General features: G+C 44.1%; 2 protein-coding genes across 2 annotated transcripts; both read left to right on the top strand.

Moving 5' to 3' along the window:
- Positions 1-10,035: 10,035 nt before the first annotated feature.
- Positions 10,036-52,964, top strand: ZCCHC4 (zinc finger CCHC-type containing 4). The gene is made up of 13 exons (XM_066281174.1): positions 10,036-10,183; positions 10,969-11,087; positions 11,795-11,877; positions 23,340-23,615; positions 24,049-24,129; positions 28,806-28,878; positions 33,761-33,911; positions 35,916-36,016; positions 44,855-44,976; positions 45,206-45,281; positions 47,262-47,313; positions 47,801-47,945; positions 52,284-52,964. Exons 1-13 carry the CDS (start codon positions 10,057-10,059, stop codon positions 52,417-52,419), a joined length of 1,542 nt encoding a protein of 513 aa, XP_066137271.1. The 5' UTR covers positions 10,036-10,056; the 3' UTR covers positions 52,420-52,964.
- An 11,050-nt stretch (positions 52,965-64,014) lies between these two features.
- ANAPC4 (anaphase promoting complex subunit 4) lies at positions 64,015-101,386 on the top strand. Its single transcript, XM_066280925.1, has 29 exons — positions 64,015-64,286; positions 64,379-64,517; positions 68,608-68,713; positions 71,060-71,192; positions 72,750-72,824; positions 72,953-72,979; positions 73,077-73,121; positions 73,769-73,853; positions 74,561-74,665; positions 77,281-77,364; positions 78,516-78,602; positions 79,220-79,284; positions 79,983-80,025; positions 80,143-80,219; positions 81,677-81,777; positions 81,864-81,915; positions 86,301-86,356; positions 89,089-89,135; positions 90,234-90,290; positions 90,615-90,671; positions 90,973-91,066; positions 95,326-95,423; positions 96,380-96,441; positions 96,522-96,560; positions 96,656-96,757; positions 98,344-98,418; positions 99,637-99,810; positions 100,544-100,667; positions 101,038-101,386. Exons 2-29 carry the CDS (start codon positions 64,389-64,391, stop codon positions 101,260-101,262), a joined length of 2,424 nt encoding a protein of 807 aa, XP_066137022.1. The 5' UTR covers positions 64,015-64,286; positions 64,379-64,388; the 3' UTR covers positions 101,263-101,386.
- The last annotated feature ends 25,599 nt before the right edge of the window (positions 101,387-126,985 follow it).

Raw genomic sequence — 126,985 nt, 5'->3', positions numbered from 1 at the left:
TGAAAAACTAATGATTGATGCTTCTCATCTCTCTCCGTTCCTGCCTGTCTATCCCTCTCTCTGACTCACTCTGTCCTGTAAAAAAATAAAATAAAATAAATAAATAAAAAATCAAATATTTTCCAAGGAATAATGTCCTTCCTAATTTTTGATATATGTCCCACCTGCACATTTCCGCTTTTGCCTCTTAGATTGTAAATTCCTTGCAGACAAGGTAGGGAAAGTAAACGCTTCGTAAACTAAATGCTCTCAGCATTTTTCTTATTTATTATAGAAGTATATTTTCAATGTCTAGGTTTCTCTTGGGTTGGGGAGGGTATGACTCATTCAGTTTCTTGGCCCGTGGATCAAATAGTTTAAGTATATAACAAAAATGCATGTAAGCAAGTTGCATTATTAATCATTTTTTTCAGTAAGTTTTAGTCTGCTTCAGAATCCATGTAAAGAGTTTTTTGAGAAAAATAAATCCTTAAGTTTTAAAGTTTTTATTCTACCACCAACTAATGCAAATAGATTTAACTTTTGTCATTCCAAAATACTGGAAGCCTACTTATGTTCTAATCTTGCTAGCTCCAATAAGTGGGAGGTATGCCACAACTCTCTTTTGACTGAGAGTTTGAGATTGGAATAGACCTGCATTGAGTCCTGGTTCTGCCCCTTACTAGCTCCGTGTCCTTGGTCTGATCTTGCAGTCTCCCACACGTAAAATACATTAGCTAAGGGTAACTCCAGAGATTTGTAACGAGGATGCAATATGGTATATTTTGTGAGGAGTGCAGTTCAGAGACTGTTAGTTTTAGATTCTGTTTCCATCCTGTTGCCAGTGGAAACGGGGTTCTTTCACAGAGCACAAGAAAAGCATTTCTGGGACCCATGCGTTGGAGGATGAGGTACAGCGGTAAGAATTACTGGGGCTGGAGCAAAGCACAAAGTACTGTTCTCAGGTGCCCAGTGTCTCATCCACGGCCAGGTGGCTTAGCTCCGCCCCTCTATGGAAGAAGCCCTGTCTTGTCTTCACCAAGCCCAGTAGGAGGATCAGAGTCCAGAGATGTTATGCCATTACTCAGGATTGGCAGGGCATGTGAAGCTGCCATAATTCAGTGTGGCCCATGCCAAAGCTTCGTCCAGCTCAGTCTTTGTGCCCTCCGGCTGACTCAGTCTCTGCTCCTGGCTGCGCTCCAGCTGGCACTGCCCTTGCTGCACCCAAGCCCACGCTTGGAGCCACACTTGGCACCCACACTTGGGCCCCTGCGGCTGTCAGGCCTGCAAGGCTGCTATAGAACACATGAATGGGCCCGGGCTGGTTGGCTCAGCGGTAGAGCGTCGGCCTGGCGTGCGGGGGACCCGGGTTCGATTCCCGGCCAGGGCACATAGGAGAAGCGCCCATTTGCTTCTCCACCCCCACCCCCTCCTTCCTCTCTGTCTCTCTCTTCCCCTCCCACAGCCAAGGCTCCATTGGAGCAAAGATGGCCCAGGCGCTGGGGATGGCTCCTTGGCCTCTGCCCCAGGTGCTAGAGTGGCTCTGGTCTTGGCAGAGCGACCCCCTGGAGGGGCAGAGCATCGCCCCCTGGTGGGCAGAGCGTAGCCCCTGGTGGGCGTGCCGGGTGGATCCCAGTCGGGCGCATGCGGGAGTCTGTCTGACTGTCTCTCCCTGTTTCCAACTTCAGAAAAATACAAAAAAAAAAAAGAACACATGAATGAATAGCGAGCGCAGGAACAAAGGCATGCTACCAAGAGGGACTTTTGTTAAGCTTTAATTACATTACCTTGGGCTTGGAATGGAGTAAACTTTCTTTCAAACTAACCAATCTCTTTCCTGGCTCTTCATGGGCTTGTGTTGGATCCTCCCTCCCCCATCCCAACCTCTTTCCTATATCTTCTGGGATTTCCTGCCCTCATCCTTTCCAATCCTTTTTCCAGGCTAGACTCCTCCCCTTTATCACCATCTTGCCTCTTCCTGTGCATGCCTCAAAGTTCTGCTGTGTCATCTGGTTTTTGCCACACACGCATTTACCTTCCCCTGCACCATCTTGGCTTCTACTGTGCATGTGCCTAGCAGAGGAACTTCCCTTTATTGTTGTTTATTCCTTGCCCTCGTAGTCTGGGCAAGTGGACCAGTTGTACCCTGAGGAGACTGGAAAGTTGGTCCTTCTTCCTGCACAGGGAGATGGAGGGGTGTTGTAGGGCCAGTTGTCGCCGCCATCACTGCCATTCACTTGCAGGTTCTCACTGGATTCAGGCAGATGGTAAAGAAACAGTGGAGCCAAAAAATGGTGGGCCATGCCTTTATTAAAGTCTCAAACCAGCCAACGAGCAACACACACGGGGAAAACACTTCCCTTTCACTCGGGGCTCCCAAAGCCCCTGACGCATTCTCCGGTTCCTCCTAGAATCAAAGGGGCTCAGTCTCAGTGGGGCTCACAAAAGCCCCTCAGCTCTGGTTCCCCATCTGCACATTTTCTCCTCTGTGCACAAATTAGCGCCTTCTTCAGCAGTCTGCATTCTCTGTGCTCTCTGCAAACATGGCTTCTCTCTCTCTGCACAAACTGGCTTCTTCCACAACACCCTGCATTCTCTCTGCTCTCATTCTGCAAACATGGCTTCTCTCTCTCTCTCCTCTTCTTCTCTTCAAAACTTTCTGGCATGAAAACCTCTCCTCCAGCAAACATTCTCAAAACAATGGCCTTTCCCAAGCGGGAAGGTAATTTGCAATTTCACAGACCCATATATACCTGTCACTGCCCAGCCCCCAATGTAAACTATAAGCGAGCAAACATAAAAATCATATTTTACAAACTTACTTGACCTACAGGTGATAATCCCCTTGGTAGGATTCAGCTATCCTTTGGGGTGTCTGAAGCTGTGACTTGCAGACTTAAACTCAATCAGGCCCAGCCAGTCTGGCTTCCTTCTCTTTTGTTACCTCCTGGCTGCTTACGCTAACCACCTGAGAAGCTGTCTGTGTGTGTTAATGGCCCATTTGGATCTGGGGTTTTAGGTGATGAGATAAGGTACACATGTGTTTCTGCGTCTGGACTATTGCATAAAGAGGGGTCTGTGCACACGCAAATTTCTAGATTTGATATCGTCTTTCCTGGAGCATGGTGACATTTAGAATCAAAAACTTATTTTGAAGTGTTCTGTGTGTGACACCAGTTGATTTGAGGGTCAGAGTAAAAGGCACCTGAGGTCACTGGGTAATAGTAAGGTATTTATCCAAACCTGACTCCCTCAGACCCTAAGCAATATTTCAAAAGATTTTTTGTTTGGAATCCTGACACCTGGGTCCAGCCCATGAAATGATAACCTGGCAGCCGGGGACTGTGCCTCTGCCTGTCACCTGGTGGGTATCTCAGACCTGGAAACAGAAAGCACGTGATATTTTTAAAAGGGGGAGGAGCAGCCAATGTACGCTGAAGCACAGAGTCTGTTTGTTTTTCCTTTGGCTCAGGATCCCGGGTTTGCTCTGCAGCTCTGGTTACACTATTGCCACCTGACAGTCAAGGCTTTGGAAAGCACTGAGGCCTGCAGAGACAGAAAACTCAGGTGGCCTCCCCCTTCCCGAATCAGAAAGTTGTATAAACATCTCTGGGCCGATCCCAGGCTGCCAGAACTGGTTTGACCAGATTCAGTGACACTCAGGGCCTGATGCCTGTCAGGGTAAATAAAACGGCCTTTTATCTCAGTGTGGTTTTGGGAACGCTCCAGAAACCTGTTTCACCCTTCAAGTGTTTGTTTTAAATTGCAGTGTTTGAAGGTAATCAGGACCTGCTTTTAAACCAAGATACTGGTTGAAACCCAGGTCCCACCGCCTTGGAAGGGTTTCTAAGCATGACATCTAGCCACACTTGCTGTCCATGCTCAGTGGGGAGTGGAAATGCATCATTCTCGGCATCTCCAGCTAAAATACTCCCTGTTCACTGGACGGCATCCACTTTAATATGTTTTGAGGGGAAATACACTACCTGTAAGTTTCGAAAGTCTGCAGCTCAGAGAGGTCAAGTTGTTGCTGACGCAGAACGTGGCATTATCTATAAAGGAATGCGTAGGAAAAGCTCTTGACTTTGAATGAAGAGATGGAGGAGGGGTAGCAGGACATGCCACTCCCAAGTACGGCACTTTGATATAAGTATATATTATTTTGAGCTGAAGGCAATTAAGAAGCAGATACAAGAAAAGCTCTCTGCCCTCCCTGCTTGCATAAAAGCAGGGCATGATCTGTAAAGATGTCTGCCCCCTCTCCTCTGTATCAGGAAGGATAGGAGTTAATCAGTGGAGAAAGCTCTAGACCTTCTCAGTCCAGAAAGGGCACCAGAGGTATCTATATAACAAAGTTTGCTAAAACTAACCATCATCAGTGTAAAGCCAGTAGCCACGGCCACCATCACAGCCACCTGGCCCGTGCAGGTTCAGATTTGATTTGGACAGACGGTAATGAAACAATGGAGCCAAGAACTAGTGGGCCATTAGCTTTAATCCTAGCTTGCACCTGGCGATGAAGAAAACACACTGGGAAAACACTTCCCTTTCCATTCAGGGCTCCCAAAGTGTTGGGCAGATAAAATATATTATGCTCACTTTGTTAAAGATGGCGCTGCCCACTTGGAGGCCGTCGCCCAGGTGATTTTAATGTGTGTTGGGGGTGGGCTGTGGGTAGGCAGAATCCTTGTAGCCTGGGGCTTGGTTTTGGAATTAAGCCTTTCCCACCCTTTTTGATGTGGGGTGGTACAATCCAATCATGCCTCAGAGAAGTGACTTTATATTAGAGACTTCCCTCTTTTTGTATATTGGATTAAAGGTTTTGATTTCTACACTATAAAATGGGGGCAGAACGGGAGCTTGCTCTCTTGGTTCCTGAGATTAGCATGAGAGAGCAGAGAGAGCAGAGGAGAGCAGAGAAAGGCCACGTGGAGTAGGCCAGGAGAAGCAGCCAAGATGGCGGAGTGCTGAGTGAGAAGCCAGTTTGTGCAGAGTTTGCGCAGGGAGAAGGAAGGAGATGGGGAATAGAGGTGAATAAGTCTGGTGAGCTAGAAACCTTTGACTCTAGGAAACTCGGATAAGTCAGTAGCTTTGTGAGCACTGAATGTGAGTGGGTTTTGGAGCCCAGTGTGGTTTTTTTGCTTGCCCGCCGGGTGCAAGCTAGGATTAAAGACTATGGCCCACCAGCTTTTGGCTCCATTGTTTCTTTACCGACTGTCCGAATCCAATGGGAACCTGCATGGGCTGGGCTGCTGTGATGGTGGCCGTGGCTTCTAGCTTTACACAAAGCCACTGACTTATCCGAGTTTCCTAAAATCAAAGGTTTCTAACTCACCAGCCTTATTCACCTCTGTTCCCATCTCCTTCTCTCTGCACAAACTCTGCACAAACTGGCTTCTCCTTCAGCACTCTGCCATCTTGGCTGCTTCTCCTCTCCTCCACGTGGCCTTTCTCTGCTCTCCTCCAGCATGGGCTCCTCTGCCCCATTTTATAGTGTAGAAATCAAAACCTTTAATCCAATATACAAACAAGGAAGTCTCTGATACAAAGTCACTTATCTGAGGCATAAATGGGATTCTTCATAAGAGTGCCCCACCCTTATGTTACATCATGCAACAGTCCAGGGTGTGAGGAAAAGCTTAGTCTTAAAACTAAGCCTTAGGCTTTAACCACCCTGTCTGCTTACAGCCTGTCCCTCACCCCCAATGCAAACTATAAGAGAGCAAATATATATATATATATATATATATATATATATATATATATATATCATATTTACAAACTTATTTGACCCACAACCAGCCATTAGTTTCCCCTTATCTTTGCTTTTCCATGATTTGCCACACCTAGAAGCTCAAAGTCCTCCTTTGTCTTATCATGTCTCTAACAATTAATTGTTTTTTTTTAATTAAGATGCTGTACCAGCCCAAGTTCTAATCACCCCTTTGAGTTCCTCAACTCCAAGTGCTCCATGTATGTGCTTGGTGCACAGTTAATTAACCTCTGTGTTTCTCTGTGAATCTTTCATTAGTCTAATTTAAAGGGCCTCTGCAGGGAGTCCATGATGGGTAAAGGGAAAGGATGAAGGGGGCAGGCAGAGGAGAGAGAAGGGTCAGCTGGTCTTGCCTGGGAAAGAGCTTCCTGAAATATTCATACACACCCATTCATCCAGTGTTATAGCTGCAGCCACAGAACATTAGTCAGCATTCTAGGTTGCAACTGATAGAACTAACCCCACCTCAAACTGGCTCAAGGAGACAAAGGCATTCACGACTCTCTTTACTAAAAACAGGAGGCATGGCTGGATCTAGGTGCTCACACGGTATCATTACACATCCCTATCTAGGAGTTCTGTTTTCTTCTTATTGTCTTCTTGCTAAACAGGAGCTCCTTAAGTTTTTGGGAACACTGCCACTAGCCACTTGGTTATCCCAGTGAAGAATGCCTCTGTGACAGATTGTGCCATTGGCCCTAATTCTTCACCCCTTTCTGACCTATTCCCTTTGCCATGTAACTTTGCAGTGCTTGGCCACGTGACTTGCTCAAGCCAAAAGAATGAGGTAGAAGTGCCCTGGTCAGGTAGCTCAGTTAGTTGGGGCACTGTCCTTATACATCAATGGTGCAGGTTCAATCCTTGGTCAGGGCACATTCAAGAAGTAACCAATGAAATGCACAACTAAGTGGAACAACAAGCTGTGTTTCTCTCTCTGTGTAAAATTAGTCAATCAATCTATAATTTAAAAAACACACACACACAAAAGAATGAGGTAGAAGTGACAGTGGCAGCTCCAAGCCTAGGCCTGCAGAAATGTGTGTGCTCCCCTAGCCGTCTTGTGCTTCCGCCACCTGTATGAGGAAGACATGCACAGGCTGGCCCCCTGGTTCTAAGAGAAGTGTCTTCGTTCACTAGGGTTGTTATAACAAAATACTAGACTGGACAGCTTAAACACAACAGAAATTGAGTGCTCACAGTTCTGGGGGCTGGAAGTCCAAGATCAGGGTGCTGGGCAAGGCTGGGTAAGAGCTCTCTCTGGTCAGAGATTTCTTATATTCTCACATGGCAGAAGGGAGTAGGGAGCTTTCTGGGGCTTCTTATAAAGGCACTAATCCTATTCATGAGGGCTCTGTGCTCATGACCTAATCACCTCTCCCAAAAGCTCTGCTTACTAACACGATCATCCTTGGAGGTTAAGGATTTCAACATGTGAATTTGAGGGGGACACAAACATTCAGTCCACTGCAAGGAGGATGTGAGATACAAGGAGAAGAGTTGTGTTATCCTGGACCAGCTCCGCACTAAGTATGCGACCTAGCCCAGAAAAGACCAAAGAGCTGACCCCCTCAGACCCATGGTAAATCAACATTACGGATGCCACTGAGATGACAAAATCTAATGATTACTGATTCTTTCTCAGCCATTGCAGCCATTCCCAAGTCACCTCCCCCTCTCAAGCCAGTCCTATGATTTTTTATACCTTTAAAAAACATGGGCTAAAACTGGCGAGGCTTGGCTTCCCAAAGAAAAAACTGGGTTCTCTAACAGAAGATAGAGAAATCGGTCAGGCATCCACTACAAAATGTTCCTCTGGCTTCAACCAGAATGTTTCTCTGCAGGAGATTCGGGTGGTTGGAGGGCATTTCTCCTATTAACAAAGTCACGGAGTGAGACATCCTGGTGCCTGTAGGAAGCTGCCCAGTTTGTCCACGTCCTCTGGTGGGGCAGTGGCTGAAGCTGAGGCTGTTTTAGGGGCATTAAGGATCATTAGTGGTGAGTGTGACGGGTCTCTCTCAGTGCTCAGCCTCAAGGGGCCCGTTTTCAGCTCTGCCACTGGTTTCTTTTGAGAATCTCCTATGTCTCTCAGCTCTCTCTGCTCAAGGTGTTTCCTGTACAAACTAAAACTATTATTAGACAGTAAAATGAAACATGCATAACTTATTGCTCATATTCATGACCTCTTCAGTAAACATTCAACATATACTACATATACATGCCTGAATATGGCTGAGATGTTTCTGTCCTCAAATTATCCCCCAGGAAAGAGAGAGCTGCCTTATTTTTGAAACCTTGTAGATCTCTCACACTAAGAGGAGCTCTTTCGCTTATCTTGTTTGGACAACCTTTGTTGGACTTTTCATGTGAAGGCTGCAAATCCTTATCAGTGTGGGTTGCTTATAAACTCACTTCACAGCATCAGAATTATTTAAGAGAGAGTAAGAAAATATTGATTCAGTAACTATTTTTGGTGGTATGATTTTATGATTTCAACTGCAAGCTTTGTAAACAAGTCTTTTAAAGATTACAAAGCTATATTTATTAATTAAAAATTTTCAATAGAAGTACTAATGTTAATGACTAAGGGTAGTTAGGTCTTGAGATACAATTTTCAGAAGTATCAAAGTATCATTAGACAGGCCTGACCAGGTGGTGGCGCAGTGGATAGAACATTGGACTGGGATGTAGAGGACCCAGGTTTGAAACCCCAAGGTCGCCAGCTTGAGTGTGAGCTCATCTGGTTTGAGCAAGGCTCACCAGCTTGAGCCCAAGGTCACTGGCTCGAGCAAGGGGTCACTCAGTCTGCTGTAGTCTCCCCCCCCCCATCAAGGTACATACGAGAAATCAATCAATGAACAACTAAGGAACCCCAACGAAGAATTGATGTTTCTCATCTCCCTCCCTTCCTGTCTGTCTGTCCCTCTCTCTCTCTCTCTGTCTCTGCCACACACACACACACACACACACACACACACACACACACAAAGTATCATTAGAAAAGCCTGACCTGTGTTTGCACAGTGGGTAGAGCATCGACCTGAAATGCTGAGGTCACTGGTTTGAAACCTGGGCATGCTTGTACAAGGCACATACAAGAAGCAACTACTATGAGCTGATGCTGCCTGCTTCTCCACCTCTCCTTTCTCTCTTTCTCCTTTCTCTCTCTCAAAATAAAAAAATAAAATCTTTTTAGAAAGGTATCATTAGACATGGGTCCAGAAAGTTCTCTATCCTAAAGATTTAGACATGCCAATAACTTGTGCTGGACAACTTGAATTGTTACGCCAGAGACCAGGTGCTCAGGTGCAGGTCAAGGAGTTGAGTGAAACCACTGCATGAAATGTGCTTGGAAAAGAGCAATATTTCTAAATTAATATAACATAGCAGTGAATGTGTGAGTTTAAATATGTACAAGGTCCATCGATTCCTTAAATACTATAAGGAGATTTATTTATTTCATCTACAGCCATACCTGTGTGTTTACTACAGCTATGTCTTAATTTGGATAGATTGATACAAGTCCTGTGTGCCTATTTTGTTAGATTTAGGTGAAGCCTAAATACTTCATTTATTTGAGTCGTTATAAGTGGTATTCTGTTTTTAATTTTGGTGCTTTCAAGTGATTTTTGCTAGTATATAGAAGCACAATAAATTTTGTATGTTTATCTGGTATCCTGCAACCTTGTTAAACTCAGTTTAAACTAGAGTTATTTTTGTAGATTCCTTGGGATTTTCTATGTAGCCAATCATGTCAGATGCAGATAGGGATATTTTTATTTCCTTACAATAAATAAATGCCGATGGATACGGAACTATAACGTGTAAGTGTACACACTGTTCAGAAGGTAGGAGATGACAGTGTGCCACCAACCTTGAGAAGAGGGCGGTTTCATGAAGCGCGAAGGCTTTCAGCTCTCTCTTGTCAACTGCTGTTGGTGGTGATGCTGCCTTTTGGACTTAAATCCGACCAAAGCTTTGCTCCGAAGTGTTATCTCGTCTCCTGACTGTATTCTTATGAAAGGAGGGTATTTACAGGTGCTAAAGGGTGCAGCAGGAAATACGTAAGCTTATTGCACAGGTCCAGCAAGTTGCCTGTGAGTCGTACCCTTCCGTATCAAGGACTTCTTAGGGGCAGCCAAGGACTGGCGGCGACTGCATTTCAGGGAATGGCCTTGCCCCGCGGTCGCAGGTCCTCCCAGGCGTGCGGGGGCGCTGCGAGTCTCAGCGGGTGGTGGCGGCGCTCTTTCTCAGCCTCATTTTTTTTTTTTTTTTTTGGCTGAGGCTTTCGGGACGGCGGCGGGAAGATGGCGACGCTCAGAGACCGGCTTGGAGCGGTGGAGGCAGAGGGGAGCGCGGGCAGTCAGGGGCGCGCGGGAGCGGAGGTGGTGCTCGTCCCCGATGCCGCCACCCCCGCCCCGCTGTGCCCTCACGGTGGGTCCGTGTGTGGGCTCAGCCTAGGGGCGAGCTTTCGCCGAGTTTCTAGGGGCTGCTGGGGCTCCCGGGTCCTTACCAGCCTCTCTCCCTGGAAACGTGTGTGATGCCTAGAAAACGCTCCTTCCGCGGGAACTTGTGGTCTTCAACGTAATTAAGAAATCGTCACAAAAAGTCCCCATTGGGCTCTACGGTCATTTACATACATTTTTAATTTTTATTTTTTAGGGAAGAAGAAGAGAGGTAGAGGCTAGGCAAAGAGCATGCGTGTTATTGAGTAATTCCCATTGCCAAGTACTTGGGGGTACTTCCATTTGTTGATTTGCTATCCGTTCAGTAAAAGTAAAAAAAGAAAGAAAGAAATGTTAGGGAGAATGATGGAATGAATTCCTCCCTAGCAACCAGACCCAGTTTTCCTCTAACTCGCGGAGAGAGGGTGTGTCCGGCTCTAAAGGCTCGGATCTCCACGGAAAGGGTAACCGAGCGGACGCAGGTGGCAAAGCGCTCAGCGCTCTGGACGCTTGCCTTGTTTTAGCCTCGGGACCCAGGTCATTCATCATGTAGACAGCAGCTCTGCTAACAATAGCATTTCATTTCTGGAGAGGACCGGTTTGCAAAAATTATTTCTTAAGTACATTATTAAAACAAAGTAGTGGATTTAGTTGTGACAAATCGTGCATAAAATTAAAACAAGTTTTATTTAAGGGTGCTGAAAACTCGGAACTTGATGTAGATGACTATTGTTTGACATGGTTTTTTTTTTTTTTTTCCTGCTCCGGAACTAGGACCCACACTTTTGTTTGTAAAAGTGAGCCAAGGGAAAGAAGAAACACGGAGATTTTATGCCTGCTCAGCCTGTAGAGATAGAAAAGATTGTAATTTTTTTCAATGGGAAGATGAAAAGGTATATTAACTTTTTTGATATATATTTTTTATTTTTGATATATGTGACATTTTTGAGAATGTGTGAGATAAATCTTGTAAAAGATGAGTATACCATGTTTTTGTTAAACTGGAGTTCATACTTTGAACTTTGATCACTGATGTCTTCAAAACTACTATCTCAAAGACTTAGTTCCCAGTAAGACCTTCTGAGGTGTTAGTATTGCGTTTACAAATACAGATTTCTCCCTAAAGAATCTAGGTCATGATCATTCCAGAAAATGTTTTAGAAAAACACTTTTTAAAGAACATTTGCATTGAACATTCTTTATACAGCTGTTGGATGACTAATGAAGGCACTTAGATAGTTATGAGCTGGGTATCCTCTTGGACTCCACCCCAAGCTTCTGAAAGTTTTGACTAGGATATTAACAGTTTTGTTAGGCTTATTAGAAAACAGTCTTGTGTATTATGCTTCTGCAGACCTTTTAATTACCACATGTGAGTTAATCTCAGTACTTTATTATGTTGGTTGGATACTGCTTCAAACTACTCTAGAATTTTTCCAGTGTAACATTTTGGTCTCCCCACCCCACCCCTCCGAAATGAATGCTTGGTTACAACTTTGAGCTGCCTGAATTTCTGGCTTCTCGATGTCAGAATGTGATATTGGTTTCTTTAGTGTAGTAGCAAGTTTGATGGTATATTAAGTGGATTTTGTTTTCTCAGTTGTCAGGAGCTAGACTTGCTGCCCGAGAAGCTCATAACCGAAGATGTCAGCCTCCACTATCCCGAACGGAGTGTGTGGAAAGGTACTGATGTGTTGTCATTTTTAATTTTCCTGTTTTGTTTTACCTGTGCCTTTTAAGTTTAATTAATTAATTAATTTTATTGTGATAAGTATACACACACACGTGCATAAAACTTACCAATTCAGTAGCATTAATTACATTCACAATCTTGTGCATCCATCACGACTATTTCTAAAACTATCACCCCAAACAGAAACTGTCACTATTAAGCAATAACTCCCATTTTACCTCCCCCAAGTCCCTGGCAACCTCTAATCTTGGAGACTATTTGTCTCCATGAATTTCACTATTCTGGGTATCTTAGATGAATGAAATGATCAATATTTGTTTTTTTATATTTGACTTATTTCACGTAATGTAATATTTTCAAAGTTCGTCCATGTTGTAGCATGTGTTAGAATTTCAGCCTTTATTTTAAAAAATTATTTATTTTAGAGAGGAGAGAGAATAAAAATGAGAGAGAGAAAGAGAGAAAGGGGTGAGGAGCAGGAAGCATCAACTCCCACATGTGCCTTGACCAGACAAGTGCAGGGTTTTGAACCGGCGACCTCAGCGTTCCAGGTCGACGCTTTATCCACTGCGCCGCCACAGGTCAAGCCCAGCCTTTTTATAGCTGAATCATATTATCCCATTGTATGTATATACCACATTTTGTTTTGTTTATTCATCCATCAGTGGAGACTTGGGTGTTTCCATATATTTAATTATTGTGAATAGTGCTGCAGTACATATTGGTGTATAACTATCTGAGTCCCTGTTTTCAGTTTGGTTGCATATATACCTAGGAGCAGAGTTACTGGCTCATATGGTAGTACTATTTTTAGTTGTGTTTTTTTTTTTTTCAGAGACAGAGAGAGAGTCAGAGAGAGGGATAGACAGGGACCGACAGACAGGAATGGAGAGAGTGAGAAGCACCAATCATTAGTTTTTCGTTGTGGCACCTTAGTTGTTCATTGATTGCTTTCTCATATGTGCCTTGACCGCAGGCTTACAGCAGACCGAGTAACCCCTTGCTTGAGCCAGCAACCTTGGGTCCAAGCTGGTGAGCTTTTTGCTGAAACCAGGTGAGCCTGCATTCAAGCTGGCAACATTGGGGTCTCGAACCTGGGTCCTCCACATCCCAGTCCAGTGCTCTATCCACTGCGCCACCGCCTGGTCAGGCCTAGTTTTAGTTTTTGGAGAAACCTCCATACTATTTTCCACAGTTGCTGCCCCATTTTACATTCCCACCAGCAGTATATGAAGGTTCTTATTTCTCCACGTCTTTGTCAACATTTACCGTATTTTTTGCTCCATAAGACACACTCTTTCCCTCCCAAAAGTGGAGGGGAAAATGCTCGTGCATCTTATGGAGAAAAAAATACGGTATTTTATTAAATATTTTAACACACCATTTGGTTCAGAATATATTTTTTCTTATTTTCCTCCTTAAAACCCTACGTGTGTCGCTAGTTCCTAAGGATCATGTCTGCGAGTCAGGATTCCCGGTAAGGAAAAAAAAAAAAAAACAAAAAAAAAAAAAACAACAAAAAAAAACCCTACGTGTGTCTTATGGTCAGGTGCGTCTTATGAAGTGAAAAATACGATATTTTCAGTTTTATTATTATTATTATTCTTGCCATCCCAACAATTGTGAAGTGGTATTTGGTTTTAATTTTTTATTTCCCTGTACTCATGTTGATCATTTTTTCATGTGTTTTTGCCATTTGCTTATCTTTGGAGAAATGTCTGTTCATTTCTCTTATTGATAGGGTTTTCTTTTGGTTATTGAATTACAGGAGTTCTTTATATGTTCTTGGTGTGTTTATATGTTCACTCTTATCAGATGATTTGTGACTATTTTCTTCCATTCTTTATATTGTTTTTTCACTTTCTTGATGATGTCCTTTGATACACAAAGTTTTTAACTTTGATAAAGTCCAGTTTATCAAATTTTTCTTTTGTTGCTTGTGCATTAGGTATCATAGCTAATAATTCATTGCTAAATACGAAGCCATGAAGATTTCCTGTAATTTTTTAAAAAAATATTAAATGAACCAATTTTTTCTTTTAAGCAGTAAACACCTGTTTTTGAATATCTGCACTGTTAACATGATTTATTGGGTGAACTAGAATTGAGTCATAGATTTGACTATCTGGCAAACCTGTGAAAGTAATTCATCCCTCTCCTGTGTCATAGGCCTTGTGCTCTGTGTACTGGGAGAAGCTTCTTAAGAGTCCCTTGTTCTGACTTGCTGGTGACAGATAGGTGTAGGCTAATGGCCACTCCTGTGGCGACCTGGGCTGCTGTGTTTTGATGGATTCTGAGGTCTTATCCAGGTTAAGTGGAAGGGATTACTGGGATCTATTAAAAATGTCTTCCTAAGCTTCTTAGTAGATTTCAAAGTCCTTTGATGGAGGAGGCTTTTCTTAAGATAAATGGTTTGTCTCTTAACCAAAGCACTTAATCAGTGATGCCTACTTAATTTATAGGAATTCAATTGATAACGAAAAATGTTGAAAGGGGAAGTAATATAAATTGAGCATTACTGTGAGTTGGGCATTAAGCTAGATGTTTTGCATGAGATGTTGTTTAATCCTGCTGAGTTGTTTTACTGGGATGAGAAAATTGAGGCTTGGAGAAGTTAAGTAACTACATAATACTAGAATAAGCAGTGATTCATTAATGCCTCTCTGATTCTAACATGGCATTTTTAAACTTAAAAGCAGATGTTGGCCCTGGCCGGTTGGCTCAGTGGTAGAGCGTCGGCCTGGCATGTGGAAGTCCCGGGTTTGATTCCCGGCCAGGGCACACAGGAGAAGCACCCATCTGCTTCTCCACCCCTCCCCTTCTCCTTCCTCTCTGTCTCTCTCTTCCCCTCCCGCAGCAAAGGCTCCATTGGAGCAAAGATGGCCCGGGCGCTGAGGATGGCTCCTTGGCCTCTGCCCCAGGCGCTAGAATGACTCTGGTTGCAACAGAGCAACACCCCAGATGGGCAGAGCATCACCCCCTGGTGGGCATGCTGGGTGGATCCCGGTCGGGCGCATGCTGGAGTCTTTCTGACTGCCTCCCCGTTTCCAACTTCAGAAAAATACAAACAAACAAACAAACAAAACAAAACAAAAAAGCAGATGGTAATTAATATATGATGTGTATCCCTGGCTGGATAGCTTGGTTGGTTAGAGCAGCATCCTGAATCACAGAGGTTGCTGGTTTGATCCCTGGTCAGAGCACATACAGGAACAGATTGATGTTCCTGTCTCTCTCTCTCTCTCTCTCTCTCTCTCTCTCTCTCTCTCCTTTCCTGTCTCACTAAAACCAATAAATAAAAATAAAAAAATATATATATAATGTGTAGTGATTTAATTTAAAGAGCTATAAGGAGATAAACATAAGGAGGTATGTCGAGATATATCATAATGAGATTATCATAATGAGATAAAATAGAGTATCTACGATGCAGAAAGTAGACATTGCTTATGGTTTCTCCCTTTGCACCCGTCACCTTTGTCATTTTGTTACATTGCCTCCAGCCTTTTTTCCTGTGCCAGGGTTTGTTTTACAAGGTTGTAATCATAACATGTACATAGTTTTGTACTCCGCCTTACCACTTTTATCTGATAAGCATGTTGCTTATGTTATTATGTAAGGATATTGGTAATTCAATTAAACTCTTGAATTAAATTCAAGAAAATTTAGGTGCTTTTGTGTTCTTGCATAATAAAACTTTAGTTTGGAGCTAAAACACTGTTCTTATCTTTATATTGCCAGAGTATGATTTTTTGGATATTTAAGAATTTTTGAAGTTTATATTTCATGCTTATTAGCATATAAAAACACTGGCCAAAATATGAAGTATTAAAGAATTTTCAAAAGGTTGTTTGTTTGGGCTGCTTATAAAGGCTTTTTACCTTATAGACTTGGAATTATTTAAAAGAGAAAAAAAAAGTTTAGATTCAGTAAGACTTGGGAGCCATAATTTTATCTGTTATCTAGTGCTGATTCTTGAGAGCATATCTTTTTTTTTTTTTTTTTTTTTTACAGATACAGAGAGAGTTAGTAAGAGGGATAGACAGGGACAGACAGACAGGAACGAAGAGAGATGAGAAGCATCAATCATCAGTTTTTCGTTGCAACACCTTAGTTGTTCATTGATTGCTTTCTCATATGTGCCTTGGCCGCGGGCCTTCAGCAGACTGAGTAACCCCTTGCTCGAGCCAGCGACCTTGGGTCCAAGCTGGTGAGCTTTTGCTCAAACCAGATGAGCCTGCGCTCAAGCTGGCAACCTTGGGGTCTTGAACCTGGGTCCTTGGCATCCCAGTCCGACGCCCAATCCACTGTGCCACCGCCTGGTCAGGCTCTTGAGAGCATATCTTAAAATAATTTTTAAAATTATAAGTCATCATGACCCATAACCTTGGATTTTGTTGCCCATTCTACCATCCATCCATCCACCTATCCATTCATTTCTTTTTCTTCTTTTTTTAAAGTGAGAGGAGGGGAGATAGAGAGACAGACTCCTACATGTGCCCTGTCTGGGATTCACCCGGCAATTTCTATCTGGGGCCGATACTCAAATCAACCAAGCTATCCTCAGTGCTTGAGGCTGACCCTCTGACCAACCCAGCTCTTCTCAGCACCTGGGGCTGATACTCTGACCAACCAAGCTCTACTTGGTGCCTGGTGCCAGTGCTCGAACCAGTCGAGTCACTGGCTATGAGAGGGGAAAAGAGAGAGAAGGGGGATAGGGAAGAAAGAGAAGCAGATGTTTGCTTCTCCTGTGTGCCCGGACTAGGGATTGAACATGGGACTTCTGCACACTGGGCCACACTCTATCCACTGAGCTGACTGACCAGAGCTATATTCATTCTTTGTTGAGTGCTCAAGAAGAACTTAAAATGCTAGTAGTGAGGTTGAGATATAGTAAAAAATGATACAGTGCAATGAAGAATGTCGATGTATCCACAGAAAAAGACTAAGTGCTCTGGAAAGTCAGAAGAGCTACATCTTACTTGTGCCAGAGCTGATCGGTCCAGTTTAAGGGAGTGGTATTTGAGTAGGTTTTGGAGGATGAGTAGAAGTATAAGCTTTCTGAAATACAACGTCTTTGATTTCACTGCATCACTCTGTAATTGATGCTCTGATGCTTTCTTATGTGTTTTCTGTGGTGTAAAATATTTGAAATCAGCATTCTTCTAAAAATTTAAAATTTTGGTTTTTAAAATCAAACACTTAATACATCATCTATTCTCTGTTGTTAGTGTGTCTTTAACTTTAGACGAGCAGTTCATTCTTGCATGTAAGTGGGCCTAAGGATGCTGTACCATTACTTGAGATTGTAATTGCTTTCTAATTTAACTTTATGCAACTCATTTGTAAGTTACTGTATCTTATTAAAGAACTACTATATTTGAAAGTAGTAAAATGCATTTCAACATGATACCTATCCTAGAAAGCGAACTTTTCCTCTGTTATTATGGCGTAACAATAGCTTTTCATTGACTAACTTATTTTCGTAATTGTTAGAATGAATGATGGCCGGTAGCATGATAAATTGATTTGTTACTTGATTCTGATTACAGAACTGGAAGTGCTGCTCAGACTTCTGGGTGCCACAGAATAGGACTTGATACTTGTTTTTCTAATCTCACTCTTTGGACCATCCTTTATAGTTCCTGTGCTCAGTTGACAGATTCACATTTTGTGCCTGAGATTTGACTTTCCTTGTAGTTTTTAGCTGCCGGTTATGCTCTGAAATGTTATTCTATTATGCAGTATGCTGGCCCCTCTACTGTGACCTCTGACGTCTTAGGGAAGATATATTTTAATGCTGGAATCAACATTAATTAATGTGCATTCAGATATTTTTATTTAGTTGATATTTCATTTGGTTATGTTTCTTTTCAGCGCTCATTTAAACTCAGATTTTCAAAGTCTGCTATTAGGGAAATAAACATAATTTGTCTACTCCAGGAAAGGCAAATGGAATATCAAATGGAGATCAATAAAAATGACATTTCAAAATGCTAGCCTGCAATTTGTGAATCATGCTGAGCCATGCAGCAGAATGAATTTTTTTTCCCTCTGGGGTTTGTGTATTAAGTACAAATAAGGAGGGAGCACTGAGTAATCCTTAGCTCTTCATGGTCTCATGTTTTTGCTACCAGACTGAAAAAACCTTGTGTCTGACTGCTGGTTGCCAGAGGGCACAGGTGTTGGGCCATTGGTGAAAGAGGTGAAGGGATTAAGAAGTTCCAGATTGGTCGTGGTAGTCACAGAATAGTCGCAGGGATGGAAAGCACAGCAGAGAATATAGTCAGTGATGTCATAACTATGTCCTGTGATAGGTGGGTTCTGGAAATATCAGGGGGAACACTTAGTAAAGTACTTGGTTGTCTAACCGCTGTGTTGTACAATTGAAACTAAACTAAGACTTTAAAAATATGGTCTAATTAGAACAAAAAAATAAAACCCCTGTGTTGAATGTTAAATGTAAAGCGGTACAGTTGAATGATTATGATGAGATTTAGAAGAGAGAGAAATAGGCATAAGATCTCAGTCGATCTTTTGTCAAGAGAAGGTTGATAAACAAGCAGTAAAGCTTTTTGAAGGACACTTTTGACAAGGCACAAAGACAGAAATGGAGGGTCATTTAACAGTGTTCTTCTTGTAAAAGTACTTGAACTTCATGCGTTAAGTCCTGTAGTGAGTGAACTGTCACACTCGCCCCTCGGGGCCTTGGACTTCATCTCATCTCTTCTTGGTTTTGCAGCTCTGCCTTTAGTTGGCATCACAGAACCTGGCACAGCTTTATCTGCTTGGGAATCTTCCTTATCCTTTTTCCTGTAAAGCCCTTGATTGTTGTCATTCTTTCAGCGCATGCTCTGTTGCTCAGTTGTGGTGCCTGACTGCAGGTGAGCTAGCTTTGTACTTTGTGTTTGGGGACTGAGACAGGGTGACGGCAGTGACCTCCCTCCTGGAGTCCCAGCAGTGCTCCGTTCTGCTGGGAAGAGAGGACAGTGTGAAGCACTAGGACAGTGTTTGCACGAGGGTGGACACTCCCTGCAACGGCATGACTTTCGGCTAGCTGACAGCAATTATAAATCATGTCAATATCGTACCTGCTGAAATGTGAAGAAAGAGGTTTCTTGGAAGTTATGAAATAGGGTGGTTGATTTTTGCTTTGTGGTCCAGTCCGACAGGCTTTCTTTTAATGGACGGATTTAGCCCATTTTCATAGTGGATGTAATACATAGGCTTGTTCTTAGTGTTGCTGTATTACATACTAAATGCTTTCTGTTTTTATTGCTTCTTTTACTTCTCTTTCACTATGTGTGGCCTGTGTTTGCTTTGCTTCTCTTGTTTTCATGTACGCTTCCGTATTTTTGTTGTAATGGCTGCCTTTGTAACTTTCTATGCCATACTTAATCCTTTTATTTTTTTAGATAGTCTTTATTCATCCAAACATGAGAAATGATGAACCGAGTATATTTCTTAATCACTGACTCATTTTAGTTGATTATTTCTTCTTAGGGGTTAACCTTAATGCCTTTAAGTATTGCTTATAGCTCTTTTACTTGGTTTTTCAGTTTCAAATGACAACTTTTGGCCTGTGGTTCTAAAACATGCAAAAATCAGTATACGTACACTGTTGCCACTTTCTCATACCCTGCCTGCCGCTTTTGTTTGAGTTACACTATTTGCATTTTGCACTGTAAGTATAATGCCCATGTTCCTGTTTTTATTCTGTGGTTAAATAGATTTAGTACGGACTGAGAGCCCTGGCTCTAGGCTCTTCATTCATCTCCTATTCGGCTGAAATACATCCTCTTGCAGTCTTTATTTTTAAAATAGAAGTCTTTTTATTAAAAAAGCTTTTAAAATCAACACTTCTGCTTGGCTCTTATATGATTCCATTGAGATGAGTGTCCAGAATGGGCAAATCTCTGTGTAGAGAGAGCATCCTCGTGGCTTTTAGGGGTGGGGAGCGCGGCGCTGGGGGTGTGACCACTGATAGGTGCGAGGTTTCTTTCTGAGGGCACAGGAATGTTCTGAATGATATTGTGGCAATGGTTGCACAACTTCATGAATGTTCTAAAAATCAATGAATCATATACTTTTTGATTTTTTTTTTTTTATAAGAAAGGGCTTAGGACGGTAAAAGCAACAGAGAGCCTGGGTGGGGCTATTCTAGCTCACTGAGAAGTCAGCGAAAAGGGGCCTTGGAGACGGGTGCAGGGTTGGCCTGGGACGAGCTGCCACTGCCCACTGCTCCCCTGGTGCAAGTCCTCTGGGGGCCTTAGAGTCTAGGTTAGGAGATGCACACCTGTGGGGGAGGGAGGGGGTAAGGGAAAGATGTGGGCATGCTCCCGGGAGGAAGAGCAGTGAGTCGTACACTTGGAAAGGTGTTTATGTGCTATGTGAATTAAATTTCAACAAAGAAATGTGTATGTGGCAATAGAATCAAATAGTTCTGTGAGGTTTTACAAAGAGTGAAATGCCTGTCTCTACCCATGCGTCTTACACTCCCAGGAGGCACCATGGTCAGCTCTTCTGGCTAATTCTTTTAGAATTCACCTTGTTATCTGTAGAATACAAAATGTGCCTGTCTCGTCCTTCGTGATTAATCCATTTCTGGAAGTGTCTGTTTATTTCCTACGGAAGATGAAGATTGACCGTCCCCTCTTCTCTCTGCCCTCTCCTCTCCAACACCTGCCTCCCGCCCCCTGCCCCCTGCCCCCTGCCCCACACAGCTGTAATCCATACGTACACTTTCATACCTTAGTCTTACATGGTTAGATTATGATTTTGGTTAGATTCAAAATTTAGTGTGCTCATTATTATAACCCTATAAATGCTGCTCATAGCTGAACCATAAAATAAATCACAGTAAGTTCTTTCCTACGTAGCTTTTTGTTTTCCTTGGAGTTAATGACAGTCTTGGGTTTCTTGTTGTAGCCACTCTTATTTATGTGTTTGTCACTGATTCAGCTGAAGATGCTGCTCGTGGTCTGGATCCTTCCAGAACATTCAGATGTAGCAAAATCTATTGGTGCCATCTTAGAGAAATCTGTTCTAGGACTTTTAAAAATGCTCTAGTCTGGATGGTGCCTTTTCTACCTGTCCCACAGGCTTTTCAGTAAATACCCAGGGTATAGAAATATATAACTTGAGTTCTTCCAAGTCCAAGATCAAACATTCATTCATAATAAATATTCTCAGAAAACGCGGAATAGATCGGAACTCTCACAACCTGATAAAGGGCATCTAAGGAAAAATGTAGCTAATAGCCTACCCATAAGAGATTGAGTGCATTCCTCCTAACGTCGGAACATAGCAAGGATGCCAGTTTCACCATTGCTGTTCAACACTGACTGGGGGTTCTAGCCAATTTCACAAGTCTAGATTCAGGAATTGGATCAGATGGAAAATACAGAAAAACTACTAGAGAGAAAGAGAGATCACATTTATACAACTTTTTATATTATAATTGTTCTATTTTATTATCAGTTATTGTTAATCTCTTACTGTGCCTAACTTGGAAATTAATCGTTATCATAGGTGTATATATATATATATATATATACACATTTATGTATATATATATGTATGTATGTATGTATGTATATGTATATATATATAGGAAAAAGCACAATATATACAGAGTCCGAGACCGTCTGCAGTTTCGGGCACCTGTGCTGGGGGTCTTGGACTGTGGATAAAAGGGGACCAGTAAGCGGGACAGTTGCTCCACTCATTTGTTCCCTTCTCCTGTCTCTCACTGTTTGGGCTGCCAGTTGCCCCATATCTTAAAAGTGTGGTTTCATATATTTTGTGTGTTAAAACATTTTTTTGAGGGTCAGGATAGTAAATCCGGTCTCTGTTACTCTCTCCTGGCTGGACGTGGACGTCTTCCACACTTAGCATTGAATAGTGAGCGGTCACGGTTGTACACTCGGCACTTCTGTGGCCGCCGTGCACTGGTTCTCTCCACTCGTGTTTCATGTCTTAGGGGCCCTTTTCTCTACTGACATTCTTTGCATTACCATAGAAGTTTCCTCTAACACTGCTGTCCTTTTCTTTTCAGTCTTAGATAAAGCTGTCAAAAGAACCGTTATCATAGAAATAGAAATATTTAAATTGCCGGCCTGGTAAGCTTATTTCTTGCTGTAGCCATTCAGAATATCTATTTGTCACCGCCTCGGGTGCTTTGAAGTGAAACTGTGCTTGGAAATAAAAAAGTTTTAAAACCCACTTTGATTCTGCATTAAGTTCAGTTTTTCCAGTGCAGTTCCAGAGTTTAGTTCAATCTCAAACTAGAAGAATCCTTTAGTGCCCTATTCGACATGCTAAGATTTGGACATTTCTGACCCTCTATGAGTCTCGATAATCTTATTTCTTTTTCTTTTGTTTTCTTCCTCTGATTTCATAGCTGGCATAGCATATACAAAGTCAGCAGTTTTTAAACACACTAACCATGACTATTTTCTCTATTTACTCATCACAGAGAAAAAAAAGGAAGACCAAGGTGGTGACTTTGAAATCAGGTATCAGGATGACTTGAAAGAAGTCAAATGGGTTTTTGATATATATTTTCAAGGCTTTGAGTATGAGCTTGCTGTTTGGAGGATGAGCTTCTTAGAACTGCCTGCCTCAGTATTGCTAAGAATAGAGGAACTTTGTAGGAACATTTTTTTCTTTTTGAAGGTAATTTTGCTTGCTATGTATGCCATAAGAACTTGAAGAATGATCTTAATTTCTCATTTAAAATGATTGTCATACTGAGCTAGACTGTTTAACACGCCCAAGTTAAAGCACGTGAATTTGTCGATAAATTTAAACATGATAGTGGTTTCCATTCCTACTACGCTATGTGAGTAATATATTAGGTCACATTTTAAATGGATATTGATCTTCATTCAGGGGCTGAATTGGAGCGTCTCAATTCTTATGAAATTGCTGATTCTCTTCCACTTCGTCGGCATGCAGCTGGACGTAAATTCTAGGCAACGTTCCGCAAATTTTTCTTACCTTTGCTTCATTTTGCAATATTCTTTAGGAAACAATAATACTTTTTGCATACTAAACTAGCAAAAATAAATTGCCTTTAAAAACAAACTTAAAATAGAGCCTGACCAGGCGGTGGCGCAGTGGGTAGAGCATCGGACTGGGATGCAGAAGATCCAGGTTCGAAACCCCGAGGTTGCCAGCTTGAGCGCGGGCTCATCTGGTTTGAGCAAAGCTCACCAGCTTGAGCCCAAGGTCACTGGCTCGAGGAAGGGGTCACTCAGTCTGCTGTGGGTCCCTGGTCAAGGCACATGTGTGAAAGCAGTCAATGAACAACTAAAGTGCCACAGCGAAGAACTGATGCTTCTCATCTCTCTCCCTTCCTGTCTGTCTATCCCTCTCTCTGATTTTCTCTCTGTCTCTGTCAAAAAACAAAAAACAAACTTAAAATATATTCTTTTATGTTTTGTTGAAGGTACTTGAAGTTCATTGAGTTGCCATTGTCTCAGAGAAAGTTTTGTCAAAGATGTCAGCAGCTGCTATTGCCAGGTGACTGGGAGAAGCATCGTGAGCATGAGGTGGTGGGTGACCTTTCTGTCACCCAGTTGAAAAGGCCCAGTCAGCTCCTTTCTCCCCTGGAAAACAAGAAGACAAATGCCCAGTATCTGTTTGCCGATAGGAGCTGTCAGTTCTTGATAGACCTACTTTCTACCCTTGCATTCCGAAGAGTACTGTGTGTTGGAACACCAAGGTATGTTATTTGATTTTTTAAAAAGTTTTGCTGGCCTCACTATTTAAATTGTAAGAAAAAATGATCAAGTTCTAGGATATAGCATGAAGCTTTGAGTATACAAAGAACTACCAAGCATGGCCCCTCTTAAGGAGTTTGTAGTGCGTACTCCATTTGAGGGAAATCTTTATAGATTTTCCACACATGATAAAGGATTCATTCTGATTTGCTTCTTAAAATTGTTTATAATTTTAGACTTCTCTGTTTCAGATAAGTTCTGCCTTTTAAAAATATTTGCAAAACTGAAATTTTGGTTATATCTGCAAAATTCTCTTTAGTGTTTCATTGAAATATTAACAATATTAATAGAACATTGACTTTTGGGGGCTTTATTCACTTATTACCTATGGCATTTGTAATTTCTTACTAAATTTGCTTTCACTAATTGCTTTAGGTTACATGAGCTGATCAGATTGAAAGCATCAGGCAACAAGAAGTCTAACATTAAAAGCCTTTTATTGGATATTGATTTTCGGTAGGTTTACGAAGTATAGTATCTATTGTTGTTTGCTGTCTACTGTTTCTTTTTACTCCTTTTAATTGTTTTTCTCCTTTTAATTGTTTATACCTGTTATAATTCTAGTTAACATTTAACCCTCACAGGATAGCTCAGTTGGTTAGAGTATCATCCCGAAGCTCAGAGGTTGCAGGTTCAATCCCTGGTCAGGGCACATACAGGAACCATGCTCTTGTCTCTCTCTCTTTCTCTCTCCCTTCCACTCTATAAAATCAATTAAATAAACTTATTTTTACAAAAAGAAAAAGTTCTTAATACATTCTGAATACTAGAGCCTTATCAAATATATGGGCTCCAAATAATTTCTCCCATTCTGTGGGTTGTCTCTTCACAGTGGAAGTGAAAAGATGAAGTCCAATTATTTTCTTTTTGATTTAGTTGCTTCTGTTTTAGGTATTATGCCTAAGAAACTATTGTCTACTACAAGGTCATGAACATTTATATCTGTTTTCTTCTAAGAGCTTTTTGTTTTAGTTCTTCTTATATTTAGATTATTGATTTATTTTAAGTTATTTTTTTATATATGGCATGAGGTACGGGTCCAATTTCATTCTTTTGCTAGTTGCCTTGGCACTATTTGTTGAAATGTTTATTCTTCTCCCATTGAATTGCCTTGGTACCTTATTAAAGATTAAATGTATGGGTTTAATTCTGGACTGTAAATTCTAGTCCATTAATCTGTGTCTATCCTTATGTTAGTCCCACACAGTCTTGATCATTGTTGCTTTGTAGTAAGTTCTGACATTAGGAAGTGGAAGTCTTCCAGCTCTGTTCTCTCGGGCTCCCTGCATTTTAGGAGTTTTAAGATCAGCTTGTAAATTTCTACAAAAAAACCCAGCCATCACTTTTATAGAGATTGTATTAAGTTTGTGGATCAGTTGGGGAGTATCACCATCTTAAGTCTCCCACTCATGTACATAAGAGTCTTTCCGTTTATTTAGGTCTTCTTTAACTCCTTTAAATTATATTTTGTATTTTTCAGTGTGTAAGTCTTGTGTTTCCTTTGTTAAATTTATTTCTAAATGTTTGTTCTTTTTGTTGTTATTGTAAATTGTTTTCATAATTTTGTTTTGTATTATTCATTGCTATTGTCCTGATTTACTTTTTTATTAAAAAAATTTGACAAAATACACATAGCATAAAACTTACTATGTTAATAATTTTAAATGTACAGTTCAGTAGTGTTAAGTAAGTAAAGTACATTTATGTCCTTGTGCAACCATTCTCAGAACTCTTTGCATCTGATTCAATTTACTTTTTATTTGAACGATTTAAATAGCCCCTTAACTCTTGCCTTCAATGCCATGCCTATGGTTTTACCTCTCTTGAGCCTGGAGTTGAAATCTCTTGGATAGAGTTAGACACAGGGGATGTGGATCAAGCTATTTTATAATGGAATACACTGATCCTTTTTTTTTCATGTCTGTAAGCCTCTGTTTGTGTGTTGCAAACAAAAGCCCAAGGTGTTGTACTAAGGATATCCTAGCTTAGTGTCTTTGATCCCATACTCTGTTACGGAGTCAATTCTACAAAAGGTCAACATTGGGTGTTTAGAGAGAGCTGGTTTATTGAAACATAGGAGCAGCGAGAATGAATTTAGTCTGCTGAATGTATTTATAGTATGATGGAGTGTGTGGTTAGTGCAGACTTCTCACAATTAAATCAGGGAAAAAAAATTCCTCTGCGTTATGGAGTGGCAGGGGTTGGTTGCTTTTGACTCTCTGACTTTGGTTTGTTGTTGCCCTGCGGAAGGTCTGTCCAAGGCCGCAGAGAACGGCCTCCACTGCAGCGTCTATGTAGATGTGCTATAAATATCCCTTCCAGGGGTCTAAGATATGAAGTTAACATTTCCTAAGATGGGTTTCTACATGCTCTAATTTTAGCAGGAAGGATGTGAAACTCTATTTGGCAAACTATCATCCAAATAAAGTTATATAAAAAAACGGATTTTTTGGGTTCATTTCATGAGCTGATTTTATTCAGCTCTTGATTACATTTCCTGTGTGCAGAGCGTGTCTCCCACTAGCAACCGGCTCGTTGAAAGAGGATGAATGGCCAAATTAAACGAATGTCCTTTTGAACAGTTTTCAAGTGTATGCATTTCTGATTGGTTTTGTTTGCCTTATTCAATAGAGAGAATAATTCTTTGTGGCCAATTTCATTTTAAGAGGGTAATGTTGAGTGATTTCTCATAATTTGAAATATGAATAATTATGCTCCCTTTTTTGTATTCCATGAAACTTAGAACTGAAATCAAGGCTTTTTTCTCTCTCTGGAACCACGACTGCCCAAAAGTTTTAGACAACTGTACTGTGTTGAATTTTATGTAAATAAAATTTTCTTTTTCAATTAAAAAAAATGGCTATTATCATATCAATATGCCAAAGTTGTGTGTGGATTCAATCCCCCATCAGGGCACATACAAGAATCAACCAATGAGTGCAAAAATGGGTAGAACAACAGATCAATGATTTTTTTCTCTCTTTCTCCCTCCTTTTCTCTCCATTCTTCTTTCTCTTTCTAAAATCAATAAATTTTAAAAAATTTAAATAACAAACAATGAAAAATAACTGGTGTCATTGTGAAGCAATGAAAAATGGAGAGGTAGTAGCAGTATGTGTAAAAAGGGATTGTGTGTGTGTATATATATATATATATATATATTTTTTTTTTTTTTTTTACTTCCACAAAGCAATGTAAGAGAGAAGGAAACTCTCAAATGATAATTGACTCACAGCTGTACTAGTACTGATAGATATAAAGTAATTAAATAACAGATATTCATACATTACTAGCTATTTGGAATTGAGTTAAATAGGAAGACATTTGTTTATTAATGGTAATTGACATTGTCCCGCAGTTTTTGAAATGTTCATTGTTACAGTATATAGTTTAAATATTTTTCAGTTATCCAGACCTTTTGTTTACTTCTTCAATGCAGATTTGTTTTATGAAATTAACAGATGTATTAACAGTATGTTAAATAATATTAAGGGGATAACACACTGAAAATGGTGAGCAGCTGTTCTCCATCTCGACACAATAAGAAGAAATGGTTTAGATTATAGGAGGGGAGATTTGGTTGGGTATAAACATAATTCCCTAATATTAGGGACACTAAGACATACACAGTTATAGCTGGTGTTTATTAAAATAGTGATATTGAACATTTCCGCGTATGCTTTGTAGCTCGCACTGTAGTATGCACTTTACATACATAATCTCATTTATTCTCACCAAGGCCTGTGAGGTAGAAACTACTGGATTTCTCACTTTTAGATGAAGAAACTGGGGCTCAGATAGGTTCAATAACTTCCTAAGTTTACGAAGCTAATAGCTAATAGGTGAGACTCAGAGTCTGAAACTAGACCATCTGCCTACAGAGCCTGTGCTTCTAACCACAGAGTAACAGGAAGAGGACAAGCCAGGGTCACCCACTGTAGCCCTCACTGTGGCTGGTGAACCAGGAGTAGGTAGTCAGGAATCACTGAGAACAGGAGCAGACGCCATGCAGCACCACGGCCACGATCTGGTTGAAGAAGGAAGGATGTGTCCCTGGTTTTTTCAGCCTTCCCTCTAGGTTATGCATTTTGTAGACGGATGATGTGCTTCCTATGTGAATTGTTTATAACAAAATTGTCAAAGTTCAAAATCCCATTGAGATAAAAATGAGATTTCTATAATATATTACTTGAAAAACTCAGAAATCGGCAAGAAAGACGTAAAGACCCATATTCATAAACGGAGAGAACGGGACAGACAGTACAAACACACTGAAGGAATAAAGAACTCTCAGTCTTATGAGAAATCAAATAAATGCAAATGTAAAACGTTATTATGAATTTCTGCCTGGTAAATCAGCAAAAATTTATAAAATGTGAACACCCAAAGCAGTACTGTCATTCATTACTGATGGTATTTTAGAGTAGTATGGTATTACACCTGAAACTGATATAGTGTATGTCAACTGTAATTGCAAAACACAAATTTTAATTAAAAAAATAAAAGTAACAAAAACATTTTTTAATAAAGTAGTATGTTAGAAGAATGAAGTGATTTAATCAGTAAACAAATATCCCTCTTTCCTGACACTAATTCAGAAAATATGAAATGCACATATTTTTCTAAAATATTAAAAATCATATTTTATAAAGTTAATCTTCAATAGACAAAAACTTTGTATTAAGTACTTTATTTTTGTTAATCATAGAAGAAAATACAGTAATTAATAGCTGTTGAGCAGCAATATTGATTCAGTATTTTTCTTAAAGTTATTAACTATGGGACATGTATTTTAATTGTCAGCCTATCTCAAGCTTAACTATATGATAATCTACCAGTAACCTGATTGTTTATGTTCTTCTGGTCCACAAGAACATGTATATTTTATATGTGATATTGCATAGTTTTATCACTGATTTATTAAACTTGGGAACATAATTTTAGTTCATTATTCATCATCCACTGTTACTGGCTGAGATTTTGGGGAAGTGTTCTTTATATCAGAACACTTAAAGAGTGATGAAATTGATTTTATTAAAGGTGTGATTTTGTAGTTTTAAATTTTAGTTTGTAACTATGTAAATGTGTAGCTATCACTGAACAAGTAACTCCAGTAATAAATTATTTTACAGGTATTCACAGTTTTATATGGAAGATAGCTTTTGCCATTATAACATGTTTAACCATCACTTCTTTGATGGAGAGGTAAGAATTATAACCATTATCTCTTTTTCCTCCTGTGGAAGAACAAAGTCAAGACTATTTCCATTGTTCTTTAGTTTCTAAAGTCCCTTCTGATCAAATTGTGGCCATTCCACCACTATTCATAAATTGAGTACGTACTGATCATCTAGAAGTGATGAGATTGTTCCTCTTTCATAATTCTTCACCCCCTTTGGGGTCAAGACCCGCTTTCTTACCAAGGCCCCGTGGCCTGTGGGTTCTGACCCTGCCACTCTTCCGCCTGTCCTCTCCCGGCTGTTCACCCCCTTTGGGGTAAAGACCCGCTTTCTCACCAAGGCCCGTGGCCTGTGGGTCTGACCCTGCCACTCTTCCGCCTGTCCTCTCCCGGCTGTTCACCCCCTTTGGGGTAAAGACCCGCTTTCTCACCAAGGCCCGTGGCCTGTGGGTCTGACCCTGCCACTCTTCCGCCTGTCCTTTCCCGGCTGTTCACCCCCTTTGGGGTAAAGACCCGCTTTCTCACCAAGGCCCGTGGCCTGTGGGTCTGACCCTGCCACTCTTCCACCTGTCCTCTCCCGGCTGTTCACCCCCTTTGGGGTAAAGACCCGCTTTCTCACCAAGGTCCGTGGCCTGTGGGTCTGACCCTGCCACTCTTCCACCTGTCCTCTCCCGGCTGTTCACCCCCTTTGGGGTAAAGACCCGCTTTCTCACCAAGGCCCGTGGCCTGTGGGTCTGACCCTGCCACTCTTCCACCTGTCCTCTCCCGGCTGTTCACCCCCTTTGGGGTAAAGACCCGCTTTCTCACCAAGGCCCGTGGCCTGTGGGTCTGACCCTGCCACTCTTCCACCTGTCCTCTCCCGGCTGTTCACCCCCTTTGGGGTAAAGACCCGCTTTCTCACCAAGGCCCGTGGCCTGTGGGTCTGACCCTGCCACTCTTCCACCTGTCCTCTCCCGGCTGTTCACCCCCTTTGGGGTAAAGACCTGCTTTCTCACCAAGGTCCGTGGCCTGTGGGTCTGACCCTGCCACTCTTCCACCTGTCCTCTCCCGGCTCCTGCTTTCTGTGCTCAGGGCACGGGACTTGCACCTCGAACTTTTGTCTGGAACTGGCCTTCCCACCACAGGCTTGTGCCCATGCCGTTCCTCTGCCTTCTGCTTGCTCTGCCTCGTCAACTTGACCTCATCCTTCAGGGTGCTGTGCTAAGTGACTTTGTCCAGTCTCCACTGAGCCCCAGATAGACTCAAGCTCTCCTTCGTTGATGTACGATACTATATCATTAAATAGTTCCATGATTAGTTGTTTGGTGGCTGCCTCCCTGATAAATTTCATGTCCCAGTTAAGGGACAGGAAATTTTATTAAATTAATCCTTCAAAAGTAGTGTCAAGAGGGCACCCTGGTGTAAACTATGAACTCTGGGTGAGGAAGATGGGTCAACGCAGGCTCACCCTCTGCGTGCGTGGCAGCCAGGGGTGGGTGGGACATCTCTATCTTCTCAATTTACTGTGAACCTAAAACTGCCATGAAACAATAGTCTTAAAAAAAGACAGTGGCTGAAACAAGTTCTTCTTTCAATATGATGTTAATAATGTCTTGGTGAATCAACAACACAGCCGAGCGCTGCTTCTCCCAGGTTGAGCTCTTTGTCGGTCCTCTTACAAAGAAAACGCACAACCAACAAGTAGTCACACCTGCCAGGAGGGTTTGAATTTGTAAATGATTTGGAATTATCAAGACACTTGAAGTATATCCATATGTGTTGTGTATATATCAGTTAAAAAAAATGGAACCACACTGAAGTATGTATATATATTGTGCTTTAAGATACTAAGTAATTAGAGAATGAAACCCATGCAAAACTAAAAAAACTAAGCATTAAGGAAATGAAAAAAAATTGCATTGTTGGTTGGGATTGAAAAATGAGGCTCCTGACTTATTTCACAGGAGTGTACTCCTTCCATCAGAATCAGTTCTGCTTCGGGACATATATTTTCAGCCGTGACAGCCATGAAAACCAAGTGTTGAAATAAATAACAGTTAGAATAAGACGTATTTCACTGTTTCCCAAAGGGCTTATGTGGTTGATAATCAGTAGGATCTGAGAGATGATTAGGTTAGCATGGAGGAGAGAGGAGTTGACAAATCACATGACAGTAGAGGATGAAGGACTTCTCAGCTAGGACTGTGGTAGTGGGAAATAGCAAAGTGGATGGTGTAGGCATTTCACAGATGGAAACAAGAAGACTTGGTTGTGCCTGACCAGTGGTGGCCTAGTGGATAGAGCATTGATCTGGGATGCTGAGGACCGAGGTTCAAAGCCCTGAAGTCGCCAACTTGAGCGCGGGCTCATCTGGCTTGAGCACGGTTGTGGGCTTGAGCACGGGATCATCAACATGATCCCAGGGTCACTGGCTTGAGCCCAGAGGTTGCTGGCTTGAAGCCCAGGGTCACTGGCATGAGCAAGGTGTCACTGGCTCAGCTTGAACCTCCTGGTCAAGGGACATATGAGAAACAATCAAGGAACAAATAAAGTGCCACAACTGGGAGTTGAGACTTCTCACATCTCTCCCTTTCCTGTCTTTTACTCTCAAGAAAAATGAAAAAAAAAAAAATGAAAAAAGACTTGGTTGTAATCATTATGTTGTATACTTGAATTTAAAAAACATTGTACCTCAATTTAAAAAAAACCTTGGTAATAAGTGTTCCAGAGGAGAAGTCAAAGATGACTTGGTGGTGTGATCTGGATTCACATTTCATCAAAACAGGGCAGGGGAGTTTGGACGTGGGGTTTGGGGATGCTGAGTTTGTGAGGCTGGAGCAGTATTGGTATGGAAGTGTCCAGGATGGTCTCTTAAAATGATGCGGCCCTGAGCTCAGGGCTGGGGACATAAGTGAGGAAATAACCAAGTTTGTATCACTGCTTGATGCTGCAGTTGTGGGTCAGGGGGTTAGTTATTTGCTTTTAATACCGTGCTGTGATTTTGCATCTTATATTGAATCATAATGATTAGAGTAAAATTACATTTAAATACCTAACAGTTGGCTAGCAATTTCATATATTTTAAGAAAGTAATATGTAATTAGCCTTCGTCCAGGAAATTTTATGTAACTTTTATTGAAAATTTATAGAATTACCTTACAAGCTTCTAGATCGTTTATGGAGCTGCCAGGACTGCGTTCCCCTTGATCTTTCCCAGCGGAGAACAGGCGTCCAGCTCACTCTCCTCTCTGGAACTTTAGTAACAGCCTCTAAGTAGCCCTGTAACTAGAGACCGACCTAGAGGAAACTATTGTTTGAATGATTTTACTCTCTGCCCTTTTTCTTTCTGCCTACTTCCTGAGTCAAGGTTTTCAGTCACGATTACCGTCCTCTAATCAACCACGGAGTATCTGTGTGTCTCCAGGCACCTGTGAAGGTGTGCTGGGCGCTTTGAGGCTCTAAGCCTCTGTCACTGCTCATCAGCACTTCCTAGTTAACTGGATTAAAAAGCAGGCATTTCCTGCACAGGATTTTTTCATAGCAAATAATAGAGGATTTGGATAACAAAAAATGTCATGTGCCTTAATGGTAAAGGGGGTTAAAAGTGTGTTTAGAGGGTGGCATTGAACAGGCTAGGCACTTTTTAAGTTATAACTGAGATGAAAAGGTTTAAGTTACTGTCAACATTGGTGGGATAAGCAAGCGTCTCTTTCCCAGAGGTGGTCTGTACTGGGATCCTCAGCACCTCATGACAGGACATCACAACCTTAATTCTTTCCTGGAAAGATATTCTTCACGTTTTTAAAATTTGGTTGAGAGTTTAGGCCTAGTTTACTTGTTTATTTTCTTTCCTCTGCTCTTAACTCAGGATTTTTTCAGTAACATCATCTGTACTTAGGTCCTTGAGAGTGCCAGGCAGCACTTGAAAAACGATTAGCCTTCTTGACACACTATCCTTTGCTGTAGTGTTTCCAGTTGGAAGTGAATAAAGACACTCCAAGGGAAGAGGGATTAGAATGTTGTGTGCTTTTCTCTCATCTGTTGGGTCTTCTAAATTGATTTAGTAGTAGAACAATATATATTTTATTATAAAGTACATATAAGTTTATTAAAGTTTAAAATACCATTAAACTTTAAAATCATATGCCACCTATTATTAAGTGTTGGTTTGCTTTTATAGATGAGTTCATACTTGAAAACTGTTACAAAGTCAGTTGACTGGAGTTGTTATTATTCGTGTCTCATTAATTTCTCCTGAAGTAAAAATGATGCATATCCTAGACAGTGGTTAATATTAACTTTGCAATTCCTAAAAGCACTTGCACCAGTTTGTTGGGAAGATGTGCTAATAGCATGGTGTCGTGGCCGGGATAAGCTCTGTTAGTTGTGAGCCTTCATTTACGTACTTACTGGTGCTTGTTCAGTTATGTCTGCCGTGTACTCAGCACTCAGAAACATGTGCGTGTTTAACTGGCACCTGTAGCTCCTATTACACTGAACACATGGTGGTGGACAAACCAGAGAGGAAAAAGAAAGTGTCTTATTCGTCTTTATGTCTCCAGTGTTTAGCACAGTCCCTGCTTCTGTTTGTTAAATTCAGTGTTTTAGACAGTCTTCATGGGTAATGAGTTTCTCTCTTTTTGGTTACTAAATTTAGTTTTTTAATTTAACCATTTGAAATGTGTAGTCCTTTAAGAGTGGTGATATTTGAACTTGCAATTGTAAGAACCTGCTTATCAAGACCCCGAAAGATAAAATCTCACAGGGGCTGAATGAAAGCCTCTTCCGGATGTCAATGAGGGGCTCTGGGTGGCAGCTGGGTGAGGTCTCAGTGCAGAGAAGGAGGCTGAGCCTAATGCATTCTCCTCCAGGTAGGGTGAACTGCCTCTCTCTAGTCCTAATTTAGAAATGAATTTTTATTTGTTCTAGGCTGCCCTTGAAGTATGCAGAACATTTTTACAGGAAGATGAAGGTGAAGGAGTCATTATGGTGACAGATCCTCCTTTTGGTGGCTTGGTGGAACCTCTGGCTGTTACATTCAAGAAGTTAATTGCTATGTGGAAAAAAGGTCAAAGCCAAGGTGTGTAACTTATTACTTAATGCAAAATAAACATGTATGTATATATCTACTTTCTGTCAAATGTTAGCAGAGCTCAGTGAATCAGAGCACTGATAAAATATACATGCCTTTGGGTCCTTGTCTTTTTTAAAAATAGACTTATTTGATAATGCAACAAACTTTGTCATCATGATACATTTTGTATTGTCCTAATCATGTATTTTTAAAATGGTTTATAGGTAAAATATTCCTTTTTTTGGTGGGCATAAAGGAACATTCTGAAGAACAGCAGTGAATTTCTTCAATAAATACAGGAGTGGGCAAAGTAGGTTTACAGTGGTTCATATGGGAAGTAATACAATAATTAATAAATAATAATACAAGAATAGACTGTGTTTTGTGTATTCATAATTACACCTAATTTTGCCCACACCTGCACTTACCGAATGGCCTCTATGAACCAAGTCCTGTGCAGGTGCTGGAAGCATAGTGGACAACAGAGCCACATCTCTGCCCTCGTGGGTCTTACACCCCCTGTTCCCAACGTCTTGCTCAGAACCCTAAGAGGGCACCCAGCCCCTGGCCCAGAGTGCTAACCGTGCCAAGATCTGGGTGGGAAAGTCAGACATCCAGTCGCCTGACAGTGTTTATCAGTGACACACAGATACCTGGTCCTAGAGGTAGAATAATGGCTGAGGGCTGTTATTCAGTTTAAAGTGGCTTAGGACTTCAAAGTATTTAATACAATTATCTAATTAGTCCATACAACAATTTTTTAGTTTCAAGTTTTTAAGGTGATAAATTGTAACAGTGTCAGGAATTGGTAATCAATTTTCTCCATCAATTATGGTACATAAACAGTGTTGCTTTGGGGACAGAATGCAAATGAAATCTAAACTGTATAAAATAAGCCTGATTGGTGGTGCATACAGGGGATAGAGTGTTGGCCTGGGATACTGACATCCCAAGTGTGAAACCCTGAGATCACCAGCTTGAGCACAGACTCATCTGGCTTGAGTGCAGGCTCATCAACTTGAGCATGGGGTTGCCAGCCTGAACGTGGGATCATCAGCATGATCCCATGGTCACTGGCTCGAGCCCAAAGATCGCTGGCTTGAAGCCCAAGTTCACTGGCTTGAGCCCAAGATCATTGGCTGGAGCAAGAGGTCGCTGGCTCGTCTGGAGCCCCCCAGTCAAGGCACATACGAAAAGCAATCAACAAACAACTAAGAGTGCTGCAACTCCAAGTTGATGCTTCTCATCTCTCTTCCTGTCTCTGCCTCTCTCTCGCTAAAAAGTAAAATAAAATGAAAAGTAAAATATATAAAATAAAATTTAAAACATGACTTAAGTATTCCACTTATTTTCAGTTCTTAAGTTACTTATGAGAGTAGATAAAGTCTCTTATTGGGAAAGTAATAAAGAGCTTTGTGGGCTTGAATTCCAGTGCTGCCACTTACCAGCTGCATGAACTTGAACCAGTGAAATCTTGGGGCTCCATTTTCTTTCCCACTTTTTTGGTAACATCTCTACCTTTACATATGTTATCATGATATGTATGTAAAGACTACTTTGCATACCTTTGTAGCTGTGTTTATTTATTTTTATTTTTTATTCATTTTAGAGAGGAGAGGGAGAGACAGAGAAAGAGAGAGAGAGAGAGAAGAGACAGAGAGAGAGAAGGGGGGGAGGAGCTGGAAGTATCAACTCCCATATGTGCCTTGACCAGGCAAGCCCAGGGTTTCGAACCGGAGACCTCAGCATTTCCAGGTCGACGCTTTATCCACTGTGCCACCACAGGTCAGGCTGTAGCTGTGTTTAGATAGAAAAGAACGTGTCCATTGCCTTTGACAAAGGTCTGGTTGTAAATGGCGCTCTGGTCAACCTTCTTTCCTTGTGTATGACTTAAATTTATTGAACAATTGTACTTTCTTCTGGTACCAGAAGTTTTTCAGTTAAAGCTGTTTTATTTTTTCCTTTAATATCAGCTTCTTATTTTCTTTCTCCTTTCTTATGATCCATTAGATGACAGTCCCAAAGAACTACCCATTTTCTGGATTTTCCCATATTTTTTTGAATCCCGAATTTGTCAGTTTTTCCCAAGCTTCTGCATGTTGGATTATCAGGTACAGTAAATATTCTGTCTGCTGGCATGGTGGGGAATAGATATTCAGTTTAAATAAATATTCTGATAAGACTGTTGGTTTTAGTAAATGAAAATGCTATAAATTTTGTTAAACACTGAAATTATACCATATGTAGCTTAGTCCAGTAGGACCTAAATATCTGTTATCCCTGGGGTGCTTATTAAAAATATAGATTCTTAGGTACCAAAATAAATCTACTAAATCAAAATCAGAGGGTAGAGCTCGACTCTCAAAAAAATACATATTTTACTAAGCTTCCCCGGGGATTCTGAAATGCAGTTAGGTTTGAGACCACCTGATCTAATCATTTATCATCGCAGGCGATTTCACAACACCGCAGGATCGTAATGCAGGGGTTTTTCTCGGTGTAGAGGTCAGAGAGAAGTAAACAGCTTTTCCTGGTCAGTAGAATGCTGTGTGCACTCTCTTGTGCAACTCGGAGGCCCCACGAGCACTGAGCAGGGGTGTGCCTCAGGTCACGGCATCAGAGAGGCAGAGGGGCGAGTGTGCTGACTCAGGACGGGAGCAGCTAGACCTCTGTCACGTCACGTAGCTGCCCGAGGCCCTGGCCACCTGCCTGAGTGCGCGCAGTCACAGGGTGGAGCCACGGTACCTCCACCCTGCCCTCAGCCTGGTCTTCTGCTTTAACGCCCACTTTCCTGTGTTCATGTCCTGACTTCTCAAGTGAACCCCATTGTCGCCATAACGAGGTGTGTTCACCCAGTGTGCACTGCTTCCTCTTTCGTAATTATATTTTTCTATTTGAGTTTCCTGAGAAATTGACTACCCTCTGATGAAGGCTTTTCATCCCTGTAACTGCAAATGTCTTCACTAGGTATTCCAAGCTAACAGTGGGTTGCAGTCTTTCTAGTCTGGAAGACATACCTCTATGAAAATTATTTAGAAGCTCTGAAAGAAGCACCTGTAATGTTACTAAAAATGCAGGGACAGCCCTACCTGTGATTTCTCCTCAAACAGCAAATACAATTTTGAAGTATTCCCTTCCTGTCTCTTTTAAAAACATTTTTAGATACTTGTAATCATAGCAGATGAATTTGAATTCTGTTTTCTTTACTGTGTCTTATATAAATGTACATTTTTAAATGCAGCTACATAATTTTTATGCTTTTAGTAACTTTAAATTATTTTATTAACAGACTATGTTATCATTCTCTTCTCTCTTTGGACTTCCAGGCTGCCTTTACCTTAAAGGTACTATAAATAAACCTGCCATAAACATCTTTTATTCATAAACTTTTCTCCCATATTTTACATAATTTCCTTAAATAAATTTACAAAACTAACATAGAATTCTAAAAATTACATTATCAAATTTAACAGATATTTTTATGACCATTGAACCATATTAACTGGTTCCTTCACCAAAGTGTATAGCTATTTTAATACTGACTTTTTGAGTTCCACTTTAGAAGAAAAATCCACATCATAATTCTTCTCAAAGTGGCGAACTCTCCTTTTTAGGGCGCCCAGTTTTCTGTTTCTTGTCTGAGGGGCCTTCTGATTCTGACGTTGCCAGTGCAGAGAGGGCTGCCCCAGCCTGGAGATGTGCACGGCGCGAAGGAGTTCTGGTTCCAGCAGCACCCCTGCCTTGGCAGCGGGTCGCCCTCTGTACAGTGCTGGGCACACAGCAGGGGCCCCGCATGTGGAGTCAAAGCTGAATGAAAAAGTTAGTGGGAACTTTGCATTTGAAAAGGAACCGAGTTTTAATCCTGGTTCTGCTGCTCACTAGCTAGGCGTATTTTCTCTCACTCTTTGTGCCTCATATGGTTTTAAGAATTATATGAAATAATGCATTAAAAAGGCTTAGCCTAGGCCCTAGCACACAGCAAATGTAAAGGTTATTGCTATTAATATTGTCATAACCATCACTGTATTGTCATCATTCAGATGGTCTCAAGGTGGGGGTAAAACCCTCTTCAGGGCCTTTCTTGTAGTCTCTGAGACATTAAAATTGCAAAATACAAGATTCCTTAGAAAACTGTCCCAGCTACTATGGCAAGAGTCTGAAATGGTGAGGAGGCAAAGGCAGACCGGGGTGGGGGGTGAGAAAGGCAACGCGGAGGGACCCACTGTCGCCTGTGTAGACAGGAACTTCTGGAGTTTTGATTTTGAGAAATACTTTCAAAATCCAAGAATATTGGGTGTTATTATGTAATTAAGTGTACTAGTGAAAAAGTTTCTAATTAGGTCATGTGTATTGGACAGGGTTAAAAGCAGTCTTTTCAATAAAAAGAAAGCCAACCTTCGAAGAGAAAATTTCAGGCCCTGGCCGGTTGGCTCAGCAGTAGTGTCGACCCAGTGTATGGGAGCCCCGGGTTCAATTCCCGGTCAGGGCACACAGGAGAAGCACCCATCTGCTTCTCCACCCCTCCCCCTTCTCTCTCTCTTTCTCTCTCACTCTCTGGCAGCCCTGGCTCGATTGATTTGAGCACTCAGCCCGGGCACTGAGGATGGCTCTGTTGAGTTGCTAAAAATGGCTTGGTTACCAGAAGCCCAGACGGGGGCAGAGCATCAGCCCTGGACAGGGGTTGCCAACTGGATCCTGGTTGGGGATCATGCAGGAGTCGGTCTCTCTATCTCCCCTCCTCTCACTTGGAAAAGAAGGAAAAAATTTAAATATAAATAAATAAAAAAGAAAAGAAACATTAGAATAAGATCTATAAAACAAAACAAGTATTTATTTTTCATGAGTCCTCCTACTAAAGATAAGAACATTACTGCCCATGACATACTTAGTTGGAGAAATTGCTTTCACTGTCTCTGAGTGCAGTGGTTTTCAACCATTTTCATCTCATGCCACGTAGAAACTAATTACTAAAATTCTGTGACACACCAAAAAATATATTACATTTTTTTGCCCATCATTCACACCAGGAGGCTATTGTTGTGTTGGCTGTTGTCACTTTTTAAATTTACAATCTAAGGGAAAAGAGGTCAGTGCCCCTGATAAATAGTCAGATAGTGCATGGTGGCACGCCAGTTGAAAATTGTTGTTCTAGTGGATTTAACCTTATTGGATGTACCTCCCTTTTCATGATTTTTCTGCCTTTGTTTCTGAAAATTTATCTGGACTTATCACCCTCTTCTTTTCTGAGTCTTTTGCTTTCCTTTTCTTTCTTTTGTTACTTTAGCCTCATTTTGTGGTAATTTTTTCCTTTCATGTTAGCCACCTTTATCGAATAAAAATTTGAAAGTCTGCTGCTCTCCTCCTTCACCGATCTTTCCCCAAAAACCTTGATTAGGCCTTCGTTCTGACATTGTCTGAGATGAGTATAAGCCCCCAAACCACAATGCAGTCAAAAGAAAAGAAAACCCCGAATCACCGAATCTTTTTTGAGACACTGTTCAGGTAAGAGAAAGACAGAAGTGCTGCAAATCTTCATAAAATATAAAGTACGTAGACTCTTCCATGATAAGCCCTTGATGAGTGCAGAATAAAATAGTTATTGGAGGCCAAGGACACCAAGTGTTTTATTAAGGGCAGGTTAGAAGGGAAGGCTGTGACAATGGAAGGAAATTCTGATGGAGAGTCACAAGTTTGAGTTACAGCACTGCCTTTCAGAGGCAGTTTGATCCTGAGAGAAGTCACTCTTTCACCCCAGGTCTCCGTTTCCTTAGCTATAAAATAAAATAAAATGATTGAACCAGAGAAGGGATGGCAGATAAGTTCCATTTTCAGCTCCCAGCCTGATAAAGTAATTGGTGGTGGCTTCCTGGAGAGTGTGTTGAGAACACCAGGCTCGGTGGCAGAGGAGGGCAGCGTGCCTGATCAGGGAGTGTGTCTCAGGGCCGGGTGTGTCTCAGGGCAGCGCCAGGCAGTGCGGGCTCTCGGGCCTGTGTTACCATATCGGAGTGGGGCATCTCAGTCTCCTTCCGCCGGAGCACCTATGGGAGCTCTTGTTTCCACCTCATCTGCACATTGGTCTGGATTCTTCAAAGTAGAGCTCTTTGCTTCATTCTTTTTTAAAAGCTATCTTTAAAAAAATCATCCCGAATAGAAAAACTGGTGTTTGAGTCTAGTTTCATGTTTAGAAATGAAGTTTTTTTTAAAATTTTTCTGAAGTTGGAAACGGGGGGTGGGGGGGGCAGTTAGACAGACTCCCGCATGCGCCCGACTGGGATCCACTAGCATGCCCACCAGGGGGCGATGCTCTGCCCATCTGGGGCGTTGCTCTGTTGCAACCAGAGCCATTCTAGTGCCTGAGGCAGAGGCCACAGAGCCATCCTCAGCGCCCTGTCCAACTTTGCTCCAGTGGAGCCTCGGCTGCGGGAGGGGAAGAGAGGGACAGAGAGGAAGGAGGGGGGGAGGGGTGGAGAAGCAGATGGGTGCTTCTCCTGTGTGCCCTGGCCGGGAATTGAACCCGGGACTCCTGCACGCCAGGCCGACACTCTACCACTGAGCCAACCGGCCAGGATTTATAAATGAAGATATTTTAACAGGAATTTCTGAGATATGATTATAAATTAAAAGGTGGCAACTGAAATTTTTTTTTTTTTTTTTCATTTTTCTGAAGCTGGAAACAGGGAGAGACAGTCAGACAGACTCCCGCATGCGCCCGACCGGGATCCACCCGGCACGCCCACCATGGGGCGACGCTCTGCCCACCAGGGGGCGATGCTCTGCCCCTCCGGGGCGTCGCCATGTTGGCGACCAGAGCCACTCTAGCGCCTGAGGCAGAGGCCACAGAGCCATCCCCAGCGCCCGGGCCATCTTTGCTCCAATGGAGCCTTGGCTGCGGGAGGGGAAGAGAGAGACAGAGAGGAAAGCGCGGCGGAGGGGTGGAGAAGCAAATGGGCGCTTCTCCTGTGTGCCCTGGCCGGGAATCGAACCCGGGTCCTCCACACGCTAGGCCGACGCTCTACCGCTGAGCCAACCGGCCAGGGCAGCAACTGAAATTTTTAAGACTTGACAAATAATAAAACATTTCATGGGTTTGGAGTGAAATACAAACACACACTCACACACACACACATAAAGTAGGACAAAAGTCAGTTTCCAATGTGAGTACACAAAACAGCTTATTCTTCTATCATTATTTATTAATTACTCATTTTCCATACGAGTCACTACCCAATGCTGTATATACTAATTTCACTAGTGTTTCCTATATATAGTAATCTTAGATGAGGTTACATGGGATATGGAGAACATGAGTAAAAGACCTTATTAATGTGATAGAGGTTGGTTGATGGAGCTGACGAGTTAGTTCACTTGGGATCTTTTCAGTATACTGAAATGAAACAGAACCCAGTCCTTAGGGAGTTACGAGAATACAGGTTCTGTTCTAGTTGATCTTTCCGGGCACGATGCTTGGAGCATAGTAGGTGCAAAATAATGGTTGTTGACTTGAATGTCTGGCTTTCCCATCACTAGTTTCAGTCTCATGTTGCAGAAGAAATTTGCGTAGAGATAAAATTAAAAGTTAGGAAGTGCAGAGATTTCTGTGCTTTCCCTCATTTCTATACAGTACTTCATCACATTAATCAGTTCCATGGGAGAAATTTTCTATTTGAAAATGCCTCTCATCATCATTGTGAGTGAAATGTCAGGGATAATGATGGGAAAATGGTGTATCAGCTCTACCACTAGTGATATGCAATTTGCAAAATTGTGTTTGCTTTACAGCTCTTCCATAGGAGGTTTATTTGTGTGGATGAAGCTATGAAATATGGATGTATGTTAGAGGTACATTAATTTACCCTAGCAGCATGCATTTTACATACCATATGTTTATAGTTAATTAGCACAACAAACCCGCATTTAAAAATAATAATAATCTCAATTAGGTTATGCAAAATCAAGCAATCAACCACCTTCCTGACACATACATTCTCTGACTCCTTGGGTAACCATAAAGAAATGGTTCTTTTTTTTTTCCTCTTCCATCTGCTATCTATTATATTGCATGGAATATTCCTAGAAATATTGCTAGAAATCTTTCTAAGATACTCTTTTCCAACATTTGCAAATCTTTGTAAGATTCTCTTGGGAAAAATCTTTTTCTTATGACACTCATAACTGTTCAGAATATCTTTGTTGAATTTAATAAGGTGCCATATATTCATTGAGTACAAAGAGGAGTGCAATGGGGGAAATTATGAATTTAAATCATCTTAAAAGAAAACTACTGAAGGTACTGTTTTAAGGTGATTTTGAAGTAAAATCTATTTTTGTATCTTAGCCTCTCCTAGGTAACACATATTCATAGAATTTTTAAGTTGGAAAGAAACAGAAGTAACATAGGCTAACTTCGCAGCGTAATAATCCTCTGCACTGAATTCACAAGAAGCGGTCGTCTAGCCTCACTTGATGCTTTTAGTGAGCAAAGTCCTGCAGCCTTACAAGGCAACTCAATTTATTTAATAGCTCTAATTGTTAGAAGATTTTCTCATATTGAGATAAAATATGCTCCCTATTAACTTCTAACCATTGGTCCTACTTCTGTTCTCCAGAGCAATAAGGGATAAGGCTAATTTTTATTCCACGGGACACCCCTTCTGTTATCAAGTAGCTATTGGGTCATCCTCCCTCCCAGCCTTCTCTTCTCTGAGTAGACACCAGCTATGTGCTAAACCCTAAATCCTATTCATTTCCATTACTTTCCATGGAAATGAAGCGACTTTATTAATGTCTCTTAAAATGTAGTGATTGAATGTGGGGCTTCAGATGTGACCTAACCTCGTTCTTTCCTTAGGCCCGCTGGGGGCCTGGGCCAGCTTTTACACACTTATGCTAGCTGTGGGCTCATCATGCTGACAGCTGACAGACCTGCCAGGATTTTATTTCATTCTGTCCTTTGTTTAGCAGGGTCTCCTCATCCTGCTGAAGCTTGTTAATCAGTCTCCCTAAATGTGTACCCCCGTAAATCTAGTAGGCATTTGGCAGGGCCACGAGGAGCTTAGGACTCTCCCTTTAAAGGCCTCTTCCATTGTCATCATTTCCTGACATTTTTGTGATTGGCTTATTAAATAGCTAGCTCTGTTGTGAATTCTTCAGTGTATTCTTGTTTGGAGTCTAAACAATCATGAAAGCTTATTTGAAAGTTGTGTTCCACCTGTGTTGACCTCATAAAGATCTTATGGTGTTCTTGTGGACAGTTTACAGCAGTTGTTCTCAAACTATTGTGCGAGGAGGGCTTGTGAAGAATACAGATTGCTGGGCCCCCCCACCCCAGAGGTTCTGTTTTATGAGGTCGTAGGCGGGGCCAGAGTCTGCGATCCAACAAGATCCCAGGTGGTGATGTTGCCGATCCAGACCCCACACCGAGAATGATCTTAAAGAAAGGCGAATGAAGCGGCGGGTGGATCCCTAGAGTTTTAAACCAAATTGAAAATGTGTGTGGAGAGTAGGGAACGGAGGAAGGACTGGAGCAAGAAGCTAATAGAGACCATGATTCTGAGCTTCAGTTTACTTTCAGGATAATCTGCTGACACTGAAGTTGAATTAGGAATCTTGAGAAGAGAGGTAAATGTTTGAAATAGTCATCGTGGGGAGAGCTGGAGTTCGCAGCCTCTCTCCTCATCGCCGTCTTTCTGTCAGTCTCTACATGTGCCAGGCCCGGAACTCGGCGTGTCACACCCATCATCTTGTTTCTCTGGCACATCTCTAAGGTGAAAGTTATGTGGCCTGGCTTACGGTCACGTAACCAGTGAGCAGCAGAGCCACTGTCCGGCCTCCAAACCTGTGCTCTGTCACATGGTGGTGGGGGGCCAGACTGAGATCCTGCTGAGGGTGGGCGAGCCGAAAATGGACATGTAGTGAATTTCACGCACAAAATATGAAAAGCCGCAACCAAGCTGGCTCGTATCTTCAAAGGTGGAATTTTTTAATGCCAAAAGCTAAATTCTTCTTAAAAAATTGGTTTTGTTTTTCAATTATAGTTTACATTCAACATTATTTTGTGTTAGTTTCAGGTATACAGCACGGTGGTCAGACAATCACATACTTTACAGAGTGGTCCCCTGATTCTTCCAGGACCCCCAGCACCGTACAGTTAGTCCAATATTATTTTTTGTTTTGTTTTGTTTTGTTTTTTAATTTTCTTAAGCTGGAAACAGGGAGGCAGTCAGACAGACTCCCGCATGCGCCCGATCGGGATCCACCCGGCACGCTCACCAGGGGGCGATGCTCTGCCCATCCGGGGCATCACTATGTCGCGACCAGAGCCACTCTAGCGCCTGGGGCAGAGGCCAAGGAGCCATCCCCAGCGCCCGGGCCATCTTTTGCTCCAATGGAGCCTCGGCTGCGGGAGAGGAGGAGAGAGACAGAGAGGAAGGAGAGGGGGAGGGGTGGAGAAGCAGATGGGCGCCTCTCCTGTGTGCCCTGGCCAGGAATCAAACCTGGGACTTCCACACGCCAGGCCAACGCTCTACCACTGAGCCAACCGGCCAGGGCCAGTCCAATATTATTAACTGTATCCCTATGCTGCACTTGACATTCTCCGGACTGTTTTGTAATGACCAATTTGTACTTCTTACAAACTCTAAATTCTTAATTATGTAACAGCCTTTCTTATAAAGTCTATTGGATAAAAGATTGGAGTTGTTCTCAATGCTAGGCAATGTGACTTTGTCATTACAAATTTTACCATTTTTATAATCAAATTTCACTGCCATGGAAGGCTTTCAGAGGCTGCTAATTAGTAAGTAAACTCTTGCTTTTAAGAATTTCTTTAATTAAAGACCTCAGTTTATTGTGTCTTGATATCAGCTTGTTCATTTATTGGTTAAAGAATCTTAAGAAATATTGACTCATTTGAGTAAATTTTCTCTTTTCAAATTTTTACAACTTTCTAGGTAGATTATGATAATCATGCACTTTATAAACATGGAAAGACGGGTCGGAAACAGTCTCCCGTGCGCATCTTCACCAATATTCCACCCAACAAAGTAATCCTTCCTGTTGAAGAAGGGTACAGGTAAGGTCACAGTGGACCTTGACACACACAGGTCACTGAAAGTGCAGTTCCATGTGTCTAATACTGAAGGGCTTTTAATACTGACTCATGTAGTTCTGTTACTTTTAACTTTGGGCCATCATTCGACATTGAATTAAATTTGTAATGAGTGCCTTGCCAACTTTTATTTACTCTGTGAAACTCAGTAAGTATATGCAGTAATTTCTCCAACTCTTTCTTTCGTCTCTAGATTTTGCCCTCTGTGTCAGCGATATGTTTCTCTAGAGAACCAGCACTGTGAGCACTGTAATTCGTGCACATCCAAGGTATAGATGTCTGTAGAATACATTTTTCTTCAAACATATTCTACTTTGACTAATGTTCATTACCTTTGCTTAACATTATTTTGTTCATATAATTTGTATTATAATTTATTAATTATACTTTAACGCAATATTTTATTTCTAATTATAAATAGGCTCTTAAAAATGGTTAGACAGACAAGAGGGTCCTAGAGCAAACTGAGCCTGAAACATCGCTGGAGGCAGAAGTGACAGAAATGAAGCTGTCCCACCTCAGGCACAGCTTGAGATGGCAGGGCTCTTTGGGAAAGACAGTCCTGCTGGGAAGGCAGAGGCAGCAGAAGAGGAAGAGCAGATAGGAGATGCATTGACTTTATTTGAAAAAGCCGTAGACATGAGTCCCCAGGAGCTGAGCAGGGCTTGTTGAGGGCAGTACATTGTGGACATCGCTTGTTTGTTGGGTGGCTAGGAATGGCACCAGCTCAATGACATGTAGCACAATCAGCTTCATCATTGATAATTATTTGAAGTCACTTTTATATGGTACAGTATGACTGCTAGAATTATTAGTGTTTTAAATAAGGCACCGAATTTTGTTGAGCATAGAATTATGTTTCAAATAAGACATTGAGCTATCGGATACCATCACTGTTCTAGTGACACTCAGGGGTCCCCAAACTTTTTACACAGGGAGCCAGTTCAGTGTCCCTCAGATCGTTGGAGGGCCACCACATACAGTGCTTCTCTCACTGACCACCAATGAAAGAGGTGCCCCTTCCGGAAGTGCGGGGGGGGGGGGCGGATAAATGGCCTCAGGGGGCTGTATGCGGCCCGCGGGCCGTAGTTTGGGGACGCCTGCTTAATATCAGGTCCTGTGCACTTTTCATGTGCCAGGCTCTGTCCTGAGAGCCGTCTGTCCATGGCTGAACTCACTCACTGCTTGCAGCAGCCCTGGTCGATAGGTACAGTTACTCCTCGCTGTGTATAGACGAGGAAGGACTACACGGGACAGATCACCTCTGTATCGTTCAGGAGGTTTGGATCACCCTTAAGTTGCTCTGTTATTTTAAATAAGTCTGGTCAAGAACACGTGAAATTTAGTTTGGCCAATAAGCACATACTGTTCTTCAAAAAAAGGGAATATTTTTATAACTATTAGAAAGTATTTTTTTTCATAACTTTATAATTGTATTACTGGTTATACTCATTTTTAATTATGGTAACACATCTGATTATATACATTTTCAGTTCATTTAGAAATAACCTTTATTCATTTTTTAAAAAATGATGCTCAGAGCATAAAAGTTCAAAATGTGGAAAATAAAACTATTGTTTAGAGATGCACACGAACGTAGTGGTAAAAATAGGTGAAAGCGAGGAAGTGACCCTCAGAGGACCCCGAACAGGTGTTCCTTGTGCAGAAGGAGGAAAGCTGGACCGGGAAGGGCACGTGGAAGCTGTCCCGCAGACCAGGGTGTTCTGGTTCTTGACCTGTTAGGGTTCGTGTTTACTTTATACAGTCATTAAACAGGACATGTACGTTTTATGTGCTGTTCTAGATATGTTTACTTCAACGTCTTAAAATTACCCAAATAGTAACCCATAATCTCTATCTTTCTAAATTACATACAGTTCTCAAATATGAATTTTATTAAGGATTATGCCAGAGGGACAAATAAAAATTATAAATCACTAATTCTTTTGAAATTTTCGTTGAGTGCTTTTTTAGGCAGATCAGGTTGCTTGATCTGGAGTGGATGGACTTTTAAGATCATGTAACTAAATCCCCGGTTTTAGAGTTAAGGAAATGGGAGTCCATCGATGAGGCATTGAGTTGAGTGGAGAAATGCATAAATTAAAATAAAATATGCAATTTTGAAGCCCAGGAGGGTGAGAAATAAGGAATTAATCATTTACACAGATTTTAATAAGACATTTTAATTTTAATTGTGGGAATTGATTTTTGATGACAAATTAAATATAATTTAAAAATTGTTTTTGTAGGACGGCAGGAGATGGAAGCATTGCTTTCTCTGCAAAAAGTGTGTAAAGCCTTGTAAGTATTGAGACTTAGTGTTTGAGATCCTGTGAAAACATTTGTACTTAACTATATTTATAAAAGAAAAAATTATTATAGAGACCAGTATTAATTTACTTCCTTTTTTAATTTTTACAGTTACCAAAATGTACATTCTCTGTTTGATAGAGAAGTGTGACTACTAACCTGTTTCCGTGTGGGTTTGGTTTGGCTTACTTTCACAGGGCTGTGTGTCACTCAGCCAGCCTCCGGGTGCCAGTGGCTCTAAGATCAGGACTCACTAGAGAAGGGCTAAACTTGTCGCCGTGTCTCAGGAAGAATTTACCTGGTTTACAAAGGATTCCAACCTCTTAACGTTGGGCCCTTGAGCCAAATCATAACCAGCTCTGCCAACCCATCACAATAATTGAAGTCAACACTATTCATGCTTCTCTGCCATAAAGGTTAATCACATGAAAAATTATACTGAGTGAACCTCTTCTAAAACTTAATTTTTACTTCACAGCCTGGACCCACTGTGGCATTTGCAATCACTGTGCGCTTCCAGATCATTCTTGCGAGGCCCCTAAAGACGGCTGCTTCATCTGTGGTGAATTAGGTCATAAACGCAGTACTTGTCCTAACATCTCTACATTGGAGAAAGTTCACAAGTTAGTTGAATTCTTTTATTTACTAGAAAAAATGTTTTCTTTGTGTGATTTCTACAGAGCAATCCTTAGAGGATTCAGAAGTGCTGAATTAATTGTTGTCACTATTATGTATTGATGGGGGAGGGAGGATATGAGGATGACCCCAAGAGCTGAGGGTTTTATAGGTCAGATACGAAAATAACCGAAATACAGGGTAGAAAGTGACCAATTCCATATGAAATTGTAATTTTTGGGGTGAGAGTGCAGGCTTTATTGAAGGAGGCGGTGTTTAAGTCAGGGCAGACTGGATGTGGACACCCGAGTGAGCAGGTAAGGCTGGAGAAAGCATCTCAGATGGGAGGAAACCTGTGATTCCACAGTGCGCATACTGGCAAGATGACGTTATCTTTTCATAAATTATATCAGACTTCAAGAAAAATACACAGCTCACAAAAATTAGGGGATATTTCATCGCTTCATATTCATTTTGAAATATCCCCTAATTTTTGTGAGCTGTATATTTAGACATATTTACATTTAAATACTTATTTCTTTCTATCATAATTTCTCTTCCTCACCAATAGCTGGCGCTGGCCGTAGCCCAGAGCAGAGTTACCCCCAGGACAGCAGCGTATTTAGAAAATCCATTGCTGCGGCAGTGGGGCTAACTGCAACGTTAACACTTCTTTTCAACTAAAAGGGATGATGGGTACTGAGTCCTCTTGCTTTATTGATGTGAAAACCAGATGCTCAGGTTCTCATTACACAAAAAGTGAGGTTAGGATCAAATTTTGAGTTATCGTATGACTTGTGATTTAAAAAGAATCTATTAGTAACAGCAGTCTCCAATTCTTTCATACCTATTTATGATATTAGAATTCTTTCCATTTATTTATTTATGTCAGTGGAAATGACATTGCTCACAAAAATTAGGGGATATTTTATTGCTTCATATTCATTTTGAAATATCCCCTAATTTTTGTGAGCAATATATTATGTATTATGTTTCATTAAGTTCCAGCTATTTGAATTTTGCCCACTTTTTTTTTTCCTTTTGTGACAGAGAGAGAGATAGAGGGACAGACAGACAGGAAGGGAGAGAGATGAGAAGCATCAATTTTTTATTGCGTCTCCTTAGTTGTTCATTGATTGCTTTCTCATATGTGCCTTGACTGGGGGCTACAGTAGAGCAAGTGACCCCTTGCTCAAGCCAGCGACCTTGGGCCCAAACCAGCAACCTTTGGGCTCAAGCCAGCAACCATTGGGTCACGTCTATGATCCCACACTCAAGCCAGCAGCCCTGCGCTCAAGCTGGTGACCTCGGGGTGTGCACCCCAGGTCCTCGGCGAACCTGGGTCCTCTGGGTCCCAGTCCAACACTATCTACTGCGCCACCACCTGGTCAGGCAAATTTTGCCTACTATTTAAACAACATTTCCCATTAATTTTTTATCAAATTGACTTTAAATAATTATTTCTGGCCCTGGCCAGTTACAGTAGTTCAGTCAGAGCATTGTCCTGCGACAGCAACGTTGTGGGTTCAATCCCTGGTCGGGGCACAGACGGGAAACAACCAATGAATGCAACAACTACATGGAACAACAAATGAATGCCCCCTGTTCTTCTCTCCCTGTTCTTCTCCCCCCTTCCTATCTCTGTTTCTCTAAAACTCAATCAATAAATAAAATTTAAAAAAAATTTCCATTAAGTAATGCAGAATAGAAGTGGTATTTTTGAAATTAACTTAAGAGGTATATTAAAGAATCTTACAAAATATTTTTCCTTAGAAACCTTCCAGAATGGAATATAACTCTAATAAACCATTTGTCTGGGTTTTTTTTTTTCACTAGTTACAGTGGAATTCTGGTTGCAAACAGGAGTGAGTAACAAGCTCAGCCTCTTATTCGGGGGCCTATGATGCATGGAAACTGAACTTGTATTTTGATACTACATTGCAGGCTCTTCATTGGTTCTTAAATAGCCCTGGCTAGTCTATTTGGTAACAATACATTGTTTTCATTGATGGGAACCTTCTAGTATCTTTTAGTACTAGATTTTATCAAGTTTAATTCAAAGAGCAAATCCCTTAGGATGTGGTACTTACTTCTCTTAGAGAAAACTGCTAAACTCCTGTTCACAGTTATCTTAAGCTATTGCTTTCAAAATAATTTTTATAATGAAATTGAAAATGAAAACCTTTTTTTACAATGAAAAAATAATTTTAGTAACCTTTTTAGCATATATATCACAAAGGATCTTTTCATCTTAGGTATTTTGTAGCTGTCTCATCTTAATTGGCTTTCCCTTAGTCTTCATTTTCCTTTGGTGGTGAATTGGAATGACGCTGGCTCCCTCTTGTGGTCAAAGCTCATTTTATCAGTTATATAAATAACTATAATTTAGAGGACAAATACTAGGTCAATTTAATTTTAAAGCAAAATAATATAATTAATTGATTTATACTCAATCACTTCATCACTGCTGAAAAAGTGTCTCTGGAAGGTTTTATTTATTCATATTACAAGGGACTATTTTCTTTCTGTTTTTGTTTACTGTATCCTCTAGTGAAATCTGGTTCATGTTTAGTTCTTATAAGTGAATAAGCCAAAGAAAACTTGTTTAAATTTTGTATACAGGCATGCACAGCTTTATTGACTTTCCCATTAAGAGGTTATACTTCATTAAATTTGCAAAATCATCACTTATCAGGACATTATCCTACTTTTAAAAACCTGGCTGGAGGGAAAGGACACTTAGATAACATGCACAAAACAGTCAAAAGATGATTGTTTTGTAAACTGGTAGGATGCCCCAGTCTTTAGTGCAGAATATAAATAGGGAAAAACTTAAATTTGGCGAGCAAAATTTGGACTTACAGTCCTATGGAGCTACTAATAATAGCTAATATATATTTATTTAGTGACTACTATATGCTTAGCATTTTACACACCTAAATAATTTATAGTAGAGTATATGGTATCAAGGTAATTAAGACACGGGTTCTAGAATCAAGCTCATTCTGCTACTTCCTCACTGGATGATTTCATAGCCTCAATTTCTTCCCCTAAAAAAAGCTGGGAAGGGAAGAGAGGGGTGACGTAGGCCTTGCCTCAATGTCCCAGGTCTTTGCACTCAAAGATCAAGCCCATTCATTCTGTGTCCCCAGCCCTTAGCATATATGCTGAATGGATAAAAGCTGAGGCCTGAGTCTGGTTCACTGGGAGATGTTAAGGGAGCTTCTTTCCCAGGGCTCGGAACTGGGAAGATGGAGAATGAGCTTTGCCCTGGGGCTGGCTGCGCTTTAGGAGAATGAATCTAATGACTGACATTGCAGTATAGCCATGGGAGGGTTCCAGGTTGGCCAGGACCGGCAGCCCCAGCTCCGATGTGATAAATGGCATGATTCTGACAGCTTGGAGGAAGTGAATGAATAGACTAGCAGTCCTTCTCAGCTGCAGCACATCTGTAAGTTAGTGCAGAGACTACCAGAAACAAAGGATCTGTTTTTTTCTTGTGTGGTTTAGTGTTTTTATTAAAGGGTTTTTTTTTTGTTTGTTTGTTTGTTTGTTTTATGTGCCTTGACCACAGGCCTTCAGCAGACCAAGTAACCCCTTGTTTGAACCAGCGACGTTGGGCTCAACCAGATGAGCCCTCACTCAAGCTGGCGACCTCGGGGTCTCGAACCTGGGTCTTCCGCATCCCAGTCCGACGCTCTATCCACTGCGCCACCACCTGGTCAGGCTGGTTTAGTGTTTTTAGAGGACGAATTCCAACTTGTTCATTTTGAAGCTAGTCTTCAAGAATGTGGACATCCTGTATAAGGCACTTGTCAGGACTTGTAGCTCTACTGACGCAGGGGGAATTAGCCGTAGGACTTGTAAGAGCAGCCTCTCTAAGTGCTGTCAGTGTTTTCTATTGTGCCCTGTCATTTTCCCCCTCTGCTAACTGCCGGAATATAGCTCTCTTTCTGATAAATGTAATTCAGGGTTTGGAGATTGTAGTGCTGAGTTGAGCAGTGCAAATGTAAAAAATAAAGTAAAAAAAAAAAAAAAGAAAGAAAAAAACTCCCAACTCATTGTCTTGACTATTTACCTCTGTTGTGTGTTTGTCCTGAATAGATTGCTCTAAATCTATAGTAACCATCTTTCAAAGAAATTTCTTTTCTCAAATATTTTGCTTGGTCAGGCCTCTGACTCTCTCCTTGTTATTATGGTTTAGGATTCTGAGGATTTATGCTTATCATACAATAAATTCTTTCCCTACTGTTTTCTTATTCAGCTAGCTAGTTAATTAAACTTCAACCTAATTACATTATTCACTGTGCTTATTCTACAAAATAATTTAGCACCCTGTTTTTCAGAGCTGTCAGAAAGCAGAAGCAAAGAAAAAGTAATAAGATGAAAATGGAGACCACTAAAGGACAATCCATGAATCATACATCTGTTACAAGGAAGAAGAAAAGGAGAGAAAGAGCCCATCAATATCTTTGCTCTTAAATGTCCAGTGACTGGAGAATAAGAAAGATTTATAGTCCAACCTTTGATGCCATTTTCTGAAAGTGCCATGCTGGACTTAAATTCTGTCACTTCCAAAGGTGTGCACCTTTCTGGGCTAGATAATAGGCAGCTGGTATTTGCTGGTTTATAGACCCCTCTGGAGACCTGGTGAGTTGTTCCATCCTTAGCTGGTTTACCAGCTCTGTGTCTCTGTGTCTTTTTCTCTCTCTAAACCCCTTTAAATCATATTATTTTAGCCTCTTTTATCTGATAAGTGGGTGTACAGCGTTCTTTTGCAGAGGCAGAAGAAAATGAAAACCTGAGGTTTTGTTTACATAAGGATATGTTAACTAAGATAAATGTTTTAAATTAAATATGAAAATATTGTACAATGGCTTAAATACCCTTGTAAGGAGAAGTACACTATACAATTATTTTTAGACAGAATCTGAAAATGATAGAGAGAATTTGACAGAGGCAGTCTAATGATATGAAGATTATAATTATGGTTATATTATTATTAAATATTTCTTTTTTAAGTACTTTTTGCAATTGTCCTTTGATGGTATAGAATCACCCAAATGATTGTGGAATGAATGAGGTATATAGAATTAGGACTTGCTCCATCATCTCGTCTTTTAACCTGAGCAGTAAGTTTCTTTCTTTATAAACGTGGTACAGAAAGCAGAACAGTTTGTTGGTTAAATCTCCTTTTCCTGTTGGGACCAGCACTTCCTGGCGGTATGACCTTGGCCAGGTTATTCACTCTTTATTTATTTATTTATAAATTTATTTATTTTTTCCTTTGAGATAGCTATTATTAATATCCACTTTTTACAGCTGAGGACATTGATTCTTGAGTATATAAAGTCATATTTTCATATTTTGGAGAATTGGTAAAAGTGGCTGACTTTAGACTTCAACATAAGAATCTGCCTCAGAGATTTTCCTGTTTACATTCACAATGATGTAAAGAAATTAAGTGACAATGGGACTGGTCCTTAGCAGAAAACAAAAGAGACACAGTTACTAGATCCTGGATAAAAATTAGAGACAACCTTTCTATAAATGTCCTTCGTGCTATCTCAGCTCTCTGTAGAAGTTTGTGCATGACCTCGAGATGAAGGTGTTACGGGGCCCGCGGAATCCAGACAACCTGGGTGAGGAAAGAGACGGTGTGGAGGGCCGCTGAGGACCACCTCTGTCTTATCAGCACTCATCAGTATACCCCGACTGCAGACACAGTGCTGGCAGTCAGTAGTTTATTCCACTGATTAGGAATAGTAATTCATAATAACCTTTCTGAAATCCAAACACCTGTTTTAGAGTGAGACTGGAGACATCCTTATGTGGGCTTAGCTAGGGTCCTGTGAGTAAAGGTAGAACTGTACTCCATCTAGCATTTAAATTCTCTCCAGTATTTAAGTTAGGATGGTTTGATGCCTCATGTGGGATACTCAAGCAGAGCCCTGGTCAACGTAGTGGTGGCTTGGATATCAGGTGACACCAAATGATAGGAAACTTCTTTTGCCCCCTTTTCTGAATGGGTTGCTATGGCGATAATATTAGTACCGTGAGTTAAGAGCCTTCTAGAATCATTGTGACGGTTTCCCTCTCTGATTCAGGCATGGATATGGATACTGCCTGACTTTTGTGGTACCCACGATACCATGGTAAGATCTATTGTTATGTCCCCCAACCGTCAGAGACCTGAGGGTCTGCGACAACTGCAGAATTGGTCCTGATGGACAATGGTTCTAATCATTACCATGTTTCCTTTGTTTTAAGATACTGTCAATTGTAAGAAATGCATTATTTTTTTAAAGATTTTATTTATTTATTTATAGAGGACAGGAAGGAAGAGAGATGAGAAGCATCAACTCATAGTTGCATCACTTTAGTTGTTCATTGATTGCTTCTCATATGTACGTGCCTTGACTAGGGGGCTCCAGCTCAACCAGTGACCTCTTGCTCAAGCCAGCGACCTTGGGCTTAAGCCAGTGACCTTGGGCTTTAAGCCAGCAACCATGGGATCATGTCTATAATCCCACATTCAAGCCAGCAACCCTGCACTCAAGCTAGTGAGCCCGCGCTCAAGCCAGTGACCCCAGGGTTTCAAACCTGGGTCCTCAGTGTTCCAGGTCCACGTTCTGTCCACTTTGCCACCACCTGGTCAGGCTAAAGATTTTATTTATTGATTTTATAGAGAGAAAGGGGCGGGGGGCTGAGACATATCAACTCATAGTTGCTTCACTTTAGTTGTTCATTGATTGCTTGTCTGATGTGCCTTGACTGGACAAGTCCAGGGTTTCGAACTAGCAACTTCAGCGTTCTAGGTCGATGCTTTATCCACTGCGCCACCACAGGCCAGACAAAAAATGCACTATTAATATAAGCATAGCTTTTCAGGGTGAAGCACTCCATAACTCATTAATTGTACATATTAAATTTTAGATGTATCTTATTTCAGAAATATTGAAATGTGAAGAAGAGTATATCTTAGAATTGAGGAAATAGGTTATTACTTATAATCAGGAATTATGTACTTTAAAACTTTGTTACCTTCTTAGAAAGTTAAAAATAGGGAAACTTGATTCTGTTCCTATGTTCAATTAATACTAATTTGAAGGACTTCATGTCTTTCTTTTCTAAGAGGATATAAAAATGTCTATGGGAAGTGAAGTGTGATGGGAGGTGAGGTCATTTGTTCTCATTAGAAATCTGCAAATCTGAGCAGTAAGATACAGACTCAAAACAACAACAAAAGAAAATCCCTGAAATTTGACAGATAAAATTTTCTATGCTTTTTAAGACATTTTTCTTAAATAATTACAGCTAAATTTCATTGTACTTCTTGCTTATAAAACTTAATGAAATACAGAGTACATTGTAGGCCATGAATGATTAGATTTGTTATTTTCCTACATTTGGACTACTATTAGATTAATTTATTTCTCCAGTATGCCTGTCTTTTCATTCGTCTTCTATTTGGAATGTTTTCCTCCATACGGCCATCTGCAGAGTGTCCGTAAAAGTCATGGTACACTTCTGACCGGTCACAGGAAAGCAACAAAAGACGATAGAAATGTGAAATCTGCACCAAATAAAAGGAAAACCCTCCCAGTTTCTGTAGGATGATGTGGCAGCTTGTGAGCATGCGCAGATGATGACGTAACACTGTGTATACAGCGGAGCAGCCCACGGCCATGCCAGTCAAAATAGATGTGGACAGTACAGAGGAAAGTTCAGTGTGTTCTGTGGCTCCCTAAATTCGAATCTGTGACCAAAGTGCAACGTGAATATCGGCGCGTTTATAATGAAGCGCCACCACATAGGAATAACATTACTCGGTGGGATAAGCTGTTGAAGGAAACCGGCAGTTTGGTGGAGAAACCCCGTTCTGGTAGGCCATCAGTCAGTGACGAGTCTGTAGAGGCTATACGGGATAGCTACCTAAGGAGCCCTAAAAGATGTGTGTGTGAGCCCACATCGAACTGCACTGAATAGGTATGAAACTGGGAGAGTTTTCCTTTTATTTGGTGCAGATTTCACATTTCTATCATCTTCTGTTGCTTTCCTGTGACCGGTCAAAAGTGCACCATGACTTTAGGGACACACTGTATATAATAAAGTCTTACAGAGCAACCAGGCCCAGGCCCAAGTCCATTTCTCTTGTGGGAGGTTTTGCATGAGTCCCTGATACCAAGCACTATCTTCCTCTCTGAACCCCTTGGCATTCTGCACTGCATCTGAGGCACATTTCGTGTATTATTCTTACATGGTTATATTTACAGGCTCTATTTCCCCAAAAGATGTTAGTTTGTAAATGTCAGTGATCATTTTATACACTTTTATGTCTCATGCATTGTAGGTGCTCAATAAAAACTTGATGAAAGCTTAGAATTTTCTAGAGGTTTTCAGATGATGGTAGCTGTAATAGTTTGGTTGGGCTGCCATAACAAAATATAACAGGCTGGTGGTGGCTTCAACAGCAATAATTTCTCTTACAGTTCTGGATCCAGGAAGTCCAAGAGCAAGGAGCTGACGGGGCTCTTCTGAGGCCTCTGCCCTTGGCTTGCAGATGGTCATCCCCTCCCTGTGTTCTTGCAGGCACCCCCCCTCCCCCGTGTTCTTACAGGGCCCCCCTCCCTGTGTTCTTGCAGGCGGCCGCCCCCTCCCTGTGTTCTTGCAGGCCCCCCCCACCGTGTTCTTGCAGGCGGCCGCCTCCTCCCTGTGTTCTTGCGGGCACCCCCCTCCCCCCGTGTTCTTGCAGGAGGCTCCCCTCCCTGTGTTCTTGCAGGCGGCCGCCCCCTCCCTGTGTTCTTGCAGGCGGCCGCCCCCTCCCTGTGTTCTTGCAGGGCGCCCCCCTCCCTGTGTTCTTGCAGGGCGCCCCCCTCCCTGTGTTCTTGCAGGGGGCTCCCCTCCCCCCCCCCGTGTTCTTGCAGGCGGCCGCCCACTCCCTGTGTTCTTGCAGGCACCCCCCTCCCCCCCGTGTTCTTGCAGGCGGCCGCCCACTCTCTGTGTTCTTGCAGGCACCCCCCTCCCCCCCCCGTGGTCTTGCAGAGGCCCCCCCCTGTGTTCTTGCAGGTGGCCCCCACCTCTCTGTGTTCTTGCAGGCAACTCCCTCCCCCTGCTCCCCCCCCCCCGTGTTCTTGCAGGGCCCCCCCCTCTGTGTTCCTGCAGGCGACCCCCCCCTGTGTTCTTGCAGGGCCCACCCCCACCCTGTGTTCTTGCAGGCGCCCCCCCCCCCCCCGTGTTCTTGCAGGGCCCGCCCCCCCCCCTGTGTTCTTGCAGGCGCCCCCCCCCCCCCCCCCCCCCGTGTTCTTGCAGGGCCTTTTCTGTGTGTGTATCCCTGGTGCACCCAAATTGCCTTCTTATAAGGAGACCAGCCAGATTGGGTTAGGGCTCACCCTCATGACCCCATTTTACCCTAATCTCCTTTTTAAAGGCCCTGTCTCCAAATCCAGTCCCATTCTGAGGTACTGAGGGTTAGGGCTTTAACACAGATTTTGGGAGACACAATTCCGTCCATAACAGTAGACATGCCTAACACATGAAGAGAACTTGCTCTTTTCTCATTCTTATAAGGGCTGGAAAAAGAAAAACACACCTGAACAATATTAGGAAGAACTTAGAGTCACTATATTCCAGGAGGGCCACCCTAACTGATACCGAGGGTTTAAATGTTGGGATGGGCTGTGTGAGCGAGATGGGCAGCCTTACCTGGAAGTCTTTAAACCAGGGGTCCCCAAACTTTTTACACAGGGGGCCAGTTCACTGTCCCTCAGACTGTTGGAGGGTCGGACTATAAAAAAAACTATGAACAAAGGCCTATGCACACTGCACATATCTTATTTTAAAATTTTTTTTTTTTGTATTTTTCTGAAGCTGGAAACGGGGAGAGACAGTCAGACAGACTCCCGCATGTGCCCCACCGGGATCCACCCGGCACGCCCACCAGGGGCGACGCTCTGCCCACTAGGGGGTGATGCTCTGCCCCTCTGGGGCGACCAGAGCCACTCTAGCGCCTGGGGCAGAGGCCAAGGAGCCATCCCCAGCGCCCGGGCCATCTTTGCTCCAATGGAGCCTCGGCTGCAGGAGGGGAAGAGAGAGACAGAGAGGAAGGAGGGGGGGGGGTGGGGGGTGGAGAAGCAAATGGGTGCTTCTCCTGTGTGCCCTGGCCGGGAATCGAACCCAGGTCCCCCACATGCCAGGCCGATGCTCTACCGCTGAGCCAACCGGCCAGGGCCTCAAGGTTATTTTAAAGTAAAAAAACAAAATGGGAACAAATACAATATTGAAAGTAAAGAATAAGTAAATTTAAATCAACAATCTGACCAGTATTTCAACGGGAACTATGCTCCTCTCACTGACCACCAATGAAAGAGGTGCCTATTCTGGAAGTGCGGCGGGGGCCGGATAAATGGCCTCAGGGGACCGCATGCGGCCCGGGGCCCGTAGTTTGGAGACCCCTGCTTTAAACTTAACATAATTCGGCTTGAAGCTGGAAACGGGGAGAGACAGCCAGACTCCCGCATGCGCCAGACCAGGATCCACCCGGCACGCCCACCAGGGGCGATGCCCTGCCCCTCGGGGGCGTTGCTCTGTCGAGACCAGAGCCACTCTAGCGCCTGGGGCAGAGGCCAAGGAGCCATCCCCAGCGCCCGGGCCATCTTTGCTCCAATGGAGCCTCGGCTGCGGGAGGGCAAGAGAGAGAAGAAGGAGAGGGGGAGGGGTGGAGAAGCAAATGGGCGCTTCTCCTGTGTGCCCTGGCCGGGAATCGAACCCGGGACTTCTGCACGCCAGGCCGACGCTCTACCACTGAGCCAACCGGCCAGGGCCTCAAGGTTATTTTAAGGAAAACACTTAAGTTGATGCCTGGCCCCTTCAAAGTGAACTATAAAATCCTAAAAATCTGAGAGAAGTTTAATCTTTATTATTTTTTTTATTTATTTATTCATTTTAGAGAGGAGAGACAGAAAGGAGAGAGAGATAGAGAGAGAGAAGGGGGGGAGGAGCTGGAAGCATCAACTCCCATATGTGCCTTGACCAGGCAAGCCCAGGGTTTTGAACCTGCGACCTCAGCATTTCCAGGTCGACGCTTTATCCACTGTGCCACCACAGATCAGGCCGAGAAGTTTAATCTTTAAATATAAAATTATGTAGCCTTCTAAAAGGTCCTGGTGTGATGCCACCCCTGCACAATGTCCTTGTGGGTGTTTCTAGAACAGTACACCTCTGCTGGGGAAATAAAAATGTCTTATTGTTTTGTGTCTTTCCACTTAAACTTCTTTTAAGGTGATTCGCTCATGCCCTGTATTAGAAGGACTTTTTGTACTTGTTTCTCCTGTACAGATTAGCTCCTGATAGCAGGGCCCTGTGGACATCACTGGTGTCCCTGGCTCCTAGAGCTGGGCCTTGCACACAGCCATGTCAGCGACAACTGACAGCAGCATGTGTGATGCTTTATTCCTCCCCACAACCTTGGGAAGCGTGTGGCCAGGCCGACACATTTCTGCACCCTTCAAGCAGTAGCTGCTCAGAAATACATACTGAGTGAGTAGAAATGTCATTTAATACACCGCTTTATGCCTCAGAACCCTAACTGTGCTACATGAAGCTAATAGCTTAGAGCGGCGTAGGTAAGGAAAGCTTGCACACAAAGGCAAAGGAAAATCCAATTTCAATTATTTGATACAATTTTAATTGGAACATTAGGACATGGGTTAAATTACTTGAGGGTCAGCTAAGAAGGTCACTGCAATCAATAAAATGAAGATAAGATCTCTACTATTTGATTTCAGGCGATTTAGTATAAATGTTAACTCAGCAAGACAGAGGGGAAAGCACCAACAGTGAGCAGGCAGAGCTCTGAGAGGTGAGTTTCATTCATTAGTGGGACAGCCAGGATTCACAGTGTGTAGATGCGTCATACCGCTGCAGACAACAAGCCTAACATCCGGTGTCTCTAAGAAACAAAGCCTGAGTAGATAGGCCGGTCTCTTCATATGCAAATATGGAGGTGAGGAGTGGGAGAAAACTAGAAGAGTCAGCCCAAACGTTCTCCATGCTTAGAGGACAAAGCAAACAAAGGTTCCTGCCTGTTAACTTTCCGATACATGGGCCAGGTAAATCAGAGAAAATGAAAAGCAACTAATCCTACCACCCAGAAATAATCACATTCACAGCTTCTGTGTATGTTCTTCCCAACGACAGATTCTTGTTTAAATAGCTATACAGACACTCTAAAATTTCTCCCACAGAAATGGAATTGTAGATAAATACTGTTCTGTAAAACTCTCTTTAAATAAACATATGTGAACATCAATTTATATCTACAATAGTGTTCAGTGTTCTTTAGTATGGATGTACTATTAAAAAAATCAGTCTCCTATGGTTGGGCATCTTAAGTTGTCCATATTGTTTCACTGTTGTTAACGACCTATGATGAACATACTATACTTATAATCAAATCTTATTTCCTTACGGTAAATTCCTATATATATATACACTAGTTCTGTGGCTCTTATTAGAACTTCTTCGTCCAGGTGGGAGTCATCTGAATTGGTTTCTGAGTTTCTTTCCCAGAAGAGCGACTGAAATCGTTGTGAGAGGCAAACCATGAACTGATAAAATTTACACTCCCTGTGCCAGGATGGAACATCTCTCAAATGCATTCACACTTACAACTACTCTTGGAGTAGTTACGATGTCACGTTGAACATTGTTGGTTGTTGGGCAGCAACATTCCCACCTTCCCCACTGTGTGCCTGTCCTGGGGTTTTGGGGAGGGATGACTGACACCCTCTCCAGCTCCTGGGGAGGGCCTTTCACTGAGCATAATCCCATCCCCCTTACCTGTGATTGATTTCTGCTGGGCTCAGGAGAGGGGTTGGGCTAATCACAAGGCTCAGGACTTGACCCTTGTGATTGCTGAAGAGGTGTCTGGATGAAGAAGCATGTAGCTTCAGTTGCTATAAGCAGTCTTTCAGTGACCATGTGGGGAGCCAGCCTTATGATGACACAGCCTGAGCTGGGTCCCTGCTGACGAGAACTCGCTGGGTCTAGCCTGCCCTGAAGTTGGCCGTTTTGCTGGCCTTGCTATTTACATGAGCCAGTACATTCTCATTATTACTTGGGCAACTTTGAGTCATTTTTTTTTTTAATTGCCTAATGACTGAAGCCATAGTAGGGCAGAGAAAGTGTAACACCAACATGCATTTATTTCTCTTCCCAGCACATTTAGTCAATTTGCTTATTTTACAACTTCCAAACAGACCTCTCAGAATAACTAGGCCTTTCACATGGTCTAGATTAGTCACAGCTCACACAACTCCATCTTCCATTCCTATGCACAGTGATTCCGACATTTTTGCTCCGGCCCTGACCTTTCCCCTTCAAACCTGCCTTGCAGCTGCCCATTGGCCATCGGAAATTTTCACACTATACCTCCACCTGAACGTAGTCCTCATTGAACTTTTTGCTCTGGTTTACTTTCCCTCCCCTCAGACCCCCACCTCCAACCCCTCAACAGCCAGTCCTCTATTCCCTGAATCTGCACCCAAATATCCCAGCCTCAGTCCTGACTGTTCCCTTGCTTCCATTCCCCCAATATAATCAATAACCAGCTCTTGTTATTCTACTTGAGAAATGTCTCTGGAATCTCTCCTCTGTGCCCGATTTGTCTTCCTGCCACCTTTGCACTCTTTGTAATGAATGCACCTTGACCCTTGCCACAGGAATTAAAGTCCTGAGAGCCTAAGAATGAGTGTGATGCTGTCAACAATACGTCCCCCTCCTGCAACGAATCTGTTAGTAGCTGCCTGACCCTTCAAAATTCAGTCCCATACCATTATTACACCGGGAAAGACGCCATCAGCACGAGCTAGCCCGAGGGGTGTAGTGATCAAAGAGCCTACCTACCCAAAAGTTATTTCAGAAAAGCTAGTTCTTGCACTCCCCTCCCCAAGCACAATGAGGAGGATATAGGGAGCATGGAAATCTTTAAAGTGTTTTCTCTTATGCCTCCCTCCCCTCCTCACTCTCCATACTTCCGAATTTCCTGCCGTTGCTTTCTTAGAGAGGCACTGATGCCTGAGCCAGGGGCTTTCCGCTTTCTGCTTGATTCTGGGCCCCAGGAGTACAAACCAACCAACCTAACAAGGCCGTGTTTTCATTAGAGAATCGGGAAGGCAAGGGAATGAAGTGGGTAAAGCCAACATCTCCTTTATGGGGCAGTGGGAAAAAGGAAAGGCTGGAGACCCTCTAGCTCTTGTCCTCTGGCTACTTTGGGTCATTTCTAGTAACGATCCCTGCCCCCACTTCCACCAAGTCAGGAAGCACTACTATGGCCGCATTTATTTGCTGTTTCCTGGCCACATCTGGAACTCCACACCCATACTGTTTCCTGGGAAATGCATTCACATCTGTGAAGGCTTCATGATGCACAAGCAGTTCCTCTTCTATGTCTTGTAGCACTGTTTACCTGTCTAGTACTCGTTCTTTTTGTGTGTTTTATGAGGGTTCATAATTCAGGGTAAGTTTCAGGAAAATGGGCATTCAGTTTCATAAGAAAGTTAAGAGGATCGATATTGGCTCCCCCATCCAGATGATCCATTATTGCCACCCCAGAATAGTAACACCTGAAATTGCCTTTCACGAATAGCAAAGGCAAGTCCATTATTACCTTAGTGATGGGGAACATCTCAATTGTTTGGCAAAGAACAAAGCCCGTCTCTGAGAGGGGCAGGGTGAGTGAGCATCAAGAGTTAAGAACAAACAGTGTCTGGCACAAAATAGTGCCTGGAATATTTGTCGCTTAATGAATTAGTCGACCTCTCCCACCCCCTTCCTACAAGGCTATCCCAGAGAGAGGGCAGGAAGGTGGGGCTGGCTGAAGGTTGGGAGGTCTGCTGCCTCCCTCCCTTGAATAGGAAGTGAAAGGCAGATGGCTTTCTACCACAGATTTTAAGTTCAAGAATCACAAGATAATACTGTCACATTCTCTTAACCCAGTCGTAAGTTGTGGGGGCCTTTGGACCTTTTAATGTGCCCTGTATAAAGAAGCATCAGAAGGGTTCTGATTTTTTAATTGAATTTATTGGCGTGACACTGGTTAACGCAATCATACAGGTTTCAGATGCACAATTCTACAACACATCTTCTGTACATTAGGTGTTTACTCCTCACCCCCAAGATGGGTTCGGATTCAAGTGTCGGCCAAGTTGATCTACAAGCCTTTTAGGGCAGAGCCTATGTTCCGTTCACCTAGATGAGCCTACAGCCCGCATTTATTATGCTGGGGCTACTACCAAGTTGTGAGGTTTAAGTGGGATAAAGAATCAAAATATATGCCTGTGTCGGAGGTTTTAGAGAAGGGCCCTTCCACCTTGGCTGTAACTTGGAAAACGCCTAGGGAGTTGTAGGTTTTTTTTGCTTGTTTGGTTTTTTTACAGAGACAGAGTCAGAGAGGGATAGATAGGGACAAACAGGAACAGAGAGAGATGAGAAGCATTAATCATCAGTTTTTCGTTCCAACACCTTAGTTGTTCATTGATTGCTTTCTCATATGTGCCTTGACCGTGGGTCTACAGCAGACCGAGTAACCGCTTGCTGGAGCCAGCGACCTTGGGTCTAAGCTGGTGAGCTTTGCTCACCAGATGAGCCCACGCTTAAGCTGGCAAACTCGGGGTCTCGAACCTGGGTCTTCCACATCCCAGTCTGATAATCTTTCCACTGCGCCACCGTCCACTGCGCCACCGCCTGGTCAGGATACGTAGGGAGTTTTAATACTGGGTCTCATCCCGCTTGGGCGCGGGAGGGAGGTTAAACCTCACCAGGGCATGCAACTGGGCGACCTGGACTTAGAATACCTGTTTATAAACTGTCCAAAGAGGAGGCCCCAGCGGGTCAGGACCTACAGTCTGCGGTCCTTCCCGTCTCCCCTTCGTCTCTAAGGCCTCGACCCTACACCTAGGAGCCCATTCGCCCAGAGCAAGGAATTCCCGCGGAAACAGACAGGACCTGCGGGCGCGCACACGAGGGACCGCACGCCCCGCCCCGAGCCCCGCCCCCTCCTCCCGCAGGGCCCGCGCGCTCCCGCCTGCCGTCTGCCGCCCTCCAAGCCGTGTCTCACGGTGCAGCCCGCGCGCTCCCGCCCGCCGCCCTCTAGGCCGCTCTCGCGGCGCAGCCCGCGCGTCCCTCGCGCCCACTCCCGCACCCACGCCGCCTTCCCCCTCTCGCGAGGAAGGCCGGGCGCCGGAAGTGGCCCGAGCGCGCGGCGCGGGGCTGCGCGGAGGCCCGGGTGCGCAATCGGCAGCGGGAGGGAGAGGCCGCAGGGCCGGGTTGGGCACCGCGGGTCCCCGCAGGTACCGCCGCGGGCCGGGCGCTCCCGGGAGGGCCGGGGGCGAGGGCGGCGCGGGGTTGCCCCTGCCGGCCCCCAACGGAGCTGTCGTTGCAGGGTCGCCCCAATGTTGCGCTTTCCGACCTGTTTCCCGTCCTTCCGGGTGGTGGGAGAGAAGCAGCTGCCGCAGGAGGTCGTTTTCCTGGTCTGGTCACCCAAGCGGGATCTCATCGCTTTGGCCAACACCGCGGGCGAGGTGAGTGAGCGCACTCACGGCCCAGCCTCAGTTTCCCCTTCTGCGGACTGGGCGGGCCGCCTGTCTATCCCGCCCTTCCCTTCCAGGTCACGTGTAAACTTCAAGTGAAAGTATAAGGGACCATATAGGGGAAAGATGACCTATATGCCCATTTTACATATTGGATGGTGAAAAGACGTTTTCATACAATCGCACAGTTCTGCATCCCTGTCTCTTTTAGTCATTTGATTAAGTGGGCTTTTTAAAAACCCATCATGTGTCATTCATGAGCTCCACGTAGTAGTAGGTCCACAGACCCTGCCTGAAGTTTGCCTGCAGTTTAGTATCAGAAGAAAGATGAGTTATTGTCAGACTTGAGCTGCAAATGTGCATGCATCTACCTGCTGCAGAGGATATGTTTAAGCATCTGTATTATGTGTGTTGTCCAAGTTTTGTATTATGTGTATTTATATGATATTTCTTCCACTGCCATTATAAATACTTTTAAAACAAGGGGGTGATGTTTCCCTTTATTTCTGATGAAATGTGCATGAGTGTTGACAGCATTTCTAGTTAACAGTATATTACTAGCTTCATCCTGGTTGTACCAAACTTTCCGCTGAGAGCTCTTGTTGCATGGCAGCCATTTTGTAAGGAAACCTTCACTGTGCATGTTTCCCCCTTTGACCTTTGGGCAGGTTTACTGATAGTTACCTGGCCAGAGGAAGGTGGTGGTTTGTGCAGCAAGCTTGGAAACTAGCTGGTAAGGAACACACCACAGCCGTTGGGGCTACAACTTTGTTTTGACTGCCCTGCCCTCCTCGCCTGGGTACTAATGTCTACTTCCTCAAGGACCTCCATCAAATTGAGTCTCCCTCCTCTGCCGGGGTGCTTTGGTACTTTCTTGTAGCTCTAGAGAGGAGTGCAGATAGTACAGCCTCAACAGTAGGGGGAAGGGAGATTTTAGGGCGCAGTTAGAGGTGTGGATGTAATTGTGGGCACCTGTTGCTTCCATTTTCTCAGTGAGAAGAAAGGGCGCTTGTGTGGCCAGTAGGCACGGCCACCATCACAGCCGCCTGGCCCATGCAGGTTCACATTGGATTTGGACAGTCGGTAAAGAAACATCAGAGCCAAGAACTGGTGGGCCATTACCTTTAATCCTAGCTTGCACCCAGCGGGCAAGTAAAAACACACACTAGGATCCAAAACCCACTCATTCAGTGCTCACAAAGCTACTGACTTATCCGAATTTCCTAGAATCAAAGGTTTCTAGCTCACCAGCCTTACTCACCTCTGTTCCCCATCTCCTTCCTTCTCCCTACACAAACTCTGCACAAACTGGCTTCTCCCTCAGCACTCCACTATCTTGGCTGCTTCTCCTGGCCTTCTCCACATGGCTTTTCTTTACTCTCCTCTCTAATGCTAATCTCAGGAACCAAGAGAGAGCAAGTTCCGGGTCTGCCCCACTTTATAATGTAGAAATCCAAACCTTTAATCCAATATACAAACAAGGAAGTCTCTGATACAAAGTCACTTATCTGAGGCATAATGGGACTCCTCCTGAGAGTGCACTACCCCACATCAAAAAGGGTAGGGAAGGCTTAGTCCCAAAACCAAGCCCCAGGCTACAAGGATCATGCCTGCCCACAGCCCACCCCCAACACGCATTAATATAATCACACCCATCCCAAGTGAGAAGGGCAACCAATAACCATCACCTGGGTGACGGGCTTCCACGTGGGCAGCGCCATCTTTAATAAAGTGAGCATAATATATTTTATCTGCCCAACAGCGCTGTCTAGGAGTGAGGATGGGAAAGAAAATATTGGCAGTTTGAAGAGAAAGGAGAGGTATGGAAAAGCAGATTAGAGAAACCTAATAGCATTGCGGGTTATTGTCAAGAGCCACACGAGATTAATAGTCTTGTTGTTCGAGGGAAACTAGTGAGTGTGGTTGTGTCTCTGCTGTTCTTTTTGACTCTGGGTGCAGACATGGTTGGGTTTAACAAGGGTTGTTGTTTTACAAGTATGGCAAAGCAAGAGAGATGCAAGGGAGTTGGAGTATATGCAAGAGGAGTGATTTGAATGATGAACCTTGGGTTCTAAGCTGATTAAGTTGGGAAGTGAGGGCATGCATGGGTGCATGGGAGCAATGAATAGATGGTGGAGTCAATGGATCGTATGTCTTGGTGAGGTTGAAGAACTAAAGTTAGGTATAAGTAGGGATGAGCTGGGAAGGTAGAAACAGTGATGGGAAGTGGGAGGTTTGAAACTGAGATAGAGGCAGCATTTGTAATTGGTAATGAGAAGTTCAGGGGTGTGACCCTGGGAGCGACCGAGGTGAGGGAGAAGATGTAATCATTGGAGCATAGGTAGTTGAGAACTGAAAAGCTCTTGAAATTATACTAAGAATGAGGATGAGTAGTGTTGGAAAGCACGAGCGAGCCAGGCAGGAGTCCACACCTTTTAGGAATGAGGAGAATGGCTTACAAGTCTTTAGATGACTGCAATTAAAGGGGGATAATGGGTGATATGGTCTGATTACCTAAGATTCAAAGTTCGAGGATGTTAGAGAAGAAAAGTCATCCAGAAATGGCATCAAGCATCAAGGACGAAACCTACTTTATCTTCTAGTCTAGTAGTAGTTCAGGGGTGTGTGGGGATGCCTGATGGCCACCCGAATATCCTCACGTGAGAAGCACACTTCAGAGAGGAAGATGTAGATATAGGTCAGTGGTCGGCAAACCGCAGCTCGCGAGCCCCATGTGGCTCTTTGGTCTCTTGAGTGCGGCTCTTCCACAAAATACCACGTGCAGGTGCTACCTCGATAAGGAATATACCTACCTATATAGTTTAAGTTTTAAAAATTTGGCTCTCAAAAGAAATTTCAATCAATGTACTGTTGACATTTGGCTCTGTTGACTAATGAGTTTGCCGAGCACTGATATAGCGGACCCTGATGATACCTGGCCACGAATTCCAGAGGGAGCCGAGGAAGGGTTTCAGAGGTAAGGAATGGCAGAGATGGGCCCAGGAAAGAGCACTGAGTCTGTGGATGACTGATTCCTTGGGAGTCCTGGCCTCCTGGGACTGATGTAGCTAGGAGTGAAGGGTACCATGAAATAGTGCGGCAGTAAAGCTGCGAATGTGCGATATCGAGGTGTGTGGGGTCTGGAAACACATGCAGTTCTGCCCGCCTTGTGTTTAGCGGTTATTTGGTTGTTTGTGTAGAGCAGTGGTCCCCAACCTTTTTTGGCCCATGGACCGGTTTAATGTCAGAAAATATTTTCACGGACCGGCTTTTAGGGTGGGACGGATAAATGCACAAAATAAAATTATGCAACTGGCGTAAAAACTGTGGTATTTTTAAATATAATTGTCGATCTTATGAGACATGCGTCAAGAGTGAGTCTTAGACGGATGTAACAGAGGGAATCTGGGCATTTTTAAAAAAATAAAACATTGTTCAGACTTAAATATAAATAAAACGGAAATAATGTAAGTTATTTATTCTTTCTCTGCAGACCAGTACCAGTCCGTGGCCCGGGGTTGGGGACCACTGGTATAGAGGATGGAGTAGGGACAGTCTTATTTTTGAAGTGCAAGGAACTCTGGGCTGTTATCTTGACCCTCCAAGGTGGGGATTTACTCATGTGGAAATGGAAATTTAGAATGGCCAAGTAACTTGTCCAAGATCCATAGCCAGTTGAGTGACGTAGCTGAAGTTAAGTCCGAAGTTGTCTGATTCCCGGTTTGCTGTTATTTAACCATATTACCCCTGCCTTTCTAGTGCTGTTTATGTCTTTCTTTTTTTGTCTTTACTTTTTGGACAGCCTTATTTCTTTCCAAAGGACAAGTTTTCTGTTGACGTAAAAAGATAGGAAAATGTATTGGTACAGTGTTAAATTAGACCTGTTCTGTGTATTTTGAAAATACCTTAAATTCGCCCTTTGAAAATACCCTCAGTTCATTCAGACACTTGTCTTCTCATTTCTTCTGATAGCTAAATCTTATACTCCAGATGATTTAGCAATCTGACAGTGGGGATCGACGTTTATTTTCATTTTGAAAATGGATTTTTATTTTCCACCATTGCATCTGTCTTGACCTAGGTTTTACTTCATCGACTTGCAAGTTTTCATCGAGTCTGGAGTTTCCCACCGAACGAAAATACAGGAAAGGAAGTGACCTGCCTGGCGTGGAGACCAGATGGCAAACGTAATGATGGGATTATATACAAAGAATATTACAAAGAGTATTCTTTTTTTTTTTTTTGCTTAAGGTTTTGGTTTTTTTTTGTATTTTTCTGAAGCTGGAAACAGGAGAGACAGTCAGACAGACTCCCGCATGCGCCCGACCGGGATCCACGCGGCACACCCACCAGGGGCGACGCTCTGCCCACCAGGGGGCGATGCTCTGCCCCTCAGGGGCGTCGCTCTGCCGTGACCAGAGCCACTCTAGCGCCTGGGGCAGAGGCCAAGGAGCCATCCCCAGCGCCCGGGCCATCTTTGCTCCAATGGAGCCTCGGCTGCGGGAGGGGAAGAGAGAGACAGAGAGGAAGGAGGGGGCGGGGTGGAGAAGCAAATGGGCGCTTCTCCTATGTGCCCTGGCTGGGAATCGAACCCGGGTCCCCCGCATGCCAGGTTGATGCTCTACTGCTGAGCCAACCGGCCAGGGCTACAAAGAGTATTCTTTATAGAAAGCTTATTTCCAGGAAGAATTTATTGTTCTCATTATATACGAGAATTTTAAATACCACTATGGGAATTTTGTTTTTTAGAGTGCTTTAAAGTGTTTTCATAGGACTCAGATTAATTCTGCCATCTTGTTTCTGGGCAAAGACGCCTCCAAAGTAAAATCTGATTCCTTGGTGAAGGTAACTCTAAAGTGAAATCTGGTGGAATGTAGAAAACACTTGGGTTTTGTTCCTTTCGTTGTCTCGTCTGCCCAGTTTGGCCCAAACTTCACCTACCACTCCCTGGTCAGTTAAGTACAGTCATGGCTCTTTTCTCCAAAAAGTATATCTTAGTGTTAAATGTATGGCTCATAAATAGTCTCTCTGCACGTGTGCTTGCCTCATCTGAAGGACGGTCAGCTCTGGCCTCGTTTCTTCTATTCTTTTGTGGTTTTTCTCTTCACAGTGTCTTTTATATTGTAGCTTGTTATGTTGTAGCTGGCTGTAGCTCTTGACGACTGAACTCGCCTCTCCTATGTGTTGTTTTATAATGACAGTTGCCATTTGAACTGGTGCACACACACAGTACAGAGAAATGTTGTAAATCATAGTTTCAAGTTCGTCTGTATCATTGGTGCTTTAAGAAAAAAACTGAATTTGTTTTTGTAAAATGATATGTACTCTACGATGCTTAATTATTTCTAGATGAATATATGTAAATTAGTACAGAGAAATTGTTATGAAAGCCTATCAATTGCAGATAACTATTTTTATCTGTACTCATTTAGCTCATTTCTTGTTTTATTTTTTATTTTTTTTAAAAAGTATTTAAAATTAGAGGACTTTTTGCCGACCTGTGGTGGCTCAGTGGATAAGGCGTCGACCTGGAAATGCTGAGGTCGCCATTTCTAAGCCCTGGGCTCGCCCAGTCCAGCAACTACGAGATGATGCTTCCCGCTCTTCCTTCTACCCCTCCTTTCTCTCTCTCTCTCTCTCTCTCACTCTAAAATCAATAAATAAAATCTTTAATAATAAAATTAAAGGGCTTTTGTAAGTAATCTCTTGATGTCTTGCAGTATTCATCCAAAAATACCAAAATCTCAGAAATAAATCATGAAAGTTAGTGTTAAAATGTATTTAAATAGATATTTTTATCATTAAAAAATGTCTTGTTTTTTTTATTTATTTTTTTAAATTTTTTTTTGTCTTGTGTTTTTAGACACTAAAAAAGGTTTTGTTAGGTATTGATTACTTCAAGATTGCTTTGAAGATGAGGAAACTTGGATAGCTCACATCTAGCCCAGCTGTGTATTGCTTTAGAGTAAAACGCATAGCCCACTGTTTAGAAATTCTTAAATTTGATATGTTAGGAAGACATTAATGACTTAGGTAGAGAAATTTGATAAGTCGGTCACAGTGATGACCTTGTTTTCCATTAGAGATTAGAAACAAAAAAGGGGAATAAAAATTTTTATGAGAACCAAGCAGGTAGAATTGCTTCTTGCCTTTTATGCATGTTTATGGGGCCCAGTGTTTTGGTGACACAATTGTGTTGCTAGTCTGTGGAGACCTGCTTTGTATTTTCTGCTTGACAGTAGGTTCCAGTCCTAGAGGCTTTGATGTGTCAAATGGTAAGTGTGGTACAGGAGAAAGTTGCAGCTTATTCATGAAAGTTTGAGCACTTGACAGTAAGCTTAGGCAACAGCCTAACTATGTGCAAAGATATCTTTTAGATTTTAAAATATTATTTAAGGGAAGGATTTTTAGGTTTAATGATTTCTGTGATCACAGTGTATGTAAAATATTAAAATGGGGCAAGAAATGAAATATCCATTTATTTTTCTTCAATATTGCACTAATTTTTTTCTAATTATATCTTCCTGTTTTAGTTTTGGCCTTTGCTCTTGCTGACACCAGGAAAATTGTTCTGTGTGATGTAGAGAAACCCGAGAGCTTGCACTCCTTCTCTGTGGAGGCTCCAGTCTCCTGCATGCACTGGATGGAAGTGACTGCAGAAAGCAGGTAGAGTAAGAAAGCGAAGCAAAGAAAGAAAAGACAAGCTTCATCCTGCCGGTGTGCCCAGCGGTGGAGCACCTGCCCAGTGTGTGGATGTCCTGGGTTCTATTCCTGGTCAGGGCACACAGGAGAAGTGACCATCTGCTTCTCCACCCCTTCTCTGCCTCCTCCCCTTTTCTCTCCCCCCCCCTTTATTCTTCTCCCATAGCCATGGTTTGATTGGTTTGAGCAAGTTGGGCCCAGATGCTGAGGATGGCTCCATGGCCTCGCCTCAGGCACTAAAATAACTCTGTTACCGAGCAATGGAGTAACGGCCTCAGATGGGCAGAGCATCGCTGGTAGATTTGCAGGGTAGATCTCACTCAGAACACGTGTGGAAGTCTGTCTCTCTGCCTCCCCACCTCTCACTCAATAAGAAAGAGAGAGAGAGAAAGAAGAGAAGAGAAAAGAAGAGAAAAACCCCAGTAGTCACAATAAGACGATGTTCCTAAAATTTTCATTTTTTACAATGGGTACCTAGGGCAGTGGTCGGAAACTCATGAGTCAGCAGAGCCAAATATCAAAAGTACAACAACTGAAATTTCTTTTGAGAGCCAAATTTTCTAAACTTTATAGGTAGGGACATTCCTTATCGAGGTAGCGCCCACACGTGGTATTTTGTGGAAGAGCCGCACTAAAGGCACCAAAGAGCCACATGTGGGTCGCGAGCCGCTGTTTGCCAACCACTGACCTAAGGGTATCTGTATATTGGGTACATTGCATTTAATTTTAAGTTTATCAAGATAAAAAATTTTTATGCTTTGTTAGGTTTTTGCCTTCTGAAGAAATCTCTCTGTTTTCTGGAGCTGTACATAATTTCTGAATGGCCAAGATTTTTCTTTTCAATTATTTTTGTAGTTAAGAAATCATAAATTCTCAGTCAGTATCTAATACTGAATACATATGAGTACAGCAGTGGGCAGAAGTGGGTTTACTGTTGTAAGTACATGAAACAGAGTTTACTCTTGTATTATTATTATTATTTTTCATATCAACAACTGTAAACCTACTTTTGCCCACCCCTGTATATATCAGATGCTGAGAAAATTGTTTTTTCATTTTGTTCCACTAAATGTAAAGTGGGCAGGCTGATATTTTTGCAGAAATAAACCCTTTTGTAAATGAAGAATTTCCTACTCTTTCGTTTCTTGTTTATAACTGTTACGACTGTGACAGTGGTAGAAGGAATATGTGTGACATCTGTTTCTTTGGTGATGTATAAAACTGGGCATTTAAAAAAACTAGTTGTTTTGTTTTTAATGGAAAGAGAAGTAAAATCTTTTTTTTAGTTTTTTAATGTTTTATTTATTCTTTTGACTTGATTTTAGAGAGGAAGGGAGAGAGAGCTTGAGAAACAACTGCTTGTTGTTGCAGTTATTTATACGTTCATCGGCTGGTTCTGGTGTGCGCCCTGACCAGGGATCGAACGGCAGCCTGGACGTATTGGGGACAATGCTCCAACAAACAGCTACCCGGCCAGGGTAAATTTTGGGTGTTTTTATAATGCTTTCTTTTTCTTTTTAGTGTTCTAACATCCTTCTATAATGCTGAAGATGAATCAAATCTTCTTCTACCTAAGCTACCTACGTTGCCAAAAAAGTAAGTATCAAGAGTATAATTTCACTGGGTTTCTCTTTATTTTTTAACACTGTGACAATTTTCTCATTCGTTTTTAAAAAATCCTCTCTAGTAAGAGTATTTTTTACCCAGTGTCTGTTTTTCTCTAGTTACAGCAACACCTCAAAAATATTTAGGTAAGAGATACCTTTTTCTTTTTTTCCAAGTATGATAATCTTTTATTATTTGAATGATATAGTGGAAAAATAACCCAATTTGTTTTTTATATTTTAGTGAAGAAAATTCTGATGAAATTATTAAGCTTTTGGGAGATGTCAGGTAAATTTTACACATATCTTTAACTAAGCTAATTTATTAAAGTTGATGTTTGGTGTTTGAGGTAGTTTTCAGAGTTTCAAGGGCAAATCTTATGTTTGTCATATTATCTTATTGCTAACAAATACATTTGAACAATATACAGACACTGATATATCTTTACTTGTATTTACTGTATGGTCTATGTGTCACGCTTAATAATAAAATAATGTACCTTGTTTATTTCAATAAGAAGTAAAGGAGGATTGAAATCCTAGAGTTTCTAAAATTTGAATTTAAATATTCAAGGTCTTTATGCCCATTTAATATACTTAGTGTCAGAGCCATGGTAAAACTGGTGGTGCTTTTATCAGCTGAGAAAAGGATTCTTTTACTGTTGCGGGTATATGAGTGCAGTCGTTGTCAAAATAATATATTCTTATTTTACTGTAAACTTATGTTTTTTAGGCTGGGGGAAATTGATGTTCTTTTGAAGCAGTGGAATAAGGCTGGTGTGATTGAATGTGGAGTGTTAGCGAATCTGTTTGATGTCCCGTCTGCCCCGCAGGGGGCTTTAGCGTTCAGATTAGGAGAGCGGGAACGATTTATGGCTTGCTTTCAGGACTCCATCTTCCCTGGTGTCCTCAGCTTGTTGCCTTGTTTTTAATTAGGCTTAATATTCTTGTCCTTGGAGGAAGCTCTGGTTTTATTGAACTTTATGCTTATGGAATGTTCAAAATTGCTCGAGTCACAGGGGTAAGTTTTAATATTTTCTATATTGTTTATCTTAGAATATAGCAGTTAACTGATTTATGAAAAAAGAATGAAACGCTTTTTTTTTTTCTCAGTTTCAGTTATTAGAATTATCTGTCCTTAAAGGTTAAGAGGATAATATTCTTACTAAGAAAATAGCGTTATGACGTCTATGACGATGTGGAACTGTTCGTGGAATTAGTCAGGTGTTGCTTTTCAACATGAAGGTGGATAGGATACACTTGATTTTGATGTACTGTTGTTTTAGCCGTGTGGTGGTTAAGAGCTCCAACTTGGGATAGGAACGTGATGCGAGTCCTCAGAAGCTGCCTTCTGCTCAGTACTAAGTCCTCCCTGGTTGGCCTGGTCGCCAAGTCTCTGTCTTCTCCATAGCTTTTTATTTCTGCCATAGCTTAATTATCTTACTCTTCCCTAGAGCGGTAGGAAATACTGTAGACTCTGGGATACGTCGGTTCTCCACCATTTGATTTGGGGCCCTTGATATAGATTTGAGTCTGTGTGACCATGTACTCCCTGGTCCTCGCAGTGAGGCAGATACACCCCTTCATCGGCGGGCTGCGCATGCGTGGCAGGAGCCGGGCAGCAGGTGTCTGCTTTTTAGACATCTGTGAGTAATTGGGTTCTGTATTGTAAGCAGATGCTGTCTAGCAGTAGCACTAAATATACTGGGCAATTTAACTGTCTTACAGATTGTGGGGACTTGTCTTGGATTGTGTTTATCCAGTGATTTGAAGTCATTATCCGTGGTCACAGAGGTCTCTGCCACTGGTGCTTCAGAAGTGTCATACTTTCAGGTGAGTACTGAAACCTGATAGTAGAGAACAGATATATATGTATATTTTTTGTATTTTTCTGAAGTGAGAGATGGGGAGGCAGACAGACAAACGGAGTCCCACATACACCCAACCGGGATCCACCCGGCATGCCTACTAGGGGATAATGCTCTGCCCATCTGGGATGCTGCTCTGTTGCAACTGGAACCATTCTAGTGCCTGAGGCGGAGGCCATGGAGCTGCCCTCAGCGCCTGGGCCAACTTTGCTCCAATGGAGCCTTGGCTTCAGGAGGGGAAGAGAGAGACAGAGAGGAAGGAGAGGGGGAGGGGTGGAGAAGCAGAAGGGCGCTTCTCCTATGTGCCCTGGCCGGGAATCAAACCCGGATTTTCCACATGCCAGGCTGATGCTCTACTGTTGAACCAACTGGCCAGGGCTAAATATATTGATATTGTAGGTTTTTATTATCTATATCATCCTAATGGTTATTAAAGCAAAAAGCAAAGAACTGGCTTGGGGCTTCTAAATCTCACATGTGGAATCTTATAATGAATACTTTATTCGTATTCCCAAGTCCCAGATTGGTTTTCATAAAAATAATGTTTTGATGACCCATTAATGACCATATTAATTGGTTGCTATACCAGTTCATCTTTGTACCGTGTTTTATTAGGGCTCTGGCCCTAGTATTAGTGAAAGCTAATATTTGTTGTTTAATATTATATGTGCCAAGTTCTGATGATTCAGTATAGTTCATTTGACCCCTTACAGCAACGTCATAGGTAGGTACTGTTATTTCGCCCTGTTATAGATAAGGAAATGGGCACATAGAGAAACTGGGCAGTTTGCTCGGTGTCACAGAAGGAGAAAGGAACCTGGGCAGTCTGGCTCCAGAGTCGGTGCTCTCAACCAAGACACTGCCTCTGCCGCCAGGTGCTCAGTTAATGTTGGGGAAAACCTTTTCTATTGTGTGCTCTTTGTGTTGTAGATTGTGTTGGGGAAAACCTTTTCTATTGTGTGCTCTTTGTGTTGTAGATTGTGTTGGGGAAAACCTTTTTATTGTGTGCTGTTTGTGTTGTAGATTGTGTTGGGGAAAACCTTTTCTATCGTGTGCTCTTTGTGTTGTAGATTGTGAAAACAGGCTGGGCTCCTGTGAAGTGTTTAGATCATAGCCTTGCCCTCAAGAAAATCTTCCCCAAATTTTCGCCTCAAATAACGCAGCCACTAAAGTATGCATGAACTCTCAAAAGTAGGACCAGGAAGAGGCAAGACGCGATGTGTCTGAGCCCTCCAACATTCATTGTATTCAGAGAGAGAATCCAGTCACTGGAACAGTTGATATTTGCTTTTCCTCTTAAGGTTCTGTGAAAGTATTGCTCCCAGGATTGTATTTGGTGCTATAACAAAATGATTCACTATTTCTTTGAAGTTTGTAATTTTATTTTTTAATAACGGCTTCATAGAGATATAAATCACATACCATTATGATACTTAATTTTTTTTTTATTTAGTCATTTTAGAGAGGTTGGGGGGGAGAGAGAGAGAGAGAGAGAGAGAGAGTAGAGAGAGTAGAGGGGGGGGAGGAGCAGGAAGCATCAACTCCCATATGTGCCTTGACCAGGCAAGCCAGGGTTTTGAACTGGCAACCTCAGTGTTTCTAGGATGACGCTTTATCCACTGTGCCACCACAGGTCAGGCACTTAATTTGTTTTTATCAATAGCCTATAATGTCTTTAAAATTTTTTACATATATTCTATGATGATTTTAAAAATTTCTCCTACTAGTGTTACAAAATGTATTATCACAGTTATTCTAGCTGTGTAGAGGGGACTTCTAACCTAGGGAAGGTGAGGGTGAGCTGTGCACAGTTAAACACAGCAGACGGGAAAATCCTAAGGTTTTGTGCTGTTAGTCTCAAAACTGTTACGCTTAAAAGGAGCAGGATTCTGACGGTCTCTCTGATGATACAGAATTAAACCTTGACTCTTCTAAATTATAGGACTTTTTTTGAACTAGGAGACACTGCTTTATTTAAATTTAATTTTTTAATTGAGGTAGAATTCACATATAACAGTTTTAGGTGTACAATGTAATTATTTGATATTTGTATGCACTGTGAAATGATCACCATAGTAATTCTAATTACCATTCGTTGTACAAAGTTACACAAAGATATGTAAAGATATTTTGTGTGTGTGTGTGATGAGATCTTTTAAGATTGACTTTCTTGCACTACATTATTATTGACTGGAGTCACTATGCTATATATTAAGTCCCTGTAATTTGATTTATAACTGGAAGTTTGTACTGGGGAAGGACTGATTTATCTTTTTAAAGAAGTAAGTGTGAAAAAGGTAAAAGGATTAAGAAGTATAAATTGGCCATTAAAAAATAGTCCTGGGATGTAAAGTACAGCAGAGGGAATATAGTAATATGGTAGTAATTATGTATGATGTCAGGTGGGTACTAGACTTATTGAAGTGATTACTTCATAAGTTATACAGATGTCTAACCACTGTGCTGTACACCTGACTAATGTAATATATTGAATGTCAGCTGTAATTGAAAACAATTTTTTAATAAAAAAAAAAGTAAGTGCATCTAATTGTGACTCATTTTATTATTTTGATTTTACAGCTTGAAACCAATGTATTGTACTCTTTCTTACCTGAAGTAACTCGGATGGCCAGAAAGTTTACTCACATTTCAGCTCTTTTACAGGTATTTATTTATAGCTTGTTTTATGTGTTTATTTACTATAAGTTTCTAATGCTCTGTAAGTAAAAAACTTGAAAATTTTATTTTGTAAAGTTAACTATCCATGGTAGGGGTGTCTAGTCTGATGGAGAGATAATCTTACAATGTCTGTTAAAGCAAGAAAAGAAATTTCATTGAAAATCTTCTTTCACCCATTTCTCTTTCAAGGAAGGAAGGAAGGGAAAGGAAAAAGTAGTTTAAATCTTTTAAAATATTCTCACAAATTAAGTAATATCTTGGAATTTTGCAAGTTTTATTGTGAAGAAGATATTACGGAAAACAATCATCTTCATCTTAGCGGTTGGCTTTCATGCTTAACGAATGCGTCCCAGGTTAGCTCGTGTCTGGAGGTTGGCGTCTCCATCGACAGTTCGGGCTGGGCTCCGCGGGAAGGTTCTGCCCATCGGGATCAGGGCCAGCAGTCCCGGATGGGTCCAGTCATGCCTGGGTAGTCAGCTGCCTGACTGGGTGTCCCTCAGCTGTGACTTGTTGTCTGGGCTCCACCCTCTCGTCCCCAGTGGGCTCGCCCAGGCTTGTTCACAAAGCGGTGGCAGAGGCAGGGCTGTCAGGAGTGTGAGTGGAAGTGTGCAAAGCCTTGGACTCAGTGTCAGCTGTGCTTCGTGTTGGTCACTTCAAGGCGCAAGGCCAGCCCAGATTCGAGGACTGGGGAAATCCACTGTCTGGATAGAGGGGCGACGTCGTATTGTGGCCGCCTTCTCCTTTTTTTTTTTTTCAGTGTACCACAGTCACTGATATTCCTGATGTCAAAGATTTCTGGAGACCAGAATCTAAAAGATCCAGTGTGAAAATTGAATAGCTGAGCAAACCAGCATTTTTGACAATTTGTGTCCATAAAACATAACTGTAAAAAAGCTGGAGGATATCTGCTTTCCCAGCTCAGAATTAATTTAGGAACGTTTGATAGCTAAGTGGTTATCAGACGTTAGCTATGGTCTTCTCTTCCTTGGGCTTAACTGAGTTAAAAGTGACTGAAAGTAAATTCGGGATTTTTTTTTTTTTTGAGACAATGGACAGAAAGAAGCACATATTATTTAGTTAGCATATTGATTTAAGTACTTTTTACCACATTGATGTTTCCTTCTTCTTGTGAATAGTATATAAATCTGTCACTCACATGTATGTGTGAAGCGTGGGAAGAAATCTTGATGCAGATGGATTCTCGTCTCACCAAGTTTGTGCAGGTAATGTCCCGAGGTTTCCTGCGCATTGAAGAAGGCATGGTGTCCTTACTTACTTTATGAGGTACATGAGAAAAATCGTTCTGGTTTGTAAAAGGCTTAGATCAGGATTTCTTTGAGATGCCCCGGTTTAACCTCAAGCTATTTTCTCAAGAGACAGGACACTCTTCTCTTTGGTACAACTTAGGTGGGGCCAGGATTGGGAGGTGGGCAGGTGGGCCTAGGGCAGGTGTTGGAGGAGCTGACTAGCTGTTTCCTAGTAACAGCTAGGCACGTAATCAAGTTAAATGTGGATTGGAGGGAAGGTTAAGAAAAAGAGAGGGAACTGTGCTCTTGTAATTTTGAATAAATATGCTTATAATTTAAAACATATGTATAGCCTGACCTGTGGTAGCACAGTGGATAAAGCATCAACCTGGAACCCTGAGGTTGCCGGTTCGAAACCCCGGGCTTGCCTGGTCAAGGCACATATGGGAGTTGGTGCTTTCTGCTCCCTCCCTGCCCTCCTCTCTCTCTGTCTCTCTCTCTTTCTCTCTCACTCTCTCTATAAAATGAATAAATAAAATCTTTAAAAAAACCAAAACATATAATTTTATCCTTTTTTTTTTTTTTTTTTTTAGGAAAAGACCACAACCACATCAGTGCAGGATGAATTCATGCACTTGCTGTTGTGGGGGAAAGCTAGGTAATAAACTCATGTTAGGTACTTTGGTTTTTCCTTCTTTTTTAAAAGTAGTTTTATTTTAAAAGTTACTCATTGTAAAAAATAATTTTAATTCTGATACATAGGAATTAAAAAAAATAGTACATATCTCTCTAGCTTTTCTGTGCACATAATATTTTTATGTAAACATGATCATTTTGTGTGTATAATACATGTATGTGTGTGTTTTTAAATGTATAAAAATTAAAAATTTTTATATAGCGAAATGAACCTTTAATAGTGTCTGCCTTAGTGTTACCCTCAGAAAGACCTTTCCCATCCTAAGAGTATTCAAAGATGGGTCTAGATTTTCTTCTGGTATTTTTATTTTATTTTTTTATGGTTTATTTTTTGTTCCACTCACATGTCCCAGATGTGATTTATTTGGTTGTCTGCCGTGAAAGACTCTTTTTCTTTTTTTGAAATGTTAAGGTAATTGCCCGTATGGTTCATCCGGTGTTCCAGCTTCTCCTCGCTGAGCTGAAATGCCAGTTTAGCCTCATGTACGCCTCGGTCTGATTCTGGACAGGACTGTTCCCTTTGTGAGGACCACAGACTCTTCATTTCTGTTTGGCTTTTCCTTTTTGTTTACTTCGTTTATAATGTGAAATGTAAAGTTTTAAGGGGTCCGTTCAGATTTTGAAGAGCGAAGACTCACCATGCTGTCTTTTCCGCCGCAGTGCTGAGCTTCAGACCCTGCTGATGAACCAGTTAACAGTGAAGGTGGGTGCGGTGAAAGTCTCTGGGTTTCGGTGGCTGTGAACACAGTCTTAAGTACTTTTTTGGAGTGGCATATAGTATCTTCCGTGCATACTAACTATACTTTCTCCTCTGAATTAGGGCTTGAAAAAGCTTGGCCAGTCCATAGAGTCTTCGTACTCCAGTATACAGAAGTTGGTTATCAGTCACTTACAGAGGTATGAAGGTGGCGTAGGATTTTTTGTCATTGCACTGGTGTGTACTGTGCGTTGTTCTTTTCTCTGCAACCTTCTCTTCATCTGTCATTGTCTTTTTGAGTCTTTTCTAGCTAAAATTATTGCATCGGCCTTTGAGGGGAATCTCGTAGCACCCAAGATAATAAGTAATCAATCCAGTAATTCTGCTTTATGGACTTTGTTTTCCAACATCTTTTCACCAGGGGAGGCTCTGTCCGGGCTCTTTTCTCACCCAGCCATGAGGAATGTTTTGAATAGGGCATATACCCTTTATTGAACAGTGAATTTACGTATGTTTGGATATTATTTTTGTATTTACAAAAAACATTACGTGCGTTTGCAGTTGATAGGTTGGGAAGGCGTTGGTTATGGCTCTCCTTGTTTTACGTAGGAGAAACTGTAGTTCAGAATGGCCCTGTGGCTGGCCCCGAGTCACGGGGGTCAGAGCCAGGAGTCCTGGATCTTCAAGCCTCGTGCTGTTTCTCCCGCCAGCTCCTTCAGCGAAGCAGCTGGCAGGTGGATGTGCTCAGTGTTTGCCTTGAATTTTGATAAATCACTCTATGCTGAGTGCCCTAGGCCTTCCTCACCTTTCTCTTGAATCACTGCCGTGCCCTTTGGTCTTCCCCAACCCACACTGTGCCCCTCAAATGTATTCTCCACAGTGGATCTGGTCAGGTTACTCGGACTTAAAAACAAGTGCCTTCTCATCCCCAGGACCTTTGCATAGCCTTTAGCACAGCCGCCTCTGCTTTACCCACAGTGGTGGCCTTCTCAAACCTGATGTTTCCTCCTACCTAATGCTTCTGTGCACCCCACTCTGTGCACCCCACTCTGTGCACCCCCCCCCTGCTGTTCACTTGCATCTCAGCTCAGGTATCACCTGTTCATTGAGGCTTCCCTGACCTCTCAGGGTAGGGTTGGTTCTTCTGTCACGCCCCACCCTGCGCCCTTCCTGCAAGGCATTGAAGGTTGTTGGAATGGTGTGACGTCTGACTGTGTGGGCCTGCCTGTCTGCCCCGCCAGACTGTTGCGAGAACCCTTTGTGTTGTTCACCATCATGTCCCCAGTACCTAGCATAGCGCCGGACCTCAAGTTGGAACTCAGGAAGTGTTTGCTGAGTGTTAAACATACAGCCGTCGGGAGAACTAACGGGCCACACTGCCTGCCTGAGCAGTGCCAGGGCTAACTGGAACATAGTGTGATTTTCTTACCGATCGTAATTTGTGGTCACGTGCTCCTCTCGGTAGTTGATGATCAAATGATTCTGCTGCAGTTTTTAGAGATTGTTTTGAGAAACAATTATAATATTTCTCATAGAAAAAAATTAGTTACTTTCAGTCTTTATTTCTGAGTATTTAGGGATGTTCAGACAAGGCAGTAGCTGCCTGGCTCCTTGCTGGTGGCAGTGGGGCTGATTGGTTTCCGCTCTGTTTTCGTAGCGGCTCGGAGTCCCTGTTGTACCATCTGAGTGAGCTGAAAGGGATGGCTTCGTGGAGGCAGAAGTACGAACCCCTCGGCTTGGATGCTGCGGGAATCGAAGGTAGGCAGTGCGTTTTTCAATAGAGGACATTAGACGCACTCGACTTACTTGACAAATGATTCTTATACTTATTCATTTCCTTTTAGATGCTATTACTGCTGTGGGTTCTTTCATACTCAAAGCGAATGAGCTCCTTCAGTAAGTACTGGGGACACCTGGACTCACTGACCCGAGAACATTTCCCTTTTCACTTGCAAATAAGAACTTAAAAAAGGTTTTGTCAGAATTATACCTTTCCATGATTAACACCAGCCAAGAGCATCAGGTAAAGCAGTACTTTCCTGTCCCTGTATCCTTAACCCCAACTGCTGTCTCTGGGACCTTGGAACTCTTATAGCTGTTGCTACTTTTAGTTCTTCTGTGGGTTACCTCCATATTTTGAAACTGTATGACTACTGCATTTCTTTTATCCCTGAGTTTTTAGAAGTTCTTCTTCACTGTGTTTCTGTTCGTTGTTTCTGGACTCTTGGCTTTCTTGCTTGCTTTCTTGCACTGTCTGCACCCTGTCCTCAGGTCCTTTCCCCATCTCCGGGGTCGCGTCGTGTTGCTGGGACCCCCGTCGTCGCTGGTGCCCTTCCTCCCCTTCCGTCCCGTCCCCAGCGCCAGTCTGGACCTGTGTCCCCGCCTTCCTGGCAGCCGCACCACCAGCCTTTTCTTACTGCTCTCAGGGGTTAGGGCCAGACCTCCAGGGTCGCCTCTGTTTCCTGGCTTATTTCATCATTTTGCTGGAGAAGAGCCTCCAGTAACTTACTCAGAAAGAAGACGTGTGCGGGAACCCTCTCTCCTCTGTGTCTTTCTCCTCCCTTCACACTTGATTGGTGGTTTCCACTGGACATAGGATTTTGAAGGGGAGATAATTTTCTCATAAAAACTTGAAAGCATTACTGTATAGTATTCTGGACTTTTTGTTGCTAATGAGGGTTTGGTGCTTCTCATTCTTGTTCCTCGGTAGGGTATTTTTTTTTCCTCGTCTCTAAATTCTTGAAATTTCACAGTGGCACTTTCAGATGTGTATCTTTTCATTCATTGTGCTGATAAAAAGCAAATGGCCATTTTAACCTGAATTCTAGTGTATTATTTTGATAATTTCCTATTCTCTTTTTTTGTTTACTACATTTTTGCTCTAGAAATATAATTGGTTGGATAATAGACTTCATGGATTCATCTTCTATGGAAAGACAAAGAAGTAAAAATTTTTTCTCTCATATTTTTTATATCTTTGTCTTTTTTTTTTTTGAGAAACATACCTGACTTAATTATCCAACACCGTCATTCATCAGTACACATCTGCTAAGCAGCTGACTGTTGTAAACACTATGCTAGATGCTGAGGATAGAGCAGTGAGCAAACTGATACAAATTCTTGTCTTCATGGACCCTAAGTTCTAATGTGATGAGGCGGACAGTAAAGAAACGAGTAATTAGAAGTGTGAGGTGGTGGTAGGGAGTAGTGATGAAAGCCAGCCGGGGGCAGGGGGAGGGCCCAGGGCAGGCTAGGGGGGTCAGGGTGCAGTTCTGTGCTGGTGCTCATGGACGGCCTCGCTGGAAAGGTGGTGGGGGGGAGAGACAGGCGGGAGTGGCCCTGTTGGTATTTGGGGGCAAGAGAGGCAGCAGGTGTCAAGGCCCTGAGTTTGGTGCACACCTGGCACGTTTGAGGGACCCCAGGGAGGCACCATAGCTAAAGGGAGCGGAGCGGTACAGGGTGAGCTGAGAGGTCGTGGAGATAAGCAGGCTGTGTAGAGCCTGCGCAGGTATAAGCCCTTTGGCCTTTCCTCTGGGTGTAATGGGAGCTCCTCGGGAGTTACCAGCAGTGGAGGGACAGGATACGAGGGACATGTTGAAGAGGCCCCTCTTGTTATTCACTCAGTGTCATGAGTAGGCGGGGACAGACAGAAGCTGTGGGAGGAAGGGTGGTCGGACGCTGGGTATGTTTTACGGGTGGGAATAACGAGAATCGTTGAGTGCCTGAATGTGGGTGATCAAATCAGGAGACGAGGGTGGTTAGGAGCGTAGGCCCTGAGCGCCTGGAGGAGGGGCACTGGCGTTTCCTGGAAGGGGGAAGACTTAAGACAGTGTATATAAAGATGCACGTAGAGCTTCTGTTCCTCACTTTGGGTTTGTCTGATACTGAACTTTTTTGTGTGTGTGATTAGATTCAGATTATGCCTCCCAGCCAGAGAACGAGGTCATTGGGGGAGTGTCCCTCAGGGTGTCCATCTCCCCTCCTCAGTGATGTTAGCTTTGCTCACGCTGTCAGTGTGTTGAGGTGCCTGTTGGATGTGCAGCGCACCCTGATGGTGTGACTCTCTCTCTCTCTCTCTCTCTCTCTCTCTCTCTCCTCCTCCTTCGTTCGTTAGGGGAGGAGGCTGGGAGCCAGCAGCACGTGGGGCGCCTGCAGGCCGCGGGCGGGAGGAAGCAGGGTGCTTAGAGAGGAGGAGCGCTCTGAAGCCGAGCAGCGAGCTCTCCCGCACTGGGAAGTGGGTTTGGTGGGGAGCAAGCAAAGGACACTGGGGACACAACACGACCAGGAGAGCGGTGTGCTTGGGTCTCTCTGAGGGCAGGGACTGACAGTCTCTGCTGCCCCCTGAATTATCTCCACTCCCTGGGTCACTGTTCTGTTTGTCTTGGTCCCTCCTTGCAAGCTCCTTCCTTCCAGTACCTGCCGCCGGGGTTCACTCGGATTTATTCACGAGGCAGTTTGAAGTTGCGTGGCCTCGGCGTGCGGGCAGCCTGCAGCCGGCCGAGTGCCTGCGTGCGCGTGCTCAGGGCTCTGCTGCGTCGGCGGCACCCAGCCGACGGCCTCGGCTCCTCCCCGTGCATTCTGCTTCTTCGGAGGACGCTGCATGTGTGTTCTGTCGGGGAGGTAAACCCCTGGGCTCTCTGGGAAAGAACATACTGACCACGCTGTTTCAGTTTGTCCTGCTGTGCCGAGGACTTGAGCGGCTCTGGGCTTCGCAGGGTGCGGGGCTCGGTGCTGCGCTCTCCACGGTGTCCGGCCCTGGCTGCCTCCTTGTGCTCCGTCTGTCGCCAGTCCTCCCTCAGCTTTGGACAGTTCAGAGAGCAGTTTCTTCCTACTGCTCTCTTCTCTTGTGAGCTCATGACACACACATATTTCCCCACCAATCCACTGTCGTTTCAGTGGGGCTTTGGAAGGTAGAGGTTATAGCTGCGTATGCTCAGAAGACAAAATGAGAGGAAAAGTGATGTTGCTTCTCATGTATGTTGAATTACTTTTTGGTTCACCATAATTACATTGAGTAAATACATAATATTAAGCTTTCTTTGGTCACCTTCAGTGTGAATGAAAGGTATTAAAACTTTTTCTTTTTTGAGATAAGTACTTATAGCATTATTTTACATTATAGATAGAGAAACTGAGGCAGTGGGAATTTTTATGTTAGCCAGGAGTTCCCCGGGGTTAGGGTGAAAGTATTGATTGGGAAAGACACAAAGGAACTTTGTTTCTTTCCTCCTTTTTCCTGCAATAGAGTTTTGATCATACTACTTAGCATAAGAGATGTGACAGTCCTTTAAGTCAGCGGTTCTCAACCTGTGGGTTGCGACCCTGGCAGGGTCGCCTAAAGCCTTCGGAAAATACATAATGCATATCAGGTATTTACATTCTGAATCATAACTGTAGCAAAATTACAGTTATGAAGTAGCCACCAAAATTATTTTTTGGTTTGGGGTCACCGCAACATGAGGAACTGTATTGCGGGGTCACGGCATTAGAAAGGTTGAGAACCACTGCTTTAAGTGAAGGGTTTTATTGGTTACAGAAAGGGTAGTGATAATGACCCTCCTCTCCAGGAGTATTATGAAACTTAGTGCTTGGAAGGGGCTTTGAGATTTAGGAATGAAAAATGTAGGCATTATTTGCTTAGAGTAATTATCTTATAGATATAAGTTTAAAGGGATTTTTTTTAATGATACTCATCTCTGTATTCAGAAACAATTTCATCAACTTGAAGATGGCATCAACTTATAACAGTTAATTTGGGGGGTATATTTGTGTTAAGCACAAGAAAATTCAAGTCTTGCAATCCATTATTGTAAGGACAAAAAAATTAACTTCCAAAAATAATGTCCGGGGATATCGGAGGTAGTCTTAGTACAAATGTATAGTAATGGTTTTCTTTTGAGGTTATGTTATTTCTTACTGACGAGGGAGGCTGTTTTTTGAACTAAATAATGCTGAAAATGTTTTTTCTGGGTTTTTTTTTTAATTTGCAAAGGTAGTAACGGATTTCATACTTTTACAAATGCTAAGCGAGACTAGTATACGCCAAGGCTGTTATACCAGAATCTGAGCCATTTGCCTTATTTTAAAAAAGAATTGGGATTTGCTCTTTTGAAATTTTATCTTTCGGTGTGTGTTTGATTTGTAAAATCTGTTCTGAAGGCTTCAATGTGGTCCAGATGAGATAGAACAGAACAATAGGGTTGTTATATTGCACAATGGGAAAATGTTACATGAACCCTATGTAATAATTGTATTTTTTATTTATTTTTATCTTTTTTTAGAGTTATAGATAGTAGTATGAAAAACTTCAAAGCATTTTTTCGGTGGCTCTATGTCGGTAAGTAAAGCATTCTTATTTTTTTAATACTTTTTAAAAAATTGTAGGAATATCAATTTAGAATATTTCACTTACTCTAGTGAAATTTCAAATACCTGTAAAGGTAGAGAGAATAGTATAAATGAACCCACTTCTATCCTTCACCCAGTTTTCACTCTTTTTAAAACACAGCCTGTCTTATTTTTTCTGTATATCCATCTGTCCTCCCTTCCCCTCCGATGTAACTTGTAGTATTGGTTGTCTGTGTTACTCACTGATAATTAACTCTTTTTTTACCTTGTAATTTCTCCTTAGGTTAAAATAACTTTTTTAAATTTAATTTAGAGAGGGGGGACAGACAGATAGGAAGGGAGAGGAAGAGAAGCATCGATTTGTTGTTGCAACACCTGACTTGTTCATTGATTGCTTTCTCGTATGTGCCTTGATTGGGGGGTGACAGCTGAGCCAGTGACCCCTTGCTCAAACCAGTGACCTTAGGCTCAAGCCAGTAACCATGGGGTCATATCTGTGATCCCACGTTCAAGCTGGTGAGCCCATGCTCAAGCAGGTGAGCCCGCACTCAAGCTGGCAACCTTGGGGTTTCAAACCTGGGTCATCAGTTTCCCAGGTCGATGCTTCATCCACTGTGCCACCGCCTGGTCAGGCTAAAATAACACTTAAATCCCTGCTATGATTTAGGCATCATTCAGTGTTAGAATTAATAAAGAGAGAGAAAAATATGGCACAGACCCTGCCCCTGAGTAGCTTACCTCCTGCTTTATACCTCAGTCTCTGTCTCTAGATCTGTGCCGTCCGGTACGGTAGCCGCTGTAGTTATATAGAGTTACACATTCAGTTTCTTAGTCATGCTAGCCACATTTGAAGTGCTTGGTAGCCACACGCGGCCAGGGGCCACCATGTTGGACAGCACAGAACTTGAACATTCCCACTGTCACCTCTGTTGGACAGAGATGCATAGCTAAATAGGGTGGAGATGACTTGTGGCCCTTTTTTATTTTTTTGTATCTCCACAGGCTCTTTGCATTTGTAGGTAATTAACAAAATATTAACTTGACTAAACACTTGCATGCTCACTTTACAGTGTATGCATATTTTATTTAGGTCCATTTGTACTGTTATTTTTGTGATCTCTCTTAAAAATCTTTGAAATAATCCAGCATACATTTCCCTCCAACATATGCAAAGTTTATTTATAAATGGAATTAGTCCCATATTTACTAAATGTTTAGTAAAGAGTAAAATAGAAAATAAATTACCTGTAATGTGCTAGCATCTTTAAACAAATGCCCAGATCTTTGATTCTGATACTTTAAAAACAGACTTTATACTTGTCAACCTAATGAAATTGCTTTTGGTAAAATCATGAATGCGGTCTGCAGATGTTGACATTTATAATTTTTAGTTTTTTCTCAAAACCAACACTAGCCAGAATGGGTTGCCAGAGTGTTTATCTGGCCAGCCTGTTTAATTAGAATAAATGACAGAAACTGCAGCAATCATTTTCCTTTGCAGAAGTAGTAGTTTGGTTTACTTATAATTGTTGGAGTGCTTCAGGCAGTTTACATTCTCATCGCACTAAGAAGCCAGTTAGCAGAGAAGTGAATGACCGGTCTTGGTCAGTCCTTATCGTTAGAGTAGGACACTGTGCAGAGCACACCGGATCTGTGCTCTGGAGACCTCTCACTGTAATCCGGCTCCGCCACTAGTCAGCTCTCAAACCTGTTTGCTCTTTGTAAGATGTCGTCTTAATGAAGACAGGGGCTTCTCTTCCACTGCTGTTTCCCTACCACCTGTGCTGTGCTCAGTAAGCAGTTTTTAGATGGATAAATGAATGAATTAGGGGACCTAGATTATGGCTGGTTTCACAAACAATTGAGAAGTTTGAATTAAAAATGGTTTTAATTTTTTAAAAATGGTAGAGTGGGGGATAGATGGTGATGGAAGGAGACTTGATGTGGGGTGGTGAACACCAAATCAGGTCTCCTTGTACAGATGAGCATACTCAGACACTGTGCAGAAGGCACATGCAGGGTCTTCCTGACTGTGGCCCAGAGACACAGCTCTGATGGGGACAGCCACAGAGACGCGATGAAAGACTACACTGACCCATGGATGAGTGCACGTGTGCCACAGAAACTTCAGTGCAAATATCTTTCTGGAGCAAAAAAGCCCAAGGGAAAGAAAGTCATCTGCTTGGTTTTCTAGGGCTTTTGGAAAAAAGACGTACTTGCAGATTTTAAGAGAAGCACCACCAGGTTAGAAGGGGAATCCTAGCAAACATAGTCTTAGCACAAGGCAGCAGTCTGTCTGGAGTGGCGGTGGGTTGGGGTAAGGGAGAAAATGGAAAATAAAGAATTTAGGGTGAATAGACCAACCATTTGGAATGTAAAAATATAAATCAAGTTTAGATTCTTGACCTTTTAGGGTTTTTTAAAATTTTATTAAACTTACTGGGGTGACTCTGGTTAATAGATGATCTAACTCTAACGTGTACAGTTCTACAGCACATTACCTCATCTGTGCGCCGCCTTGTTCGCCCAAAGGCAGGTCTCCTCCGTAGATGTATCGATTCCCTTCAGTTTCTAGAGGAAAGGAAGCTTTCCTTGCGGAAAAGCAGCTGTTGAAAGTTGACAATCTGGTCTAGTGAAACATTTAGTCTTGGAAAAACATCTATAGTTAAAACTATGTTTGTAGTTTCTCTTTAAAGATGGCTTTTAAATTTCTGTTTTCAGCAATGTTGAGAATGACAGAAGACCACGTACTTCCCGAGCTGAATAAGGTAGTAGACAGTGGTATATTTTTCTGCTGTGTGAATTATGCCCTGATTGAGCTCAGCTTTGCTGGTCTTGGTACTCCTTTTATATAGTAATTAGGAGGTTTTCAGGCTGTAGACATGAGACAGATCTTGGTAAGCCTTCTGTTTTACCTCACAGAATGTCTTTATTATGGCTAATTTTATAAGGGTTAACTTCCTTGAATCTTAACTGCATTTGTATTTTCCTTGGAAATCTAGTACGTACATATTGGTGCCTATGTTGATGTCTGGTGAGCCGGTTTCTTTCTCACCGGCCGCACTGTGACAAGTAGCAATGCCGTCTCTTTCCAGGAAGAGCGCACAGAGTAGGGCAGGGTTCCCACTTGACTCCTGCGGCTCAGGCCACCTCGCCCTGCGCACAGGGTTCAGACAGGGTAGGGAACTTTGAGCCTGCGAGAACGGAGGGCAGTAGAATTCGCCTCGGTGGAGTGGAGCAGGAAGGGATCACGTGCGGCTCAACCCAAAGGACATTCTTGTGCTGTGCTGACTGGCCTTGCAAACCAGGAAAGTTCACATCAGCTCTTCTAGGACTTCATTCTTACCTTTATTTTGGGACGTGAAATACGTTGTTAGGAGGGACCTAACTGTACTTTTTAGAAGGCTGAGGAACCCGGGGAAAAGGCAGAGAAAAGTCATCACAAGAAGCTGAGGCCAGCGCGGAGCCCGTGCTGTTGGGGACAGCCCCTAGCTTAGGTTGCGGATTCTCTGGGCCTGCAGCCCCCCCGCCCCCCGCTCCCGGAGGAGGGACACCTAGGTGTCATCGTAGCACACGCATCACGTCATAAACAGCTTAGGCCAGGAGGGAGTTATTGGATTCTTCGACTGGAAGATGGATTTAAATGTTTCATTACATGCTCCTCAGAGCCCCAGGACTTCACATGTTCAGAGTGACATCTTCTGGATATCTACTGATACTTCTTCAAAGGAAGTTTGCTTATTTGGCCTGTGGCTTTTAGTAGATAGTAAAAGAGTCACGTTTATTATTACATGATATTTCTATTATTGGGAAGCTTTCTTTTATCTTGATTTTTTTTTCTTTTTGTTCTTTTTTGTTTCTGATAGATGACTCAAAAAGATATCACCTTTGTTGCTGAATTTCTTACTGAACATTTCAATGAGGTAGGATATTGGTATTTCTCTTACGCTGTTTTTCCTTAATAATTGCAGTAAACTTGGGTAACGGTAAGAAGTAGTCAGATTTAATCTATAATTTAATTGAAGTCTTAGCAGTTAATGCTTTTTAAAATATTGAACTAAAGAATGGTAGTGCTTATTTATTAAACGTAAGTTCTGTGGGTTGAACTTTTATTTGTATGTATATCTTACAGTCCATTAAAGAAAAAGTAACTGCATTCAATAGCTCTCTCAAAGTTTTTAGTTTTAAAAAAGATGTTTTTGGTGTGTGAGTTGACTTATGAGTTAAATTGTATTTACTCTTTCTAGGCTCCAGACCTTTATAATCGGAAAGGAAAATACTTCAACGTTGAAAAAGTTGGTCAGGTATGGGCTTTGGATTTAACTTAATGATCATTATTTTTTAAAATATGCTTCATGAAAATTGAACTCATAAAGTTTAAATGAGATTTATTATAGTTTCCACATTTGCAGCATATTAATCTTGTAGTAGTTAGCAGTTTCTTTGGTTGCCATGGCATTTAGCAAATTTTGGTGACCACTTAGAATAACAGCAATGTACTTCACAAGAGGACTAACTTATTAATAGAATAATGCTAAATGTAAACAATTATTGCAGCCTGATGTCTTGGTTTCCTTCATCTACATTTTAATCCTGTATTTCTAGTACCTGAAAGATGAAGATGATGATCTTGTGTCACCCCCCAACACAGAAGGAAACCAGTGGTATGACTTCCTTCAAAACAGCAGCCACCTTAAAGGTATTTTGTGAACCGAGTCGATTTTGGCCAGATTGTTGATTTGAGACCAGTACATCTGCTAACAGACTTGCTAAACTCTCTCTGAGTCCTTATCAGCTTCTTTAGCTTTATCTCCTGTGCTGTTTTGATTAGTGAAACAGCAGAATAACAAATGGTCTATGACGTTACCGTGATCCAAAACACTGACATTAACTGTGATATACGGAGATTGCTTGTTCTTAAGTATTGTCTGTTTTGCGCCTTATAAAAATAGGGTATTACGAAGAAAACTAACGAGGCTACAGGTCAGAGAAGTCTGTTTTGCTAGTTCCAATCTGTAGACCTCTGGAAGCATCATGATGCGTCCGTGTGTGCTCCTGAGTGGTAGGGTTTTGTTGTTGTTATGCCTTTCATTTCCTTTTTTTTTAATTTTTAAGTGAGAGGAAGGGCTACATTAGCCCAATACGGTGACGTGGTCCCGGCGCCACCAGGCTGGCCCATGGCCACAGCCCTTGTCAGGCAGGCGCCCCCTTCCCCGAGCCTCCGATGAACACAGTGAGCGGGAGCCCTGTGCCTCCCCCGCCCTCCATCCAGGGGCTCTCCAGGCGCCCCCTTCCCCGAGCCTCCCAATGAACACAGCGGGGAACCCTGTGCCTCCCCCGCCCTCCGTCCAGGGGCTCTCCAGGCGCCCCCTTCCCCGAGCCTCCCGATGAACACAGTGAGCGGGAGCCCTGTGCCTCCCCCGCCCTCCGTCCAGGGGCTCTCCAGGCGCCCCCTTCCCTGAGCCTCCCGATGAACACAGTGAGCGGGAGCCCTGTGCCTCCCCCGCCCTCCGTCCAGGGGCTCTCTAGGTGCCCCCTTCCCCGAGCCTCCCGATGAACACAGTGAGCGGGAGCCCTGTGCCTCCCCCGCCCTCCGTCCAGGGGCTCTCCAGGCGCCCCCTTCCCCGAGCCTCCCGATGAACACAGTGAGGGGGAGCCCTGTGCCTCCCCCGCCCTCCGTCCAGGGGCTCTCCAGGCGCCCCCTTCCCCGAGCCTCCCGATGAACACAGTGAGCGGGAGCCCTGTGCCTCCCCCGCCCTCCGTCCAGGGGCTCTCCAGGCGCCCCCTTCCCCGAGCCTCCTCCGATGAACACAGTGAGCGGGAGCCCTGTGCCTCCCCCGCCCTCCGTCCAGGGGCTCTCCAGGCGCCCCCTTCCCTGAGCCTCCCGATGAACACAGTGAGCGGGAGCCCTGTGCCTCCCCCGCCCTCCGTCCAGGGGCTCTCTAGGTGCCCCCTTCCCCGAGTCTCCGGATGAACACAGTGAGCGGGGAGCCCTGTGCCTCCCCGCCCTCCATTCAGGGGCTCTCCAGGCGCCCCCTTCCCCGAGCCTCCCGATGAACACAGTGAGCGGGAGCCCTGACCTCCCCCGCCCTCCGTCCAGGGGCTCTCACGTCTGCACGTGTCTCTGCTCGTCTGCACGTGTCTCTGCTCGTCCCAGGACTCGCCATGCAACACAGCTGCGGCAGAGGAGGGTACAGTTGGGTGTATGGAAAATGACGATAATTAGTAAATAATGCAAGAATAAAATCTGTGTTTCACATACTCAACACCTGTAAACCTACTTTTGCCCCAGTCTTAGAAGAATTGGGACTTACAGGGTTAAATCAAAAGAACAGTAAGCAACATTCTGAGAATTCCTTCCCTCCTGCTGTCCCTCATTTGTTCATCCAATAAGCAACAACCAGATACAAGTAGCAGAAATCAGGACTGAGGCCAGTTAAAAACCCAGGCCCTGTAATTAGCAGACTCCTAGCCCCATCGCTTGCTAGCTTGTGTGAGCTTGGCCCGTCCACCCTGCCGTTTCCTCGTTAGTAAACTGAGCATAGCAAGCACCTTCCCCACAGGTTCTTGTGAGGACTGACGGACATCACACATGGATAGAGCTATTACATAGCTCCACTGTAGTCAGATTACTCTTTAAGAAAGCAAAGAAATGATTTTAAAATGTTTTCATCTAAGATAGTGAAGTTCTGTCTGACCAGGCGGTGGTGCAGTGGATAGAGCTCACAGACACCGTGAGCAAAGCTCACCCTCCCTATATGTGGACAAGACCTTATCGTTGAAATTAAGTGGTGGTAGACTTATCTAAGGAAATCTGTGGGAATTTGGTCGCTGTGTGAATCTGGGGTGGATGACTGTGTGGCGATGGCAGGAAGTGGGAAGCAGAGCTGTCCTGGGGTGGCGGTAATACGAGGAAACAGTGTCACTGTGCTAGGAGCCTCGGAACGAGGAAACAGTGTCATCGTGCTAGGAGCCTCGGGACGAGGGAACAGCGTCACCGTGCTAGGAGCCTCGGGACGAGGCAACAGCGTCACCGTGCTAGGAGCGAACAGCGTCATCGTGCTAGGAGCCTCGGAACGAGGGAACAGCGTCATCGTGCTAGGAGCCTCGGAACGAGGTGAAGAATGTGTGTTCACCAGAAACCAGCTGCTTCCTCACATCCCCTCTCCATAGTGCCTGTTTTACTGCGGACTAAACATTGACTTGTCTACATTATCACATTGAATTTTTGTTAAATACACTTTTACATTAGTTGAAAATACAGAGAAGCACTTATCTATGGTTTAGAAACAGCCTAGAAAGGATGCCGAGGGCACGGCCTGGGGGAGGGGCACGGCCCTCCAGGTGCCCCGCCCTCCCAGAACCTCACTGCTGTCCGCCTGCCCAGAGGCCCTCTGCACCCTGTTGTTCAGGGGCTGGTACGGTGTTTTCATTGTGTAGCAGAGGCATGATTGCTTAGGGCACTGACCATTGGTGCCTGAACCAGCTTCTCTCTCCTTCCCGCATGCTGGGGATGGGGCTGAAAGTTCAGACTTCTCCACCCACATGCTGGGGATGGGGCTGCAAGTTCAGACTTCTCACGGCTTGGTCTCCACGGTGCCCCGCCCCCTTGCTGAGGCTCTCTAGGGCCCTGGTACACATGGCCTCATCGGAACGAAAGATGCTCCTATCACCCTGAGCACTCAGGAAATTCCAAAGGTTTTAGGAGCTCTGTGCCAGGAACTGGGGACAGGACCGCACAACTTTCTGTAATGCGACAGCATCTGTCAGCTGTGGGAGATTAACGTTTATCTTCTCCAGCTTAGCTGACACACGAGATGCTGTGAGGAGGGAGCGAGGGAGGCCTGCAGGGTGCAGTGGGAGAGGGTGTGCTTGGGCGTCGGACTTGGGCTTAAGGCACAGACACTTAGTCATTTTCATTCTTTTTTTTCCTTAAGTGAGAAGTGGGAGGCAGAAAGACTCCCACATGCGCCCCAACCAGAATTCACCAACAAGCCCACTATGGGGTGATGCCCTCCCCATCTGGGCCTATTGCTCTGTTGCTCGGCAACTGAGCTATTTTAGCATCTGAGTGGAGGCCATGGAGCCATCCTCAGCACTTAGGGCCAACTTGCTCCAACTGAGCCATGGCTACAGGAGAGGAAGAGAGAGATAGAGAGAGGAGAGAGGGGGAGGGATAGAGAAGCAGATGGTCACTTACCATGTGTCCTGACCAGGAATCGAACCCGGGACTTCCGCATGCTGGACCAACATTCTACTTCCGAGCCAACTGGCCAGGGCCATACTTAGTCAATTTCATAGTGGGCAATTGTCTGAACCCCCTACATCTATTTTTTTTTTTAATCTGTGAAATGGAGAATATGATGCTTACTTTGTACAACTATTTTAAACAATAGAAATAACAGATGTAAAAAGAACCCAGCACAGTTGGTGTCAATAAATGCTAAATTATTACTTTCTACTGAAAAAGTAGCCTTTTTATAGTGAAGAGCTTATCTTCATTCACTGGTTTCTTGTCTCCTGTTTTTGTTTTTATTGTCATAGTCTTCTAAAACAGCACAGGACGGCTGTTGTCACTCCATTGTGGCAAAGAATAGGGAGGAATGAACTTAGTTTCATTGTATGTCCCATGGTTCCCAAATCTGCCCTTTCTTCTCACAGTCAGCTGAAACACACTGTAGGATTTTGGGGGGGAAATAGCATCTAGAGCAGTAAGCTGCCAGGACTTGGCTTGCAGTTAATGTGGTTGTGTTTAGCGGGCCGTCAGCAGGGAACAGTGGAAGGCAGGGGCCACGCCATTTTTAGTGAGGTTGTGTGTAGGCACCATGAGGTGGCCAGGGAGAATTCCACCATCAGATAAGCTGTGCGGGCTGGCTCTAAGGGTGGAGTGTTTTTTCTGATCATCTGGTTTACTACAGCCTTTATTGTTTGTTTGTTTCTGTTTTTGTTTGCAACCAGAAAGTCCTTTGCTGTTTCCTTACTACCCTCGAAAATCATTGCATTTTGTGAAAAGGCGGATGGAGAACATTATTGATCAATGTTTGCAAAAGCCGGCAGTAAGTTTGAAATGCATGTCTTTGTGTTAGAGCAAGAACGTCTACATTATGTGGCTCATTTTTTTTTTTTTTTTCTGAAGCTGGAAACAGGGAGATACAGTCAGACAGACTCCCGCATGCGCCCGACCGGGATCCACCCGGCACGCCCACTAGGGGCGACGCTCTGCCCACCAGGGGGCGATGCTCTGCCCATCCTGGGCGTCGCCATGTTGCGACCAGAGCCACTCTAGCGCCTGAGGCAGAGGCCACAGAGCCATCCCCAGCGCCCGGGCCATCTTTGCTCCAATGGAGCCTTGGCTGCGGGAGGGGAAGAGAGAGACAGAGAGGAAGGCGCAGCCGAGGGGTGGAGAAGCAAATAGGCGCTTCTCCTGTGTGCCCTGGCCGGGAATTGAACCCAGGTCCTCTGCACGCTAGGCCGACGCTCTACCGCTGAGCCAACCAGCCAGGGCTATGTGGCTCATTTATGTAAATGAGCATAGTTATTAATTCGAACCACACAAAAATGCTGATATTCAGCCAGTTTTGATGAACAAAACCGGGAGATTTATATGGTTCACCCTAATATTTCCTCTTCTTGTTAGTTTCTTACACCAGTTAAAAGTGGAAAAGATTATTGAAGGTATTGGCATCTTTAGTATTTGTTCCCAGAACCCACTTGTGAGTGTTCTTAGTTACAGAGCTGCTGCATCGCTTACTCCGGAGGGGAGGGGCGAGTCGGTGTGGTGACAATGGGGAGATGGTCCGTAATGTGCCCCACGCTCATCTCTGGGCCCCTTCCAGCTCAGGATTTCCTCTCTCCCTTGCTGTTACCATTGCCGTTCAAGTTTCTGTGGGAGAAGTTTGATGATATAGATCATTTTTACTAGACTTAACCAGGGATGGTCATTCCCTTTCTGTGGAGTATTTATCCATCTATGTAAGCGCTCTAATAATATTTTTAATCTTATTTTATTTAGGATGTAATTGGAAAATCAATGAATCAAGCAATCTGTATTCCATTATATAAAGATAGTAGAAGGTAATTTTGTTTGCCTTTTGGGTGGTGTAATTCAGCTGACAATTTAAATTTTTCTTAAATTTTTTTTTTTTTTTTTTTAGTGAGGACTCTTCACGTAGATTGTTCAAATTTCCTTTTCTGTAAGTGTGTTTCTTCCTTGTCTTGTGAACAATACAGTTTTGTTCTACACATGATAGCTATATATCTTGTTTAACACTAAATTTTTTTCCCTTAGGTGGAATAATAAGACTTCAAATCTACATTATCTTCTTTTTACTATTTTAGAAGATTCGCTTTACAAAATGTGCATCTTAAGGAGACATACTGATATTTCCCGGTAAGTGTTCATCTGAAGTTTGAATCAGAAGAGATAAGATTCTATTATTAATAATAAAACACACAGCTCCTCTTCCCTACATTTCAGGTTGTGGTTAGATATCTTATGATGTTAGGGCTGTCGCTGAACTGTTCTTAGTCTTAGATTTTGTGTCATCAAGATGATTGTGCCAAATCAGGAAGCTATATGATCCCTTCCGATTCCAGATTACCTAATTTTGTATTGGTGCATAGCAGTCACATGTAGGATTTTACTTTAGGCTTAGGAAAAATCAAGAGCAGGACACTCGCCTGACCAGGCGGTGTACAGTGGACAGAGCGTCGGACTCGGATGCAGAGGACCCGGGTTCAAGACCCCGAGGTTGCCAGCTTGAGTGTGGGCTCATCTGGTCTGAGGAAAAAGCCCACCAGCTTGAACCCAAGGTCGCTGGCTCCAACAAGGGGTTACTCGGTCTGCTGAAGGCCCGCGGTCAAGGCACATATGAGAAAGCAATCAGTGAACAACTAAGGTGTTGCAACGCGCAATGAAAAACTAATGATTGATGCTTTTCATCTCTCTCCATTCCTGTCTGTCTATCCCTATTTATCCCTCTCTCTGACTCTCTCTCTGTCTCTGTAAAAAATAAATAAATAAAATAAAAAATAAAAAAATTTAAAAATTAAAAAATTAAAAAAAGTATTAAAAAGAGCAAGACATTCAGGATTACATCTCATGAACACACAGAAGTTCAGAGCTGTGGTCTGAGTTCCTTACAGGAAAGACTTTACCTTTAAGTATGCTTTCACTAAACAAGAGAATTTACCTGTAGAAGCTTCTTTTGAGAATACAAGTAAGAGTTCTGAAAGGTAAATTATATTCAGAATGCCATTATTGTCTTAAATGGTTTTAAATCTGAATATCAAGAACATAATTTGAGACCAAGATGTAGCCAAAGAGAAATACTTTGGTTGTTCCACCTGGCCTTAATTGTCTAAGATATCTAGCTACTCTGGTGACTAGCTACTTTGGAGATTTTTAAACCATGTTGTAATTTTTTTTTTTTTAAGTGAGAGGAGGAGAGATAGTGAGGCAGACTCCTAAATGTGCCCTGACCGGGATTTACCCGGCAACTCCATCTGGGGCCGATGCTCAAGTACCGGGTTATTGTTAGTGCCTAGGGCTAATGTGCTCCATTGGAGCTGTTCTTAGTGCCTAGGGCCACACTCAAACCAATCAAGCCACTGGATGCAGGAGAGGAAGAGGGAGAGAAAGGGGAGAGGGATAGGGGAGAAGCAGATGGTTGCTTTTCCTGTGTGCCCTGACCGGGAATTGAACCCGGGATGTTCATACACTGGGTTGACACTCTATCCACTGAGCCACCAGCCAGGGCCAACCATGTTGTAATTTTTCTGTTAGGTTTAGCTACCTCTGTGTTTAAATTATGTAGTTATTAGTATTCTAGAGTGAGCATAATGGTATTTTGGTCTGAGATTAGGTGTTTAGGTAAATGTACTAACACTGACAATCATGTTCTTTCAAGCATTTAGATTATTAGCTACCCAAGTTATTCTACAAAGTCTCTTTCCCCACCCCCTTCTTTCTTTAAGATCTATACATAATGGACTGATTGCTATTAAATTTGGGAGCTTCACATATGCCACGACTGAGAAAGTAAGAAGAAGGTAAATCTTGAATTTTGTTGGGATGATATGTGTGTATGTATATGTTTAATAATGCAAATGATAGGATTATGGTTAGACTCAGTTAAGCGACATATAACTACAAGGGCTTCCTCTCTTGCAACACAAGAGGCAGTATTGGTCACATATTGTATCCGGACAGAATGAGTTCAATAGAACCTCACCACCCTGCAGCAAGAATTTATGTAGCATGGTTTCCTATAATACCTCTGAGTTCCTTGTCTGTTAGTAAGAAAGTAATGTCGTTTTAGGGGCTGATAGCAGAGGTTCTCATTATGACCAACAAAATTGGGAGGTGGTGTTATTCTTAGTGCAGTGGGATTTTCTTTGATGCAAAAAGGGTAGCAATACCTAAGTCACCCCTGAGGCTTTGCAGAGGGCGGAATTAACACTACGGAGAGGCCAGTCTTTCTCTCACTCTTCTTACATGAAGTATTTTGTGGTAACATCTTTAGAGTTGTGTCTTTATATGTAAATCTTACTTTTATTTTCAGTCTAGTTAACTCCAAATATATGTAAGAAATCGTTCATAGAATTTCCATAATGGCCTGACCATTGAAAATAAACCAACAACCATACAGATTTTCCCTTTTTCGTGATTACCTATTTTAGGGCCTAGTTAATTATATTTGTGAATAATCAGTATAGCAGGTAACTGTGATTTTAGTGCAAACTAATGATATATTTTAAATGTTATTATATAGACTGTCACTTGATTTTTTTATTTTATTTTATTTTTTTGTATTTTTCTGAAGTCAGAAGCAGGGAGGCCAAGAGACAGACTCCTGCATGAGCCCAACTGGGATCCATCTGGCATGCCCACCAGGGGGCGATGCTCTGCCCATCTGGGATGTTGCTCTTTTGCAACCAGAGCCATGCTAGTGCCTGAGGCAGAGGCCGTGGAGCCATCCCCAGCGCCCGGGCCATCTTTGCTCTAATGGAGCCTTGGCTGCGGGAGGGGAAGAGAAAGGAGAGGGGGAAGGGCGGAGAAGCAGATGGGCACTTCTCCTGTGCACCCTGGCCGGGAATTGAACCCAGGGCTTCCACACGCTGGGCTGACGCTCTACCACTGAGCTAGCCAGCCCAGGCTCACTTGATATTTTTTATTAGGTTTTTTCCTTTGTACAAGTATATTATGCCTACTAGATTGCCTCAGTAGTTATGATCATCTTTCATATAACAAACTTATTTCAATTCTAGCACCTACAGTTGTTTAGATGCACAATTTTATGATGATGATACTGTAACCGTCGTCCTTAAGGACATTATAGGACGTGAAGGAAGAGACAGACTCTTGGTCCAGCTGCCGTTGTCTTTAGTATATAACAGTGAAGACTCTGCAGAGTATGAGTTCACCGGGACTTACTCTGCAAGGTAACGGGCTTGTTCATAAGTTCGTCTTTCTGATTTCAGTTAAAATGTTTTTCAGCATCTGTCATACAGTCTAGTTCTTTAGGTATGCTTAGATAATAGTTACTAGGGGTAATCATAAAGTCAACTGAGCAGAGATACTCCTGTTTTTTACTTAAAAGATACTGGCTTTAACAGCCTCTCTGTTCCTTTGCTTTACTAGTAAATCAATAAGTATTTGCTGAAACAAGGTTGGGAATTATTTGGAGTGGAAACTAAGACTTCTTTTAGTTCTTTTTTTCAAGAGCAGCGTTAACCCCAGTTTGTAGCAGAATTAATTACTTCAGATTGCCTTCAGAGCTCACTTCGGCAGCACATCCGCTAGAATTAGATTGCCTTCAGTGTTTCCCTCGCAGAATGAGGACTTCCGTAGCCCCATGGAGGGTGCATGGCCATTTCCAAGGGATGGCTTTGTTGACTGAGATTTAAGTAAGCAGATCCCTTCTCTAATTTAAAAATGTGTCTATTTGCTTTTCTTGAAAAGGAATAAAAAACCTTGCTAAGATGATATCCTCCCTATGTATAATTGTAGTATTGTCATAGACTATAGTACACAGTTTTCTTATGCAGTGGCTGATAGAATTAGATTGGCAATGGGAATATCGGTAGAAATCAAATGCATGGTTGACTCTGGTGCCACCCCTAGTAAGCCAGGGAGAAGACCCCTCTCATGCCTGCCTGTTTCCCTCCTGTCTAGGCTGGATGAGCAGTGTGACGCTATTCCCACACGCACCATGCATTTCGAGAAGCACTGGAGATTACTGGAAAGCATGAAAGCCCAGTATGTTGCTGGGAATGGTTTTAGAAAAGTGTCCTGTGTGGTAAGTGTTCACAGATCGTTACTAAGAGTTACAGGGGAAGGCAGTTTGGATCGGTGAGGTCCTTTCATTGTGAGCAGCTTGGATGAATTGCTTTTATTGATTATGAGCCTGCTAGTTGCCTTAGCTATTTAGTTCTCTTGTTCTGAGAAAGCTCACGAAGTCACTAATAACAATTCTGGGAGGATTTTGATTTTGAAATTCTTCCTCTTGTATGTGGAGATTCTTTTATGCAAACTGAAGGCTTCAGCTTAGTAAGTTGATGGGGAAATAATTTTCCTGTAAAACCATTCTTTGAACTTCTGATTTCTTGCAGATAATGTATTAGTTAACCATTGACTTTTAAAATTCTGTATCGCCTGTTTTCCTTTAGCTAAGCTCCAATCTGCGCCACGTGAGAGTGTTTGAAATGGACATAGATGACGAGTGGGAGCTGGACGAGTCTTCCGATGAAGAGGACGAGGCCGGGCACAAGGCTGTGAGAATAAAGGAGGAGGTGCTGTCCGAGTCCGAGGCGGAGAGCACCCCAGCCGGCACTGCCGCCCTGGCCCCGGAGATCGTCATCAAAGTGGAGAAGCTTGACCCCGAGCTGGACTGATGCGCTCGCTGCCGTCTGTGTGCTCTCACCACGTCAGAAAGGACAGAGGGTATGGGCTAACATGCCTGAGCCACTTTTAGTTCTCTTTGTATAACAAAGAAATAAACAGTCGACCTTATTCTCATTCTGCTTCATCTTCATCTTCTGTTAGGGTTCGTCTCCGTGGTAGGCTTTCTGTTCGCTGGAATTTCTTTGTATCACTCTGTACAGAACTAGTGTTTGGAGAAAGCAGATCAGGAAGAAAAAGACAGGTGTGGGTATCAGGACTTAGTCCTCCATCAGGAAAAAATGATGTTGAAACAGTCACTGGAAGTTTTTTTTTTGTTTTTTTTTTAAATACTTTGATTTTACAGAGATAGGAGAGAAAGGGGAGCATGGAATGGGAAGTAACAAGTCATAGTTGTTTCAGGCTAGTTGTTCATTGCTTGCTTGCGGTATGTGCCTTGACCAGGGAAGCCCAGGGTTTCGAACCAGCAACCTTGGCATTCCAGGCCGAAGGTTTATCCACTGTGCCACCACAGGCCAGGAGTCACTGGAAGTTTTCTTTTTTTTTTTTTTTTTTTTACAGAGACAGAGAGTGAGTCAGAGAGAGGGATAGACAGGGACAGACAGACAGGAATGGAGAGAGATGAGAAGCATCAATCATTAGTTTTTCATTGCGCATTGCAACACCTTTAGTTGTTCATTGATTGCTTTCTCATATGTGCCTTGACCGCGGGCCTTCAGCAGACTGAGTAAATCCTTGCTGGAGGCAGCGACCTTGGGTTCAAGCTGGTGGGCTTTTCCTCAAACCAGATGAGCCCACACTCAAGCTGGCAACCTCGGGGTCTCGAACCCGGGTCCTCTGCATCCCAGTCCGACGCTCTATCCACTGCGCCACCGCCTGGTCAGGCGAGTCACTGGAAGTTTTGATGCATTTTATATTTAAAATCATAGCCAGCCTGGCCTGTGGTGGCGCAGTGGATAAAGTGTCGACCTGGATCGCTGAGGTCGCCGGTTCGAAACCCCAGGCTTGCCTGGTCAAGGCACATATGAGAGGCAACTATTACAAGATGATGCTTCCTGCTCCTACTCCCTATTTCTCTCGCTCTCTCTCTAAAGATCAGTAAATAAAATCTTAAAAATATATACTTAGAAAGTAAAATAAGAACGTAGACAACATTTGTTCCTATTTTTGTGTCTTCCTCTTCTGGTTTATTATAGGACTCCAGAATGGTTTTGAAATTGTTTTCAAAATACACTGACCTACTGTAATGCTAAATAAACCGAAGGTCAGTACTCTCTTTATGATCTAAGTAGCAAAAGCACGGCTGGACACCTACGTGATTATCTTTTCTCATTGTGCTGTGTTAGAGCTCCAGAGTTCTTTGAATCAGCGGGGTTTCTTTTCCCTCCCTTTAGAATTGGTCTGGGGCGTGTTGCAGCTCTCTGGGGGGTTCACTCCTTGGGAACATGCAAAATACAGGTCAAGTAAACATAATTTAGAATTAGTGCAGGCAAGCTACCCTTGATTTCCTACGGCTCATTCCTAAAAGAGTAATTTTCTCAAGTGATTTTCAAAGAATTTCCATTTTAGGTATGAATTCCAATATCAGTTCACTGATAAATATGATACAAGACTCACTTTGAAAGCTTTGAGTATCTTTGGGCAGGAAGGTATACTGTAAGCGGGGAAGTGGGTAGCTAGGATTGCGGTGTCATTTGTTTCTTTAATAGGTAGCTGTTGCACTCAGACTATAGGTACATTACTCCTTACATACTCCAGGTGCCTTAGTTGGTCTGATCTTTATTGGTTTTTTTAATTGATTTATTCTTAGAAGAAGGAAGAGAAACGTTGATTTGTTGTTCCACTTAACTATGCATTAATTGGTTGCCTCTTACATGTGCCCTGACCAGATATTAAACCCGCAACCTTAGCATTTCAGGGTGATGCTCTAACTACCTGGCCAGGGCCTGATCTTTCCTGGTTTTTAAGGGAAAGCCGATGTGAAACCAGAGTTGTGTACATGACCTTGAAGTTTAGAACTAGGACCTACAGGAGACTGACCGCACTAGCCTTCAGCCTCGGGCCTGCCTTAAATACAATTCATATGTAAGTCTAAATGTTTATTGGTGGTTGGCCAGTACTTTGTGGCATAGTGCAGAATGTCTTAAATTAGCTTGTGTGAGTGAAAAACAGCGAACCAACTGTCAGATGACATGGAGAAATTACAGGTCGTAGGCACGTGGAGTATCTTAGAGTGAATGCATTGCAGAAATTTACCCCATAACATTTAAATATGTAACTTTGGTGTGTTTGGGAGACAAATAACTATAGCTTGTTCTTAGAATGAATTCCAATTTCACAATAACCAGTTCTTTATTAGTCAGTAATCAGTCCCATGTGACTTCAGCATTGAATTTATAAAGGTTTTTTGATGTGTGCACGTTTGCTATTTGTAGTTCCAGCAAGACTTGCAGATTCTGCCCTTAGCCTGAACCGGGGATCAGAACCAGCTCTGTTGATGCCCCTAGCTCGTTCCTAGCTTGTCCTTAACACTAAGAGTTAAATTAGTGTGAATAATTCCTAATTATAAGAGGATAGTTTCTCCACTGATGTTTTTAAGATATATGATAGATCAAATATTTAAGAACTAGATTTGTATTACATCAAGGTGAAAAAGTTTAAATTGATCTCTACATCTCTAAATTTTAATAAGCACAGAGCAAATGATTTTGTGTATCATTTTACTTTTAGATACAGGATATAGTTTTTACGCCATTAGAAACCTTTTAATATTTAGAACCAATTTGATCATTAGAGACTATATTTGGCATATTCATAAGCAGATGCTGGATGTGCGTTTGAGTTAGTGAACAAAGTGAAGAAAGACGTGAGGATGCGGAGGACCCTGGGTGGGCGGTGGGCTCCCCGGTCACTGACTGTGGGACTCGGGGCCTGACCTTCGCATGGTGGGGATGACAGCACCCACCTCAGGGCTCGGGGAGTAGACGGAGGAGTGCTTGTAGAGCACTGTGGCTGGCATATAGGAGACACCTGGAACAGATGAGCACTTATGTTGGCCTGATGGCTTGGTTGGTTAGAGCAGCATCCTGAATCACAGAGGTTGCTGGTTTGATTCCTGGTCAGGGCACATACAGGAATTGATCGATGTTCTTGTCTCTCTTTCTCCTTTCCTTTCTCTCTAAAATCAATAAAATCATTATTAAAAAAGAAAAAAGGTGCACTTATTACAATATTCTGTGCTGCTCTTTTCCAGGATAAATTGTATTGGTTTTTTTCAGAAATGTACAGAACGTTTTATTTTTGTGCCGGACTTAATAAGATGGTGAGAGTCATAGTCTTTCTAATTCTCTGGCTTCCTAGGTTTTATTTTATTTTGTTCTTGATTTTATTCCAAAATAAAAATTTTATACTCAGCAAAATGTTAAAGCATGCTGTCTTCTTTGGTAAGAGCGTTTGAATATAAATGTGAAGAAACTCATATGGTATATGGTATACTGCTGAGTTTACGGTGCCACTGGGAGTCTATATATATATATATACACACACACATCTATCTATACACACACACACACACACATCTCAGTTCATCTAAGTACATCTCCCTTCTTGAAGTTCAGCAAGCAGCCATGTGCTATATATACTTATTTCTAGAAGATGCAATAGCTGAAACCATGCCTTGCATGATCTCACTGGGGCAAGTTGTCAGTTTCTTTGGCACCTCAAAATGGTGACAATTATCTATAGACTTTGCATTTATTAGATCTACATTGGACTGTTTGACATATTTTTAGTTCTCACTAAGCAGAGGGTGATGGTACTTAGTCGAGTTCAGAAAGATGTGAGAGCAGGGCGTATGTTACATAGGAAAATAGCATTTGAACTCGAGGAATATTCAGTTCAGCAATTCTCAATGATTAAAGGCTTCGTTCTAAGAAAGGAAGTGTTACTGTGGTAGGTAATCAATGTTTGCCACTTTCAGAGTGAACTAGCACAGCACTTCCCAGGAAGCACACACCACCCCATCGAAACTGCCCGGGCCAGTGATTGACAGTAGGACTAGGTCGGAGCTGCACAAGCTCCCTCATCAGAATGTGACAGTGGGGCCCAGGCCTGCATTTTAACCAGCTCACCACTTTTATGCCCACTGAGGTTGGGAACCATATTCTTTATGGATTTTATTTTTAGGAATGAGATGTTTATCCTTTTTAGTTGTGAAAGTTAAAAAGCTGCTCTTTTAGATACATTGAACATCGATATATTTTTTTTCTTTAGAAATACCCCCAACTGGTGGTTAATTTCACATGCAAAGTGCTCGCAGTTGTGTGAGTCTGGAGACGGCAGCAGGCAGATTGTAGCCCGGTTCTCGTTATGAACTGTGGCATAGAGAAATGATTCCCTGAAGGCCACATGTCAGCCTCAAGGTCACGTTCTGCTGAGCGGTAGTGCCGAGTTGGGTCCATATAGGCATGCAGGTTGGGAGTAGGCCATTACAGCTCATAAATGTCACCCTTAGGTATGTGCAGTTGGACTGACTGCACAGCACACCCAGATGTGAAATATACTGTGTCCCACAACCTGACTAAATGACACTTGAGCTGACTTGATAGGTTTTAAATGTCAAAATAAGATGTTTGTAGTTCGTGCCATCTACCATCCAAAGTCCAGTGTTCTCAACATGCCCCCAACCAGACTAGAAACATTGGGGACTGCTTTTAATAATTTCTGTATTCCTGATAACTGTGGCAGAGTGAACATTGTTATTTTAAGTTATATAGTTTCCACTTTTGATAGTAGAACAGTTAATCAGGAACCCCATTAGATGGCTGCTATAAACTACATTAGTGACTGTCAACATGTTAAGTGATGCTATAAACCTTGCTAACATTGATGACATGTTACTTCCCTCTCTCCTTTCCACCACTTACCTTGTCCTGTCCAATTGTTGCAGGAGAAGGCATGAAGGTATATATATATATATATGCTGTACATATGACAGGGTCGGCGGACCAGAAGGCAGAGAGCTGTGGGATTTGGGGATCAGGGAAGCCAGGACAGGGAAAGGTGAGAGCCCGAGCGGGTCATTTGCAGTGGGTCTTAGGGGTGAAGTCGATGACATCTAATCACTCGGGCTAAGTAGGTCAAGAACCAAGTGGCCAGGCATTTTGAATAGCTTATCTGTGTGGTTGTTTAAAATCTCCCCAAAGGATAACAGCAGTGATGATGAGGAAGTAGCAGTGAGTTGGGTGCTGAGGTCACCAAGGAGGAGGGAGGGAAGGGGGAGGGCAGAGGAGGGGGAGGAGAGGCCAAGCAGTAAGATGACTGGACAAGAGGAGGAGAAATAGCCGCATGTGCTCCCAAGTCTCCAGGGACCTTCGAAGGCCGGGAGGAAGGTCAGTAACTTCCTTACAGTTACTTCGTGAGCAGTGAGGCTGCCATTCAAACCTCGGTGGGCTGCCCTTAAAGGCTGAACACTTCCAGTGGGTCAAAGCTCCCACCGAAAATCCATAGCTTGGGGAGACGCAGAGAAACGATCATCAGAAGGAATACACGGGCCAAGCAGAGGGCAAATCTGCAGTGTGCATAGGGAAACTATTCAAAACAGAGACTGTTCAGTTGTGAGCACCGCAAAGATGACTGTAACTCCCTGAAACCCAGACTGAAAAGCACATGTAGCCAATTAACTGTGGGCTAGGAGCTGTGACAACACAGTGTGATAAAGATAACTGTTACATCTTGTGTTTTTACACGAAATAGCGCAGAGCATCGCCTGCCGATTATCCTGTTTACTTATCCAACATGTAGTAGGGGCCTGATGGGCTGACAGTGCCGGAATGGAGCAGGAAATGAAATAACGTAGCTTCATCGAGAAATGGAAGTCGAAGGAACAAATATGCAAATCGGCTCAGCGATTCCATTAAACCACCAGCCTTCGGTTTCTCAGATTTCTAAACCAGGACTTTCTCTCCCCTTCGTTCCGAAATGAGTTGGTGCGACGGCCTGTTTATGTTTCATTTAGGGAAACGCTGCTCGACAACTAGTCCTGCTCTGGGCTGTGCAATAGACATGTGACTCATGCCACCTGGTTTAGCCCATTTCCGGAAGCCGGAGGGATGGGTGACAGTTTGCTGCCAGAAGTGGATTGACGAGATGACACTCGACAACATCACCAGGAGAGAAAGTCATAGGTTTTATGGGTTGAAGTAAAAACAGAAGTGGTGCCATCCTGGGCTAGACGTCTAAGAAATATGTCCACCTCATTTAGAAGACTGAGAATTTCGTCCCCTGCCTTTCTTCCATCTGCCCCAGAGTCCAATACAAATGCTTTTTCAAAGTTTCTCTCCTACTAACCATCACCAAGGACCTGGGCTTATAAATGCACTTTGGGTACTTACTTGGCTCAACTCTCCCTTCCCACACAGGCGAGAAAGGAAGCATTGTTAATCTCTTTGTACCAAGGAGGACGGAGAGGCCCAGAATGATTAGGTAACTTGCTAAGGTCACACAGCTATTGAGGGGTGAGGTCTAAATTTTCTGTCCTACACTGTACCTCTCTGACATCAATCACTTACTCCCATTACTTATAGATGGTATATATTTCCCTCCTGGTATGTGAACTCTAAGGGCCGGCACTCCGAGGTGCCTGGTTGTAAAGCCTCATTAATGATCTATGCTCTATGGGAAACCCTGCCCCTGAAATGAATGCAACCTGTTTGAAAGCCACAGCCCCCCCTGGAGGCTAAAAAGTCTAACTGTAGCCTCGGGCCATTGCAGAAGTCTCCCAGCCCCCCAACCCCACCCCAGTCCAGGTCAGCAGAGCTGAGCCATCCAAGGTAGGCGAGAGCTGCCCCCCACCGGTGTGGGCCTGCGGCTTTCCGAGGGTGTTCTGTGGGAATGCCTCAACCCAGGAAATCCAAGCACAACATGGACTTCCTGGCTGATGCTGAGTCACCAGGCAGCACTGTCCTAGGCCCATCGGCCCAGGAGAGAGCTCCCAGGGAGGGAGATGGGACTCCTGACCTGGCTCGCCAGCTGAAGGACTGTTGGAAACGCCTGCAGAGGGCAGCAGACCGCTTGTCTGTGCGATCATTAATGAGGCTTTACAACCAGGCACCTCGGAGTGCCGGCCCTTAGAGTTCAGGTCAGTGCTGGCTTCACGACCTGCGGGCATGACGGAAGTCCTGTCCAGAAGGACCCAGGCTTGGTTTAAGGCTCTGTGAAAATAAACGGAGACCCACCAAATGGGAATGAGCAAAGACTGTCTATTCTGAACTTGCTCGAGCAAGGGAGGCAGAGCTTCAAGGGCAGGCAGAGGAGTGGGAACACTTCTGAGCGGAGACAAGGGAGGCTTGGGTCGGCCCTGCGTGCAGGCGGGGGAGGGGGGGGCCGTGCAGCGGGGGTGGAGAACCAGCCCCAGCCAATCTCTATGATTGCTGGGCGGGTTTGTTGCGCTCTCTCCTGTTGGTGCTAAGTTGGAATCAGGGACAAACATCAGGGAGGCTGTCAGTTATTGATCAAGTCCAGGCCATGTGAGGCCTATTGTTACAGGGGTTATTGTTTGGATTGTCACTAGAGGTGGCAGTGGTGATTCGCTATAGGAATGACTTATATACAGCCGGCTGGCTTCCTGGCTGGTTGTTGTAAGGAAGGAATTGGTTTCCTGGGCGGGCTGCTTCAGGCTTTGGGTCAGAGTATGGTTTTTATATGCCGTCTGGCTGATGACCCTTTGTCTATTCACTGTCACGCTGCTGTCCTCATGTTGGAATTCTGGGTAAGGAACCCCAGATGTTCATTTCATACTGGACCCTGCAAATAGCGTAGCCCTTCGTGTGTCCACCTTCAGACTCATGACCAAGGAAGCAGTCACGTGGTTTTGGTGAGGGCCTGGTCCTGCTGCGATTTTCAGACTTTGACGTGGATGGAATGGCAGATTGTACTGTCAGCAAGTACTGAGGGTCTCCTGGGAACCCAGGCTCAGTCCCCCAGGGGTATTCCTCAGGGCTGTGGTCACTCTGCTAAGTTTTTCCATCTTTGTATAGCCATCAATTTTAAATGTATATACAAATATTTAGCAAAATCAAGATTATATGATACCTATTATTTTGTAACTTACTCTTTTTCTTAACAGCATATTGTGACATGATTTTCAGGGAACTCTGTCTTACATGTTTTTGTATCTCTTGTCGATTTTTAGAACAAAATTTGGGGCCTCTTGTTCAGGATTTCTCAAACAAGTTGTGCATGGCCCTCTTTGACTCATGGAAAGAACTGTTGTTTGTCCCAGGCCATTGAAAGTTATAGTCCCACCATCCGTTTTAGCAGAGCTCAACTCTACAATACCTTATAAGCCATAGAACATAGCATTACTGAACCTATACGAATCAGCCCCTCGGGACCCAATATTGGGTTAGAAGAAGAGTTACCCTCTTCACTTACACTGACTCTGATTTAAGTACCTTTCCTACCCAGCAATGTTCATAAAAATGATGAACTTCAGCACCTCTTCTCTTCCCTGAATTTCGTATCAACCATACAATTCTCCCCTTTCGAGTCTGCTACAGTATTGATGAAAAGGTGCTATATTTAACTAAACTGTGTGATTTCAAGTAAGTCCCTTTACCTTTTGGTCACTCAACTGGCTCACCTGTAAAATGGGTATATCCATTCCACAAGGACAGGATTCAATCAGATAACTTATGCAAAAGCAAACTGTGAACCTTAGGTTACTGGAAAAATGTAAACTGTTATTGATATTAAAGTCTAGACTTGATATCTTTGGTCATGCATATCTATAGCACTTTCACAAAAGGTAGGCCTTGGAGGAGGGGGGCAGAGGCCAGGGACAATTGGGGAAGGAGGTAAGAGTGACATAAAGTAGACAGTGGAAAGCTAATAACTAAATTTCAATTCCTAGCTGGTGTGCAGCAAAAGCAGGAGGCTGAGTATCTGATTTGGGGAAGTGGTCAGTGTAGAAATTTATCTGACCACTGGACGGAGGCGTATGTTTGGCTGGGCATCAGATTGGTCTCTATGGCATTTGGCTAAATCTCCATGGTGCTGGCAGCTTTCATTTCACACTTATAGATCTGAGAGAAACACGAGGCCTGTATTGCTTCTCTTGCTTTTTAAAGATTATCTTCTTCTTGAACATCAGCATCATCGCCGTAATCCTAGTCTTTTCCCACCCGTCCCACAGTCTCGTTCGCTCCTTGCTGTTGCTCAGCAGTGGAAGTATTATCTTTAAAAACCACAATTTACGGCCCTGGCCGGTTGGCTCAGTGGTAGAGCGTCGACCTGGTGTGCAGAAGTCCCGGGTTCGATTCCTGGCCAGGGCACACAGGAGAAGCGCCCATCTGCTTCTCCCCCCCTCCTTCCTCTCTGTCTCTCTCTTCCCCTCCCACAGCCGAGGCTCCATTGGAGCAAAGTTGGCCCGGGCGCTGGGGATGGCTCCTTGGCCTCTGCCCCAGGCGCTAGAGTGGCTCTGGTCGCAACAGAGCGACGCCCCGGAGGGGCAGAGCATCACCCCCTGGTGGGCAGAGCGTCGCCCCCTGGTGGGCATGCCGGGTGGATCCCGGTCAGGCGCATGCGGGAGTCTGTCCCTCCCTGTTTCCAGCTTCAGAAAAATACAAAAAAACAAAACAAAACAAAAAAAAACCCCACAATTTACAACAAGAAATACCATTCTTCTAGCAAGCCAGAGGCTTGTGTCTGTCAACCAGGACATCTTTTCTCTGCAGCAAAATGATGCGAGATGTCAACTTTTGAACTGTAAGGTGGCGGGATCCCCCATGTCCACCAGCAAGACAGGCTTGCTTGGAGGCGGGCTGCATGGGCCAGGCCGTGAAGGAGGCTCTGTTGTTGCATTTGGTTTCTGCAGAAAGGGAACACAACGTCCATGGGGAGGGTCTAGCTTGAGAAAGAATCTGTTTATTTTGGGAGTTTCTGATAAAGCCATAAAAAAGGTGGTGGTGGTGGGCGGTTAAAAAGGCTAACCAGTCAATGAATCCATTTTATTGATATTAATGTTATCAACTTCTCTGGGAAATTCCAACTTGGGCAACTTCAAAGTACTTTCTTATCACTTCGAAGTTGCCCAATTTAAGAAAGCAAGACAAAAAAGCATTTTCTGCCAATTTTTTTTTTCTCAGTTGGGGAGGAGAGGAATGCAGAGGGGGTAGCCGTTTCTTGTCGAGGAGGAGCCACCCCCGGAGTCAGTGGGGTCCGCCTCAGCCCCCTTCCTGGGTGGGGTGTCGCTCCCACCGCTGTGTGGCGTGCGGCTGGGGCCCTGCCCAGAAGCTGGTCTGCGGCCCGGGCCCCCTGCCTGAAAGGACGTGCTCAGGGCTCAAGGGCAGCTCCACAGAGTCCTGGAAAATGAGGGACTTCGCTTTTTTTCATTTCACACTTATACACTCAGCATTTTCATGAGAAATAATTAGCACGGACTCCTTTTATAATTTTAAGAGTCACATTAAAGAAAATAAAACTCAGCAGATTTGCCTGGTCTGCACTGATTTTTTCCTGTATTCAACCCACATTCCTGGGGTCTGCCTGTGCTGGCAGATGAAGACCCTAGCCTTGTCCTTGAGTGGCTTGAGCAGGACACAGAGGGACATGTACCTAAATGAGATGAGAGGTGTAAAGGCTGAGCTGGGGGCAGTACCAGACAAAGGAGTGAAACATCAGTGTGGCATGTGGGAGCATGGAAGCTGTCCTCAGACAAGCGAAGGAGGGAAGGGCACTGCAGACAAATAGCACAGGCTGTACCAACACTTGGCGGTGTCAACAACTGGGTCACCTCCCCCATCCAGCCAATACTGTATATGGTTGGAGTGTTCTCAGAGAGGGACAAGAGATCTGGCCAGAGAAGTTGGCAGAGGTCATATCATGGAGACATTATGTGCCACACTAAGAAGTTAGGATGTCATTTATTCATTCAACAAACACTGCGCACCTCCTAAATGCTCTCATCAGTGTGGGCACTGACGATGTATATGTTCATGAACACCCCATCCTTTCCTTATGGTCTTGCATTCTAACGGTGGGGAAGGGATAGGCAATAACCCAGTAAACAAGGGAGTGTGCAAGAAAATTTCAGATCACGGCACCACTTATAAACACACGTGAAGCAGGTGAAGGAGCTAGGGAGGAAGGAAGAGGAAAGAAGTTGCTCTTTTAGATTAGACAAGACGTTTGAGAAGATATCTGAAAGCAGTGAGAGAGGGCAGGTGAAGATTTGGGATAGAGTTCTTCCTGGTGGGCAGACATCATGGGCAAGGGCACTGGGGTATGTGCAGGGGCGAGGGGAGGAGGGCAGGCTGGGGTGGAAGAGGGTCTGATCGTGGGGCCTCTGTAAGGCCTGTGAGTTTTATCCTAAACGAGATGGGACATCCCTGGAGGACTTGAAACAGAGGAAGAGCCCTAGGGCAATTCAAAACGGTTCAAAGATGCTTTTCTGTCTCTCCCATCTTTAACTTCTCTGCCTCTGGCCACATTGTCAAACCTGGGCCTGTCTAGCCAGGGTGCAGTGAGAGCCCAGACAACCACTTTCACGTGGGTGGCTTGTTTGATAACGCCGGGCTCTTACGGCACCTTCTCCAGCCCTGCGGTGGACTTGGACTTCCGCACCATCTTCTCCTGAGAGCGCCAGCTGCTGCGCTCCTTTGCCAAGGAGGAAGTTAGTGCCCCAAGCGCTTGGGCCCCTTGGCTGCCAATCCGAGGTCTGGGCCGTGCCAAGATGTGAAGTGGGGGGACCTCCTCTCCGGCTGGCTTCTCTACCGCCTCTCTCCACAGAGCTGTCATTTTCAGAAGTGGTAACACGGTGCCCCTCCCCCCATTGTTTTTAGTGGAAATCCTAAAGGTTTTGCAAACTGAAAGGTGTTTGTTGTTTATTTTGGTAATTAATTTGGCATCAAATGTGACCTGAATTTGGTGGCAAATCTGAACTGAGGCTATTATTATTAGTTCTTTATTTTGCCCACCGAGTGTGGAGATTAGTCTGTTTTGCTGCAGAAATACGAGTATATTTAATTGTGTCATGCTGTGTTAATCTGTTCCATTGCTGCACGCTGTCCCAGAGATCCCCCGGGGGTGTGTGTCCCAGACCATGTCACGCTGCACTGTGCACACACCCTTAAGTCGGAGACTTTGAGGGACAGGTGGCACAGGTTTTGGATTAAGGGACGTGGGTCTGTGTGCGTCCTACCACAGGAGACGGGGAGTAACGCCTTCCGGAGTCGGACGGGCTGGCTTGGCCTCGTAGCCTTGGCAAGCCTGACGCCCCCTGGTGCTCTGTCTCTCATCTGTAAAGTGGCAGCCCTGACATGCCCTCGTGGCCGTCACAGGTCTGCTCCTGGCTGTCTCAACCCCTGCCTCTCCCTTCCTGGATCCGTTCTCCCCTAGATGTTTCCACGCCTGACTCTCACCCAGTGTTCCGAGGTCCACTGTGCTCAGAAGCCCCTTCCCCGGAGAGGCCTCTTTGTCCCCTGGATGAGACTTTGGTCTCCCCCAGTCCTAGTCACACCTTCTCCCCTTCTCCCACTTCGCATTTCTGCCTGGATTGTGCCTCCCGCTGCAGTTACTGATGGGACTATTTGTTTACCTGGAAATCGCCTGCCTGCCTGCCCCTCCCCCACCCCTACTCAGCCGGGTTGCCTGATTGACAGCCACCAAGCCAGCTCAGGGCGCAGCCCCCTCACTCCTAGTGCGGGCGGGAGGGGTCGCACCCTTAGCAGAGGCGCCCTCGTGGCGCTCAGTGATGAAGGGTGGCGAGAGGGGCACAGGCTCACGCACCCGCCAGCGCTTCCAGGGTTCTGACTTCTCTTCCCCAAATGCCACACGGAGTTCATTTTATTTTTAGCCGGGGCTGGAGGGGGCGGCGGAGGAAAACCGCAGGCGTGCGGGGGTGCGGGTTCTGCCCTAGGAAAACGAAAGATGGTTTTGGTTTTTCTTGCCAGGACCCAAGGCCGACCTGATCTGATATTTCTTTAAATGCCTTTGTCGGGTGGATTTCAGAAGTAACTCGGAGTGGCATTACGTTCTGCCCCCCCCCCCCCCCCCCCCGCCCCATGAAATTCTTGGACCCCTGCAGGTGGTCTTTGAGGTTGGCAAAGGCAACCACAAGCCCCAGAAGCCCCCTGAGGGCGTAGAGAGGCTGAGGGCTGGGGGCCAGGCCTCTGGGCGGGGCAGTGACTAGAAAAGCCTTTGTTTCTGGACTCGGTCCCGGGGGGCGGAGTTCCAGGGAGGGCGGCGGCGCTTCCCGAGCCCCTTGTGCGGTGCTTGAAGCCTCTATGGGGATTAAGCAGAAGGAAGTGGAGTGCTCTCGGCCGATGAGTCTTAAATTGAGCCAGCGCCGGACTCTACAAGAGGGCACTCGGCAAGATCGCGGGGCAGGGGGTGAAGAGGGAGCCTCTTTTCCGGAGCCCGAGGGCGGGGTGTTAGAGTAGGCTGGGTGTGTTTAGGGACACAAGAGTGAAGTTAGTTAATTACAGCGTGATTTGAAATATTGAGCCCAAGAGTCCCAGAATGACACTCATGAAATATTAAAGACCTTGAAAATGAATGCCCGGTTCAAGCGGGCAGAATGGCACAGCAAGGAACCCGCCACACGCCTCTCTCCTTCCCCTCCTTTCCTGCTCTCCTTCCCTCCCTCCGTCTCCCCTCCTCTCTCTAGGCGTCTTCTTCATTTCTCCTCCTCCTCCTCCTCCCGTTCCTCTTTCTCTTTTTCGAAGTAGTCAGGGAGCCACACAGGCCCAGGGATACAGTATGAACAGCACTGCCCCAAGGAGCCCAGAGCACGTAAGACTTTCATGTGACCTGGTTAGTGCCAACAGGGCTGGTCACAGGTCATCGGAAGGGACAGTGGCCTGCTGGGCTTGGCAGAGGGGCCGTGCACAGGGAGGCCTCTGTCTAAGGGGAGAAGTCTCTGCATTGCTGGTCCCACTGGTCTGGCTGGATTGCTGACTCACCTTGGGTGCTCACAGCAGGAGGATTTCGGAGGAGGAAAAGCATCTCAGAGCAACAAGTCCTCAGTTGAGTCCTCAAGCTTCAGCATCTGAGCCCCTGACCACCTGCTGGGTGGCCTCTTTGCTCCCCTAGAAGGAAATAACTACTTGGCCCCTTAATGGAGCCTCTGGTCTCCTAGCCGTCTGCCCAGCCTCTGCCATCAAGGGAGGGAGTTTGGGGGAGGAAGAAGAGAAGGGGAGGAGGAGGTCTGGAGAGAGTCCCCCTTTCCAATAGTAGGGGTCAGGCCAAGGTCCCCAGAGAAGACAGTGAGGAGAAAGGACCAGGACTGTGGGGACAGGAAGACCTACTCATCCTAACCTGCCAGGCCCCTCTTGATTGGTAGGTGGTTTGACTCAGTGTGACATCGGGCAGGATGAGTCCCCCAGCTTTGTAAATTTTGGTTTGAACTCATGTGATCAAATAGGTGACTTGGTTTCTTGGTGAATAATGTTTTAGAAACGTCAAAACCATGTGGGTTTGCTAAGAAGAAAGATGAGTGTTTTCCAAAGAAGCTTTGGACCATGGGGAGGAGAGAGGAGGGAGAAAGGGAGCTGCCAGGAGACATGGCTCCCTTTAGTGGGAAGCAGTGATAACAGCATTAAACTGGAGTGGTTAACAGGGAAGGGGATTAGAGGTGCAGAAATGCACAGGAATTGCTGCAATGGTTTCTCGTTTCTCCTCTTGGGAGCCCCGTGTATGCCCCACCATGGCTTCTTTGACTGCTGGCCCCTCCACCCTAGCTCCTCTGCTCCATTATATATTTTAACAAACACTCCTGTGCATCAGACACTGAATACTTTATCGATAGTAACCCCCTTAATTCTCCCAACAATCCTGTGAACTAGAAACTATTGTTAGCCTGTGTTTTTACAGAATGAGAAACAGAAATGTTAAGTAACTTGCCCGAGAACACACAGCCAGTAAGTAGAGAATGTGACGGAAGACAAGGCCTTCGGGCTACAGAGTCTGGGCCCCTGACCCTGTGCTGCATGGCCCCCTGGCCTCTGTTTTGTCCAGACCTCTTGTGTTTGGGCACTGGTCGGTACCAACCCCTCCGCCTTCTCTCTGATCATCCCCAGAGTTAGATTTGCCAAACACTTTACTGCTTCATATTCTTCATCTCGCTTTTGCTCGGCAAAGTATGAAGCACCCGCACAGTTATCACCTTCTTTTCACAGATGGGTAAACACAGGCGCAGAGAGGGACGGTGATGTGCCCAGCGTTGCACAGCGGAAGAGCTGCAGTTGAAGGCAGGTCCCCCTGCTTTCCTCAGCCCCTCTCCTTGTGGGGGAGTGCCCCCCCACTGCATGTCCTCTGCTCATCTGACCTTATGTGTCCTCTCTCTGAACCCTGTTTCCTCTGCCCCCCCTTCCTAATCATCTTGCCCTGAGGACCCATGGCCGCCCTCTGAAATCGGTTCTGTTTCCCCCCTTGCCCTTGCCCTTGGCTCCTTCCCTGCCCAGATATGTGTGCTCCTGGCCTGTTCTCTCCTTCGTAAGGTTCTGCTCAGGCTGTGTGGACACTTTCCTTCTCTCGGCCTGGCTGACAGGTACGTTCTCAGGGCCACAGTACATTCTGGGGTGGGAGATGGGCACTGTAAAGCCAGGAGCCACGGCCACCATCACAGCCGCCTGGCACACGCAGGATGACATTTGATTCGAACAGACGGTAATGAAACAACAAAGCCAAAAACTGGTGGACCATTACCTTTAATCCTAGCTTGCACCCGGCAGGCAAGTAAAAACACACACTGGGCTCCAAAACCCACTCATTCAGCGCTCACAAAGCTACTGACTTATCTGAGTTTCCTAGAATCAAAGGTTTCTAACCTCACCAGTCTCATTCACCTCTGTTCCCCATCTCCTCTCTGCACAAACTCTGTGCTAACTGGCTTCTCCCTCAGCACTCCACCATCTTGGCTGCTTCTCCTGGCCTCCTCCACATGGCCTTTCTCTGCTCTCCTTTTTCTGCTCTCCTCTCTAATGCTAATCTCAGGAACTGAGAGAGCAAGCTCCCGGTCTGCCCCAATTTATATTGTAGAAATCCAAACCTTTAATCCAATATACAAACAAGGAAGTCTCTGATACAAAGTCACTTATCTGAGGCATAATGGGACTCCTCATGAGAGTGCACCACCCCACAACAAAAAGGGTGGGAAAGGCTTAGTCCCAAAACCAAGCCCCAGGCTACAAAGATCCTGCCTGCCCACAGCCCACCCCCAACACACATTGATATAATCAAACCCATCCCAAGCGAGAAGGGCAACCAATACCATCACCTGGGTGATGGACTTCCACGTGGGCAGCGCCATCTTTAACAAAGTGAGCATAATATATATTTTATCTGCCCAACAGTATTATTTAATATAAACAGCATTGAGATGTGACTTTTATAAAAAGGTCTGGGTAACTATTCACAGGTTTACACAGCATTACTGCTGACGAAGAAGGTGCTGAGAACCGGCCGGCGGAAGCAGGAGCTGGGGCTGTGGGCGTCAGGCCAGGGGTCAGGAGCACCTGAAGGGTGAAGGAGATGAATAAAGGTGACTTCAAATGTTCCCGCAGGTGATTCAAGATCCCCTCCTTTGTCCTCACCCACCCCCAAGGTCCTGGAAGGTGCTGGAAACATAGATTCTGATTCAGAGCTTTGTTGGGTTCCCAGCTTTGTTCAGATCAAACAAACTCTGTGACCCTGGACAAGTTACTTAAAATTTCTAGGCTTCAAGTTTACGTGTTTGTTGTCTGTTTTATCATAAGTGGGGGAAAATAAAACACAGCATAATCCACAGGGAAGAACAGAAATAAAGTGACTTCGTAGGTACCCAGAACGACCTGTTTTCCCTCCTGTTGGGCAGATAAAATGTATTATGCTCACTTTGTTAAAGATGGCACTGCCCACGTGGAAGCCTGTCGCCCAGGTGATATTAATGTGTGTTGGGGGCGGGCTGTGGGCAGGCAGAATCCTTGTAGCCTGGGGCTTGGTTTTAGGACTAAGCCTTTCCCAACCTTTTTGATGTGGGGTGGTGCAATCCCATCATGCCTCAGATAAGTGACTTTGTATTAGAAACTTCCCTATTTTGTATATTGGATTAAAGGTTTGGATTTCTACACTATAAAATGGGGGCAGAACGGGAGCTTGCTCTCTCGGTTCCTGAGATTAGCATTAGAGAGGAGAGCAGAGAAAGGCCACGTGAAGGAGACCAGGAGAAGCAGCCAAGATGGCGGAGTGCTGAAGGAGAAGCCAGTTTGTTCAGAGAGAAGGAGATGGGAACAGAGGTGAATAAGTCTGGTGAGCTAGAAACCTTTGATTCTAGAAAACTTAGATAAGTCAGTAGCTTTGTGAGCACTGAATGAGTGGGTTTTGGAGCCCAGTGTGTGTTTTTACTTACCTGCCGGGTGCAAGCTAGAACTAAAGATGATGGCCCATCAGTTTTTGGCTCCGTTGTTTCTTTACCGACTGTCTGAATCCAATGCGAACCTGCATGGGCCAGGCGGCTGTGATGGTGGCCATGGCTCCTGGCTTTACACCTCCCCTCTCTGGTTTTCTCCCTTCGTTCTTTCTGGGAGGACAGGGAAGACATCAGGATAATGGTCTTAGACACTCCACTGATGGGAAGGCTATTTTTCTCTCTGGGAAAGTTTTCCATGTTGATGTATGGTACATTTTATGTGTATTTTACCACAATTTAAAAATAATAACTGCAATATGTAGCGACTTGGGATTCACTACAGGCGAAGGACAAATCATGCCCTATGGAGAGTTGTACTCTGTTTGGGAGGCGGGTCATTCAGCATTTGTGCGTTCATCCAGTCCTTCCATCCATACTGAGCAGTGCCGTGCGCCAGATGCTGTGCTGGTGGCTAATGATTCAATTAATTCATCAAGAAACAGCAGTGGTCCCTCCCAGCACACTCCCCACCCCTGTTACCTGCTTTAAGTCTTCTCCTTGGTACTTAGGATGACTTGACTGGTGATACACTTACTTAATTTTAGGGGTCGTCTGTCTCTTGGCTTCATGATGGACAGAGTTAGCTACTTTTATTTTATTTTATTTATTTATTTATTTATTTATTTATTTGTATTTTTCTGAAGCTAGAAAGGGGGAGAGACAGTCAGACAGACTCCCGCATGCGCCTGACTGGGATCCACCCGGCACGCCCACCAGGGGGCAACGCTCTGCCCACCAGGGGGCGATGCTCTGCCCCTCTGGGGCGTCGCTCTGTTGTGACCAGAGCCACTCTAGCGCCTGGGGCAGAGGCCAAGGAGCCATCCCCAGCGCCCGGGCCATCTTTGCTCCAATGCAGCCTCGGCTGCGGGAGGGAAAGAGAGAGACAGAGAGGAAGGAGAGGGGGAGGGGTGGAGAAGCAGATGGGCGCCTCTCCTGTGTGCCCTGGCCGGGAATCGAACCCGGGACTTCTGCACGCCAGGCCGACGCTCTACCACTGAGCCAACTGGCCAGGGCCGAGTTAGCTACTTTTATAAGCGTGGGGTTTAGAACCCAACCGAGAGCAACAGTGAAGTCCTCTTGAGAGGTCATTTTATTGTTTCCTCCACCACGAAAAAAGAGAGGAGAGAAGGAGAAACGTACCTACCCCTCGCTCTGGTTGTAGTTACAGCCAGTCAGCCACAGTCCGAAGGCCCCGCGGGGGGTGACGGAGGGGCGGGGCAGGTACGCCTTACTTTCCTTCCTGCGCACTAATAATACCTCTCCGTTGTCTTCGACATTTGGAAATCAGAGATGAGCAAAATAGCCCCGCAGATCTTACCATTTGGAAAGAACCACTGTTTATATTTGGATATGGTTTACTTTTTTTTAAAAAGACAAACAACATCTTCTTTTTTTGTGTATAGGAATTTGGGTTGTTATTATAAACGCAAAACAAAGAATGGTCATTGTGGAAAGAGTAAAACACATCAATGAGGAAAAAGAAGGAGAAGAATGATCACCCTGAGGCTCCCCAGATGAACACCAGTGCTAATGTTAGGGTGTGTCTCCTCTGCATACTCTCTGCTACTTCCCTTGTGTCTTTTTTGCTATTTCCCTCTTAGTTTCTGACATAAAGCAAAATACAACACAATCATCAGGTCTGTTTCCGAGCCCATTCAAGTCTTAAGTCTCTTTTCTTCCGTCTTCCCCTCTGCTCCTTATCTGTCTTCTTTTTCTCAAACAGCAGTGGGACCCGTTGTAGGTCAGCAGAACAAGCAGGTATCTCTCTTTCCCTGATGCTTGTGTTTACCAGCTGGAGTCACAGAGGCCAAGAAAGAGCATGGAGCCAAACTGAGTCTCGTCACTCACTGTAAGAATGAGTATACATTTTGAAAGGATCTTTGTTCCCCTTAAAAAAATAAAAATCCTGAGAGGAAGTGATGGATCCATCAATGAAGAGCAAGCTTAAGTTCTCCTGCAGAACTTGGCAATTTCCTTAGGAGCAGAAAGGAGAAGGGGGACTTCTTGTCATTGTCTTAAACAAGAATACAGACACTTCTCATTCTTTTTTTTTTTTTTTTTGTATTTTTCTGAAGCTGGAAACTGGGAGAGACAGTCAGACAGACTCCTGCATGCGCCCGACCGGGATCCACCCGGCACGCCCACCAGGGGGTGATGCTCTGCCCCTCCAGGGCATCGCTCTGTTGCAACCAGAGTCACTCTAGCGCCTGGGGCAGAGGCCAAGGAGCCATCCCAGCACCGGGGCCATCTTTTGCTCCAATGGAGCTTCGCTGCAGGAGGGGAAGAGAGAGACAGAGAGGAAGGAGAGGGGGAGGGGTGGAGAAGCAGATGGGCACCTCTCCTGTGTGCCCTGGCCGGGAATCGAACCTGGGACTTCTGCACGCCAGGCCGACGCTCTACCACTGAGCCAACCGGCCAGGGCCCAGACACCTCTCATTCTTTCAACAACTTTCTCTCCTCTGTCCAGGAAGGACCCGGATGGGACTGTATCATGAGGGGGGCACACCCAGTTTGTCTATGGCGGGGCCCTGGGACAATTGAATGGAGAGGCTGGAGCGGAGCGTGTTGCTACTGGCAGCCGCTGGTCTGTCAGCCGACCCTGGACCTTGGACCCACCTGCGCCACCTCCTCTCACCCACCCAGTATTAATTGGGACCTGCCCTGTGCTCTGCGGAGACCCAGCGAAGTGACACATGGCTTCTGTCCTCAAGAACTGGAAACATTGCTCTCCCTGCCTTCATTCCACTCCGTCCCCCACCCCTTTTGTTTGGGGCCAGCTGTTACTATTTAAATTTAGAATAGGAACCACTGTTCCTCCTGGAAGTTTTGAAATATTTTAATCAAAATTTAAATATGTTTTTTACAGTTACTGTATAAAGTACACAACTTATGGAGCCAGATAGGGCTGCTCCTGTTCCTCCCAGTGTTAACGGAGGAAATTTAATGGAGGGAATGATTATGTAAGTGGTGGAAGAGCTGAGGAGCTAAACAGGATGGTGAGACAACCCAGAGGTTGGCCACTGCAGGATGCTGCTGGCACCCAGCCTGCACAGACAGCAGGGACACGTGCAGCTGGAGCCCAGGGCTGGGCAGCACCAGCCCATGTGGGGCGGGGGGGGGGGGGTCAGGCAGAGTTGTGGCCCCTGCCAGGATGCTGTCCCAGAGAGAGGAGAGGGCAGAGGGGAGAAAGGGCTTCCTTCTACAATGGCTTCTCTCCCCAATCTCCTACCAGAGTCTTCCATTGACTAATACAGAGTTTCTCAACCTTTTTTTTTTATTTGTTATGTGACAGGAACAGAGTGGGAGAGAGGAACAGACAGACAGGAAGGGAGAGAGATGAGAAGTATCAATTCTTTGTTGCAGCTTCTTAGTTGTTCATTGATTGCTTTCTCACATGTGCCTTGACGGGGGGGGGGGGGGGGGGGCTACAGCAGACCGAGTGACCCCTTGCTCGAGCCAGCGACCTTGGGCTCAAGCTGGTGAGCCTTGCTCAAACCTGATGAGCCCGCGCTCAAGCTGGCGGACCTCATGGTTTCCAACCGGGTCCTCCGCTTTTCAGTCTGATGGTCTATCCGTGCCACCGCCTGATTGGGCTCTCAACCTTTTAAAACAATGATCGTCCCCATCCCAGGAGGCTTGACTTCCTAAAAACCTCTCCCTCATTCAATTTCCAGATCACAGATACATTGTTATCTGTTTGTAGTACACAAAATAAGATTTTTTCCACACACATCCTCAAATGAATTTTTGCTGTTTTGGAGGTTTTGGAGGTACGCTGGGCCCCCTGAGGACGGATGGAGGAAAGGGAGCTGGACGCCACGCGCAAGGAGCCCAGGGGCAGCTCAGAGCCAGGAGGGGGACAGCTCGGAGCCAGGAGGGGGGGCAGCTCGCGGTGGAGTCCGGGGGGGCGGGGGAGGGCCGGGAGAAAGGCCAAGTGTGGCACAGCTGGCATCTTACAGCGACTTCTGGGCTATGAAAGGGACTTGGGATTTGTCCTAAGTAGGATGGAAGATGCTGGAGTGTTTTGGGGTGCAAAAGGCTCATTCCAACTGCTGTGTGGAGAGTTAACTGGTGCAGGGAGGGCTGGTGCATGAGTGTAGAAGCAGGGAAGCAGTTAGGTGGCGTTGCTGGAGTCCCCATAGGGCTCATGATGGTGGAAACCAGGTGGCATGGAGCAGGCGACAGGTGGAAAGTCAGCTCAACGGGTCATAGAGATGAATGGTCTGGGTAGGGCTGGGCAATAATGGTGTCACTTTGTTGGTGATTGGGGTGGATAGGGTGGGCTGTTGCAGATCAGTTGACTGTCACAGATCACTGGGGTTGTATAAATACAGTGTGTCCGTAAAGTCATGGTGCACTTTTGACCGGTCACAGGAAAGCAACAAAAGAAGATAGAAATGTGAAATCTGCACCAAATAAAAGGAAAACCCTCTCAGTTTCTGTAGGATGATGTGGCAGCATGTGCGCATGCACAGATGATGACGTAACACCATGTATACAGCAGAGCAGCCCACAGCCATGCCAGTCAAGATGTGGACAGTACAGAGGAAAGTTCAGGTTGTTCTGTGGCTCCATAAATTCGAATCCGTGACCAAGGTGCAACGTGAATATCGGCGCGTTTATAACGAAGCGCCACCACATAGGAATAACATCACTCGGTGGGATAAGCAGTTGAAGGAAACTGGCAGTTTGGTGGAGAAACCCCGTTCTGGTAGGCCATCAGTCAGTGAGAGTCTGTAGAGGCTATACGGGATAGCTACCTAAGGAGCCCTAAAAAATCTGTGCGTGAGCCCACATCGAACTGCACTGAATAGGTATGAAACTGGGAGAGTTTTCCTTTAATTTGGTGCAGATTTCACATTTCTATCATCTTTTGTTGCTTTCCTGTGACCGGTCAAAAGTGCACCATGACTTTACGGATACACTGTAGAAGCCGCAGTCTCAGAAGCTTTGCCCTTGTTGTCTGAGCCACCTGCTCTTCTGTGGTTCTGTGACTCTGCTTGGAGAACACCTGCTCTTTGAGTGTCCTCCAAAGAGATGGTTGCATTGGTTTGCTAAGGTTGCCCTAACAAAGACCACAGCCTGGGGGGCTCACACAACACGAATGTTTGTCTGGCGGTTCTGGAGGCTGGAAATCTAAGATCAAGGTGTCCGCAGGCTCCATTCCTTCTGAGGCCGTGGCCGTGAGCCGGCCACTGTTTAACACCGCCTGCCTTTCTTCCTCCTTCATTAGCCAGGCAGCCCCAGCCACAGCAGGGCTGGACTTTTACTGGCAGGGAGGGCCCTGTGGGGTCCCTGTGGCTGTGTCCTCGGGCAGTTTCACAAGATGTCAAGGCAGATCTGGGCAATGCTGAGCTCCGGAGTGGAGTGCGTGAGAACCCGGTGTGCTCTGTGGTTTCCAGTGTTTGATCATCTCAGGACTGATATTATCCCAGTTTCCTCTTGTTGTTGATTCTGGCACTGGGTAATGAAATGTTCTATTGTGAGGAGGTGGAGTGTGTAAACACTTCATGCAGTGTCAGGTGGGTGATAGACTGTGGGGCACAGTATCTGCCTTCACCTTCTTTTCTTTACAAAGGGACCTGGAGATGCTCACATCCTCAGAGGCTACCAATTACGTTAACACCACAGAGTCCCAACATACTGACATTTGTTGAACACTTCTTATAGTATAACTATCATCTGCTTTATACTCTTATCTGTAACTTTATGAGATGGACATTTCCATTTGACGTATGAAAAATCTGAGGCTCCAAAAGGTGGATAGACTCGCTCAAGGCCACACAGTTAGGAAGCGGAAGAGGAGGGATTCGACCCCAGGCACTGGAGCTGACACCCCAAATGCTTTCGCTCCACCCTTCTCTCTCCTTGTCCGACGCAGTGAGCTCATAGCTTACCCCAGCAGCGTAGCACCAGCCCACGTTATGGGGCTGCAAAGGAAGAAGGCCTCTGATGACTGAACAGGAGAAACGATTAAAAAGACTTTCAGTATGACCACTGGCTAGGGAAGCCAGCACCTTTACCTTTCTCCTGGAAATTACACAAAAACAACAAGACCAATGAAAACCCCTGTCTTCATCTCTCATCCTTCCCACCATTTACATTTTCAGAAAAATGAAGAGGTAAAAAATGATCCTCAAACTCTGAAATGCCTGTTAGGGCTGCCCGGGTAAGAAGCTGTGTGGAAGGAAGTTCAGCAGAAACCCAGCGAGAAGAGCTGGCCCGGTGGTGGCACAGCGGTGGTGACACAGCGGTGGTGGCACAGCGGTGGTGGCACAGCAGGGGTGGCACAGCGGTGGTGACACAGCGGTGGTGGCACAGCGGTGGTGGCACAGCGGTGGTGGCACAGTGCCGGCAGTGCTGGCAAACTGTGCTTCCGGAGAGGGAGGGGCTCGCTGGAGAGTGAAAGAGCGATGGCCCTGGTTTGCAGGCACCTGGAAGGAAACATGTAAGCTGGAGCAGAAGGTCTCCGAGTCCGAGTTCTGCGCAGAGAAGCAGTGGAGGCAGTGTTATAGAAATACACTGTGTAGCCATTTTTGTAGGAAGCTGTCTGTCTTCAGATACCTTCTGAAGCATGAAGGGCTGTCCTGACCCATCCTGCCCCTTCCCAGTGGATGTCTCAGGAAATTTTACATTTAATAGTTAGAATTAAAGAAAAAAAAAAAAAAGAACTGGCACAGCATTTATACAAAGATCCTATAAGAAAAATATTTGAAAACGAGGAGTAAAATTTACTAACAGGCAAAGAGCACCAACCAGAAAACCATATACCAGGATAAATTCCAAAGAGATCAAAGTGTTTTTTTTTTGTTTTTTTTTTTGTATCTTTCTGAAGCTGGAAACAGGGAGAGACAGTCAGACTCCCGCATGCGCCTGACCGGGATCCACCCGGCACGCCCACCAGGGGCTACGCTCTGCCCACCAGGGGGCGATGCTCTGCCCCTCCGGGGCGTCGCTCTGCCACGACCAGAGCCACTGTAGCGCCTGGGGCAGAGGCCAAGGAGCCATCCCCAGCGCCCGGGCCATCTTTGCTCCAATGGAGCCCTGGCTGCGGGAGGGGAAGAGAGACACAGAGAGGAAGGAGGGGGTGGGGTGGAGAAGCAAATGGGCGCTTCTCCTATGTGCCCTGGCCGGGAATCGAACCCGGGTCCCCGCACGCCAGGCCAACGCTCTACCGCTGAGCCAACCGGCCAGGGCAAGATCAAAGATTTTTTTTTTTTTTTTTTTCATTTTTCTGAAGCTGGAAACAGGGAGAGACAGTCAGACAGACTCCCGCATGCGCCCGACCGGGATCCACCCGGCACGCCCACCAGGGGCGATGCTCTGCCCACCAGGGGGCGATGCTCTGCCCATCCTGGGCGTCGCCATGTTGCGACCAGAGCCACTCTAGCGCCTGAGGCAGAGGCCACAGAGCCATCCCCAGCGCCCGGGCCATCTTTGCTCCAATGGAGCCTTGGCTGCGGGAGGGGAAGAGAGAGACAGAGAGGAAAGCGCGGCGGAGGGGTGGAGAAGCAAATGGGCGCTTCTCCTGTGTGCCCTGGCCAGGAATCGAACCCGGGTCCTCCGCACGCTAGGCCGACGCTCTACCGCTGAGCCAACCAGCCAGGGCAAGATCAAAGATTTAATTGAACAAAATAAAATCATAAAAATATAAAAGAAAATAGAGAATTATTTATTTCTAATTTTATAAAGTTATTAATATCATTAACAAGACAAATAATGAATTGGATAAACTTTTTATATAGATAGATGAAGGACTAATCTCCCTAATGGATATAATTCCCCCAGAAATGTATAAGAAAAAGAACAAAGTTTATTAGGAAAAAAATGGGCAAAAAACTAACAAAGTAAATAAAAGAACAGATAGCTTAGCAAAGGAAGCACAGATGGGGTTTTATTTCATTGAATTTATTGGGACAACACTGGTTAACATAATTATACAGGTTTCAGGTGCCTAAGCCTACATCATGTCTCTTTTTTTTTGTATTTTCTGAAGTGGGAAACAGGGAGGCAGTCAGACAGACTCCCGCATTCGCCTGACCAGGATCCACCCGGCATGCCTACCAGGGGGCGATGCTCTGCCCATCTGGGGCATTGCTCTGTTGCAACCAGAGCCATTCTAGCGCCTGAGGCAGAGGCCAAGGAGCCATCCTCAGCGCCCGGGCAAACTTTGCTCCAATGGAGCCTTGGCTGTGGGAGGGGAAGAGAGAGACAGAGAGGAAGGAGAGGGGGAGGGGTGGAGAAGCAGATGGGGGCGCTTCTCCTCTGTG

This window comes from Saccopteryx bilineata, chromosome 5, assembly GCF_036850765.1.
Source record: "Saccopteryx bilineata isolate mSacBil1 chromosome 5, mSacBil1_pri_phased_curated, whole genome shotgun sequence".
Taxonomy (NCBI): domain Eukaryota; kingdom Metazoa; phylum Chordata; class Mammalia; order Chiroptera; family Emballonuridae; genus Saccopteryx; species Saccopteryx bilineata.
Note: the sequence above shows the minus strand (reverse complement) of the source record. Positions and strands in the feature narration are given on the sequence as shown.

What these genes read in the sequence shown, in the direction of transcription:
- ZCCHC4 (XM_066281174.1), top strand. Translation starts at nt 10,057, where the DNA reads ATGGCGACGCTCAGAGACCGGCTTGGAGCGGTGGAGGCAGAGGGGAGC. An exon ending in CGAACGGAGTGTGTGGAAAG is followed by an intron (nt 11,878 to 23,339) that starts GTACTGATGTGT and finishes GTTTTGTTGAAG; the next exon opens with GTACTTGAAGTTCATTGAGT. An exon ending in ATCACTTCTTTGATGGAGAG is followed by an intron (nt 28,879 to 33,760) that starts GTAAGAATTATA and finishes TATTTGTTCTAG; the next exon opens with GCTGCCCTTGAAGTATGCAG.
- ANAPC4 (XM_066280925.1), top strand. Translation starts at nt 64,389, where the DNA reads ATGTTGCGCTTTCCGACCTGTTTCCCGTCCTTCCGGGTGGTGGGAGAG. An exon ending in ACATTTCAGCTCTTTTACAG is followed by an intron (nt 77,365 to 78,515) that starts GTATTTATTTAT and finishes TCTTGTGAATAG; the next exon opens with TATATAAATCTGTCACTCAC. An exon ending in GTCTCACCAAGTTTGTGCAG is followed by an intron (nt 78,603 to 79,219) that starts GTAATGTCCCGA and finishes TTTTTTTTTTAG; the next exon opens with GAAAAGACCACAACCACATC.